Source organism: Chanos chanos, chromosome 12 (genome assembly GCF_902362185.1).
Source record: "Chanos chanos chromosome 12, fChaCha1.1, whole genome shotgun sequence".
Lineage (NCBI taxonomy): Eukaryota > Metazoa > Chordata > Actinopteri > Gonorynchiformes > Chanidae > Chanos > Chanos chanos.
The window spans coordinates 7616838-7744450 of record NC_044506.1 but is presented as its reverse complement, the minus strand read 5'-3'; the positions used below and the strand labels follow the sequence as shown (position 1 = coordinate 7744450).

The 127613-nt window shown below is 42.4% G+C and overlaps 10 protein-coding genes across 14 annotated transcripts; 7 read left to right on the top strand and 3 right to left on the bottom strand.

Moving 5' to 3' along the window:
- The first annotated feature begins 2428 nt into the window (after positions 1 to 2428).
- epb41a (erythrocyte membrane protein band 4.1a) lies at positions 2429 to 28242 on the top strand. Of its 2 annotated transcripts, XM_030788755.1 has the most exons (19): positions 2429 to 2791; positions 4678 to 5151; positions 5691 to 5795; positions 6044 to 6086; positions 6187 to 6262; positions 7069 to 7287; positions 7405 to 7492; positions 8352 to 8504; positions 8998 to 9095; positions 9242 to 9417; positions 14462 to 14712; positions 15496 to 15567; positions 15767 to 15805; positions 17066 to 17128; positions 20037 to 20216; positions 26322 to 26450; positions 26767 to 26865; positions 27783 to 27863; positions 28139 to 28242. In XM_030788755.1, exons 1-19 carry the CDS (start codon positions 2429 to 2431, stop codon positions 28235 to 28237), a joined length of 2808 nt encoding a protein of 935 aa, XP_030644615.1. In that variant the 3' UTR covers positions 28238 to 28242. The 2 variants fall into 2 exon arrangements, with proteins under 2 accessions (XP_030644615.1, XP_030644616.1); XM_030788756.1 differs by lacking the exon at positions 15767 to 15805 and having other exon boundaries at positions 4846 to 5151.
- A 42054-nt stretch (positions 28243 to 70296) lies between these two features.
- On the bottom strand, positions 70297 to 71532 carry tmem200b (transmembrane protein 200B). Its single transcript, XM_030788400.1, has one exon. It carries the CDS (start codon positions 71530 to 71532, stop codon positions 70297 to 70299), a length of 1236 nt encoding a protein of 411 aa, XP_030644260.1.
- Positions 71533 to 75993: 4461 nt separating this feature from the next.
- On the bottom strand, positions 75994 to 81020 carry srsf4 (serine and arginine rich splicing factor 4). Of its 3 annotated transcripts, none has more exons than XM_030788789.1 (6): positions 80880 to 81020; positions 80005 to 80168; positions 78368 to 78477; positions 77598 to 77824; positions 77200 to 77277; positions 75994 to 76454 (listed from the first exon to the last, which is right to left on the bottom strand). In XM_030788789.1, the coding sequence occupies exons 1-6, from the start codon at positions 80984 to 80986 to the stop codon at positions 76094 to 76096; spliced, it is 1047 nt and encodes a 348-aa protein (XP_030644649.1). In that variant the 5' UTR covers positions 80987 to 81020; the 3' UTR covers positions 75994 to 76093. The 3 variants fall into 3 exon arrangements, with proteins under 3 accessions (XP_030644649.1, XP_030644647.1, XP_030644648.1); XM_030788787.1 differs by having other exon boundaries at positions 75994 to 76670; positions 77610 to 77824; positions 80026 to 80168; XM_030788788.1 differs by lacking the exons at positions 80005 to 80168; positions 80880 to 81020 and adding an exon at positions 79106 to 79204 and having other exon boundaries at positions 75994 to 76670; positions 77610 to 77824.
- A 746-nt stretch (positions 81021 to 81766) lies between these two features.
- Positions 81767 to 84090, top strand: xkr8.3 (XK related 8, tandem duplicate 3). The gene is made up of 3 exons (XM_030788447.1): positions 81767 to 82101; positions 82753 to 82940; positions 83372 to 84090. The coding sequence occupies exons 1-3, from the start codon at positions 81767 to 81769 to the stop codon at positions 84088 to 84090; spliced, it is 1242 nt and encodes a 413-aa protein (XP_030644307.1).
- Positions 84091 to 85515: 1425 nt separating this feature from the next.
- LOC115824689 (XK-related protein 8-like) lies at positions 85516 to 87185 on the top strand. The gene is made up of 3 exons (XM_030788446.1): positions 85516 to 85820; positions 85971 to 86161; positions 86431 to 87185. Exons 1-3 carry the CDS (start codon positions 85516 to 85518, stop codon positions 87183 to 87185), a joined length of 1251 nt encoding a protein of 416 aa, XP_030644306.1.
- Positions 87186 to 89621: 2436 nt separating this feature from the next.
- Positions 89622 to 91265, top strand: LOC115824688 (XK-related protein 8-like). The gene is made up of 3 exons (XM_030788445.1): positions 89622 to 89929; positions 90163 to 90353; positions 90565 to 91265. Exons 1-3 carry the CDS (start codon positions 89622 to 89624, stop codon positions 91263 to 91265), a joined length of 1200 nt encoding a protein of 399 aa, XP_030644305.1.
- Positions 91266 to 96974: 5709 nt separating this feature from the next.
- On the top strand, positions 96975 to 98783 carry LOC115824687 (XK-related protein 8-like). The gene is made up of 4 exons (XM_030788444.1): positions 96975 to 97276; positions 97535 to 97725; positions 97950 to 98579; positions 98773 to 98783. Exons 1-4 carry the CDS (start codon positions 96975 to 96977, stop codon positions 98781 to 98783), a joined length of 1134 nt encoding a protein of 377 aa, XP_030644304.1.
- Positions 98784 to 100899: 2116 nt separating this feature from the next.
- On the top strand, positions 100900 to 102566 carry LOC115824686 (XK-related protein 8-like). Its single transcript, XM_030788443.1, has 3 exons — positions 100900 to 101207; positions 101434 to 101624; positions 101854 to 102566. Exons 1-3 carry the CDS (start codon positions 100900 to 100902, stop codon positions 102564 to 102566), a joined length of 1212 nt encoding a protein of 403 aa, XP_030644303.1.
- Positions 102567 to 105890: 3324 nt separating this feature from the next.
- LOC115824685 (XK-related protein 8-like) lies at positions 105891 to 107659 on the top strand. Its single transcript, XM_030788442.1, has 3 exons — positions 105891 to 106198; positions 106436 to 106626; positions 106959 to 107659. Exons 1-3 carry the CDS (start codon positions 105891 to 105893, stop codon positions 107657 to 107659), a joined length of 1200 nt encoding a protein of 399 aa, XP_030644302.1.
- A 5675-nt stretch (positions 107660 to 113334) lies between these two features.
- Positions 113335 to 124182, bottom strand: eya3 (EYA transcriptional coactivator and phosphatase 3). 2 transcript variants are annotated; one of them, XM_030788961.1, is made up of 19 exons: positions 124116 to 124182; positions 120056 to 120164; positions 119826 to 119875; positions 119447 to 119556; positions 119215 to 119301; positions 118997 to 119066; positions 118472 to 118581; positions 118064 to 118201; positions 117586 to 117665; positions 117282 to 117465; positions 116828 to 116979; positions 116545 to 116628; positions 116255 to 116344; positions 116006 to 116064; positions 115526 to 115686; positions 114585 to 114699; positions 114230 to 114351; positions 113892 to 113992; positions 113335 to 113622 (listed from the first exon to the last, which is right to left on the bottom strand). In XM_030788961.1, the coding sequence occupies exons 2-19, from the start codon at positions 120086 to 120088 to the stop codon at positions 113542 to 113544; spliced, it is 1827 nt and encodes a 608-aa protein (XP_030644821.1). In that variant the 5' UTR covers positions 120089 to 120164; positions 124116 to 124182; the 3' UTR covers positions 113335 to 113541. The 2 variants fall into 2 exon arrangements, with proteins under 2 accessions (XP_030644821.1, XP_030644822.1); XM_030788962.1 differs by lacking the exon at positions 118064 to 118201.
- Positions 124183 to 127613: the final 3431 nt, after the last annotated feature.

The window sequence follows — 127613 nt, the reverse complement described above, 5'->3', positions numbered from 1 at the left end:
GTCACCTCCGGGAGAGGTTAGTTTATGCAAAGTGTGTGTGTGTGTATGTGTGTGTGTGTGTGTGTGGGAGAGAGAGAGAGAGAGAGACAGAGTGTTGGAAATGAAATTCGGGGCATAATTCCAAGTCCAGGTGAATTACTGTGGGCTGAGAGGAGCCCAGCTCTTTCTCTTGTCCTCTCCCACTGTAAGTGTTTAGAGAACATGGCACTGATAAATTAGGTCTGTGCTTAATGACAAAAAGGGGGCCTATCATTCAGTGACAAACACACTCCTGTGTGTATGTGTGTTATATGTGTGTGTGTGTGTGTATGTGTGTGTGTGTGTGTTTGTGTGTTTGTATGAATATGAGGATTATATTTAGTGGACAAATGATTGGCTGCTTGCCAGTGTGCTTGTGTGTACGTGTGTGTCTGCATGTGTGTGCATGTGTGCGTTGGTGTCTGTGCGTGTGTTTGTGTGTGTGTGTGTGTGTGTGTGTGTGTGTTAGACCAGTAGAGAGTGAAAAATCAAACCATTACCAGTATTAGTGCATTTTTTGCTCTGTCCCCCAGAGCAACAGGGAGATCCTCTCTCTCTCTCATTCCCTCATTTCACTCTACTGCCTGAGATATATCATATATCAGAACAAAGGAATACATAAGATCTGAACAAGTGAACCAGTCGTGCGCACGCACGCACACACACACACACACACACACACACACACACACACACTGTCAGTCTCTGGCAGACACTGAACCTCACTGTCAGCTTTGCCCTTTGCGCTGGTGCAATTAAAGCATACACTTCCTCGCATCAGCCCTAAACACATGTATGTGTTTATGTGTGTGTGTGTGTCTGTCTGTGTGTGTGCATTGTGTATGTGAGTGTGTGGGTGTCTGTGTCTGTCTGTGTGTGTCTGTTTGCATGTGTGTATGCGTGTGTGTTTGTGTGTGTGTGTGTGTGTGCGCGCGTGTCTGTGTGTGTCTGTTTGTATGCGTTTATGTGTGAGTGAGTGTGTGTGTGTCTGTGTCTGTCTGTGTGTGTCTGTTTGCATGCGTGTATGCGTGTGTGTTTGTGTGTGTGTGTCTGTGTGTGTCTGTTTGTATGCGTGTGTGTATGTGTGTGTGTGTTTGGTGGTGGGGGGCGGTATTGTACAGTTTATATAAGCACTTTATTGTAGTGCCTGTTATTTGTATTATAATGAGCAGAAACAATAGCATGTGTCCCTATAGGTCACGTCCCCGTATTCCCTGCATCATCACACAGAGAAAACACAGGCCTTCTCTGTTCATGGTTTAGGGCGTTGGTTGATCTTCTAGCCCTGTTTTTAATCAAATTTTTACATTACATTGTGTCTGACAGAAAAAATTAGAATTACAAGCCCAGTTTAAAACTAGTTTGGAGTGTGTGTCCTTCAGTAGGAACCAGCCAGGGGAAAGTTCCAGATCAGGTCAACATGCTGAATCCCTCTGGGCTGCTCCACTAAAGCATGGTGTTAGGGAGCGTGTTGACAGGAGCTCCTAATAAACCTACGGTTACCAGGGAAACTCTGCATGTGCACAGTAGGGATTCTAACAATCACCCCTAGACCTCAGACCCTAAAAGACCCCACCACGCACGCACGCACACACACACACACACACACACACACACACACACACACACACAGAGCAGTAGGTCTGTGTAGGGAGTAGTGGTTAATATAAAACAGGCATTATGTGTAAGATAAATGTTCAGAGTCTGATTGGAGTACAACATTTAAAAACGAGTGTTCATTTCAGGACAGAAGCATGCGGAGGGTTCGACAATCAATTAGCATATTCAGGTGTCTGAAATGAAAAAGATTTGGATATGTTTTATGACTGTCATCTCAGTTGTTTTATGAAATGTGTGTGTGAGTGTGTGTGTGTGTGTGTGTCCGTGTCCACATGCATGTGTGTGGCCAGAACAGTTTTTTGCCCCCGTTGAGCTCCAGTGCTGCAGAGATGTGATTGGCTGATTGAGTCTCTGAGTGCAGAGCGGTGATGCTGGGATCAGCTCTTTTCTTATTGTTTTTCACACTGTGACGGTTCTGTATTTACTCAGCCCAGGCACAGTCAGCACACACTTTCTCATTACCCAGGTGCTCCGTAGACTAATACCTCTGTTTCCTCCCCTTCGAGTTGAATTGTCTCGTAAACCCGGGGTGAGAGAAGGTGAAAGAGAGAAAGAATCGGAGACAGAAGCGAGAGCGATAAAGCTGGTCAGTAGGGATCTCCAGAATGTTCCGGAAAAGTCGCCTCGACGATGCACTGAGTTTCAAAGCTCATTAACCTGATTGACAGGACAACAGACGAATTCCACCCACATTTCTAAGCAGTTAGGTAATCTGTTTATGACTCACGTTTGCCTAAATGAACGCTAACGCCGTCGTTTTCTTTTTCCCCCCCGTTTCCCAGTTGACGCCATGACGACAGACGAGGCGGAGAGTCAGCAGAAGAAGCCGTGCGAGCAGGAGGAGTTGACTCAGGACCCCGGGCCCTCTGAACCCCAGGACGGCCCCGCCGCCTCCTCCCCACCTCCCGAAGAGGAACAGCAGCTGAAACCCCGCACCCGCACCTCCGCCGGCCGCGGCCTCTCCCGCCTCTTCTCCTCCTTCCTGAAGCGCCGCTCTCAGTGTTCGGAGGGAGAGGGAGCAGACGGCGAAAAGGCCCAGGAGAAGGAGGGCCAGGACGAGCCCAAGGCCCCCATCGCCGACCCCGAACCCGAGCTTCGGATCGAGGGCGACGTGGCCCTGGATCAGCACTCCGTCAGCAGCACGGAGGCCCAGGTCAGAGAGAGCCGGCCATGCCCTGTGGTCGTCATAGCAACACTCAGAGGATGCGCAGAATAACATAATAACATGTGATATGTGTGATACATCAAATCATACAAAAGGTCTATTATAGGTACCTATGGGTAGGTCCAAAAGTTTAGTTTGCTCAGAATGTCACAAAACAAGTTGCCTTATGATTTTAAGTTTTCAGAACCTTAGGAGAACAGCTTGTATTTAGAGGTTGAGACAAAGAATGTGTTTGTTTGATGCATACAACCCACAGTCGTCATGTGACTTGTGACTGCCGTACTGGAAAAAGTTTGGCGGGCCTGTCTTCGGCTGAGTTGTTAGGCTGTGCTCAGATTAGACCTTAACTTCACCTGGACTGTGGAATGACTGACGTGGATTTAATCCTGAGTAATAAAGAACGGGCGTACATAGCGGAGCGCTTCAAGTCAGCGGGCTGCGTAGTGTTTCTCTTCCCAAAGTCAGTCACATGTATTATACATCAGCGTACGTCTACGGTTTAGAAAAGACACCAAAGAACTCGTATTATTTTGACGATTTTAAAAAGGTAACAACCACACAAAACCGTTATTTTTTTCCGTGATTTTTAAAAGGTAATGGCTACCAGAAAAGGCTCGTTTTACACCCATATTTTATAAGAAATAGCAGCAACCAAAAAAACAAAGTCTTCTAAATTTGCCCTGTTCCAAGGTTCACTCCAGTGTGCTTTAATTAGCTCAGGCCTCGGCCGCTCCTGAGATGTTTTCTTCCCGGCTGATTAACGGCTGAAAAGAAGAGAAATATTTGAGGTGCATTCCTTTCATAGCTCTGTAATTCTGTCTGGTTGTGCAGTTCGAAAAGGCCCTCTTCTGTCTTCACTGTTTTTGCAGAGGACCTGCCAAAAGCTTGCTTCATTTTATCAGTCGGGATGTGTGCACACACACACACACACACACACACACACACACAGACGCTACACTACCCATGCAGTGTAGCATCTCTTTACCTCTCATCTGTTCAGTGAGCAGGAGAGTAGACTATGCAGAGCAGATTTCCCCTGATGCACTTGAAAGCGTTTGTGAGAGACCCTTCTCCACGGCTTTGTATGTGTTTTAGGGCATCGCTAACTCCATCGTTTCTTTTTCTCTTTCTTTATCTTTATCTTTTTTTTTTTTTGCTTTGGCTGGTTTTTGCTGTCACTGGCTTTAATTATTCACACAGCGAGTCTTTGTTTAGCTTTCCTGTTGTGAAGAGCCTCAGAACTGTTGACCTGAATACAAACTTTTGTCTTCAATTAAAGTTAATTATTTGAGATTTTGCCCTGGGGCATTGTGTTGGTTTTTACTTCACCTCACAGAAGGCCGACCGCCTGTGAAAATAAACATGATTCTGATAGAAGAGTGGCATTGTTACAGATGGGGTCCACGCTGGATACTCCAGTGAAAAACTAAAACCCGTGTTGCCATAGTTATTGCCGTAACACAGCAGCCTAAACCAACGGGCTCCTGTGATTTTGATGATGTTTTGTTTCTATATATTGTATTGACGAATGGTTTTTGACTACATATCAGGTGAATTAATTAGGAGTCAGTGAATTGTGTGTTCGTCTTTAACATGGTGTGGTAGATGTACATTCCGCCAACTCTTAAGGTTTTTGACATTTATAACAGACCATAAGTTTTGTCTTTGCTGTTAAATGGAAAAATAATTTGCCCTCTGAAAGACTGAGGATAAATGATACTGTTTGTGAAGTTTGCTTTCAAGTCATTTATAAAGAATTAACCACACAGAAGACAGACAGAAGTGTCAACCATGTCATATTGTAAACTGTGTCATGGTGCAGAGAAACTGTGATGAGATTTGTGATGTTTCTGGATCTTTCCATGTCCCTCCAGCAAGTTCCAGTGGATCAAAAGGAGGACTCAGAGGAGGAGGGAGGAGGAGGGAAGGGGGAGAAGAAGGAGAAGGCCAAACGGACGAGTAAAGTGAAGGAGAAAGATAAGGAAAAATCAAAGGAGAAAGTGAAAGAAAAAGACAAGGAGAAACATAAAGAAAAACACAAGGAGAAACAGAAGGAAAAACACAAGGAGAAAGAAAAGGAGAAAGAGAAAGAAAAAGAGAAAGAGAAGGAAAAGGAGAAAGATAAGGAGAAGGAAAAAGAGAAAGAGAAAGAGAAAGAGGGAGAAGAGCCGAAGCCAGAGGGAGAAGGAGCAGCTGAAGGAGGAGAAGAAAAGGGAGAAGGGGAGAAAGAGAAAGAGGAGCAGACAGCAGAAGAGGAGGCCAAACCGGCAAAAGCTCCCCGTCGACCAAGAATCATGCACTGCAAAGTCACCCTGTTGGACGACACTCTGTTCGAGTGTGAGCTGGATGTAAGACACACACACACACACACACACACACAAATACGCATACATGCACGCACACACATAAGCTCATATGCACGCACGCATGCACACACATACACGTAGATATACACATACTCACGCTACATGCACAGACACACGCACACACTCACACGCATTCGCAGGACACGCACAGACACATTCACACACACACTCATACAGACACACACACACACACACCCACACACACACACACACACATACAGACACACACGCCTATACACACACAGATACAGATTGCTGTATAGTGCTAATGAAAACACTTCTACAGTCAAGCTGGACTTATTTGTCTTTTTTTTTTTTGCAATTACCGCCAGGCAATGCCGAGTCTCACGGGAAAACAGTGCGGTTCCAGTGTTCCTTGACGACTGACTCTGTTTTCTGCTGCATGGCTATTTAATTCGTAGACTGATCGGTCTCTGCAGACGTGAGGTTTAGTTTTTGCTTATGTGATATGTGGGCCTGTTTTAGTCAACAGTGCGGTCTGTCCCTGTGTGTGTTCGCAGAAACACGCCAAAGGTCAGGAACTGTTCGCCAAGGTCTGCGATCACCTCAATCTGTTGGAGAAAGACTACTACGGCCTGGCCATCTGGGAGACGCCCACCCTCAAGGTTTGGGAAGACCGTCAAATATCGACTTATTTGGGCTCAGACGTGTTTAACTCTGTTCCACTGGACACAGCTCATAGTCAGACTCAGCTGTGGCCTGTGCTTCTATAGATGTATTTTTCCTGTATAGTCTTTGATAGATATTGAAGATTTAAAACAGGTCTAACCAGCACACCCTCTCCGTCTCTCTCTCTCTCTCTCTCTCTCTCTCTCTCTCTCCTTCCTTTGCTCTTTCTTTGTCTCGGTCGCAGACGTGGCTAGACTTTACCAAGGAGATTCGGAGGCAAGTGCAAGGTGAGTGATGCCATCCTTTCGATTTATCGGCGTAATTTTGTCTGAAGAATTTTAATTAATACACATTCTCTCTTCTTCCTTTGGCTTAATCACACTCCAGGCACCACCTATGATTTCACCTTCAACGTGAAGTTCTACCCGCCTGATCCAGCTCAACTCTCTGAGGACATTACAAGGTTAGCCCCCGCTGCTTTTTACAGGGCTGATGGTCTGTTGGCTGGTCTGTCTATTTGTCTATCTATCTATCTGTCTGTCTGTCTGTCTGTCTGTCTGTCTCTCTCTCTATCTATCTATCTATCTATCTGTCTGTCTGTCTGTCTGTCTGTCTGTCTGTCTATCTATCTATCTGTCTGTCTGTCTGTCTGTCTGTCTGTCTATCTGTGTGTCTGTCTGTCTGTCTGTCTGTCTGTGAGTCTGTGTATCTATCTGTGTGTCTGTTTGTCTGTCTGTCTGTCTGTCTGTCTGTCTGTGTATCTGTCTGTGAGTCTGTGTCTATGTCTATTAATGTACCTGTTTAATCCGTCTCTCTGTCTCTGTGTCTATTAATGTATCTAATCTTTCTGTATGTCAGCTGGTCTATTCATCCATTAGTCTATTCACCCATTCACCCGTTCACTCATCCACTCCTCCCCATCTCACCTACCGCTAATTTCTAATCTCTTTTTAATCTGTGCCATTTCACACAATGCGCTCGTGTTATTCCGTCTCTAGCCAGATTAATGAGTGAACGAGTCATGACCTCGCGCTGCAGATGCCCCCTCGTGTGTGTGTGTGTCCTCACATTTGCTTTGTTAATGAATACACACCACCATTTAAAATAGCTCTCCCGTGTCTCTAAACAACAGACTGAAAACCTCATGTAGTAATCAGCCAGCACTACCCACTCAGTGGTTACTGTACGGGTTGTGTGTATCTAAGTGTCTATGCATGCGTGTTGTGTCTATGTAAAGTCATTTCTGGTGCTTTGTCTGGTGTTGTGCAGGTATTACCTTTGTCTGCAGCTGCGTAAAGACATCCTGAGTGGTCGTCTGCCCTGCTCGTTCGTCACCCTGGCCCTGCTGGGCTCTTACACCCTGCAGTCTGAACTGGGAGAGTACGACCCCGAGGTTCACGGCACAGACTACGTCAAGGACGTGAAACTGGCCCCTGGCCAAACCAAGGAGCTGGAGGACAAAGTCATGGAGCTTCATCGCACTTACAGGTCGTCACAGATGCCGAAGTGTCACTCTCTCCCATGTAGTGACAGAAAAATATTATGAGAATAGAAAGGATATTGTGGAAATGCTCACGCGTGTTGGTTCGTTTGTGTTCGTTTCAGGTCCATGAGTCCAGCCCAGGCCGATATGATGTTTCTGGAGAATGCTAAGAAATTAGCCATGTATGGGGTGGACCTACATCAGGCTAAGGTAGAAAAGCGTTAGAAAAAATATTTTGCTTTTGAATCTATTGTTTAATCAGCTGCTGACAGCGCACATCTGAATGAAGGTTAAATGGGATAATTATCTTCGAGGTGCTGTTTGGAGGAGATCATTTATCATATATAACCTTGGCAAGAGTGAGCAAAAAGCGTCTTTCCGTTTGTATTCATAATGATTTCGTCGCTGTAACTGGCATGTATTCACGAAATGTCGCAGTGGTACGGTCGTGCTTATTGGAAAGAATGCGACGTTTTGTGAAAATAGCTACTAAAATGTCTTCCTTCCCTCGGTGCACGTTAACAGTGAGAGAAGCGTTCGTGTCTGTCCTGCTAAAAAGTCAGAGATTTAATGGCAGAAATGAGGTCAATCTGTTTGCATCAAACAGTGGATTTTAATAAAATATGGAATTTGTGTATTTTGAAAGGGAAGGGAGTGATGACCCCTAGTGGAAAGATACAGTTATTGCATCGTGTGACTCACTGTAGTAATGCCCCACTTACATTGTGATTGTCACGGCTGGCTAAGGATCCAGATCAGTTAGACTTCCCGCTGCTCTTTTGTCTCAAATACTCACATCATACAGCAAATTTGTTTTTCATGCGTCTTCTAGAGAATGACAGTTTCTTTTTTGCCTTTTTTCATGATTGGAATAGTTATCAGAACATGGCAGAACATCAGAAACACTTGTCATTCACTGTGTGTGTTTACACTTCCAAAGCATTATGAAATAATACTTTTGTGAAAACATGCCTGCTCCTCTCTCGCTCTCTCTCTCTCTCTCTCTCTCTCTGTCTCTCTCTCTCTCTCTCTCTCTCTCTCTCTCTCTCTCTCTCTCTCTCTCTGTCAGGACTTGGACGGAGTGGACATAATGCTTGGGGTATGCTCCAGTGGGCTGATGGTGTATAAAGACAAACTGAGAATCAATCGCTTTCCTTGGCCCAAAGTGCTGAAAGTCTCCTACAAACGCAGCAGCTTCTTCATCAAGATTCGACCCTCTGAGGTAGACACACACACACACACACACACACACACACGCACACAAACCCACTAACATCCATACTTTGTTCTACATTGTGGAAGGTATGATGTAATTGTGTGTCACACACTCAGAGCTAACAAGAATTGGTGATGACAATACAAATAAAGTCAAACATCTGTAAAAGTTTCAGCTCCAGTTTTTCACTCATTTTGAAGCATTGGCTGGAGAAAGAATGCCTTACCACAGTTTTAGTTTATACAGGCTGTTTAACTGTATGACACATGCAGTCAGACTTAACAGTATCCCAACGCAGCACAGAGTTGAGTTAGACTAGGGCCTCACTGTGAGGCAATCCTCCCTCCCTCAAAACAAGATGTTAGCGATTCCATTATTGGTTTGAGCATTTCAACTCTCGTCCAACTTCCTGCTCCAAGGTCGGCTGTTTGAGGTCGGCTCAGGAGAAAATCCACGACATCTGTAGTCATCTAACTCAGTTTATTCTTTTCTGCCACAGCTGGAACAGTATGAAAGCGCGATCGGATTCAAGCTGCCCAACTACAAAGCCGCCAAGAAGCTTTGGAAAGTCTGTGTGGAGCATCATACTTTCTTCAGGTCTTTTTCTTTTCTTTTCTTTTCTTGTCTTTTTTTTTTTTTTTTTTTAAAAACAGGACATTTGATTAACATTTCATTTAACGTCGTCACGCTTTGCTGTGACTGTAGTCTGTGTCATAACTGTAGTCTGTGCGGGTGTGTTTCAGGCTAACCTCCACTGAAGCCGCCACCACTCCCAGGAAGTTCTTGGCTCTGGGGTCGAAGTTCCGCTACAGCGGGCGCACTCAGGCCCAGACCCGCCAGGCCAGCTCCATGATCGACCGACCCGCGCCTCACTTCCAGCGGTCGGCCAGCAAGAGGGCGTCGCGCAGCTTGGACGGAGGTGTGTGTTTCCGACGTTTGCCACGCGTGTCGCGGCCGTGTCGTTACGAATGTGTGTAACCTCTGTGTTTTTTCCCGCTCTCCGTCTCGTTCAGCCAGAGGTAAGTCTGTTCTGCCTCGACGACAGCCAGGGGAAGAAAGGAAGGATGCAGATGATTGGTTTATTTTGTTGGACTCTGACCAATCACTGCCTGTTGCGTTACCCTCAGGTAGTTCCTCCGTCGAGGGTCCTTTATTGATTTGTGTGGCCTTTATGCTCGCGCTCTCACTCTCTTTCTCTCATCCTGCCCCCCTTTCCAGTATCTCTCTCTTTCTCACTCCCCCTTTTTTATCCATCTCTCTCAGTCGCTCGCTCGCTCGCTCGCTCTTTTTCTCATTTCTGCCGCTGATTGCTTCTCTCTTGCCCTCGGGGAAATGGCTCTCTGTGTTACGTAACCTGTCCAGAAAACATCTGTTTTTATTTTGACTGTCGGCAGAAGACATCTGCCTTTGGCTGTCTTTCCTCTCGACGATGTAACCCAACTCCGACCTGCTCTGGCTCACTTGACCGGCTTCGCCGACACAGATTTACGCGCTTGTTAGCAATATCTACATAACAGTACGCTCAATACTTGACCTCACAGTTTCTCAGCCCGCCAGCTCCACATCACAGCTTTCTTGGTATACCACGATTGTGTGTGTGCGTAAGTGCGTGTGCGTGTGTCTGTGTGTGTGTGTGTCTGTGTGTGTACTTGTGGTATGGTAAGTCTCTCACTCGAGATCCCTCGTCACCGTGCACTAATTTGACCCTACCCTGACGTTGCCATCTCAGCGGGCCATAAGCCAGCTCTGTGTCACTTTAATATCTTCTCTCTGGCTCTGCTTTTCAACCCTCTCTGATTCACTGGGTCGAGATGTTTTTAAACCGATGTCTCTGTATTTTGGCAGATGTTCCCTTCTATGAATCTGTCTTTTCTCACAAAGAGCCACTGACTCATTCTTGTCTTGCCTCTTCTGCCACTGAAGTGAAAGAGAGAAAAGGTGAAGAGAAGTATTCTTTCACCACGGCTGCCCGTGTCTCCTTGGCCACCTCAGGCTCCTTCTCCACCTATCCCAGTACTGACACCTCAGGTATCCAGTCAGAACCTGGGGGATGGATTTTGACCTGTCTTTCTTGGTTTTTGGCCCCCGTCCTCACGTGCCTGTTCTAACACAGTACAAAGTCATGAGTTGCTTGACACCCATATTTCAGCGACCTGAGATGCTCTGCAGCTAGCTTTCCTTTATTAGGTTATTATGTGGAAAGCACCTTTCTCAAGTTAAGCTTTTATGTAGGGTCTTTTTTGCATGCCTTTGTTAAACTGAACTGGATTTCACATTTGATGGATTTGAATTAAAGAGAGAGATGAAAAGAGAGAGAGAGAGAGAGAGCGAGAGAAGGAGAAGGAGAAAGAGACTGGTTAAAATGAACAGCTGACAAGAGAGAGGTCCCTGTAGTTACACTTTGTCTCTTCCGGGGCTAAATTAGCATACTGGGCACACGCGCACACACACACACACACAGTCATGCTTTAGCAGTCAGTGGATCAGACCACAACGTCTGGGACACACAGTTCACTGGTGGCTTTCAAAAAGAAGATCTGCTGTAGTCATACTCTCAGACTGAGACCATACCCCTTTAAAACCTCCACAAATATTGCAGATGTCTTTCTGCAAGTTTTTGACAAAGAGCATAAAACTGCTTGACAGCAATTCAATTTGACATAGCCTAGTCGAAAGGTTGAATAAGAAGCAAGTTTCTTTAACCAGCTTAGAGGGTATGTCATGAGTAATACTCTACTGCTTGGTTTCAGTCTCTTGATTGTAAGTCTCTTAAGCTTCACACTCTCTCACACACACTTCTGAGGAAAGAGGTTGCACACACTCATTAACTGTGAGGTGAAGTGAAGTGGCATTTGAGTCTCTCTTCATAAGCCACCATGTGAGCAAACTGTTGTCTCTCCAAAGAGGAGTCAGTTCGCATAGATGACCTCACACTCCAGATAGGAAAATGCACTGCAGAATCATCTGGAAAACTGTTCATGTTTTCTGCCTGGAAAACACTATCTCTCCCCCCACCCTTTACCCATAGTTAACTCAGGTGCCTCACGGCAGCTACTGGAACATCAGCAGGTCTCCATAGCAACCACATTTATTGCCTGTAGCCACTTATCGGCTTTCATGATTTCCAAGAGAGGAAATGAAATGTTGGAGGTCAGAGGGGTCTCTGTGAGCAGACGGTCTCGCTTTTTTGAGCTAGCTGACGCCATCTACTGGTTGGTAAGCCACACTGCAACGACAGGCGATGAGCCCAAAACATCCTTCTCGTCAGCCATACAGAAAAGTTAACCTAGCCCATCTCACTTATGTACATGTAGCCTATGATAGTTCCACAGAGGGTGGTGGCAGGGAGTCACAGTTCAAAGTTGTTTGTCCTGTTAGATGGCAGATCCCAGCATGCACCTGTGAAGTCACTGCTTTCTTGCCGGAGTTTGCTTGTTGTGGAGGGCAGTGATTTGGTTGCTTTGATAACAGCCTTTGATTGACAGCTTTGCTGTACCTCTCAGTCTCCCCTCCAGTAAAGAGAGAGAAACAACGCAAAGTTGAGGCCAGAGAGAAGAGGCAACATGTCGTGATTAAGGAGAAAAGGAGGCAGTTCCGCCCTGAAGAAGAGACGGGGGAAGATGATTGGTTTGTGCTTTTTGGCCGCACTCAGTCAGAGCCGGTCCTATCTTCAGGTACCCTCATGTTGCGTATCCCGTCCGCCTTCTCTAACCTTCAGCGCTAACCTGTTATGCAACAAGCTGGAAGAACAGAACAAGCTCACTAACCAGCTTTGGGTTATCACTAACCTGCCGTAGGTTAACTTTAGGGCTAATCCTATTTCAAAACAAGATACCGCAATGACATTAAACTTACTTCATCCCTCAACATGGATCTCACCCAAGGCAACATGCTGAGCTTTGGTCTACATGCACATACTTATTCACCCTCTCTCTCTCTCTCTCAATGGTCTGTTTGTCTCATCAGTCAAGCATTGTATCGTGTCATCTCCATTCACCCTTTTGAATGGGTGGAGAAAGTTCCTTTTCTTTCGTGGAGAGTGCGCTTTGTACAGGAAGACGGAAAAATTGCCAGTGACAGCAAGGTCGTTCGACATGAGACAAAAAGCCCAGGGAGATGAGAGAGATGATTGCTTTATGTTATTCGACCGTGATTTTGGAGTGCAAGCAGGCACTGATGCCAGGGCTTTCTGTGCTGGCAGCTTGGCAGTTTTCTCCAAAGGATGGAGTGATGAAAACTCACTCCGACTCTAAACCCTGAGCCTAACTGACACGCTTGGTTGAACCTTGGTCAGAGCAATACTACCTCTCTAACTCCTGTAGTTCAAACCTATTCATTCTCAACTTCATATTAGATTCATAACCTCAACCTTGTGATGGATTCCATTATTTCTAAAATTTACTGTTCTTCAAACATCCTTTTAATCTTCAAACTCACCACTGAATCAGCATTTCTGCCCCCCCCCCCCCCCCCCACATCAGAGCAACCATCAGGAAAAACACTACAGCGCATTAAGAGTTACCCTGTTCCAGGCAGTGGTTTTTCCCAAATGCCTTCATGGTCATCCAAAACAACCACGCTCAGGAGGTCCAGACTCCTCACCAAGGAGGTAAAGGGCACTCCTCCCAGGGCTTCAAACACTGTGGAGGAGCTGCTCCTGCAGACCCAAAATGAGCTACGTCTGGTGGAGCAGAGTCTGGCTCAGCTCCAGCAGCAGTGGAAGGCTTTAGCGAAAGGTCCAAGTCCCAGGCTGAATCAGGCTTCGTGCCCCAGCTTGGAGGCCGAGCGGCTGGCCATGCTTGAGGCAGAGGCCCTGTGGCTCCAGAGGCTGGTGGAGGCGCAGGGCTCCAGGGCCAGGGAGACAGCCCAGGAACTGGCTGAGAAAATGAGACAGCTGGGGCCCGGGTCCAGGGACGATTCCTGGTCCGTGCTGCTGGACCGCGACCCTTCCAGAAGCTTCATCTCATCCTCAGGTAGCTACCGTCCTTCGTGCTTGGGGCTGGCTTGGAAACGCAACAGAGGAGAATGCATGGCCTAATTGACTAGTCATTACTCACACCGCCATGAGAAGCAACTAATCTTGAACTTAGCACTGCACAGGCTAACTGTGGGCTAATCCTTACACTGTATCACACTGTGCAACCCAAGACTCCACCACTGGCTCTCAGACAGTGGATCATTTAAGTACAGCTATATCTGCTTTTGTGCTTTACCTACCTCGCTGTGTTTGTCACTAAATATAGTACCAGTCAAAGTTCGGCAGTTTTGGACTTTACAACAACAAAGTTAAAATACCTGCTCTGCACTTTGGTCTGTCAGACATTTCAGCTTCTTTAGGTCGCTCAAGGAGATGTATCCTCAGCCATCCTTTTGTCTTCTTATAATTACATCTGCTTCACTCACATTAGATCAAATCTCTAAATGTGGAATAGTCTACTTCATATGCTGCTTGTCAGCGGTTCTTTGCTTTTGGTAATTACAGTGCCTCAGGTTGACTCGGCAGCTGGCAGTAAGTAAAATGTCAGCTGAAACTCTGCAACACTCTGGTTTTTTGGTTTTTTTTTTTTTTTTTGATGATTTTATTCACTCTTCAGTGGCCAAAAAGGATGATTGGTTTGAGTTATTGAGTCGTGATGTGCCCAAAGTTCTTGAGGCTCCTGTCTCAACCCCACCAGGTACATTTTCTTTAAATCAAATACAGCTTAATTTATCTGCATCAAGGCATTTAAATGTTTCTGTTCTAAGTGTTTCTGTTGTCATCTCTAAGTGTAAGTTATATGTATGTGTGTGTATAGTTTGAAGTTAAAAAGCAATGTTTTGGAGTATTGCAGTGCTAATTTCCAGGTCGATTTTTCTTTGCGAAGCTTTCAAGCATTTGAAATGATGAAGCTGAGATGTTTATATCTTATATTTGAAGTTATTTGATTGGCTATATGCTGTTTCTGCTCTACTTTTAACCACAGCGATGGTGTCCACCCCAGACAAGGCGGCCCGTCCTGTCAGCGCGCCTATCATGTCCCCTGTCTCCCCGGGCGACGCTGCCCCCTCCCCCTCTACCGCCGTGGTGGCCCGTAGCGAGCGCAAAGAGGCGTCCACCCCGACCGGCCGCCCGTCTCGCTCCGCCGAGAGGAAGGCGGAGGTAAAGGTGGAGAGTCGCGTGGCCGAGGCCTCCAAAACACCCAGCGCCAAAACAGAGGCTACACTCGAAATCAAGGTATAACACACACACACGTGCACGCACATACACACACACACACACACACACACACACCACGCATGCATGCCCTACACTCAAGGAAGTCTTCAACGTGTAACCCTGGGAAAGCTAAACTTTTTGGTAGAACTACTGTGACTACTGTTTTCTTTGTTTGTTTTTTTTTTGGTAGAACACAGACCTTTTCAAGGAACTATTATTAATACCAGGAGCAAGCTCTGGTGTGAAAATGAAATGATTTACTTTGGCTTTAAAACTAAGTAAATTGGTGTCAAGGATTTGTTTACACGCAAGTCTCCTGTTGGCCTTTTAGAGGATGACTGAAACCATTTGCAGACTGGGAACTGTGATGTTCGTAATTTAACTTAACAGTTTTGAACAGTATTGAAATTAATAATAGTGAAACTAATGTCACTGAAATCAGAGATACTGTGTAGACATTTACTAAAAAAAATGGTTCATCAAGAGTCAGTTACATTTTTAATATATAATACACAATTCCTTTTTTTCTCAGCAGGCACACCCAGTTGTTTCAATCTTAATATCTCGTCAAAGATAGTCAAATATAAACAAAAAGCACTTCAAAATGAGAAAATTTGGCAAAATGCGTGTCCCTTCGCAACAGTACTGCCGAATGTTTTTTTATTGTTTGTAAGTTTTGCTTTTGTCACGCAGTAGTAGAACTTGCGGGTTCGGTATACAAGTTAGTGCACGTTAGCGCCCCCTTGAGGGCACGACTGTTTATGACAGCAGTGAGTGCGCACTGTCTCTGTGCTGCTGCAGAAGGTTGCCCGGCGAGAACGGAGGCATCACGCCCCGGAGGTGACGGCAACCAACGGAGAGAGAAAGAGCCAGGTTTGTGACGAGGGTTTTTTCGCCTGCACATACCGCAAAAAGCATGCTTGAGAGATGGCTTGGGCCCCCCCATTCAAAAAAAATTCTAAAATGACTATTTAATTGAAGTGTTTGTGAAGGAGGATTAATGATCTAGCTAAGCTTGGGGTGCTAACATGTCCGTACCATCTGTCTCTTCCCGACCTTCGGGCTCCGGCAGTCGCCACGGGCCGACACGGAGATGGTGCGAATGAGGAAGGTTAGAAACTCGTCGCCCTCGCTGTCGGAGCATGAGGAAGTCACTGTCCTCCTTCTTGCATCACCGCTCGTTATTTATTCGTTATTTATTTGTTATTTATTTATTTTTTCTTTAATTGTTAATGAATCCATTTCTTTATTTACCGCCAAAGAGACGATCCACTGTTTGGTTTTGTTTGTTTCCCCTGGCTGGTTGTTATCTTTGCTCACGCTTGTATGACGGTCACTATACTCTGAGACTTTGCTTGCGAGCTGGATGATACGGAGAGTTATTTGTATGTTTCATTTGTTTGTTTGTTTGTTTGTTTGTTTTTCTTTTATGGCTGCTTTGAAGTTTGTTTTTTTTTTGTTTTTTTTTTTAGGGATTTCATTTGCTTGCTTAGCACCTATGCCATGAGGTCAGTTAACATGTAGCAATTTTGTGGTGTACTTTAGCTTTATGTAAGGAAGCCTTACACAAAAAGTACGTAATGTTTCAAAACATCTGGCCAAGTCTGTCGAAGAAACAAATGTAGCCAAGTCAAGTCATTCGTGTTAAAAACATTTTTGACAGCTGGGTCAAATAAATAGATTTATCACCGTTTTAACTCATCATTTTCACTAAGTCTTGGGATGCTTTACACTTAACATTGCTTTGGACGATTTAAGGTACACTAGAGACAAAGGCAAACCTGAATTTAAACTCTTCACGTTATATGAATGACAGATTTGAAAGGATTTATTCTTACATAACATAATGGTGCTGTTATAATAAGATAATAGATGGAACTGGTAACCAAAAGCAGCGTTTTTATTAAAGCTTTTTGAAAGGAAAGTACACAAAAGACATTCAGCAGCGATTGCTCAGTTGTGAGGTTATCACAAATTCACAAGACGTAGCTGGCAACTGACATCAAAGTTTGCTTTTTATTTTCTTTTTTCCTTTTTACAGTTAGCACGAATGAAGGGCAGTATCTCCGCAATGCTTCACAGTCAATCACCCATGTTGACCCCAGTGACCTTTGACCTTTGACACCCCCCCCCCCCCCCGCACTCTGCTTTGCTGCACTTCCTGTAGTCGATTTTTAATTTTTACATTTAAAAAATTTTTTTGGTACATTGCATTCAATTTCATTTTGTCACCACCTCCCCCCATCAGAGCCGCACTCAGAAAGTCATCGCAAGACCGACACTAAAAGTCACCTAAGTCACAACAACCTGTCTGCAGTTTCCACGCTCGGGGTCACCAACTCTTTCTTTTCTTTCATGTTGTTCTTCACAGAAAAGAGCTAAGAAAATTGAGGGTGAAACTATATATATCAGGCATAGCAATTTAATGTTGGAGGTTTGTATGAAACTCTGGAGATGTTGTTGTTTTTTTTTTTCCCGCTCTTTCACTGTCGCCGCATGTCTCTTTGCATGTCTCATTTATTTCAGTTGTCTTCTTCTGCTGCTACGGCTTCTTCTTGTTCTTCTTGTTCTTCTTCTTGTTCTTCTTCATGTATTTCTTTTCTTATGTCACTCTTGTTTTTTTTGTTTCTTTCTTGTAGCTTAACCCAAACCGCTTGGCATGCACTATTTTCCTCACAAATTCTAATGCAAGTATTGGCTTCTCTTTGATGTACTATCATTTTGTTTCATTTTTTTTTTTTAAATCTTGGATATTGTTTGGCTAAATATATGATTGGGAGTAGAGCTGCTCTCTGTCTATCATACCCGGTCTACCTTGGATCAGACTATCATTTGTTTTGAATCTTTCATTTCTTCATAGAAAATATTTTAACCCCAAATGGAATTTTGGAATAAATTCCAGATCCCTGGCTGTTTATGCATGCGTTCCTCAAGTTGTGCTTTTAGACTTCGGTATGATTTGCTGGATTATTTCGGCGCATCTTCAGAATGTTACGATTTTTTTTGTTAAGATGCTTATTGAAATTTTTTGCTTCATCAGCATATCTAAGCTTTAGGGTTTAGAGACAACCCTTCATCATTGTAATATTAGTCTTTATATATTTATTTTTTTAAAAGAATATTATTTATCTCAAGCTGGGAAACCAGAATTTCAGGAATAGCCATTTTGAGCTAAGGCGTAGAGTAGCCCTGAGAACAGCCCAGGGGTTTTCTGTGAAACCCACTACGTGGTTTATCTCCCCAGTCATATATTTCCTCTGTCAAGATTTGATTGACAGGTCTGTTTCTCTGCTGTCAACATCTCTCATTTTGTTGTCATACTCAGTCTGCTGTTTGGCTGTGAAAATATCTGCCCCTGGAGGCTGAAGGGGCTGGGGGGGGAGGGGGGGGATCCTTCACGTTATCTTAATCTGTCACTCATGGCCATGTGTCTAACCTTTGTGACTTGTTTGCTCTCATCTCTGTCTGCTGAAACTGATGGTTTACACTGTAGCGATCAGTCCAGTCATGGTTGTCATTAACCCTTTGGCTGCCGGCTTTCAGCTGAGTGTCCTTGAGTAGGACACGCTGCTAGGAGATTCCTTTAATGCCCATACAGGTGAACTTGTACACAGACCTGTGTCAAATATGCATCAGGCGGTTCTTTTTATTTGTTTATTTATTTATTTATTTATTTAATGAATTATTTATATGTGAGTAGACGAAAACTCTGGAGACTACGCGTGTGTAGTGTAGGGATTGCCAAAGTTGGGGTTTCACAGTTTCTGTGAAACTCTGCTGATTGTCAAGCCCCTGATTAGGTCTATCAGGCATGTTCATTTAGGCTCAGAGGGAAAATGTGCAATCTGGTGGGGCCGTGATGAAAAAAAAAAAATGCTAAATGGGGGAAAAAAAATGCTAAAAATTCTCCAGGCACTTTATGAACAATATTTTTTAAAAACTTGTTTAAGTGCAGAGAAATGTATAGTAGACATTAAAGTGCATATTTGATCCAGTTTCTGTTTGTCTCTGTGGCATTGTGTGTGTGAGGAGACGTTCTCTCCCAAATGTCAGTGCAGTATCAGTGAAATGGTCATGGTTAATGCCAGTGTCATATACTCCACTTTACCCTTAATGTTACCATAGCAACAGACTCTTTATTTCGGCTGTGTTGTGTAATTGTGTCTTACCCAAGCTGACCGTAGACTCCAGTTCAATTTAGATAGGAAACCTGTGTCGCTTTGCGACCTGTTTCAGAGGTCGTTCACTTCTAGTATTTGCTCAACATCCTTTTTTAGCCACTACGAAGCCAGCGCTGAAACCAGTTATATGACAGTCACAGTCCAGTTATACACCCCAGGATTTCAGTTCTCATTTGATGGACAGCTGTCACTAATTGAAATAGCTTCTGTAATTAACTGTGGCAAATGAAGCTCATGAGACCATTTCACGGATTGCAGAGCACTGCGCAGACGATCTGTGGACCAGCACTGAAGCTTCTGAGTTCTCCCTTTACTTAAAGACATCTCTCTCTCTCTCTCTCTCTCTCTCGCTCTCTCGCTCTCTTGCTCTCGGTCTTTTTCTCTCTGCTCTTATATGGATGAGGGGCCAGACTGTCCGTGAGCGGAGACGGGCTTTGAATAATCATCAGCTGTGAGACTTCGGCAGGGCCTCTCGCTCTCTCTGATCACCATCCACATACGGGCCATTTGTAGCGGGCAATTACTTCACATCAGAATTCCTCCTACCACGAATGAATATTCATAACCTCAGAGATGGGACCAGGTTGATTATTCTCTAGAGCTGAGGAATAGAGGGGGAGATGAAAAAGAGGCAGGATAAGAGAGAGATGAAGAAAGAGAGAGAGAGAGGGAATGAGAGAAGAGGAGAGAACTTAGAACTGTGGTTTGTTGGTCCACAGAGACTCTGCACTGTGTTCACAGTCTTACCTTCACCTGTATGTGGCACTTGGCAAGCACTGCTCTATTCAGTATGGGGATGGTACATATGCCAGACATAGTTTGGTGTTTAAGGCTGCTTTGGGCTGCTCTGGGAGAAAACAAATCAATAAAATCAATGAGAAGTGGCAAGATAATGAAATCCCCTCTCTTCGTTCCTCCCAATCTTCATCTTTCCTGGTCTTGCACTCTTGCTCTCCATTTCCCTCTCTGTCTCCCCCCCCCCCTCTCTCTCTCTCTCTCTCTCTCCCTCTCTCTGTCTGTCCGTCTCTGTCTCCCTCTCTCTCTCTCTCTCTCTCTTTCTCTCCCTCTCTCCCTCTCTCCCTCTCTCTCTCTCTCCCTCTCTCTCTCTCTCTCTCTCTGTCTCTCTCTCTCTCTGTCTCTCTGTCTCTATTTCTCTCTCAGGATGTGGATAAGACTCAGACGGAGATTATGCGTCATCACACCAGCATCAGTGAGCTGAAGCGGAGCTTTATGGAGTCTGTCCCAGAGCCCCGGCCCAGCGAGTGGGACAAACGCCTGTCGACCCACTCCCCCTTCCGCACGGCCAGCATTAACGGACAGCTGCAGCCCAGCTCAGAGGGGGTGAGCGAGACCGGTTGCAGTCCAGATATGCTCTCCTGTTTGATGTTAAAATGGATAATGGATAATGGTGTGTTGCACTGGTTTAGAGACTGGAGCTGGAACAAAAAAACAGTGTCATCAGAGTCGCTGTGAAGGCACTTAGAGTCCAGAGAGTTTAATGTGTCAACGTTCAGTTGTGATGTGTTACTGATTCAGCATGCTCAAGTATGTCAGTCATGTTTATCAGTTCTACAGGTGAATGTTCTATACATCGATGAAAATAATATATGACCACTTTTAACATGGTGCTGCATTATGTCAGTACTACATGCTTTTCTTCCTTCCTTCCTTTCTTCTTTCTTTGGCAAAGGATATCCACCTTTAGCCTGAAAGATGAGCTCCTTGTGTAGTTTGATTTCTTTGGGATTCCCTTCGGTAGTGACCTTTAGTCAGAGCTGAATGTTTTAGGCCACTGGGTGGTGCTCTAGTCTATTTTCATGGCATATTTATGGGCTCAGATTGACTGAGTATAGGGAGGTATATTACTGACTTGCGTTACATGATTTGGACAACTATAAATCAGCTTGTGAAAAAAAGAGCCGTGAATGGAGCTCAGTGTTGTCATTGTCCTGCTTTTCGGTAAAAAAAAAAACAAAACAAAGAAGCATTATACACACACACACACACAGACACACGCACACACAGACACACCCCCCTAAATATGTATTTACTCATGCGTATATACTTCGAACAAAGACAATTTGAGGTGTACTATTTTAGGCTTTCAACTTTGTGTGCTTAAAGTGTACTGTGTAAGGACTTTTGCACTAATGTGTGTGTGTGTGTGTGGGGAGATAAGGTGTCTTGCAGTGTGTGGGCATGCGTGGCTGCAGTACACAGACAGATGTGTGTTGGAAACTGAGTGTTTGTGTATGTGTATGTGTATGTGCATACAGGTGAAGACGCCTACCCCCACACCCGTACACAGAGTTATGGGTGGCATTTCGGAGGTAAAGGTACTCTAATTCGGTCCTTATTGTCAGGGGGGCTGCAGCAGAAAAAAAAAAAACAAAAAAAAAACAACCCGCTGTTTCTTTATGACGATAAAGAACGGAAGTAGACAATAGTGCGTATGAATGCTGTGAAAGCTATGGCCATGGCCAAAAGCAGAGAGAGACAGAGCAGGACATGTCCTGTCTCTCACTAAAATATGCTCGCCAGTGTCTATTATACTACTGCCAAACTCCACCCCCTCACCCAAACCCCACCCCTTTATCACTGTCTCTGCTCTCTGAATGGCTGCCACAGCTTGGCCTCTCTGCTTGAACTGCCAGTCGCATGGCTGGATTAAACCGCATAGTGAAGCTGCATGTCTCTGTTTGACAGTCGAATCATAAAAAAAAAAAAACAAAAAAAAAAAAACGGAAATACTGAAGAAGAAGTACAAAAAAAAGTAAAAGACTAAAAACTGACTCCTCCTCCTCCTTTTCATGTCATTGTCTTTCTTTCCCTTTCTTCCTCTCGTTTCTTCCCCTCACTGATTGTCTTACTGTTTTACCCTTTGTCCGTTCCTTACTCTCTACCTCTTTCACTTTCTTTCTTCACCTCTCCTTTTCCTCTCCTCCTAAAGTCCTGCCCAGGATCTCCGCTGTACCCACCTCCACCTTCCCCCTCATCTCCCCCTCCATCCCCCTCTCCAAGCTCAGGGGTGTGCAAAGATGCCCAAAAAGGTGCCAGTGCTCGGACCTCCAGGCCTGCCTCTGCTGGAGCCTATTTCACACAGTTTCACTCACAGACTTAAGCCTTTATACAGACAATCGGTTTTCTTGTCTCACCTTAACCCTCTCAGAAACAACCAGTACAAAGTCATCACAAATTTTGGGAGCTCAGCAATTACCGTTGAATCCCTGTATCATTTTTTGAAACCACTAGCATGCAATTTTAAAGAGAAACCTTTTCTGAAAATCTAGTTTTCTGCATCTCAGGGCAACATTAATAGCTTTCTTAGCATGGTAGTTTGCCAGGGCACATCATTTGTATATGAGCACACACTCCCATCAGTTTTTAGTCATCTGATTAGAGCAGATGTTCTGAAGACCTAATCTGTCCAGTGGCAGGATCTTCCCTAAAATTGATTTAGGACTTAATGATTCATTGAGGATTTCCACACAGTGGTTTGGCCAAACCTCTCCTAGCAATTTTTTTTCTGGCATTTCTCTCCATCAGTGTCAGAATGCAGATGTTGCACTGCCAAATGAGGTTTGCACTAGTGTTTTACTGTAGCTGCCAAAAACAACCTATTGGGTTTTACCTATGGAGCAGAACAGCCTAAAAAAAAAAAAAAACTATCCGGCTTTGGTGCCATTTTTGCTTTTGGCGTTAAGGCTTGGTTCAACCACTCGGTTTCCTCTCTGTTTTAATAACTTTATCTGACTCAAAAACAACGTATCCACATTGAACTGCCATTGGTACCATGAGCACCGACTTGACATGGACGTAGTAGAACTTTCCACACTCCTCGTACCCCACCCACCCCTTCCTCCTAACCTCCACCTCTTGTCAGTCATTCATCACCTTCCCCTTCCCCACACGTCTGTTCATTGTTCTCTGTCTTTCTTGGTCTCACGTTGCTGGGCACAGCGAGGGACACGCCCTGTCCTTGGGCGGGGCAGAGAACAGGTAAGGGTGAGGTGGGCGCCGGCACCCGGGGGTCCGCCAATGCCGAAGGAATTAGAAGATGAGGAGAGCGATGATGATGATGATGATGATGATGATGATGATGATTATGAAGATGAGATGGAGCCCAGAGGCCATACCCTCAGGGTCTCTATTGCAGTACCGGAGGAAGAAAAGAGCGGGGTCAAACCTTGCCAGCTTTACCCAGTGACACTGCATCGTCCCCGGGTCTCCTTCCTTCTCTCTGGCCTACTGGTCATGGTCCTGACCCTGTGGTGGCTTGTCTTCATATGAAGGACAGAAAAAGAAAAACTGAAAAGGACACTCCTTTCATGGCTTGAGCTGACCAAGAATGAACAAACTTCAGAAAGAGGGCCTTAGAATGGTCGACAGCTGTCCTGCTTTTGTTCTCTGTTTGACTGATTTTCTCTGGATTGGACTTGATTAGCCTCTTCATTGCACGCTAATCGTAGCTTTGAGTTGACTGGATGTACCATTCCATGTGGATGAAAATGGTATTACTGTTATTCAGTTGTTTGAAGGTCATAGAAATGCGCAGGACACAGAGACGACCGATAAAATAACATCACAACTGCTTTCTGAGAGCTAACGAAAAAAAAAAGAAACGAAAAGAAAAGAAAAGAAAGAGAAAGGAAGTTGTCGCTAACTTCTGGATCTCAATCTCTGAGGTTTGCGTCGCTGCTTTCTTTGCGCTCTTCTTCAATCACAGCCTTCTAGCAAGTTTAAATTAGACAAATCCACCACCACTGTTAGCTTTGTATCAGTTAGCTAGTTTGGCCTAGTTAGCTGCAGCAACGACTAGGGCGCTGCCGCTCTGAAACTGAGTCCCCAATGTATCTGTTTGCTCCTCAGTACCAAACATCATTCTTTAAATGGTGCACAAACCACTACACAGTGCAGTGTAAATCTCACAACTACGCCTAGCAGATGACCACAGGAGCGATGTTTTCTCCAAACGACAGGAAGGCTACTGCCAGCAGCTGCATGATCACTTTGTTTTTGGGGGTTTTTTTCAGCATGAGTAGGGAAGGCCCTCTCAGGCCTTGTTTAAAAAACGGGACTTAGGAGTTATGCTATTAATTTTTTTTTTCTCTCTCTCTTCCGGGACTTGAATGGCCTTAACTGGACTTCTGTTGCACTCCCTGTGCGTGATGTACTGTTTACTCTTAGGTTACTACTGGTTACCAAAAACGAACTCTGGTTGCTAGGCACTGCACTACTGTTGATGGTACTCCTTGTTTCTCTTGCTTTAAATCGCACTTGCGTGTTGTAACAATCAACAGAATGAAGGGGCAAAATGGATGGGGCACACGGGATGGGAAAGAGAGACTCCCCTAAGAAAAGTTTGAGTGTTCAGTGTAATTTTTGTGTTCCTTGATGAAAAACAAACATTGAGGTTAATTGTACTGAAGTCCTGCCACTCTTACCCCCCCCCCCCCCCCCCCCCCCACCCCATAAGAAGAATACTTGACTACTTGACCCAATACACTTGTTTATGCGTGCATATCAGTTAACTGTTACGTAATTGCTAGGCAATTGCTTAAGGTATTTTACACAGGAATGCAAGCTCTGACACAATCTACAAAATTAACTGATTCTCTCATCGTGTAATGGCCAATTCCTCTATCGGGCTAAATTGCCTTAAACTAGAGAGGTAATTCACCAACTTCTGCCACATAAGGTCCACTGCCAGTTTTACCGTACTCACACTGATCTGGTCTAAGAAAACAAGTGGATTACTAGGGGTTGTGACGTATTTCTGCTGTTCCTCAGGAACACTGGGTATCCTCTGGTATATCCAGAGCATTTTCATTATCTGTAAAAGTCCATTTTACCCTGACATTCAATGGGCCATATTCTACACTAACACACTGTCCGATATTAAGTGACCCTGCAGGCCACATTGAACATAACTTACCAAATATATAAATATGCAGCACAGAAATTCCGGAACATTCTCACTGTATTTTGAGTAAAATCTGTAAGGATCTTAGGTATGTGTTCACTGTGAAATTTGCCTTTTTTGAAATGCCCAAGTATTAATTCCTGTTATTATTGGCTTGCCGCTTTCATTTCCTTTCTCTTGGTTTCTTTGCCCAGTTTTGGTAAGGATTTGAGGACATGAAAAGTAGAATGTCACTGGTTGTAGTGGAAAATAAAAGTTTACTATGTCAGGCCAATTTGGAGCTGATTTCTGAATTTGTTGGGTCATTCAGTTTCATCAATGAATATCAACAAAGTGAACACAAAACGAACACCCCAGCTCTTTTTATTTTTTTTCTATACATACGGCTCCAGTGTTTATTTATTTATTTATTTATTTGGCTATTAAACTCACGTCTCCTCAATAATTAGAAACTATCTCATGTGGTAACCCTTTGTTCTGGTCGTATGCTCCTTTAATTTACCTCCTAACTCTGGTAATGTAAATTTCAAAGCAGTCTAATTAACCACAGACTCATGGTGTGCAGCAGCTTTGAAAATCTCCCATGATGACTGGGTTCCTTGATATGGATGGCTGGTCCTTTTTGGTTTCTGCCTCCACCGTGTCCTTTTGTCCCGTTCGTTAGCTGAAAGTCATGTGACTTGCATGTGAAAATTACAGTTCATTTCAGTATCCCCCTCCTTGGTGTCAACACTTGAAATAAAAGATTGTGTAGGCAAATGAAAGTCATTTGTGATGTGATGTGCTAAGCTCTGGAATGTGGGTAATTGGAAGGCCGGGTTTCCTGCACTGTGCCGTGGGCCCTGTTGTGGTCTGCTCGACCCTAGAGAGGCTTCTCTTGTTCTCGTAGGTCCCCGGATTGATCAGCATTAGTCAGTCAGAGGTGATTTCTGTCACGGCGTGATCACTGACCTGAGAGTTTTGTTTGAGCTGTGTATTTAAATGATTTTTTTTTTCTTCTCCCACATTAGAAGTACATACTCTCTGGATTTGTGTTCTTTCATGTGTAGTCTGGCAGTGATTAGGTTTTTGCTCCTTTAGATTAAAAAAATCAAAGTGTAGCATGTGCGCTCTACTTAAGATCTTTTTTTCTTTTTTTTTTTTTCGTGTAAGAAGTGTCAGTGAATGAATCTCAATTGAGAGATAAAACCGATTTGAAATGATTAAACACGGCTTACTTCTAACACAGAATTGAAATGATTCTTGAGGGTTTCTTCTCGGTTCGTTGCGTTTGTGCTGTTAGTTAATTAGCCCCAAAGAACATCATGGTAAAACAGAGTCTGTCTGGGAACATGGACTCAGTGGTTGGAAATGAGGGTTTTAGTTGCAAAGCTGGTAAACAGGTATGGAAGTGTTAGGGTTTTTTTTTAACTCATTTATGGACAGTTTGGAAAGTTTCTGAAGACCAGTCAAATTTACAAAAAGGGAAAAGCATAACTCATTGGTTTTTTTTGTTTGTTTTTTTACATTGAACCCTTTCACAGTCTCCTGTGGTGAAAACGAAGACAATTACCATCTCTGATGTCACAAACTCTCTGCGTGGGGAGGTTGCCACCAAGGAAGTCCCCATTGTGCATACTGAGACCAAGACCATTACCTATGAGTCTGCACAGGTGAGGAGCTTTCTGGGACTTGTCGTTTTTAAACAGCTGTTTGGGGTTTTCGCTTACAACCTCTCCACTTGGCGAGGGAGTCTTGACTTTTAAAAATTGGCGCTATGTCGTTAAGGTGATTTTGGTTAGACAATGCTCTAAAGTTGTTCAGCAGCAAGTTCCTTTGTGAGTCAATGAAAAGACTACAATATGTCGTTTCTGACCCAGTTGCTTGTTAATTGTTTTTTGGGGGGGTTTTTGTACCGCGGGAAATGGAAACTTTTCGCTTACCTTGTTCCGTGATGGTAAAATCTACACGTTTGGATGTCTCCTCTAGTCTGATAACCTGGCAGAGAAAGATTCCGGAATGCTCCTGACTGCCCAGACCATCACCTCGGAAACCATCAGCACCACCACCACCACTCAGATCACCAAGGTCCGTCCCTCCGTCCTACACCCGGCTCAGAATCAGCTCAGAGATTTCAGTATTCACTCAGTAGGTTAATGCTCAGAGGTATTGAGCATCAGTCCTCACATCTCACGTCTTTAAAATTTTTCTCTGAATGCTCATCTTTCTTTGCTCATTTGAATATGTAGAAAATCGAAGTGCTGGGAACTTTGAAGAGAGGGTCCCCTAACTCTTTGTTTGAGTGAGGACTATTCTGTCTGGCCCTTCTGATGCTGGAAAACACTCAGAATTTTCATGTAAAACAATAATTTTATTATGACGACACACAAACACTACATAAGGAATATTCAGCTAGAGTAAGTACATATAGCCAGATTCACAATGAGTTTTTAATGATGGGATTTATGTCCCCGTGACTTGTAAAGATTCCTCAGTAAAATATTACGTTGCAGTAAACTGTGTACAGTCACCTGTGCATACACACGTAGTGCATAACGCTAAATGCTTAGTCAACATGGCCCGTAACACTGTCATTCCTTCACATTCCAAACTATTTGTGGATACACATTTAGCATACAGAGTTCCACAGATTGGGCTGAGGGCTGACAGAAGTACTCCTGACCATCTGAAAGGGTGTGGTATCCTTTCTTCAAAGTAGTAAAAGTCGCTAGTGCAGCCGAGACCCAGCCCGTATGTCTTAACGAGGTGTCGCCGTGACAACTCAACACGGATCATTCCTCGGCGAGACTCTCGCAGAGTCGTGAGTCAGTGCTTCTCGGAGAGCTCACCAGACTCAGCGGTCATCTCAGCCGCGAGGCGACACGTTTGCTCAAGTGTGTCTTAACACGAACTGCCACTCCTCTTACACCTCCCTCCATGTCTCCCTCTCTTCCCTTCAACTCCTCTCTCTCTCTCTCTCTCTCTCTCTCTCTCTCTCTTCTCAGACGGTAAAAGGAGGGATCTCGGAGACTCGTATCGAGAAAAGGATTGTCATCACCGGAGACACAGAGATCGACCACGATAAGGTGAATGAACCCGCAGTCTGCCTGCACTGAAAATCGATTACCGTCAGTCATACTCCAGGCCATGGAGAGACTCCTTAACACTCAAAACCACCCGACCAAAACGAAACAAACAGATCTTTTCCTAGAAGTACTGCCGTGTTAAATCCTGATTGCTTTTTATTACATCGCAAATGGCAAAGCTCAAAGTAGCTGGAGATGAAAAGAGAAACTTAGCATTTAGAGTGTCAGCTTTGTTTGGCGCTGTGATTAACGACCGCGCTTTTTTTTTTTTTCAGGCTCTCGCCCAAGCCATAAAGGAAGCGAAGGAGCAGCACCCAGACATGTCTGTCACTAAAGTGGTGGTGCACCAGGAAACGGAGATCACCCCAGAGTAAGGGCCGATCGCTGGACTGCAGCCCGGTAAAAGTCACCCTCCCCCCAGACAAGTGCACCACTCACCACTCGGCACCCGTTTGTTCTAGGAGTGTGCGTGCTTGCGTGTGTGTGTGTGTGTCTGTGTGTGTGTGTGTAGCACTTTTATATAACTGGCTATTGTCCCTCTGTTTGCTCCCTCACTGAATGCTTTTGCATGCAAAGCGCCACAGAACAGATCAGACCTGTTTGTCATTGTCATCTTTTTGATGTCTCCTGAGCCGGATGTTTTTTTAAAAAAAAAAGAAGAAGTTTAGGCTTTGGACTAGACTAGACTGCCATCCACATCTCTCTCCCTCCTTCTCATTATTCCCTCCATTCTCCATCTGTCCTGTCCTTGCACTCTCCCTCTCTGCTTCTCTTTCTTTCTTTCTTTCTTTCTATCTTTTTTTCTTTCTTTCTTTCTTTCTTTCTTTCTTTCTTTCTTTCTTTCTTTCTTTCTTTCTCACTCTGTCTCTCTTTCCTCTCTCTCTCTCTCTCTCTCTGTCTGTATGTGTTTGACAGGGAGGGTAAATATGGTGATGAGATTAACTGCTCTGTTTTAAATCATTCACTATCTACCATAACCATGAAGCCCCCTGAGCAGTACGTGAGCCAATCTCCCAGGCCAGAGTGAGGCCGGCAGGCCTGTGGGCTTTACGGTATGCGGCTAAATCCATCCTCCCTGTGGGAAACGCTACATAACTCACACGGTATCTCACAGTACATAAAAGACTTCAGACACTCGGCCTGGAAAAAAAATCTGTTTCCTCTCTTGTTTTAAAAAAACTTTTTTTTTCATTTCTGAAGATCAAAAATGTGGTTAAACATTAAAAGATAAACATTACTGCCTGACTGAAGAGCCCATCAAAGCTGAAGTCTTTGGGAACGAGCTCTCGGGGATAACAAAGACATCTTAAGGGGCTCTGAAGCCAGACACATCCATATAAACAATGGGCTTGTAAATAACAATTAACAGAGAGGAAATGTAACCGCCCCTGCTTATAAAAGTTCAGCTCTGTGCAAAAAAAAGGCCTAATTCACTTACAGGACAACTATAGTTTAAGTATTTGAATCTCATCCAAATGGCTGTTTTCTTGTAACTCCATTGTTAAGCTCTGTAGGCCACTGTTATACTTAACTTAAGCATATGTCAAAATGAGTCAAGAGAAAAAAAAGGAGAGAGAGAGAGTGAGGGAGAGAGAGAGAGAGAGAGAGAGAGAGAGAGATCACCACATGAGGTCTGGGTATGCTCCTTGGTCATGTGGCTTTAATTGCAGGCCTGTTTGTGCGGGGCACTGTGTGTCAGGGCGTGTTTAGTCAGCTGTCAGGGTGGTATGCGTACACAGCGTGCCGTCTCTCCGGCAGATGGGAGAGCGGCCTTCCCACGGAGCATACCCGCCGCGTCCCACCGCGCGAACAGAAACCGGGCTCTGCTGTTCCTCAACCCTTTATCACCTCCCCTCTGTGTTTACCTCAGCCAAGCCTGAGGGGACTCTCGTGTCCTCCACCATCCGTCCCTCCGCTCCTCCTCTGTTCTCCTCTCCTTTACTCCTCCGCTCCTCCTCTGTACTCCTCTCCTTTACTCCTCCGCTCCTTCAGTGTTTGCATCTCTCTTTTTAGCAGTATGGTAGTAATGCATGCCTCATTTCCAGTCCTTTTCTTAGGATGTCGCTTTGCTGTTTTCGTTTTCCTGAATATTTTCATCTGTTGTTGATGTGGATTGACTCAGAGGTTTTTGCTGTTGTTGTTGTTGGTGTGTTTTGTTTTGAGTGTAATTGACTTAAGCTTTGATCTCGGCCTTCATGCGCAGGGGCAAGCTAACTGGGAACAAATCGGGAATACAAACATGAACGCAAAGCCCCGCCTCCCTCCTGTTTAGCGTGTTCCTGCGCCCACCCGGTAACCTCAGAGATATCTGCTTCTCTCTCGCTCCCACACACGCACACACACTCATACACACACACACACACACACACTCATACACACACACACACACACACACACACACACACACACACACACACACACACACACGCATACACACCCACACACACACACACACACACACACACATACTATACCATGCTGCACTGCCCAGGGCTGCCACATAACAGACATGAGGAAGACCCTGGCTCCTCTTCAGGCTGTGAAACAAGTCTCCTCTCCTCCTCCGGCTTTCTCCCCGAGGACGGCAGCAAGTCTCCTCTCCTCCTCGGGCTTTCCTCCCAAGGACGGCAGCAATTCTGAAGGTGGAAGATTACTGATATGTGCTCCTCAAAAAAACAAAAACAAACTGCAAACAATTTCCCAGGAATTCCCATGAACATATCTGATATCTAACTGATATTCACCAACCTCTGCTCACTGTCTAATATTCTCTCTCTCTCTCTGTCTCTCTCTCTCTCTCTCCTGTGACTGAACCCTGTCAAAATTGTTTTCTAACAGAAAGAAAAAAACAACAACAATATTTTGTTTTATCTCAAATTTCTACAAAAATTTTAAAGATAGAAGATTTTAAAAAAAGGAGTTGTTTATGTTATCACGGTTGGATTGTGACATCTTTGAGAACATTTTTTCTAAGACTTTTTAAATTGTTATAATTGAGTGTTACAGCTTCTTCAAGATCAAATGTTTTTTTCTTTTTGGATTTTTTTTTTTTTTTTGACAGCTGGACTATGGGATTCTGGGAAATTTTTCTAGGCTCTTTGATTCTCTCTTTTCACAGAACAAAACAACATGTTTCTTCAGCTCAGATTGTGATTCAACTCTGTTATTACTCATCAGTATGAATGATTTTACATATTATGCTCCTTTCCAGTGTTAAAAATCATTTTTCTGTAATTTATGTCTTTTTGTGTAAAGTTAAAGTATTGATTTGAGTTTAAAAACCAGGGGCCAATTCAGAGTTTTTCTCACCTTCAAAAATTTTCTTTGTGAATTTTATGTAGATTTCTTTCTCTTTTTTTTTTTTCATTTTGTTGGTTTAGTTGTTGTAGCTCGTTGTCATTGTTATGAAATGGGGCCAGACTGGGGTTGGGGCACAGAGAATGTAGTGAAATCACATTTTATTTCTATTTATTTTGAGTTGTCTTATTTTGTGTATGTGTGTATCCAGCATTTTAGATGGCCTGCTTTTTACATGCGGGTTTCGTAGTCTAATGTTTTTTTTTTTTTTGTATTAGATGCAACACAGCATTCCAGTCACCAGCTGCACACCATTCTTTTTTTACTGGAAGCCGCAGAGACAACTTTCTGTCTCTTGTACATTTTCAGCGTATTTATACTTTTCTACCAAAGGGGGCAGTATGTTCTCACCCAGAGAGGAAGAACAGATCTGCAAAGTCTGAAAGCATCAAATCAGATGATTGTTTTTTTACACCAATCCACAATTTCGACCGAACCAAGGTGGATTATGACGTAATAGCAGCAATATAATTGATAATTAAACAATTAAAAAAAAAAGAAAGAAAAGGTATTACGTTTTTGATACTGCTTTATAAAGAAATAACAAAGAGACGTCACTGAATCGGTTAAGGGAATTGTTTTAAAAGTGAAAGGCCAAAAAGCTCCGTTTTGTCTGACATATCGTGCCCTAACACTGCCATAGCGGCTGGAAGCTTAGAGTGAATAAATAGTGAAACAGTTAAATTGGTCTCCCTGTGGTTTGCACTACTGCCCCTTGAAAAGAACCAGTACCAGGCCGAATCCAGCACCTACAGTTCGCAAATGTCTATTTTAAAATGGTAGGCTTTTATAGTACAAATAGTATTTTGTACAGAGACTGAAGTCTTGTAGGTCATCCATTGTTATGTCTCTTCATCGTTGTGGCATTCCCCTTTCTCCCTCTTCTTCCTCTTCTTCTTCTTCTTTTTCTTCTTCTTCTTCTTCTTCTTCTTCCTTAGTCTAGATGGAGAGAGAGAGAATGGAAATGAACATATCTTTGAGACTTTCTTTTCTCCCTGTGAACCTCTCTCTTTCTCTCTCTCTCTCTCTCTCTCTCGCTCACTCTCTCACTCTGTCTCCCTCCTCTCCTTGCCATCATTGAAAAAGAATGAAATTGTAAAATAGAGCACCGTGCACTGAATAAACACAAATTTACACAATCTCTCCATAGAGTTTATGAGTACAGAATGTGCTTTGTTGTCCTCTCTCTCTCTCTCTCTCGCTCTCTCTCTCCCTCCTTTCTCTCAGATGTTTTATTTGACTAATGAATTGCATCTCTTGATCAAACCAAAAGCTCTGATCTCTTCAATGCGTCTTTAAAAGCAGAGTTAAGCTTCTATGCCAGGTGTTGTTCGTACCTCAGACGTTCCGGAATGTTTAACATGCTGTTTGCTTTGCCGTAATTAACAACAGTCCTAAAGCACTGATTTTAAGTTGTTAAGTTGACAGTCGATGACAAAGGAAGGGCTTGGACAGCTGGGTGCCACAGGTGTATTAGTGAATTGATGAGGGAGGGAACAGTCATCTGTCAAAGAACGGGAAATATTAGTTAGCACTGCTGTCTAGCTCAGTGAGTGATGAGTGTAATGATTAGTGTAGCTGGCTGATACCATAGACGTTCCTTTTTTGAGGTTCAGATTACTGATTAGCGTAGACGTTTATATTTGTGCTCTTTTCTCAATCAATGCTAATGAAATCACTCATGCTGATGGTGCTTTGGAGATCTTTTTCGCCCCGCATCTTTCGGTTTCAGTTTTAGCCCTGTCTTGACAGTTTCCTAATGAAGCTTTTCCTCTCGTGCCGACGAAAAAAAGAAAAAGAAAAAAAGAACATCTAAAGATTTTTGCTGCTCCGAATGACTCCGTCAGTCTCCGTCCCGAAGTGAGAGAGTGTTCTGGAATTACTGGCCTAATTGGTTTCTGTTGGACATGTTATTTATGTGAATGCTCCAAATGCTTAATCTCAAGCCAGCAATTAGCATAATGCTAAAGGTCAGCTCCATGCCTCTGCCCCTGGCCACTCTAGCATTATTCTGTACAGCTAGTCAATAAGATTTGAAGCAATCTCACTCATGAATGTCTGCTGGAAGGGGACGGGGGAGGGGGTGGGGGTTGGTGGCTGACTGTATAGATTAACTACTCAAGTGTGGCTATATCAGTAAATCAGGCTTGTCAGTTGTTGAAGACAGGTCGTTATTCAAAGGAATCCAACTTGGCCTATGCCCAAAGAAAAGAGAGAAAAACTGGAAGGAAAAAAAAACGAACCAAAAAAACTCTAATTACTTTCTCAGAGCGTTGTGTTTCCTAAAATGAGCTCCAACGCATCGTTTCAATATTAGCATGCTCATGTGTTTGCAGCTGTTTAAATAAAACACAAAACATTTTTCCAGTTTGTTTTCTTGGACTATTAAACAGTGGCTCGATGTCAGAATGCGGCAGTCCTTACCGAACTGTATGATGGATCACCCATAGTAATTTAAGCTGTGTGTGTCACCCGGGATACGGTCTATTGAGCCAATAATTGAAGCAGTGATATAATCTGAATTTGTAGTCATGGCATCAGGCTAACACATGGCCTTGGATTCATATTCATAACTACACCAAGCGAAAAAAAAAAAAAAAAAAAAGACAAGAAAAAAAAAAAGATTATTATTTATTAAGCGCAGCTGGTGCACCATATGTGGGTCGGGCTAGCCATTAAATCCAGACCCTGTGATTTCATTAGTGGAGTTGAGAAATTTGCAGATTCTAACCTTTGCTGTGAATGTTTTCTGTTCAACATATGTTGGAATAGCACACAACAAATGCTGTTTCCACAAAAAAAAAAAAGGTTTCTTTAAATTTTTTTCTTTATGCAAAAATGGTTTTTATACGTTGTTCTCACCATGCTGTTGTCATCAAGTTCTGTACGTTCCTCTCCTTTATTAATCTTATTAGCAGTGCTGTTTGGCTTCGGGACAAAGAGAAAATATTTCAGTTTGGAAACATTTTGGATATTGTGCAATAGGGGTAAATGACCTTCTGAATCATCGGCAGTATCTAGTCCTTGTGAACGTATTCAGTGTGATGATTGTATTCAGAGCCATCCTACACTATCAAAAATCCTTCAACTTTTTGACAAATCAGTCATGGAGAAAAAAAAGAAAAAAAAAAAAAAGTAATGTCCCTAAGGAGACTGACAGTTTTATTTCTTTAAGTTTGAACCAACAGCTGAAGCAAAAGTTGCTTTTGTAGTGAAATATTTCCCTCCCGAATGGATCCCTTCCTTTGCCTGCTCTGTCGTTCCACTTCATGGTTTGGAAAATAAATATACTGGGAGAGGAACTGGAATCTGGGGAGGAAACTCTTTTTGTTGTAGTCTTAGACATTGAAGTGAAAAAATCTCCCAGGAGAATCGTGTATTTGCAGAGCTAATTCTCAGACAACACAGAGAGATAGTCAGAGTCAATTCCAACATCACCGTGATGTGAGCGGGGTTTTTTTTTAACACTGTACCAACGTACTCTCATGTGCTTTTATCAGTTTCACAAAACAGAAAAATAAAAAGAAAAGTAAACAGAAAAGTAAAAATACATACATAAATAAATGAATGAATGAACGAATAAATGAAAATTTGAACGATACATTAAAAAGATAGAGATGTTTTTGTTTGGCTGTTTTTGAAACCTCTGTTTGGTCTGTGGAGTGCCATTAGAGAAGAGCTCCTTTTAGGGATGGGGGGGGTTGGGGTTGAGAAGGTTGGGGGTGACGGGGCTGCGTGTGCTGACAGATCGTTCTCAGCGTGCTGTTTGTGAGTGATTCACAAAACTGTCATACGCAAACATCTCAAGCACATCCTTTTAATTAGGATTTACCTGACACATGGACCTTTGCTGAGTAACACTTCTATCAGTAAAATTTGTATTCTCGACAGGTGTAGTTAGACCATTAGGATTATTAGGATAAGTAAATGTTTTTTGCAAAGTTTGACACCCCCCCCAAAAAATTCAATTTTGGATGACAGTGCAAAAATAGAAGGATATATTCCATTCATCAAATTCTATTAAGCAAAGATATCTGTTAAAACACAGCATAAGTATGAAAGTACAGCTACTTGCACATTTTGCCATACTGTATATCTTTTGCATTTCTTCTTTAAGTGTTATTGAAGAGAACTGGTAAAACTGCATTACCTTGTCATATCATTGCCCCCCCCAGATTGAAAGTGTACCCTGTGAACTGTATCCCAGGTGACAAACTCAGTGCAGAGGTTTTGTTGAGCTTGGAATACATTTTATGGATAAACTAGAAGTCTGTGAATGGTTCAGAGACAAGTGCAAGTACTGTTTCACCTTTTGAAACAAACCACTCTTCACTGTGTCATCTGTCATTTTGACTGATGGTGACAGACAGGTCACTGTAACGAGGTGTGGTATCTGACACTGGTATGGCCTCAGTGTGTCTGGCCAGGGATGCTAATGTCAGTATACAGTTATATAGTTGTACGGTAGTCTAGTCATGAAACCAAAGGTATTCATTAGTCCCTTTTCTTAGAATCATAGAGAACCCAGCCTTTAAGTTGGTACACTAAGCTAAAGAGAATAATATAACTGGAATTCCTCATCTAAGGACTCAAACAAGCAAAAGTTTATGCATGAAAGGTTGACTTCTACCAGTGTTTCTATGGGTCTTAAGTCTATGAATGAAAACAAATGACTATTTATTTAATATTATGTAATTACGTAGTAATGATAATTAAAGCTATCATTTCTATGATATAAAATGTATAATTCTTATCTACTGAGTTATGTACCAGCGGTAGGTAGTACAGAATCCTACCTGACTGTTTTCAGCATCAATCTAGTATACACTCACACTAACACCATCTGGCGCAACTGCAAGAGTTCATTCAGCACGTCAGAACTTAATATCGAAGAAATTTAAGACTGGCACAAAACCCACCCTTAAAGCTCACTTAATTTCTTTAACGGTCGTCTCACGGCGGGATCAATATGTAAATATCTCCTCAGGGGAAGTTAATGCAGTGTAAATAATCGGCTTTAATCAAAGATCTCCGTCGCTCCAGTCAAACACGTTCGGAGATGGCGGACACCTAATTCGTTTTGGTAAAGCGGGAATTAGATTGAACCATGTGGCAGGAAAGCTGCTGATTAAGATTCCTGGCACAGGCATACTTCGCGCTATACCTCCAGAGCCGTCGCTCTGCCGGCTGACCCGGGGGCTGCGACCTCTGACATATACCGGGTCAAATGTCACATCACCCTGGTTTTCATCATCGCAAAAGATCTCGACGGATGCAGAAAAAAAAAGCAGTAGTAATGGAGGTGACGCAGAACAAATCTAACAGAAAACTCTGATGTACGAAGAAGCTGGTGTTGCATTTCACTCTGTCCTAGATCTATTAGCTTCTGTCTCTGTTCTGTCTTTCTTGCTGCCTTAGTGCACTGTGATCTCATTTTGAGATTAGATTATTCATTCATTAATTTATTTTAAATTTCATTTCGTGTCACCCGCCAGATCTCATAAACTTCAAGGGGATGGGAAAATGTATTTATTATGATTTATTATGATGATTATGGCTTCTGTTTCCTTTATTTCTGACAATAATCCAAATTTAAATGTCATTGTGTGGATTGCCAATCCTCCACAACAATTCAACAGTTCCTAATGCCCGGCACTCTATTCGGCTCCTTCCTGAATATTCCAGAAGAAACATTTATCGACTATATAGGCTATGTTACTGACCTAAAGTAATTTAGTACTCTTAGCTGTTAAAAGAGTGTCTGTACCAATGGGAAACCATCTCTTCATACTGAAATACTTTTCGCTGTAGAACTAAACAGATCTGGCATAGATTGTGCACCTTCATTTTAAATGGGGGGTGGGGGTGCAGGATTAAGGGTTAGAGGCAAAGCCTCCCTGTTTACTTTGTACACCTTCCTGTTTACCCTCTCTGGTATTTTCTTGGTTAGCTGCAGCTGTGGAGCCCTGCTCCCCTGTGAGAGGAGAGTGGTACATCACAGGGCTGGATGGTTGATTCTGAACTCATAGCCTCAGGCTAGGTTAATTGTGCTGGCGCTACAGGGAGATGCAACGTGGCTGTTTTTTGTTGGTTTTTTTTCCTGTTGGACTCTCTGTCCCCTCCGGTCGCTTGAATTTGTGAACCCTCGAAGAGCTTCTCTTGCATATTTAAACATCCATCTGCAGTGGCATTCAGCCTGTGTTGTTCTCTCTCTCTCTCTCTCTCTCTCTCTCATTCTCTCATTCTCTCATCCCTCCTTTCTCGTTCTCTTTCTCTCTCTTCCCTTTTTCATCCTTCTCCTTCGTCTTTATCTGGATTTTTTTTTTTTGTTCTTTAAGTCTTTCTTCTTTCCCTAGCGTGGCCGCTTTATCACACAGAGTATTTTTGTCTGCTTATCTCTCGTTCTTGCTGTCTTATCTTGTCCCTTTCGTCTCCCGCTGGCGTTCAGATGCTGTGGTGTGATTTGGAACGACACCCATCCTGGTGGCGCGCTGTTGGAATTTTGTGATTGACACTCTGTCTCTCTCTCTCTCTCTCTCTTGAGAGTGGAGGTCTTTTGTGTGACATTTTGTCTCTTGTCCCACAAGACAAAGTTTTGTTTTTTGAAGTTTTTTGTTGTTGTTGTTGTTTTTTTTTTTTTTTTTTTATTTGTATTTGGCCAATCCACAGAATATGAATGGCTACACAAAGCAGCGTTTGGCTTCAGTCTCTTCTCTATCTAGATGAACGCTCCCACAGTTTGGCAAAGCTTCTTTTTATCGTTCCTCTGGGAACGCGTCCGCCATTCCCAAAACGTTCAGTAATACACCCTCATTAGGCCGTTACATAATTCACCATCTTTTGTTAATGCGCCGTTTTAGTAACCTGCCAGAGTTAAATGTAATTAGAGACAGCATAATCCGCAGTGGGATCGCTCGCTCATATACAAATAGTCCTGTTTCTCTCTCAGTGCTGCTCCAAGGGAGCTTTGGATGCAGGTGGGGGGTGGGGGGGGGTTCTGTCACTGAACTTCCACAGGCTTTTAAAACATTAGACACACCGTAACAGTTGTTGCCCCTTGTTTGTGTTCACTGGCCACCCCTGGAAATTGTGATGAATTGTATTGTGAACAAGTATTAACTGCTTAGATGAATATAATGAAATCAATGAATAGACTAAATAAACCTGGGTTTTTGAGTGAGGTTACACGGGTGACTTAAGCATCAGTTTGACAAATAAGCTATGGATGAGCTGTTGTATAAAACTGATTCACACTTGTGTGAGCATCAAGAATAAATTAGTTCCATTCTGTATAAAATCTCTCTCAACGTCCCTCATAAAACCCCCATCAGCCCAGCTCTAGACCTGTGAGAATGTAACAAAAACCACGAACCGGAGATGTTTTCATGCCTTGATGAGAACTGGATGAGAGGGTGAATGTCAGATTTAGTCAGTCAGTTAAACCTGACCACGCACTGGATTTTAGTATGTAATAGCACTGTGATTCTGACCGTGGAATATTAACATAGTAACAGCTACATTCCCAACTGAATAGGAAAACAACTTCTTGTACACCCACAGCATCGATAAATAGATGGATAGAGAGATACGTACATGTAGAGATACGGAGATAGATTCACAGACGGACAGAGAGACAAACACACTGGAGGTTGTACCAGGAGAGTGTTCCAGTGCCGTCAGACAAAGCAGTGTTTACAGAGGGGTGATGACGGACGGTTAAAGTTCTCTTATGCTGCGAGGACAAGCTGCCTCTGGCAACGACACGGGAAGGTGACATCACAAACAAACCAGAGCCAACTGTCCCATTAACCTTGTGCCTTACTTGTGTACTTCGCAAGTCTCCGTTGTTTTCCTAATGTAAAAACAACATTAGGGCAACCTTAGAATTACGTGAGAGTATACAAGGCGCAGCTGCAAGGAGCCTCTGGGAACACGGGCCGCTCAGGACGGGCCGCGGGACGTCTCCGAGGAGTCCTCATCGCCTTTTGTGGCTCGCGGAAGTAAAGTAGCGCGTATGTTAGATGACACGCCAGAAGCGCAGTGAGAGCTGAGAAAAACGACACGTAGCATGAAATCCAGCAGGTATGTGTGGAGCCCATGCCCGTGGTGTCTGACGTTTTTCGAACGCCTTTCCAACCAGGGTTGACCTTGCCAACAAGCGGTTCACATTCACAGAGAGTTCACTCTCTCTCTCAGCCATGTGTCTTTTCTGGCTATTACATCGCTAGTCGGGCTTCATTTAGAATCAGTCAGTGTCCGTGCTGCCTGTGTACGGGCCATCAACTTGACTTAGTCTCCGTGTGTTGTTTCATCTGGTGAATCTCAGCTCCTACCTGCTCACGTCCAGATATAAACCACGCTCGCTCACCCTCTCTCAGGATGAGGAGAACGAATGAAGAAGTGAAGGGTGTTTTTGAATGTTTGAATGTTACGATGATTAAGGGTGTGTATTGGTTGCTGGGGTTGTTCTCCATCACAGTGACTGCAGTTCTCTGCTCCTTGTGTGTGTGTGTGTATGTCTATGTGATAGGTATGTGTGTGTATGTGTGTGTGTGTGTGTGAGAGAGAGAGAGAGAGAGAGAGAGAGAGACATGTTCTGCCACAGTCTGAAAGGGTCTGACCACATCTGTTACTAAAGACATTCAGACATGCGGTCAGGCCATGCTGTTTAACAGTAGAGTACTGCAGGGTGGGGGGGGCTAAGTCATCTAATACAGGAGTGTGGACAAGTCATCAGCTCAATGCAAAACCAAACCAAAATTCATTGAACCAAATTCAGTTTATTTTCAAAAGCAAGCACTGTTATCGTTGGGATAGAATGTGTGTGTATGTGTGTGTGGGGCCTGTAGCTTGAGTGTGTGTTTTTCTTTTTCCTGTCTGGTGTGTGTGTGTGTGTGCTTGTGTCTGAGTTTATCTGGGTGTGTCTGTGTACTCGTGTGTTTAAGTTTTTTGGTGTGTGTTTTTATGTGCATGTGTTTAGTTTATCAGTTTATCTGTTTATGTCTGTGTGTGAATTTATCAACATGTGTGTGTATGTGTTTGTGTATGTGTACGTATGTGTGTGTGTGAGTATGAGTGTGTGTGTGTGTGTGTGTGTGTGTGTTTATGCCTGTGTATGTGTGCGTGTGAGTGTGTGTGTGCACGCGCATGTGTGTGTGTGTGTGTGTGTGTGTATGTGTGTATGTGTATGTGTGTGCACGCGTGCGTGCGTGTGTGTGTGTGTGTGTGTGTGTGTCTCACCCCATCCCCTGTTCAGCCTGGCGTGGTTCCTCCTGTGCCCGTTGGCAGTGTTAAACAGCAGATTGTTGGTCTTATCTTCCTGGCTTTCTCCAGCCAAATGGAGAGGCATGTATTTTTATCGCAGTCCTCTTCCTGCCTGCTGCTCTGTCTTCTCTCACCACAGATCACGTGACACGCTCCTCTAACCATCACACGGGACCAGTACATCTGGATTCCAGCAGTTGCCAGGGTAATGGGGAGTACCGTCCAGTTGAAACTAGCCATGTAGAAATAACACACCCTCTTTTTTTCCCAGACTTCTCTCTCTCTCTCTCTCTCTTTCTCTTTCTCCCTTTCTCTCTTTTTCTGTATCCCCATTTTACACATGGTCATCCTTTCAGGAGGTTGGCACTAGAGTCTCTTCCTCTCCCTGGAGACTTTTAAGTGAAGCTAATGTGGATTAGGGAGGTGATTCACAGCCTTGTACGAGAAGACTGAAAGCTTGCATGACATCCGCAAAACATCACAAATATGAAGGAATGTGACTCCCTATCTATTCCTCTGCATGTGTGTGTGTGTGTGTGTGTCTGTCTGTCTGTCTATATGTTTATGTGTTTATTCTCATCCACTTTTGCATTGGCAAGCCCATGAAGTACCTCATGAACTCGGAAACAAGAGCGTAGCATTTAGAGTTTTCATGGTAAAACATAACCACAACAAGAGTGTCAAGTCACACGCGGTCTTCCTAGCCCCAGAGAATAGGTGTTCACACTAGTAATTCCTACAAATTCGATAGGAGCAACTACTACGCTCTGAAGAGCCTGCTCTTGCCCGGACCAGCACTCATTCTCTCTCTCTCTCTCTCTTTCTCTCTCTGTCCTTCCTCTCTGGAGGAACATCTTCAGAGAATCAGAAAATTTGGTCTGTATTCCTTTGATTAGGAATGGCTGGTGGTTATTCAAGGCCAAACGCGTTTTGCCAGATTGGAGGTGGGTTCGTCCTCATTTTTCTTACATTTCTGGTAAGGATTGTCCATGAGAATTAGGAAAAGTGTCACAGAAAACCGTGGTAAATTTCAGCCTCCGCAGAGCTGTGTAAGGAAATGCCGTTGCGACGTGGTAGATTGAATGAGCGAATGTGTCGGCCGTATTGACAAACGCTTGGGACGATGGCCAGCGGAGGAGAGACTTATGTTTCTCGAGCGCGCGGAAAGAGAGAATTCATCAGGGAATTACACAGGCTCTCAGTGACCTGGTGTGCATCAGCCTGATAGAAAACCCGAGATACGCCGCTGTCAAAAGGCTAGCCTTAATCCACTTATAGGAGCTTCACATGTCATCGGTCCTGTTTAATCACGGCATTGGTGACACGTATAAAAGCAAAATCTCTCTTTAACAAATCCATTTAGCTATGCATGGGGGGGACATTTCATTTCATTTTTTTCCTCAGACATATTATTGCCTTTGTAGGTGGTTTAGGTTCAACTGTATAAAGATTATTTACCACATTAGCTTACATAATTAAATTTTAACTGTACAAAACGGAGTGAAAATGGATTCTCTCATTAATCTGTGAGTGGCATTGTTTAGGTGGTATGTGATTAATTGGCTTTGGGAAAATATTTGGAGCCACATTCATAACCCACACAGGTCGACAGCCAGCTCTGCCGGCTTCAGAGTACGCGTTTGACTGTCAGGTCGGCCGCTATGGGAGTGCATTCTCTCTGTGCCTTGTTTCTCACATTCACACGGTGGGCTCACAAACATGACGGTGTGCTCTTCATGTTTTTGGAGATTGAAAACTCAAGTGGGTGGCATCTAAATAAGCATCCGTCCAATTTTTTGTTACCCGAAAAATTCCGTTCCAACAGCGCAGTCACTGAGCACGAAGAGAGCCTGTTTGCCTTTAGAGACACGGAGCTCGCACGTGCACACACACGCGCACACACACACACACACAAACACAGTCACACACACACACACACACACACACACACACACACACAAACACAGTCACACACACACACACAAACACAGTCACACACACACACACACACACACACACACACACACAAAGAAAAAAGCAAACACAGCACGTCTTGCGTGTGCTACATGCGTGCGCTGTCCTCTGCCGCGGATGGGTTCTTTCCTCTTCGCTTAAGCACACGTGTTTTCAGTACACATTTAATAGTATGCTCTCTCCTGCCACCTCTGATTAGCAGACACTGGAGTGTGTTTAATACTGATGTATGAAGCTCTTACTGAAAGGTTAATGAGAATTGCCTCTGGACATGTGTAAAAGCACAGTGAAGATGCAGGGTGAAGATGCAAGATTTTTAAGGGTCTTTGCCTGAGCTGCAGTAAAATCTTCACCTCAGTGCCTCCATCTTCAAAGCTCAGACACTTGGCATATGGTGGGTGTGTTCGGATGCTTCCCTTCCTCTTAGAAAAGGTTGCCAGTGTAACGAAATTCGTTCTCTCTCGGTGCAAACATTTTTTTTTACCATAATGACTCTAACGAAGACCGTTAAACTTGAAACTTGTTTATTTTGTTTGTTTTTTTTTACCCTGTTGAGCTCATTCAAGGTCAAAGAGAAAACACTTACCAGTAGCAGTTAGAGATACACAGTACAGTTAGAACAGAGGAAGGTAGTGTTTCTTAGCCAGGGCTGGATTAACATGGTCAGGGGCCCCTAGGCTACAAGCTGCTGTGGGCCCCCAACACCCCCGTTCCCGGTCCCCCGTCTGCCCGTCCCTCGTCCACCCACCTTAGGCTACATCTATTTCATCTAGCTAGATAGATAGATAGATAGATAGATAGATAGATAGATAGATAGCCCTAGATAGATAGATAGATAGGCCTAGATAGATAGATAGATAGATTTTTTTGTTTTGTTTTTTGTTGTTTTTGTGTGTTTTTTTGTTGTTTTTATTTTATTTTATATTATTATTATTTTTTTTTTCAAACTATTTTAAACTATTAAACTCTGGTCTTTTGGGCCAGTGAAACAGAACAGCTAAAACTCAAGGAATTGACAACTTATCACAACTAATGCAACTGAATATTTGAATGTACATGTATGATATATGTAGGCCAGATATAATGAAAGATATTGAAGACAGGGTAAAGAAAACTAATGATCAACAGAGCTAGCCTCAGCTGCTAAAGATGAGCATGGCTCCAGTGCATCCACGCTAGCTAGCGTGGATGCACTGGAGCCATGCTCACTTGCCGACTGGCATTCACTCGGTTTAAAAAATCCGGTCAGTTTCGGCATATTGCTCAAGAGAGCTTGGCCTCGTTGGGCTTTTTGCCGCTGCGCTTTGCGCTTTTGGGCACCGCTTTCGTATTTTCTTTCGCTCATAAGTACTGTCGCTGTTCAACTACAGACTGACACAGTACGTGACGCCTAACGTTTATATATGAAAGGCGGATTCCCCATAACCAATCAGTGTCCGGTTATTTAAATATTCATTTTGCGTCAATGAATAATACGTTTTTGTTTCTTTTGACCAATTGGGGGCCCCCTGTGCGGCGGGGGCGTGATTTTGAGCTAATGAATATGATATATATTTTTTTCTTTTGACCAATCGGGGGCCCCCTCCGAGGCGCGGGGGCGTGGGGGCCCCTAGGCTTAAGCCATATGAAGCCTGTGCGGTGATCCGGGCGTGTTCTTAGCTCTAGTCTCGGGGATTAACAAAACAGCATATTCTGGCCAATACTAAGGGTCAGCTCACCTAATTCTCCTGGCAATGGGTCAGGTGATAAAGAGATAGTTGAATCAGTTGTGATAGCAATAGACTCCAGCAAAAATGTGCTGTCTTTTGGATCCCCAGGATAGGAATTGAGAACCACTGGAGAATGAGAAACACAGCAGGATGTGTTTACTTAAATGGGATATTGTCTATCACTCAGGTGTCAGCTCTGGCTTAAAAATGCCTCTGAATTATTGGCCAGGACTGGCATTCGCATGCCTGGTTTAATGTAATCGCTTCATGGCAGCTTTAGCAGTTTCACCAAGCCCTTGTTTGATCACAAGGATGTCTGCTTAGCGCGGAGGTGGCTTAGCGTGCCGTCTGAATGTTCTTCACCTTGAAGAGGAGGGCTGACTCAGGATGGGGGTCTGTGAGGCAAACTCTCAGCGGTGCTTCGGAAAAGGGAACGGTTCCTCTTCCGCCCTTCAGAGCTGCACGCTTCAGGGGCAGAGAACGTTATGCCAAAGTCCACTGAGGTGTGTGGAAATGTAGCTTTGGCTGTCCCTGTCACAGGAAACCAAAGAGAAACAGAGAGAAGGGGAGAGAGAGAGAGAGAGGGGGAGAGAGAGGTGGAGAGAGAAAGAGAGAAAGAGAGAGAGAGAGAGGGGGAGAGAGAAAGAGATAAAGACATGCACACTTTTCACTCAGGATAAAAATGTTTTTGATAAATTCAGCATAAATGGAGTTCACATATGTTAGTCTATACATTTAAAATGATGAGTCAGCGCAACTCCACTCAGTTTAGGATAATCCTCATTTTCCCTCAGCTAATACTTTTCATTCAGGTATCAGTGTTTGTGGAAATAACACGTTGATTTACACTCAAAGAAATGTCTTAGACGTCAGAAACCATTTTAGACATTTTTACTTGCAGGAGTTCAATAGGAAACAGACCTATATAATCAGAGAAAAATAGAACGACCCAATCTGCTCTTCATATAAAACGCAGATGTGACTTCTGCTCTCTGTCTGTCTAAAGATATATATTCCTATGCCTCATGGCTCATCAAAGCAGCGCGCTAAGTTTTTTTTTTTTTTTCCGTTTGTTTCATGTCGGTGAAATATTTCATATTGCTCGCCATTTGCTTTTTATTGCATCATCACTCGCTTCCCGATAAACCCTCACCGAGGCTGACCGAACGGAATGCTAATTCGACGAGACTGAGTTGAGGAGCCTCTCTCTGGCCTGTCGTACGGTAAACAGAGAAGTCAATTAGCAACGGCGTCTATGAAACAGGCCCAGGGACCGTCGTGCTTTGTCTCTCAGCAGTTTGGAGACGAGTGTCAGAACGGCCGGTTGTGGCTTAGCCAATCAGTTGGCGGTTAGGAACCCACACCCACCACCCCCCCCCCCCCCCCACCCCACCGCTCTGAGAGCAGTTTAGGGTTGGGGGTTTTTTTTTTTTGTTTGTTTGGGCATTCATAAATCATAAGCGGCAGACAGCGGACTGAAATACGCCGTTTTGTAATTTTTCTTTCTTTCGTTTTTTTTTTTTTTTTTATGCATGCTCAGTTCCCCATGGCCCTGGGACAGTATGATCTCGCTAGTTACAGCAATTTGCATCTTCAGCCTCGTTGGCTTTAGTTATATAACCCTTCAGTCTGGCAATATGCTGATTCAAAGGTCCTCCGCTCTGTCTCTGTCTCAGAGCTTAATTGCGTCTCCAAAGCTCTTTATCTCAGACCCTCGGCCCTTTTGTGTGAAACCTTTACCGATAATGGTGACATGGTAGTTGTTTTTATTATGATTATTAATATTATTCTTGTTTTGAGGCATTGCGAATGCACACAGGTGAACTGAGTTCAAACCGTAAATTTCGGATCCTTAAGCTCCAGGCGTCATCCATTTCACAGAGGGCTCCACTCCCTCCAGTCCCCCTCTGTAAACAACTTTCACGTCTTTGTGAATTTGGCCTCAGAAAGTCATTTCAGAAGAAGACAGTCGGTGGGGAAAAAAAAAAAATAGTCTCATTGTGTTCTTGGCTTATTTATGGAAGCAGAGTTCACGAATATTGCTCTGCTCGTCTTCGAGACTAATGCCCCGTTTCAATTTCCAGCGTTGAACCTCTTACTTCAAATACTGAGAGAGAATAATAATAATAATAATAATAGCAATAAAAAATAAAAACCCTACGGTGTCCTACATACACAGAGCAATCGAAACAAATCAGACATCTTTTTGATCAAGGGCTCAGTAAGATGTGATCATTGCTGAAGTTAATTTATTTGTTGCTTAGGTATCGAGACTCAACAGTTTTAAATGATCTGTGCCACTTGAAATGAAATCTCAGGAATTGGGTCTGATGCCAGGGAAGGTTTGAAGAGCGTCTTGCCTGGCTTATTTTAATTTGCTTTGGACCATCGTCTCCAGCAAATTCATTAAACCGAGAACAAGTAGTGGAAGCTCAGGTAATAACTGCAATTTCTTGCGGTAAACAAATAACATAAAATAAAATAAACAAAAAAAAATAAATAAAAAACCCGAAATGATGCATGCAATTATATCTCAATTAATTTTTTTTTTTTTTTGGAACAATGAAACTAAACTTTGAAATGACTGTTCTCATTACTGAACAAAAATTAAGCTGGAAAAGCGGGAGCAGGGATTAGCGTTTTGGCATTCGGTCTGAACTCAGAGCTCTGAGATGTGCCAATATGGGAAGCATCAGGGAGAGCTTATACCTAACATCAACAAAATCCCCCAAAAGCTTGGACCACGAGGGAGGGAGGGCGGGAGGGGTTGATGTGTATGCTTATCTGGTCTCTGACCGAGAGCTCAGACGATTTTGCAGGGCAAGGCTGGGGGAAAAGGAGAAAGAGAGAGGGAGAAAGAAAGAGAGGGAAAGAGAGAAAGTGGTTTTCAGCATTTATTTTCCTGAGTGATATTTCCAGTCAGCGAGTGAGAAAACTCTTAGCGGAAGAAAAGGGATTATAAACACTCAAAAGCCAAGTCTGTTTTCAAGGTTTCACAATGAGATGCTGCTTTTAAAGAGGCTGAACGCCTGAACTGAAGCACAGTGAAAGTTAAATACAGAAATTTGTCGTTTCTGAGATAGAAAAGCTCCTATGTGTTTTGTGGTGAAATTTCTCACATTGGTCATTCTGGACAGGCTTAGATAATCTCATGCCAGCGAGCGTCCCTTAGCAACTGGTTGTGGACAGTCACCCGGATTGCTCTGCCATGCTCTTTTGATGGACAGCCATGACTTTGCAAATGACCTCTAGCTGTGTTATTCCATTGGAAAGCTTACAGTCATTCCATTCCATTGGAAAGCTTACAGTCAGGCCCAGAGCAAAGAAAAAAAAAACAAAAAAAAACCTGATTGCACAAACCGATGAAAAAATGGAAAAGAGGAACCGATGAAAGACTGGTAAGTTTTGAAGGCGGAGGGTAAATAAAGCTTTGACACGTTTTGATAACCTTTGCAGAAAAAGAAAAACGCTTTTTTTTTTTTCTCGCCGTCCTGAGGAGTTTTTCTTTTCATGTCTTTGTCAGGCTCTATAAGTCTCCCTATCTCCAACGAGGGCCGTGCATAGGAGCCACGCTATCAGTCTCTGATACCTCGCTGCGCTTTTCCCTGTGTTGTTTTCAAAGGGCATTCATTCCTCCCAGGCTTGGCCAAGGCCTCAGCTATGTTAATGTGTTCCCCACTCACCACTGCTCTGCCCAGTGACTCTCTCTTCCCATGTGTATGTGCACGAGAGAGACGCGGACATTAGAACGACTGTTATATGCGACAATTTATCTTGGCTCCAAGAACTGAAAGCAGTTTTCTCACATGTATGCTGCCAAAGTGCTACATAATGGAGATGGAGAAGTCAGCAAACTCAGGGAGAGTGTGGCATGTTCATTATCAATATAAAACCTATGAGGCCCTGGTGCAGTTGAAGTTGAGGGCAAAGCTCTATTTAGGCATTGAATGCATAGGGTGAATCCAGCGCCTCGCAGAAAATCTTGGTTGTAATGGAATTGTAGACACTTATGGGAATCCGTTGAACTTTTGCTACTTATAGACGTATTCTGCGGAAGGTCAGATATTTCTGGAAATGTGTGTTTCATTCCCTATGCTGATGGCCTGAATCAGCTGAATTCCATTAAACAAAGGCCAAATTACAATCTAATAATACCCACGGTGCAGTAATGTCTCACGTAGCTTGGGTGGCTCTGCGAGACGTGTTTTGAGTTATCAATTGAGCTGTTGCCGGCCGACGATCCAATTTCTTTGTGTTGGACTTGAGGTTCGCCTCATTTGTCCCCGTTCAACACATCAGCGCCGTGATTCCGAAGACGTGCGTAAACCTCGGGTTTCAATAAGCTGTCCGCGGCCCGGATACGACCCGCAAAAAAAAAGCGCTTTCATCTGGCCGCTGAACGTTCCATAAATCTAAAGTGAACAGTGCATAAATACTGGGTAAATAACCCGGCCTGTATTTCCAAGAGACTTTTAAACAGTGCGAGAACAGTGGTAAATTTCCATGGCGACTGTAAGCAAAAGCGGAGGGGGGAGAAAACAATTATAAATCGTCGCTCCAGCTAAACGATGAAAAAACGCCTTTTGGTGCGGATAGGAGTAGACTCTACAGAACTCACAGTTATAGATTACATGTTGAGTCCTATTAATATAGTTTGTTTCAATGGCTAATCACCAAGTACATTAGTGGGAAAAAAAACTACAGTAGCCGATTATAAGTCTTGCTAAATGTGCTCTTTTATTGCCTCATTAATGTTTGGCTGTACATGTGCATAAATGAAACGATGCCGATAAGAATTTCCCACAGTAATATTTAGATCTCAAAAAAAAAAAAAAAAAATGGACCACAAAGAAAATGAGCTGGAAAACAACTGCGTGACCTCAGCGCATTAACATGAACATAGACAGACTGCAATTTGCTTTTGTTTACCTAAATGAAACATTTAATACCCATTTCATCTGACCTCTCTCTGTGTTAAAGTGACATTAGAAACAAAAGACTTATGTAAATCTTGCCAATATCTTGATTTTGTCAAGAAAACCTGTCCATTTTTTATGTTTAAAGAAATGTTCCAGACAGAGTTGTTTTTACTGGAGATTTGTACTTTTGGCCCCATTCTGGACTGACTTCCTTTTCTGACAGGAGTCAGATTTTTAACGGCTTTAAAAGGGACATTGCTTCTCATTCTAGTGCAGGGGCACGTATCCTGTATTTTCTGTCGTTACAACACATGTTGGTATGGCTTTACTCTGAATCTCTGGATGACAGCTGGTTCTGTTTTCTTCTTTCATCTTTCTCAGGAGAGGGATTCAGTCTCTCTCGCTCTCTCTCTCTCTCTCTCCCTCCTTCTATCTCTATCTCTCCTTATCTCTCTCTCTCTCTCTCTCTGCCATCACCTCATTCCTCTCATCTCCTTCCCTCCTTGGCATTGCTGGGTGCTGGGCCTGAAAAAAACAAAACCTGCCGTTCTTTCTCTCAGCTTCTGTTAGCCGAGTTCTCACCACGGGAACGATTTCTCAGAGAATAATGTGTCCCCACATCGACCTTTATATGACAGATACAGGCAGGTACCTCACAGAGTGGGGCCATTAAAACTCTCCAAACTGGTCCTCCTTATCCTGCCAAGCCCTCCACGTTGGTCCAGTTCCCATCTGATTCCTTTGACGGCTGAGGTACACCAGGACCCAAAAAAAAAAGGACCCCATTCCAAATGCAAGTCACACAGCAGCTTGTGAAGAGTGCAAGGGAGGGAGAGAATTTTTATTTCATTGGAGGGGGGGGGGGGGGGTTGACGCTAAGCCGGTGCTGGGTATGAGGTTTTCTCCATTACAAGTGGAGAGCTCTTGCCTCCGGATATGGCTTAATCATTGCAAGGCCGTAAATCAGCATTTCAGCCAAGAGTAGCCGCAGCGATAATGAATAGATCCCGCGCAAGTGTCATCGCTTCTGAATTACCACAAACAAGCTCCGAATCCATCTTGTCATTACGCGGCGCACGCCGATTTCTACCAGGGTAAAAATCTATCCCACAGACAACATATCTCCCGCCTCTGATCGGAAATCAAAAGGGCTGCTTTCTGGCTCGCCAAAGAGGCGATTACCTGAACACCCAGTGGATGAGGGGTGTTTGACGCTGACGTGAGTTATTTAGGCCCTTCAGTGTGAATGAGCCTATGTTTCTGTCCACGGCCAAGATTAATGACAGCAATAAGATAGAGTCTCATTATGTCGTTGGTAGGGGTTGTGTGAGAAAAAGAGCCTTATGTGAACACGAAAGATCCCACAGGAGCCGATAGTGAAGGACACAACCAATGGGCACTGGTTAGCTAGCCAGGAAAGTTTGCACAACATCTACTGTAATCCTCTTGTGCATTGTAATGTCATTGTGTTTCTCCTTGAAAATTCTACACACAACAATTACTCATCACCCCTCCCCCCCTGGCCCCTGGGGTTGCACCTTGCTCTTCTGTCACAGTGGACCAGAGAAAGGTCTCGGTTTTGCCCCAAGTTTGTTGGTAATTGAATTCAATGCTTCATTCAAAGGCTCATCTCCGAAGGAGCAATCTAAATTCTGATGTCACGGCAGTTTGGCTGGCTAGGGGATGTCTGTGATTGTTCTGATTCAATTACTAATTAAAGACCTGATAACTAATTAAAAAGCTGAAGAACTGCATTGCGGCCTCTCTCTTCATCTGAAGGTATCACCGGGTGTGTTGTGTTGTTGGCTGAGGTAGGGTCCTTTTAATGTGATTTTTATGTTTTCTAAATGACTGAGCAGTTTTTATATTTTTTTTTCCCCCCAACCAACTCCACAATGAGCAACTTATCTATCTATATAAAACAGCTTCATTTTGCAAGACGTGTCTTTGATCTCTGAATCGTACTTTATGATTTAGGAGTCGGGCCAGAGGTTGTGATCTGAATAAGTTAGGGGTCTGAGGGAATTTTCTCAGCAGAGAGCAGCTGTCAAACGCTAGATTTCTCTTTCTTATTCACCTACCATTCGACGTATTGTTCAACAGTTCTTATCTTCTCCTTTTTAGTCTTTTTTGTCGCCACCTCTTTCTTTCGTTCGAAACAGCGCTGACTTATCTAGTCTCTATGTTCCCCATGCCCATAAATTCTTCGCTTGTCTTCACTTTACTATCAGCTTCACTGTCTCCATTAAAACTCTCCTTTTTTTCTGTCCTTCCTGTCTGTCTTCCTTTGCTTTGTTATCTTTGCTTTTCTTCACCACCTGATTCTTCAGATGCTTGTCCTCTCTCTCCCTCTCTCTCTCTCTTTCTCTTTCTCTCTGTCTCTTTCTCTCTCTCTCTCTCTACTCCTCCTGTTTGCACATCAAATACCACTGCTCTCGAAATGTCCAGTCTGTGCTCTGGATACACACCACGGACTCTTTCTTTCAGCTGTGGTTTTTGTCTACCTGAGTCCTCAAGAGGAGGTGTACTGTCATTCACCTTTTACTGGATTATAAAAAAGAAAAAAAAAGTCGGCAATAAAATGACGGTGCATTTCTAAATAAAGCCGACAGTTTGTTTAAGGACCGTGTTTCTAATTTGAGTCATAAGTGCTGGGAAGACAGATTTTACCAAAAGCTTTTGAAGTGCAACAGAGATTTTCTTCCGTTTCTTTTTTTCCTCCCCTCTTCCTATCATCCTGGCTCCATCTTAAATATTCATGTAGAATACACTAGACATACCTAGCAACAGAATCCCTTTTCAGGAGACCGTGAAAGAGGCAGTTCATTGTCAGATTATGCAGATGCTGTGCCTGTCAGGCCTGAAGCATGGCATTAAAAAGACTGGAGCCCCGGAGTTACATGTTAATGTCTTCCACTGTAACAGAAAATGCATGTACAGTAGCTTTGACTGTATTGTTCTGTGTGTGTCTGTGTGTGTGTGCGTGTGTGTGTGTGTGCCATCTGACTGGAGGTAATGGTGAACACAGGAGCTGTAAGATGTGGTGTTAATATGTGTTGTGTGTGTGTGTGTGTTTCTGTGTGTGTAGGTGTCTGCTGTCTGACTGGAGGTAATGATGAACCCTGGAACTGTAAGATAAGATGTGTTGTGTGTATGTGCGTGTGTGTACAGGAAGGGGGGGGGGGGGGGGGGGGGCGGCGGTAATGATGTACACCGGAACAGTAAGCCACATGCCCAAACACTGAATCAGCTCTCTGTGTTCTGTCCATAGGCCCTGCAGAGACACCACATCAGCCGTGGGTAGAATTCACTGCTACGATACGCTGTTATGTGTTTTCTTTTTCACTTTTCCCCAGTCGGCATGTGATAAACAAGATGAAGCACTGTGGAAACAGAGAGTGCTAAGGCTCAGTATCACCGGCTCTAATGACACTCCCAGCGCCCACTGCTTTATCCATATGTGCCAAATTCTCTCTGTTAGTAAGAATGACTGCCTCTCACCGTTATTTTTCATGGCTGCGTGCGAGTGGATGCTGGTGCGTTTGAGTGGGTGTATGGAGAATAAATGGGTGAATAAGAGGGCCCAGAGAATGTGTTTAAATGAACAAACAGGTGAACAATTGAGAGGCTGCCCCTCACAGAGAGTGATAAAGCATGGGGCTGGAGGCAAATCTACTGATAACAATATGTGTGTGAGGAAGAAAGAGACCAGGGTGGAGTGTCTGTGTGTGTGTGTGTGTGTGTGTGTGTGGCTGGGTGGGTGAGTGGGTGTGTGTGTGGAAGGGATAGGGTGTATGCATGGTATTAATGATGTTTATGACTGAGAGAGAGAGAGAGAGATACTCACTCACTCAGTCATGATCTAAGCCGCTTAACCTAATTAGGGTCGCAGGGGGTGCTGGAGCCTATCCCAGCATTCATTGGGTGAAAGGCAGGGAAACAACCTGGACAGGTAGCCAGTCCATCACAGGATAGATAGATAGTTGGATATGTAGATAGACAGACAGACAGATAGATAGATAGATAGATAGATAGATAGATAGATAGATAGATAGATAGATAGATAGATAGATAGATAGATAGATAGATAGATAGAGTGTGTATGTATGCAGTTTGTTGCTGTTACAGTGTTTATGTATGAGAGTGTTTTGGTGTGTGTGTATGTGTGTGTGTGTTAGTGTGTTAGTGTGTGTGTGAGAGAGAGAGAGAGAGAGAGAGAGAGAGAGGGAGAGTGTTGGCAGTCATTAGCGCGGTGTGCTGCAGGCAGAGCTGAGAATGGGTGTTGATGTGTCCTGGGGCAGTATGAAGGCTAAGTGAGCAGTGCCACTGTCAGACTGTGTTATGACTCTGTACGGCTCTGATCTCGTTCTGACAGCCACTCCGCTCCACTCTTCTCTCACTTCCACAATAACCCTCCAGCCCTTCCCTGACTCCTTCAAAAACCCAGTCTGACATTCACACACCAGTTACAAAGCCTGCTGCTCAGCTAAAACTCTGCCCTGAGACACGTCCATGCTCCTAATACCGCTAATTCTAAATTACAGCTATTGCCATAGCAACTATGATATGAGTCATTGCTTCAGGGCTATTTAGTCAATGTCATTTTTGCCTTTGTCCTCAAAAGTAAATTGTGAAAAAAAAAAAAAAAAAAATCTGTAGTTAAATCCTTTAAAGTTTCTGCTGTTTGCTGTCTCAGCAATGGTGTAATGTATGTGGTGTCGCCTTTTTTTTCTTAGCATTGAATTGAAACATGAACAAAGACAATGTGGTAGCCACATTGTCAAAGATTTAGCAATACATCTGGTAAAGGCAGATACTGCGGACAAATCTGTCTTTAACATCTTGCCTAACCAAAGAGGCCAAAAACTTTTTTTTTTTTTTGTTTTTTGTTTTACAGATTCTGATAAGCTAACAAAGTATTAGAGTATTTTCTAAGTGGTGTGGAGTAAATGGTGCGTGAAGAACGCAGCTAACGCTGGTTAGCTGATCTCTGGGGTTGCTCTCAGTTCAACTGCTTCTGCGCTGGTTCAAAGGCTCGCGTTTCGACTATAATCGCATTATCATAATAAAACTGGTGATCATGGAATTGTCATCGAAGCCTCGGCACTGGAGTTACATTTAGCGGGGCAATAAAGCAAGGTTTAATCACTCTCGCAGTGTTGGAGAGCATTTTTATCCCTAGTGTTTAATAGCTTGTCTTCAAAGGTGAAGTGGTAGGGATAGGGCCACGACGGGGCGCGTTCGAGTCAGTTTTATGTGGAGTAATTGAGTCGTGTTTAAGTAGCTTATTGAGAACCGTTTCTCTGATCCTTCTCTGACTCTTTGAGAACACGCTGCACGGTTCTGATGCCGGTTCTCAGCTGGGAACGATGACGTGCCGTGAGTACAGATGTGGTGCTAGTCAGAGCTCTGGTTTTTCTCTCGATTGGCTCAACATCAGCTTGATAGGAATAACTTTCTAGTTCTTTCTGGTCCAGAGCCTGTGGATAGAGATACAGAGTCTTGGGTTGGGTATATGATGTACGGAATTTTTTCCGCATGTGTTTTTGCGAGTGTGTCTGTGTGTGTTTATGTGAGCCTATTGTACATGGTACTAAACTATGGACAGTCCAAGTGGTGTGTGTGTGTGTGTCTCAGATCGGGCCAGACTGCAGTGCCGTGTGAAACTGGCCTGTCCTCTTGCCGTAGGGGGGGTTTAGACAGCCAAGGTTGATCAAGGATACAGACACTCATCTCTCCAGGCTTGATGACAAATTCCTGTCCAGTTAGCAGCTGCTACATAGTTATTAGGAAACTAGTTCATTATAAAAAATGAAAGTGAGATCATTTTTGTTTTGGTTACCCTGTTTTCACCTATAGAGTGATTTAATATTACCTGTATTTGATTAGGCTCCTGTTCTAATCTTTACACGCATATTAAATCTTTGATTCCAAGGAAGCAATCAAATGAACCTGTTCATCACAACTCAGCAGAGAAGTAAAAACCCTAGCTGCAGTGAGCATCGCTTATCACTTTAAGTCTTAAAGTCAGAAATGATACTGCAGCAACAACAAAAAAAAAAAAAAAAAAAGAGAGAGAAAAGAAAAGAAATAAACCCTCACTCAACACAAACCCCCTCTAATTTCATATGTGTTTCCCCCGCATGTTGGAGGCTATTTGCCGATGTGTGACTGGGACATGGATAGGTTTGGAAGGCAGAAAAACAGACTGTCCCCAGCCCTGACTCATCTCTGTGCTGTTACTTTGAGGTTTCACCGGGGCTTCCTCTTATGAGCTGAATATTGTCTTTCAGAGATAAACGCCACGTTGACACTGAACCGCCAGGGTTCCGTGGGTGAGGATGAGGCTGGCCTGAGGGAGACGTGCGCTGTTTATTCTCTTCATATATACCACTAGGGGAAACGTTACTCTGACGTTGCGATAATGTTGCCCCAGTGTTTGTTAAGGCGATTTCACAGAGATGTTGGGGGATCATATCAGAGTTCCCTATGCTGGCAGAGACATTGAGCTTTTTGATTTAGCTCTAAATGTATTATTAATAATTCAGTAACATATACATGCTGTGTCACAATATAGCAGTGTAATATATAGACTTTCAATACATTTTTTTTAATGTGAGAAGTAGAGTGCATAAGGTCCCAGTTTCTGTGTAGTGTTTCTGGTGAAGTGGCGAGTGACTATATATTTATATACACATACACATGTATATACACACGCACACACACTAATGTATATACATATACACATATATATATAAATCAAATTTAAATAAAATTATTAATTAATACATTATTGTCACGCTGGTGGTGTGGTGCAGAACCCATGCGCAAGACACAATGATTGAAGGTACAAAACGGAGGACTTTACTTGAACTGAAGATCAAACTACACGTGCAGAACAGGAACAAAAAAACAATAACAAAAAGGCGCAGCGTAACAGTGTGCTCTAAAACACAAACAACGATAGACAATGGACAAGGCAAACACTAGGACATAAATAGAAGGAGAACTAAACAGGGCAAAACAGGATTGGTTAAAACTAACAAGGTTAATAATTAGACAAACGGGAACAGGTGAGGGGCGGAGACAGACAGAGAACAGGCGCACAAAGACACGTCAAACTAAAAGTCCAAAATGGAGGTGCAGGTTGTGACAATTATTTACATAAAACATTGTTATTAAGGCTGAATTCATCCTGAGCCTAAGCACAATCATAGACACTTCCACTCAGTCCTAGCATTAGAGCTGAGTAAGGGAAACTGTAACAAAAAAAAAAAAGACCAGAATACTGTCCCGAGACAGATCTAACTACGCAGACATGAAAGAAATAACATTTATTTGGCTTCAGACTTTGATACTCTCCAGTGGGTGGCAACCGTTTTGCTGCTACGTCTATCAAAATGATTTGGGTTACGCCTGTGATCTTCAGAGCAGAGAGAGCACTTATTCTGCACACAGCATAGTTCTTCTCCTCGAAAAGAAAAGAAAAAAAAAAAAAAAACTCACTGAAGCGAAATGAGGATAATATCATCGCAACACTGGAGGAAAGTTTGCCTGTGAGTTATAGCTGAGTGGCGATAGAGGGAAACTGAGAAGACACCATCTCTACGCCTGTGCGCGGGGGTGGTGGGGAGTTTTTGAGCAGGAGATGAATTTTCTGTGATGCGTGGCCCTCAGGGGGGTGGGGGGGGAGGGGGTTTGCTCTGCACCACTCCTGACACTCCATTACAAAGTCGTTCAATTACTTTCATCAGGTCCAACCGTTCTGCTGTGGAGCCCTGAACATTCAATTACAGATGAAACACCATTTTTGGACTGGACTGGGCCTCTTACGTCTCCACTGACTCGGCATTGAACCACGCCTGCATAAAGATACCAGCTCTGCCCGAGTCCTATGTACCTATCTACAAACCACCCCCTCCCTTTAAGCTCTGGTCTGTACTTCTCTTCAGTTGCTGTTGTTAGCGTCCCCATGCGAAAGGCTAGCGTTGTCAGTGCTGATAATGAGGCTTAATGCTCTTTGTATTGGCCTTCATCTTGACTTGCTAGGTCCTCTGTGGCTTGTTAAGTTGCTGGTTGTGATATTTTAAGGGACATTGTTGTGGTGAAAGGTTTTTGGGAAATGGACTGCGAGACCATCGGGTCAGAGATACCATAAGGGCATGCTATCGATCACCCTCTTTGTCTTTAGCCGCACAGTAGCGAGTCAGCACTGCAGAGGAGTAAAAAGATAACATTCATGGTGTAATAATCCCAGTCCTCACGCGGAGAGGCTTGTAAAAAAAAAAAAAAAGAAAAAGAGAAAGAACAAATGATTTATTAAAACGTTCCATTCATTAATATAATACAGAAAACTAAACCCTTATTCTCTGTATGAAATTTCCCTCGGAAATGTCACACAGACTCCGTAATGTAGTGATTTGGCGCATCGGGTAGCAAGTGATGAGCCCTCTTCTCTGGTTATTAAAAGATTTTTTTTTGGGGGTGTACCAACATGGACTCTGCTTGTCACTTATGTAACAGACCAATCATGATTCTTCTTGTATCTCTTTCTCTCTCTCTCTCTCTGTCTCTCTCTCTCTCCCAGCTCTTGCGCAGAATGTTGCAACGGGAAGCAGTCTAAACCCACTCCGTTTGTCACAGTATGTCTGCTTTAGCTCCTCTGTTTGATCCAGGGGGTCTTTTTGTTTTGAGGAGTTGAAAAAGAGAGGAGTCACAAGAGAACAGGAGGGCAATTGAATGTTTTTTTTTTTTTTCCTTGTTCTTCCTCCACTCTCTGGGATGTAGGTGGCTGGGATTGTGATGAAGATGCTGTCACAGCCAAGCAGGGTTCAGGAGAGAGAGATTATGTTTGACAGGCCCGTGAGGGATGGCACAGGACCCCGGGTTTCTGTTGTTACCACATAGCAGCAATCTTGCCTATTTCCAGGCTAAAAATATGCAGCAGAAAAACAGACTCCCTCTGTGTCTGGGTAATTTCACTGTCAGACATGGGCGGGCATTTGTTAATATGTGTGTGTGTGTGTGTATGGATGTGTGCTTGTGTGTGTACGTGTGCATGTTAGTGAAGCTCCTATAAACTTCTGAGAACACCTACATAATCTTATCCACATTGCATTGGAAAGAAAAAAAAACATTAGACATGTAAATTAATGGTGAGACTCTTTGAAAGCTTAATGCCATCGTGGTTGCATGGAAATGCAGCTGTAAACAGCAATTAGTCTGAATGTAAACATTCCCTCCAAAGTACGTCTCAAAGTCTACATTTAGCTTTGGCGCCAAGCTTCACCAGCGATTGCCAACAAAATTTTGTATATCTACATGGTGAGAATATGCAGTAACACCAGTAATAATACCTTCTTAAAAGGGTTTCAAGTGGGGGAAATATTTTCCCCATGCCACATCTCAACTACTGGTTCAATGACTACTGCTTTCAACTGCCTGAAAAATCCCAGTTATGTGGCTGGGAACACACACGATGCGTCAGAAGGCAGAATCCATAAGGGAAACAGGATAAGTGGGGAAATGTGCAAAACGTGCAGAATGTGGAGAAAAAAAAAAGATGAATTAGTAACTCTCAAAGACAGCAACAGACGTACAACTGGGATAAACCATGAATCAAATACACAGGCATCTCAGCAGAACTTCTCTGTGTGGGTTCAGCTATAAGCTCCACGTCTCTGCCTTGCCACGAACCAAATGGGCAAAATGGTTGGGATTTTTTTTTTTTTTTGGTCTTTTTTTTTTTTTTTTTTGGTGCATTTTGTTCTCCATCTTATTCAGCATTTTTTTGTGCGCGTCTGTGTATTTTTAGACTTATTCTTACTGTATATTCCTGCAGGCCCCTGCAGAAATCAATGCGGTGCGACATTTGAGCTGCTATGCGCATACTGTAGATTGAGAACAATGAGAAATTGTATCCTGTTCCCTCTCCATCTGTGCCTGCAAGAGATACTGAAAAAAAGCCTTGCACCTCTGAGACTGTTCTTTGAGGCAGGCAGCTCAGGGTGAGCTGGGATGACTAGCAAATATGGAATTTAGAGCATAAACTTCAAGTAAACGTTGAGAATTTGATTATTTGCCAAAGTCTAAATAAAGTTTAAACATTATTTAGACCACTATGACTTTTGGATTCTCATACCTGAGGAAGATGTTTACTGCTTTGTAAACGTACTGTACCACACTGGGCTGTCTCAGAAATTTCAACTTATTGTTTAGCAATGTTTTGAAATATTTTGCAATAGTTATTTTTAGTTTATTTGTTTGTTTGTTTGTTTGGAAGATTATTTTAGTGCTATATCTCCTCTGGGTGAATGTTTTTATGAAGGCTTTCTTTAACTCAGCAAGTACAAAGTTCTCATTTATCAATTTATTAAAACTGAGAAAAGAAAGGAAGAACAGACACCATCAAAAATAAACTAAATATGTCTCTTTTTTGACTCATAAGAAATAAAACCATGCATACTCTTGACATTTACGGAGACAATTACCCTATTAGCGATGGTCTCTGTCTTTCTCTCTCTCTCTCTCGTTTTCTCTCTCTGTCTCTCTCTCTCTCTCTCCCAAAATAGTAACAATAAGCAGGATGTGCACAGAAAAGTTTTGTTTTTCCCCTTGTGATCCCACCAGACAAGCATTTTTTCCATCTCCTCTTTTGAAAAACTGATGTAACTTCACCAAAAACTTCCAGCTACTCCCTCTGCCTCCTTCTTGGCTGTTCTGGGTAGAACCAGTCTCATCTGTGCAATTCCTCTGCTTCCACCCCCCCTCCCCACCCCAATTTTCAAACCTGTCCTTTTCCCTATCCCCTGTCTGTTGTCAAGCAGAAAAAAAGTCTTACCAAAATCTACTTTGTTTGTATCCTTCTCAGAGTGAAATGCATGCCCGATGGACTGAATTGAGCAGTCTCATAGGTCTTGCTTTTTGTAACTGTGACCACTAATTCCTGTTCGGGTTTGGCCAGGTTTGACTGACAGTAAATGGTAATTCTATAGTCTGGACTCACTTGTCTCTCTGAGAGTTGAGTCGTTGTAACTTAAAAGCAGCACGTCTTCCCTTGACTCCAGGGTCCTTTGAAATGGCTCATCACGTAAGCAATGTTATTTTAAGACCCTCTTCGAAAACACTGAGCTAGCACAGACGTTTTGCTCCTCGTATCGATTTTCAAATAATCAGATAAATGCGCCGAACATATAAATGGTTATGCCACTTATGTGCAATGAGAATAACCATGAAGGTGTAGTGGCAGTCGAAAGGCCCCCATCAGACTATCGATCAAGTCTGAGAGCCTTAGCCATTTCATAATTTGCATAAGGCCACGATGATGCAGGTCAGTGAACGTGAAGAGGAAAACTCACCAATGCAACACAATAAAAGCAATAAAGCAATCCGTCTACTTTAAGTGGTAGAAAAATAAAAATATCTTAGCTCAAACAATTTAAAAATAATGACTAAATGTACGACTACAAATAGCTCACATGCTCATAGCTAAATTACTTTTCATTAACATCAATATTATATTGATTTTCCTATTAGAGAGGGAGAGAGATAATTACAGGTAATAGTCTTTGCAATTTTGGGAGTGTGTAATGTCTTGGTCAGCTGTGCACTAAATCTGGAAAAACCTTAGCGTTAAATTGGAAGGAGTGTGCAGTGTGTTAGCGCAGAAATGAAGATCATATGTACATTCAGTCACTGCTTCAAACTTTACAGGAAATGAGACCAACAAACAGTGCCACAGGTTTATGCATGCTAGCTATCTTTAAAAAAAAAAAGACTTACAATTAAAGCAGTAATCTCTGTGAAATTTACTCCTACCCACATAATCAACTGAATATCAATAACCTTATGCAGATAAAGATTAAAACAGTTCAAAGAAACTTGCTTGTCACTTATTTCAACAACTATATGAACAAAAATGACAAGCATAAGCTAATAGGTACCAATCAGGAAACAGGTACCTGCTATCAAAAAAAAAAAAAAAAAAAGTAGCTCACTATAAAAAGAAAAAACATTACACGTAGAGTTCAGTCTGAACATGTAAACTAGGATCAGATATTTTCATAGGCTTCATTAATATTAGCATAATACTGTGGGAAGCTGGACTCCTTTGAAGAGAGGAGCATGTATAACAATGTTTGGCGGGCAGGCTCACCCATTATTGCGACCAGCATAACAAGAGAAAGAGATCTCTGTGACTGAAAGTAGCTTACTGTTGAGGCATCATTGGTAGAAGCTTCATAGGCAAAAACCTGTTGAAACAGTCGATATTTCACGAGGAACAGTGGAAAACATTCAGCTGCTCCACTTAGCTGTGGTCAAAAGCAGCTATTCCTTGACCTTGATGTCCATTCGTTTGTTTGAGATACGAAGGCAAAACAGAAAATTATTTGGCCACAAATATCAGCCTATTTACAACAGTGTACAGTGAACTTTGCCAAGAGGGATATATTGTGTTCTGTTTGCTGTGGATGAATGTTTAATAAATTGTAAGGTGATAACGTACAAAAATCTTTATGACACCTAAAAATTGCACATTTGTGGGTGAGGTGGCATGGAGAACACGGGCAGTGATCTAGGAAGCAGTGGAAAAAAAAAGTCATATGGTCAGATGAGTCATCCCTCACCCTGTTCTCCACAAGCGGATGACTGTGTGTGTGGCGCATGCCAAAAGAAACCTACAGGCTAGAAGTGCTTGTTTCCCACAGTGAAGTGTTCTGGCGGGTACTTCACATAAGAGCTACTTCACACTTTCATCTATTTTGATGACTTATTGCCCCGAGAGCCACATTTAATATACTTTTGAAAACCTGTCGTGGACGGTTTTAAATGTTCCGGCGGGCTGCAGTTGGCCCGCGCTCCACGGTTTGGACACCTCTGTTTTACTACAAGCTTTGCTTTGACACTTTCAGTGTGGCTACCTAGCAACTGTCTTATATCAACCTAATTCACATTGCAGCTTTTGGTCCTTCTACGTATTTACCCAAATCATGTCCTCTTTAATGTCCTATTAACCCTCTTTGCTGTTCCGTAACCCCATGAGTGTCGTTCGAGCTGTTTTAGACTTCACATGCTTTGAACAAGAGAAGACTAGACATCAAGGCAGGAATGGTAAGAAGCATTTCAGGCAGAAATGTGTCTTCTATTATGGTAGAAATTCAATGTATGTTAGCACTTATTTACTTATTTTCAGTTGTGGGGCACCCTTAAACTCTGTCACTTATACTGTAACGTTAAAGTGATGGTGCTTTGGTATTCAAACCAGATGTTAGGTTGTTTGGTGGCTTGACAAGAATTGGGTCAGTGTTTAACTTCCCTATTCTTTCCACACTATAATCATCAACTCAGCACTGTGTGGGCCTCTCTCCTCTGTGTTGTTTGAATTTGAAGTATTGCAGTGAGTTGCCTGTATAGATTGTAGTGTAATGGCCCTGAAACCACTGCAGAGTTAATGGTGGGAAGCAGTGGTTTTCCTTACCTCAGGCTGCATTAATATAAGTGTGCATGTCACTGTGAAGCAGGGTTAAGCAGGGTTAAGCACCAAGTATAACGATGTGGACTTTCGCATAGTGCGGAGATGGGAGAGAAGGAGAGAGAGAATGAGAGAAAGACTGAGAGAGAGAGAGAGGGTCGCTTCTTGGCAAAGCTCAATTTAAATGGACAGATCTTAAGGAAGTGGGCCGGCTCGGGAGAAGAGAGGAGGGGAGGAGGGAACTTGGACAGTGTGACCACGCTTAGAGAGCAAGAGAGGGAGGGAGGAGGGAGAGAGGGAGAGAGAGAGAAAATACAGGAAGAATGAGCAAAGAATCAGATCAGGGAAGAGGAGTAGGAGGAGGAAAGACAGTTAAGGAGGGAGTCAGTGCACGAGCGTGGGGGGGTGGGGGTGTGGAGGAGGGGAGGGGGGGGGGGGGGGTCTTACATAAGAATTCAAACTGAAAACTTGACAACTCTGCACCACAGCACAATCCATGTGGGTATGAAAGATAATGTCACCTTTTAGCTTCAATGGCAGCTGCTTCATTTTGGCCTTATTTGTCAGGAGGCATAAATGACAGAAACAGATACATAAGGACAAGCTTGTGGCTTCGTTTAGGGATTATCGCAAACAGCCATTTTTTTTTTCTGTCGACATCCTCAGAGATAATATTAATAAAATTGCCCCGGTGATTCAGAATCTGTGTCCGTTGGTGAGTGAATGTGTTGGCTCAGAGAAAAGGGGGGGGGGGGGGGGGGGGGGGCACTGTCCTTTTTTCTACCCTTAAGGCAAATCACAATATTAAGGTGAAATAGAAAACGCTCAATCTTCAATGACTTCCATGAGGAGAAATATTTGAAACACACTGTTCATAAAGGAAACAACCATGCCGACCAGCACTTAAACGTAATCAAGACGGTCTTTTCCTTCAACCTCAATAAACTGCTCTAGGCTCCTCCTGTCTAGTTTTTTAGTGCAAGTTTGAAAGTCTAATGTATGTGAAATGTATGTTCTTAATTTGACAGTGGAGCAGGAGGATAGCAAATTAAAATGAAAACGTATATTAAGTATTCCTGCAATCTCCACATTTTCATCCAAAATTGATAAACTTGTGCAAGGATACATGAGTGAGTGAGTGTATGTGTGTGTGTGTGTGTGTGAGAGAGAGAGAGAGAGAGAGAGAGAGAGAATGTGAGGGATGGGGTATGTGTGTGTATGTGTGTGTGTGTGTGTGTGTGAGAGAGAGAGAGAGATAGAGAGAATGTGAGGGATGAGGTATGTGTGTGTGTGTGTGTATGAGAGAGAGAGAGAGAGAGATAGAGAGAATGTGAGGGGTGGGGTATGTGTGTGTGTGTGTGTGTGTATGAGAGAGAGAGAGAGAGAGAGAGAATGTGAGGGGTGGGGTATGTGTGTGTGTGTGTGTGTATGAGAGAGAGAGAGAGAGATATAGAGAGAATGTGAGGGGTGGGGTATGTGTGTGTGTGTGTGTGTGTATGAGAGAGAGAGAGAGAGAGAGATAGAGAGAATGTGAGGGGTGGGGTATGATTATTCCGTTTGAATAACACAGCAGCTCTCTCTTCTCTCCTCATGGCGCCAGAGAAGATTCGTGACTAGAACCCTGAGACTGATGGTAAACAAACCAAAAGGCCTGGGGAACCCCTACAATCCTTTAACATCATACACACACACACACACACACACTCCACACACACACACACACACACATACATATATGCCTGCATGTACAGACACGCCACACATCAGTCACCCCACATACGTGCACCAATATGCACATATATTCCCATACATATGTGCATACGGACACGCTCGTCTCAGTGCCGCACACATACAAACATACATATATGAACGCACGCATAAATACACACACGTAAACACACAGGTTCACTCTGAGAGCACGCACATGCACACATGCTTGGGCCCTGATGGATGATGTCTGATCTATGTAAGAGGGGGTGCTCAGGTGAAAAGACACCTCAGGCTATGGATGTGGCCTTTCGTACCGAAACGATAGCACACACTGAATTGCTCTTTATGAAACCTCCCTCGCAGCTCAACAAGCTAACAAACACAAAACCTATTAAGATACTCTAGCTCAGCAGAACACCACTGAGGTAAAGGGACCTTTGGAGCAAAACTACAGCCTGTTCTAATTACCGAATCTCACTAATTTCAGTTTTTTGTTGTTTTTTTTTTCTCCTGTGCATATGTACCTGATGAAGCTCCAAGTGGAAACAGAGATAAAAACAGACATCAAGAGCCTCAAGAGGCGGGGGGGGGGGGGGGGGGGGTTGTGACACATCATTTTAAACAAATACCTGACTCTTTATGTTCCTGCAGTGTTCGGAAAGAGACTGTTAGTGTGGAGATCAAGGGGGCTGATGGAATTACATGTGACAGTGAAGAAAGGCGCAGTAATTCCAGGCGGTCTGCAGTTAGGAGCTTCAGAGGGCTTCTCCTGGGCTTGATGGGTGTGTTGCATCTTAATTGGGCTCAGGAACTATAGATCTGTAGGATGCCCTCTCCTCATCTCTCGCCCACACATCCACTCACACACACACACACACACACACACTCATGTGCCCACTGACCAGGCTTCTCTGGCTGAAGGGAAGAGGAATGAAAAATGAAACTCATGGTGAGAAAAGAGAATGAGAAAGAGTGTGTGTATGTGTGCGTGTGTGTGTGTTTGAGAGGAAGAGAGAGAGAGAAAGAGAGGGAGAGAGAGAGTGTGTGTATGTGTGTGTGTGTGTGTGTTTGAGAGGGAGAGAGAGAGAGAGAGGGAGAGAGAGAAAGAACAGTAGCGGCAAAATGAGAGAACACTGCCAAGCAACTCTGTCTGTATAATCAAAAAGGCTTGAGAAAACAGCATGAATAATACAATGACAATAGCTACACAATCTATTGGAGCTTCAGGGCAATCCAATCCATCGAGAGAGCAGCTATTCATATTTTGAGGCTTTAGTTAGGTTGAGGAGCAGATGTTTAGTTTTATATGGGAGTTAGGGTTCTGCCAGAGTGTATTCAGTAACACCACCAAGAGATCCAAGATAAGGAGTTTTGGGGGTGGGGGGGGGGGGTAGGGTTTTTTTTTTTTTGTGATCCTGTTTGTTAAGTAACGATAGATGGAGAGGAAGGGAAAAATATTTTTATAATCCTGTCAACACCTTCTCGGTTTTATATGCAAGGGATTGTGGTTGGGGAGTAATTGTGTAAAAACAAGCTCAATTTCCATTGCTTGGACGCGGCCAAAGCTTTGATTACCGAAAAGAGGAAAGTTGGAGGAGCCAGGCATATTTTTGCGATGCTGTCATCTCAGGGTGACACTTGTGAGGAGAGTCATTTCTTGGCAGTATTCCTTGCATCTCAGAGAGTCGGGGGTGGGGGTGGCGTGGTGGTGGGGGGGGGGGGGGGGGTGGGACTGGGTGGCACTATTAAAGAATGCCAAGGTGTTCGTCAAATATCCTATCAAGCTCTTCTCCTATTCTGGGGGAGTCGTGCCCAGCCACTGAAGCATCTACTTAACATCATGAACCCTCAAGTATGTTGGAAAAGGTTCTCTACCTCTTTCTTTCTCTCTCTTGATCTGTTTCTCTCTCTCTCTTTAATACACGTACAGACATACCCACACACGCACTATGTTAAGAGAGCCAAACAGAACAGAAAAGATCTGAGTATCTGGCCTATGGCCTACATAGTTTGTAGTACACAGATAACAAAAATAATAATAATAAATCAAACTTCGCTGAGTATGATGTCACGCAGATCTGTCAGACACACTGAAAGGTCAAACAAAGGGCATGTTAACCCTACTTTAAATTCTTTGTTGACCCTAAAGTCCAACCTATCCTTTAATGGACTCAGAAAAAAAAAACAACAGCAAATAGAACCCTGTAATACAAAAGTGTGCATGTTTTACGACTAACACAAGGTCACTCTTATTATATCACTGCCCCGCATGTCTACAACCCTTTTACAGCAAAGAAGACGGCATTTAACATTTGATCAAAGGGCCTCAAGACACACGCACCGTTGCAGTTAGTTGCATAAGCTAAAAATTGAATGCATAATTCATGAACAGGAACAAAAATCTGGTTTGTGCCACCCAAAAGATAAGGGACGTGTTCATGCAAATATTTTAGTAGAGCTTCATGACTATGGGCAAGATAATCCCTACTTAAAGAATAACAATGCAAAGCCATTACACGCGCAAGGTTTTCTGCCTCTTTGCCAGATATTATTGAAGGAAACCTCCGCCATTATTATCACCAATATTTATTAATTCCACTCACACATACAGAAGCTTATGAAACTCTGAGTCTGTGCAATGGAATCAGCAAGGAGCTTGCAACCTGAGTCATTCAGTGATGGAAAATAAAGACACACACACACACACACGCACACGCACACGCACATCTGCCGAAGCATTTTTCTTTCTCTCTCTGTCTCTCTCATCTGACACCCAAGAGCCAGATCTGATGCTCGGATTTGCACAGTTCTACTGATCTACAAAACCTGCGCTCCAAATAAGTTCTTTTTAGAAAAGAAACAACACCCCCCCCCCAAACTCCCCCCTTTGGGTATTATTAGTCAAGGACACAACATGTCAAACTTTTTCCCCCTTTGCCTTTTAACAAATTTCCTCTTCTTTCTTTTTTTTTTTTTCTCCCCTCGTTCTCTTATGTGCCATCTCATGACGCTCTTGCCTTCTGTCTGCACCTGGTTCCCATTGACTTTTGCTCACAGGCCAATGAGACTATGCCGCTGGGAGTGACGGCTGTAAAACGCAATTACAACCAGCTTTAGGCTGTTTATGTGACTCCCCCAACTTGCATATACGCATGCACATGCCCTCGCGCACACACGTGCACACACACACACATGCTCACACACACACATGCACACACGTTTTGAAGAAGTATTGAATTAGATGATGTACTGTTTAAAGTTTACCTCTGTTTTTAAGATGTGAGGTAGAGTTTGGGGTTAATTCTGTTAAGGCAAATGCATTGTATAGTTGCCTGTGTATTTTTATTTATTTATTTATTATTATGCCATCGGTTATGAAATTTTTTCATCTTACCTAAAATGTACTTCAGTAAGTGATGAATCAGCAAATAAGATATAGACTGCTTCCCATCTTAAATTATGCTGCAGATGCTGAGGGTGGCTATTCAGTGCTTGCCAGATGCTAACTACACACTAATGGCTAGAGTTTGTGCCAGCAAAGGCAAGTCTAAGCGGTATCCACAGGGTACAAGTCTTTTAACAAAGTCTGTGAAGCTCAGCACTTTTCATCAATTCATATTCTCTGACATGAACATATGGACATAGTAGGAACATTCATTCATTATTTTTTGTTGTTTTGTTTTGTTTTGTTTTTTCTTCCCTTGTTTTTGCAGTACTCACACCCCTTGCTGGTTTGCATCACCTTGCCCACCCTCTTTTCCTCTCCGTACCCACACAACACTACCTTGCAGGCAACTGGCAGAGAGAGGCTCTAGGGTTTGCCTGCTAGCTTTACGAGCTGTTAGAATCGCAGAAGCCATCTTGTAAACGACCAATTAAATGAGAGGAGATCACGAGAGACTGCATACCTGCCCGGAAGGAACCATAAAATCTAATAAAGGGGGAAAATGTTGGCCTCTTTGAGGATCACTGCTGAGGATAATTACAGTGGGGGAATTTCTTCTTCTTCTTCTTCTTCTTCCACCCCTGCCCACCCGTCTCACGGGACCGTTCCAAAATGACTCAAAGGACCAAAATCTCGAAAGTCATGTTTTTGGTCAGCATAATACATTGTGACTAACCAGACCTGTCAAGTTGGAATTTAGAACAACACACATCAGAAAATTAAGAATAAACAGAGTAGGAGCCAGTGCTGTTATAAAAAAACCCCAAAACAAAACAAACAACTGTGGTAGAGTAGAAATATTTACACTGTGGGCAAAAGAGAAGTTCTTCAAAGCAAAGAATTTCGAGCGTGCTCTGTCTCGGAACGTCACATTTCTTACTTTTCACATCCATCATATGGTTGATTCACGGAGCGGAATTGCTGTTGAGGCCATATGGCCTGGTGGTAAACCGGAATGACAAGAAAAATTTTAAATTTCATGGTAAAGATTCCAGGTCCCAAATTGGAAAGAAAAACCCAGACTGGGACCATGGCACAGAAAATAAACTAAATGTACTGATGGATGAAAATTCACCAAAACTACTGTAGACAGTACCCTTAAGCACCACTACGAAAAGGAATTTTTTTTTGTTCAGTCTACTCGTACGCGAGTTTATGAAGAGGATAAAACATTTCCTTTCCATGGGACTGCTGCACAGGGAGCATGACATAACACACAGCAAACTGGGGATTTACATCCGCACTTTTTTTTTGTTGTTTTCAATCTGCCTTTTTATTTGTAACACAGGCCTGGTGTTCAATTCAGTGAGTATAAATCGCCCGACACAGTCATTGATCCTTTTGTCAGGCTTTAGATATTGCTTAGTATACGTTTAGAACACAAAATTGTCCACACGGCATACAAAACAAGCAACACAGACAAAAATAAAAGACAGAGAGACTGTCATGTTTTTTTTTTTTCTTTTCTTGTAAACATGGTAGGTCAGCCTTCCCACTTTAAGCAAGTGGGGCAGGGTTTCTTGGCCCTCCAGGGTCATAATCACATATCTGCATTACTGCATGCAATACCACCGATCACTTCAGTTAATGAAACAGAGCGAACGATCTGTCTCCGCCGTCTATGCTGTTTCTACTCCTACGGTGGACAAGAGAGGGGAATTGCAGCCTCACAAGTGGCAGAATTTATTCTGGAGAGCCTGTGAGAGACAATCAAGGACATTATGTGAAGGAGAGATTTTATCACTGTTTGCCAGTGATTAAAACGAGGATACATCACAGACAAATCCAGAGTGGAAAACAGAGAGTAGCATGGACTGTAACTAATCATTATTGTTGGCATCATAGCCAACCTTCTGCATATATTTTTTTCTTTAGATGTGACTTAAATCTTACAGCTCCATTGTAATTGTAACTACCTCATTTATCAAAATTAAATCTATCTGCATTTTTGGCAATCTTGACTGAAGTCTGAATTGGGTTTATTTGAATAGTTAGCACAGCAAAGACTGTTCTTCATTCAGACTTTTTAAAAAAAAAAAAAATACATCTCACATGTAGATGTGCTTGCAGTGTCCTGGAAACAGCCGGAGGTTTTTGGCAACAATAGGAAACTGATTCCTCCTATTCTTGCCAAAACTGCCTCCTTGCACACAAAAGGGCAAATTTATCCATCTCTCTTTGAACAGAATAAGATCTGCATTCTGTTTTCTTTTTTTATTTAGAAAGAAAATAAAGTCTGTCAAATCCATCCAACTGAAACTCCATTCCAGACCTATGCTTATGTATCCATGCCACAGAATATTGTAGTGTTGGAAATTTTAAGTATCTCCAGACTGGCATTTCCTCAATAGTGTACATCCCAGAACATGCTGAAAAACCTCAGCCAGTGCGACAGATGGCCACGACTTTTGGAAGAGGTGATTCTTTTGGCCTCAGAAGATTCTAAGAATTGTGTGCAAAGGATCCTCCAGTGGACACATGCTCCCTGATTGCAACACATTATTCCTGATCAATATGTCAGGTCCGGCAAGGCTTTTCCACATGACCGTGGTTTTACCAATGCTTTAGAGAGCAAGCTGTGTCCTCACTGGAAAGGGCCAGAGCCATAGCTCTTGTCCCACTGTGAGCACTGCTGCTCAAGTTGGTCCAATAGCTTATCCACAGAGTCTTCTTTGTTCTCAAGCTTCAGGTACTTCCTGGCACATCCAAGGTCCAGTCGGGGCCAGCTACGGTGCTTCTGCTCCTCGACGGGTCCAAGGTTGAGAGTCACAGTGTCGAGTCCTGCCACGTTTACGCACACTTCTGAGCTGGACTCCCTCAGGAGCGGCGTAGGGTGACTAGTCGCCTGCGCAAACCTTTCGTCTAGGTGCACAATAGCCTTTGGTATCGCGCGTGGATTAGTCCTGTAGCTCATACTGTGGGATCTCCGAGGGGGCACTGCAGCCGCCTCCCAGTCCTCTCCCTCCAGGGTTGACATGGAAGATGTGGTCAGGCAGTTGCTTAGCTTAAAGAGAGTCTCGTGCTGCGGCTCTGTCGTGGAGCCTGCTCTTTGCTCTGTGGCTGCGAAGGTGTTGAAGTCCACCTTACTGGAATTGCAAGAGTTGGAGGAGTGGACAGAAGGGGTTGAAGCAGACTCCTGGTGATGGAGCACCTCGGTCCTTAGAGTATTTCTCTGCGGCCTGCTCTCAGCCTCCTCACTGCTCCTCACACGGAGCACAGGCTCTGAGCTGGCAAGTTCCTGCAGGCAAAGGATGTTGAGGTGAGCAGCAGGTAAGCTGCTCACCCACTGGTACTGCCTGCTCATCGTGTTGATCCGGGTGAGGTCCGCCGAGGGCACAGCTGCCGACACGGAGCAAATGACGCTGCGCATCTGGGCCAGTAACATCTGCGTCTCGCGGTCCCGGTTCTCATACAGCACCGTGTTAGCGCAAATGAGAATGAAGAGTCCCACACCCATAATGACGGGTCCCAAGAGCTTCATTCGCTCACTGTGGATCAGGTTGGCAGTGGAGAAGAGACCTTTGGCCCCTAGACCCCATCCAGACCCCTGAGCACCTGACAACCCCTCCTCCACAGATTTCTGTCCCAGCATTGCTGAGCGGTGAGCCCGATATGGCCAGTACCCAGCCACCGCCAGCGCTGTGCCAACGATAACCACGAAGACACCCAACACTAAAAAAGCGCCAGGCATGGAGCGGATACGTAGCTTTCCCTTGATCACCCCTTCCTTCTTTTTTCGAGAGCGTAGACTGAAGCGGGGCAGGCGCTGATTGGAGGGTGTGGCTGGTGTTCGGCCCTGGGACGACTTCTGAGTCTTCATATTAAGGGTGGTTCCAACGCTCCCTTGTCAAGTCGGACCCTACTGGGAGTCTGCAAGGAAAGGACAAAGGTCAAGGTTCAAGGTATCTGAAAGTTTATCTCAAGACCGTATTGTGTTCTCATCCCTTACACCTTCAGTGTTGTTAAGTTATTGTCGTTGCGCAAACACAGATACTCTGTGTTACAGACCACCATAACGACACAGCTAAATGTGCCTTTGTTTAGATACTTTGTGAGAAAGTTTGATCTAAACAATGCTAATGGTCCCTGGTGCCTGTTTTTATTCATTGCCAAACATAATGAAACTGCTTGTCAGAATGGTTTCTATTAATATTTTATGAACAGGGACATGCCTCGGAATAAATCATTTAAGAAAACAGCTACACCACTATCTTTTTTTGTTTGTTTGTTTTCAATAAAAGCTCTATACTTCTCTAACTTAGGTGGGCTTTCACGTTTAAAAGGTTTCTCTGCAAACCATTTACACGTGCTGCTCTATGCAAGCACACAGGCTGTAAATGCAGGGCAGTACGATGGAAAAACAGCTTCAAACACTTTTGCTGCAATTAAGAACCAGAGTACACAAGGCTGAAGTGCTTTATCCCCTCCCTGCGATGCACTAAAACGTAACAAAGCTTACAACAAAACCCATCTCGGTCTAGCAAACCTTTCATAAGAAGACCTCTCCCTCTCTTTGTGTTCTGCATCATTAACACATTTTGTGTCCTGAAGTAAAAGTAAAAGTTTAGGGTAAAATCCCTAACATAGAAACAAAGTTCAGCACTGGAAGAAGAGTGAAATTCTCCTGGCACAAAAAAGAATCACATCCCTCTTCCGCCTTGGTAAATATTCATAGACGTATGGAGCTATGCCAGTTCTTACAGCTTGAGCAAATCAGTGATGTTTAGATACTGTGCTGATATGTCTGCATGGTGCACCAAAACCAGACCAGTAACACCTCAGATAAACATAACATACCCTCAGAAACCGTTAAAGGGACTGATGCGTTGCTTGATTGATGATAAATGATTTAAAAGACTCCCAGCACAACATGTGCAATATATTTGTGTATGATTAGAGGACAAAAAGCCAACAAGCTGTCTTCGAACACTAACAACTATTTATTGTTGCATGGAGACAAAGTGATGAGGGGAAAATGATGAGATCAATGATAAGATGCTTATTTGTATTGGTCTAGTCTAAGTAATGTTTTTTAAAGGGTGTGGGAATTATTTTTGTGTTGAGCACAATAACTCTGTTATCTACAGCTCTTGAAGAACCACTCAGCGGATCTTAAATCTGAGGACAAACAGGTGTTTGTTTAGAAACGTCTTTAATCTTATTAAATAATCCGAACATGCGTAACTGCGGAGTTTGTTAAAAATAACTGAGCCAATCACCACGTCCCCATGCCATACCAGTCGTGTTCTGGTCAACCAAACAAAGCAGGAAAAATTACGGAACATTCACAAAGGGAGAAATGACTATATAGAGTATGTGGCCAATTCTGTCTGAAATAACAAACACAGTACTGGCAGGGGTTTCTTAGCAACTCCGAAAATGTAATTTACAATCCCGACTTCTTCTAGTTTGTTTAAACTCATGGGAAATTCATTGGATGTTCAGAGAGAGTAATTTATATCTGACAAAACTTGTAAGCAGTCCACAGTCGCAAAGCCTGTGTTCAAAAGTGAAGGTAAACAGTGGAGTTTTGGCAAGATTTGTACATGATAACCTTAAGTTAGGAACCAAGATGACTGCTAAATACAAACCACACAATATAGATGAGTGCATAGTGCGTTTATTACCCCTGTAAAACGGCTTGCTTTTGGATTACTTACGTAAACATGTTCCAAAAGCAATGTATATGCTGGTGTGTAGCTTTTGATGTGAAGACTAAAGTTGATGAAAAACAGACTTTCTGGAGCCTTTTTTTTCTACCTGTCTTGTAATGATAGAGAACCCATGGGGTTAAAATGGTCACAGTCAATCGAAAGTAACGGCATCAGTCTACTTGTAGTGAGGGGATTCTATTCGATATAGGATTGATTAGAATTTCTTTAGTCGTCGGGGCTTTGACGCAAGCTTTTTGTGCAAACAAACCATAAGTTTTATACTTCAGAATATAAAAATGTAGATGTGTCTTTTTTCCCCTACTTGATCACTAATGGAAAACCACCAAATACTTCAAGCTATTCTGCAGTTGTTGCACCGCATAGCTTACGCGACGCACGGCAAATTTTTCGATTGATGCCAGCTCCTTCATGATATTAGGCTACAGAAAACAGTGCTCGTAAAAGACAGCCCAAGACTAAACTAGACTTCATATCGTTAAAAAAGATTCTTATCGTTAAATAGTCTCCAATATACATATGGTTTGTCGTGGCTTGAGACTATTCTAAAGCATTTATGGTGTTGCGCACGCCACATCGAATTTTTCACTGAGTCTGTCATGTCTTCCCATATAATCAGCATTTTACTGAGCTATTTGTTGAAGGCATCGTCATATGTTTTTATGCCCTTCAGGTCTGCTTAAGGTTGAGCTGGTTCCTGATTGGTGACAGCAGAAAACTTAGCATTTTTGCATTATTGAGAATGCCTTTGTCTGCAAAGCGACTAATGCATTTAATAATTTATTTTCTGTAGTCTATTAATTAATGCATTCACTTAGGGCATATAAAATACACTCAAGATTTTTTTTTTCTGCTAATGTATCGAGGCGTCTTGAGAAATAGAGTAGCATCTGTTAATTATCGCCCAAAGTTAGACAGATGTGAGCTGAACCAGGATCAACTAATATACTGACCTTTTGTAAGGTCAAGTCCTGTTTAGGACGACTTGAATGAGATTGTCGAAATATCTAAAAGAAGCGGGCAACAAATTAGCGAAACATGACCAAAACAATCAAAGGACTATGTGGATTCGTCATTTCTAAGCAGAGCCATTTGTGAAGTTACTTGCCTTTGTTACAGTGTATCGCCTTTGCGTTCATCGCGACCAGACAGATGTTCTGTGCCACCTTCAGTCTTGCGGCCACGCATGTTTCCAACGTCCGCAAATCATTTGGAAGTTTGGTAGTTGACAATAAATCCAGAAACGTATGGGGAGTGCTGATGCATGCTCCGGAGATATCCAAGTGGCGCACCTCACATGCTGACTAGAGTCACTTACGGAGTGGAAAAAATGAGGATTAAGACTTTACAACGAGCCCACCCATATGAGAAAGCCATCAAAGCTCCACCAGAAATCATGGGTCAAACATGCAATCTCCAGATTTGATCGAAATGAAGACCCCTTCCGCTAGCTCTGCCCACTGTATAAGCAGAGTGGTTGTCGCCGCCTATGCTTTCTTTGCCTCGCTACATTTCACCCCCCTCCATCAAATGGTTACGGGACCAGTTGCCAGTTTTAACGCTTTATTAGAGTTTAGATTATGCGAAGAATGAGCAGCAGATCACTAAAAATTGCACTCGCATGTTTCCCTGTCTAGGATAATCCCTTGGGACACAGTACTTAACTGCATTCGGGATAATGCGTGACATTGCAAATAGACTTTTAATGGACTACTATACGCTTTTCCGTCACAGCTCTGCGTGCAAATGACTGGAATATCATCGAATTTGGTAAATGAATCAAGTGGGCAAGAACGTGACTAGTTTAACTGCAGTTCGACTAAAGCACTACGCTGCGGGACGGCAGAATAATCAGTCGATCTCCTGCAGAAATGTAACAATCTGTGAATTAAAAACCGCGCTATCGCACTTCTTTTCGTCAAGCAAACCCAAGCTTTCCTAATTTCATGACAGCTCAATTTCAAGACATATTTTGAAGTATGCAGAATGTTCCGATGGGGTTAAGTTGCTCACAGGTGTCTGCGCTTTGGCGACACCATGCGGTGATGAGTCGACATAACGTTTACCCAGACACAAAAATACATGATAACATGTCAGTTAAAAGTCTCTGACCAAACGGTGAAATACTCCATTAGGTTTACGGGCGCCGTTTAAAACCACAGTTAATAGAAAACTCAGCTCAATGAATTCAACGACCACTCACACCAAATATCAGGCATTTTTTTTATTTTTTTTAAGACACTGGTAAAAGGACTTTACACGAAGTCGAAAGATGAAACGGAATAAAATAAATCCTACTTCTCATAGCATCCTGCAGACATGTAATTTTAAAGTATATAACACAAAGTTTAAGACACCTATTACAGCCTCACATTTTCTTTACATTTGAACTTACACATATGATTTTTTGTCTGGGCAACAGTTTCTCATTCTAACCTCACTTAATGTTTTACAAATATCTCCATTTAATCACTGGGCACAAGCTGAAATGAAGAAAAATAATAATGTGAAGAAACAAAATGGAGGTGTGTGTGTGTGTGTGAAAGACATATCAAGCATGATAGCCCATCTACAACTACTTATTTAAAAAAAGAGCGAGAGAGAGAGAGAGAGAGAGAGAGAGAGAGAGGAGGGGGGGGGGGGCAGACAGACATAGGAATGCATAAGGCTTGGGGACAAAAGCTGGGAGACAGGGGGTGATATTCCAGTTCAGGATCGGGATCGTGAGCGGGAGCGGGAATGAGAACGGGAGCGGGAACGTGACTTTGAGCGGGATTCGGAGCGTGATGCTGAAGGAGATCGGGACCTGGCTTTGGTGGGGGACGCTGATGGAGATTTGGACTTTGACTTGGATTTTCCTCTAGGATTGGCAGTGGCGGGCGACCGGGAGCGAGAGCGTGAACAAGAGCGGGAACGGGAGCGGGAGCGAGATCGAGAGCGGGAGCGGGAACGAGACGTGGTCTCCGCGGCACCGCCTTCACTGGACTTGGCTACATCGCGGCTCTTTGACCCGGACTTCCTTGAGCGATCCTTGTTGTTCCCTGACCTGGAGCGAGACCTGGAGCGGGATCTGGAACGAGACTCCTCTTTGCGGCTCCTCTTGCCATCACGTTTGCTCCTCTTGCTCTTAGGGCTCCGGCTCCTGCTGCGGCTCCTGGCTTCGTCTCGGCCTCCCCTGGGCTCCTTGCTCTTATGGGCTCCGTTGCTCCGTTCCTCCCCGTCTCGTCGGCTTTTGTTCTTGTTCTTCTTATTGACTGAGCGACTGCGGGACCGTGAGGCGGCCGGCCTGGAAAAAAACGGTGAGAAGAGAAAAAAGTGGTGTCAGGTAAAACTCAACTGTGCACGTAAAACTACCGTTGCGGGTAGTTATCACAGGACTTCAAAAAAAGTTGTGAGCATGTCTGGCCTCTTGTGGTCACAGAAAGTATTACACTCAATTAAAAGTCCCTTCAACAGGCACAACTATCTGCACTTTTATTCAGACGGATTAATTAGGCTTCATTTAGAGGTTTTACACCATCATTAGTTGCCCTTGAGTGTAAGCCATGCTACAACTGACATTTCTAAATGTAAATAAATTGCTCTTTTTAAAACAGCTTGTCCTGGAGCTGGTGAGCTTGTTATTTGCAGTGCGTAGTTACACAGTGTGTGCCAAGGAAGAGGACTCGGGTACAGCGGACAAACAGCCCAAGGGCAAAAAAAGAGAGTCGATAAGTCAATATGAGGAGATCTGAACAGCAAACTAAACAAACAAACAAACAAACAAACAAAAAAAGTCCTCTGATCTGATAATGTGACAACACTCAGGGCTTCACCTGGAGCGGGACCGGGAGCGACTGCTGCTCTCGCTGCGGCTACGGCTCTTGTGGGACCTCCTGCTCCTGGAACGAGACCTGGAGACAGAAAAGAAACATTCAGCTTAGAGACACCATCTTTAAGCACCGAGTGCCCTCCAGTAGTTACTGAACTGTCTAAAAATTCTTGCCGTCAGTGCTGCATTAACTGTGGTGAGCTGACAACGTACTGTTTAAAAAATTTTTTTTTAATCTTTTCTGATTTCTCTTTAACCTGTAATGCTGTTTTCTAATTCAATTTATAAAACTGCTATTTACACAACAAATTAGCGCATTTAACACCGCCCCCCCCCACCCCCGACACACACACACACATAAAAAGATTGCATCCATCCCTCTGAGCGGGTGACACATCTGGCATTTTGCCGTACCTGGAGCGGCTGCGACTACGAGAATAGGAGCGCCGGCGTCGGGAACTGGGCCTGTCTTCGATCAGTCGGATCTTTCTGCCATTTACCTCGGTCCCGTCAAGCTTCTCTAGCGCTCGCTTCATGTCCGAGTACAACCTGAACTCGATCACTCCCTCATTTCTCCGTCCTTTATTAGTGTCTGCATACGTCACTTCACCGGCCTGCCGCATGTAATCCTGGGGAGAAAGATGCAAACTCAAGTCTAAAAGTAGTTCATTTTTTAGAAATAAGAGCGAGCTAGTGAGCTGCCATCACACCTGATTTCTGGAATGAACGCAAAATTCTTTACTCTGGGTCCTAAAATGATGTTCATTGTCTGTATGGTGTATCTACTTGGCAACTGTGATCAGGTTTTATGTTTTTAAGTGTCCTGCCGAATTCATATCCTGTAAAAATGCTCTTTGTGAGTGGGCCTCGTGGGAGAATACTGGTTGAGGTTTTATAATGCTGAGTCTGCAGTTGGCCTCACAAGAGACAGAGCAGGTCTAAACCTTGCAAAGTGGTTTTGGCCAACCTCAGCATAAACATCTCTCCAAATAACTATATTCCAAAATGTGGCCGGACAGATTTTATAAATGACTCTCTTTTTCACGCTAAATGTAGAAATGTTTGAGCAAAACACCTTACGTTACGAAACACTACGCAGTCTTTTTTGGGGGAAAAATAAAAATGTCTGTAGCAAAATGAAAGTGGGTGAAGGGGTGCGTATGGCTCTGTACCTTCAGGTCCTGCCAGCTGCAGCGACTCGACAGGTTCTCCACAATCAAGCGATAATCCGTACGTGTCGGAGGGCCATACCTGTCCCTTCCTCCACGTCCATACCAGCCGCCTTCAGGGTGACAAACACAGCATGCACACAGGTTAGGGAAGGTAAGAAAGGGACCCTGAGAGAGAGGACAGTCTCAGTCTTAGACTCCAGGCAACAATCTACATACAGTTTTCAAATAAATCTGAAAGGAATTAAAAAAAAAAGAAAAAGATAAAAGAAAGTAAAATAAGGGGCAAATCAATGTCTTCAAAACCTGTTCTATGGACAGAACAAACAAAAAACAAAAAAACAAAAACAAAAAACAAAAAATAAACAAACCTGGACATGACTTGAAAACTGTACATTCCTACACTGAAAACCCCCATTACAAAAACATTTTGTATATATACCTAAATAACACAGCATAACTTAGGGAATGACAGACACTTAATTAATACAGTCAGTGCATTACAATAGTCTTCAAAAAAAACAAACAAACGAACAAAAAAAAAAAAAAATCACATAATAATCCCCATTTAAGTACTTACGGTGAACTAACCTCAAAATCTAAAAGGCAAAACAATGAATAAAAAGCAAAAGAAAAGAAGCAAAAAAACCAAACAAACAAACAAAAAAAAGCAACAAAACTTCAGGCACCTAAAAGAGCTCAACCCACATCTTTTCCTAACCCCCCCGTTAGCATCCTCACCACCCGGCCTAATGGGAAAAGCGGTCTTCATTCACAATGGCTCCCATTAATGGTCTGCCCAGGGGCCAGGAATGGTCAAAGGGCCACACTCTTGGAAATGGGGGACACCATGGCCAGCAATAGGGGCAGGCAGTCAGACTCTTTCAATTAAAACATTGAGGTTCTTTGTTAAATCTCTAGCTTTATTAACAGTCATCATAATAAATAATATATATATAGAGAGAGAGGAAAAAAATGCAAAAGTCCTAAAATGAAATAGTTACGCTGCAACTGGCAATGCATAACAGTCTAGAATGCAAGACTGGATCTAAACCATTTTTCTTACATTTTTTTTTTTGAGCTACAGCTGAACTTTATGGATGTGAATTTCATTATTTTCCCAAATAACTGTTATACAGATCCTGCATTGTTTCCCCTTTAATTTTATGAGAATTAGAGAAAGACTGATGCTTCTCAGACTGTGCCATTGGTGACTCTTGAGTGTAGCCATTATTTTCTCATCTTTGTGGTTGAGTGTTGTTTGCCACACCCAACTGAAAGTCATTATTAGCATCACAAATGACAAATGATGGACCTCTCATATGCTAAATACACTGCAATCATTCTGCTATGCAAAACCATCCATGAGCAAGCACTCTCACGTTTGTGTGAAACTGAACTGAAATGCATTCGTAATGACTGCTGCTTAAGCAGAGTGATATGACTTAGTTTGAGTGGTCACTGCCACCATGTCATGTATTCAAAAACCAATCATAAGAGGACAAAAACCTATTAAAGTGGGACAGATTTGATATTCAGGTCCAGAGTTACCAAAGACACAATCTAGGATGCAGTCTTCTATGATTAATCACAGTAATCCAAAGTATTTAACTAAGAACATAATTCCCAGAAGACTAAACCATCTCCATTACAACACTTACTTCTGCCAGAGCCGTAGCTTCCATCACGGCGTGGTCCCTTAGTGTGTTCCACAATCACTCTCTCTCCACATAGGTCTTTCCCATTGAGATCGTACACGGCATCATCCGCATCGCGAGGATCGTCAAACTCAACAAACCCATACCTTTAAACAAAGGCCGACAAAAACAAAACAACAATTGGAGAAACACGTCAGGACTCTGTAAATATGTACGTTTAGAAATTATTTAAGCACACAAAAGCTGAACAAAAGGAGGATAAGCATTACTATACTGAATGGTTGTGCACTAGCTTATTTCAAAGTTGGGCCTAAGCTAGTGACCACGGGCGGGCGGCAGGAGATCTGGAAAGTTACCGATAACTTGTTTGATCATGTTTTTAAAAGCGTTTTGGGTTGACCTACCAATCATGGGGTCAATCAAAAGCGAAAAACAGTTAAAACACAAATTGTTTATACTGAGACGCCCTAATAATGTTATTTTCAAATAAGACATGTCAACATCTACACACAAAATCCGAGCGAGCGAACTGCTTTGTTCGGTTACTAAGCTTACGTTACGTGAACTAGTGGATGAAAATAATACGATATCAACGAGACTGCCTAATTGTGCTCTTGCCAGGTTAACTAAATTAGTGGCCCGTTCAAACATATTGTTGCCAAAAAATACAGTTACTAATCTGATATCGATTCGCATTTACAGCGTTTATCACAAACTGCTCAGATTTAGTTCACAAATAACGGTCAACGAGGCAATCTGCGGCCTTGTCAAAGGCTTAAGATGTTGCTATGCTAACTAGGCCACAAAGCACCGCTTTGTTTTTAATCGCACATATCGGTTCATTTTCGCGAAATTACCCGTTTTTCAAGTCGACCTCCAGAATCTTCCCATAGCCTTTGAAGAACTTTTCAACATCTTTCTCTCTTGCTCGGTAGCTCAGTCTTCCAATGTAAACTCTAGACATTGCTCCAGTTTTCGGTCCGTGTGATCAGACACACTCCTGCAACTAGCTGCTAGCTAATGTTCCCTCCTTCGTGACCCACGTCAGTGGCCGTACCTCTATATGGGCGTGTTTACAATGTTCAGGCAAAGGTGTCCCTGTTTGTTTTTAACTGGCACGAATAGAGGTTTTATTTGTGTCAAACGACTCTGGGTGTGGTGTCGCCTCACTATTATTACGATTATGCGTAAACCGTCCATGCGAAAACCAAAATTCAATTAAAATGGTGATAGATTTAAAAATAACTTGTTGCAAAACTTTTAAAAGTTCCAAGTACTCATATTTCATTGGTAATGCTAGAATATTGGTGGAGCCACCGATGCAGGCCATGTTGTGCTTTAAAACGTATTGCATGTACTTTCCGAATGGGAGTGGTCTATTTCCATCTGCGGTCCGGTTGCGTGTTTCAGACCATACAGCAAGAAGAGGAACTGCAGTGTGCGTGAAGAGACGACGAAAAGTACAGAGATTACAAAATTTGCGTCTATTTGATAAATTGTGGAGTCATCACTGTTATTGGAATCATGGTTTTCTCTTTAGATGATGCACTTTTAGAGCAACGTCTTAAGTTACTCGACTTTGATCACACGTTGTCGAAATGTGTGCTAACGGTATTTTGCGACCATACAGTTGCAGGACCAGTTTAGTGAAGTAGCAAAAAAACCCTCAAAAAACCAGGAGTCTTATGGTAAAAAAAATTACAGGTGACGGTCACGAAGCACTGTTTAAACTTGTAAATTTACTATGGAGTGTCCAACTTTTTCAAAGTATTCACTGCTAGATTTTCTCTTTTCTGTAATCGGTGCTTTGACATTTTTGTTCGACGTGGGCTCCGATTTATGGGTTGCCAAGGAATTCTATGTCCATGGAGACTTTTTTTGGTTCGGAGTGTTCATCGGTTTCATGTTGACTTCATCTGTCGTTGTTCAGATGTTCAGTTGGTTCTGGCTCAAATATGATCTTGAGTTGGAGAACTTTGAATCTCAAACCTCAGTCAAGAACATCATGCTCTTTGGCTGTCAAAAAAGTTTCAAACTGACGTGTTTTCTTCATGTATTTCAGCTTGGCTTCTTTCTCAGGTAATTCACCACACTACATGAGAAGATCCATACTTAATCAATTTTAATGTGCCGTTTCTGGAGATGGTCAAAGTAATTTAAAGCTAAAGCTATTGCTGACCTTGGCGGTTTAATCTTGTCCGCTGCGGGGATGGGCGCGAACAGGACGCTGTTTGTAGTTAGTTGTTGAACTGATAAAACACGAAATGTTTATCATTGGGTACAAGTACTGTACTGTCTTAAACTGCGACAGGAGTTCATTCCTAGAGGCTCCAGCATTTTAAAGTTTAACAATGACATGTCATGCCGCTAGTTTAGAGATGTAAACGTTGTCAGCGGTATTGTAGTATTAATTTCCTAATTTTGTTGAGTAGACATGTCATTCATCGTGGGATTGAGGAACTGTGCAGTTTTGTGGTTGTACAAAAACGATATGTAGCCTACAAATGGGGTACAGAGTTCCTACAGAACTAGTGATGTTTTCTGACTTATTCTAGAGTGTGACAGTTAGTATAACAATAACCTCTCATGGGGAAGCATACCTTAAATTTCTACCCAGTTTGACTTCTCCAACATTAAAATGACAGTACTTTGTTTATTTATCACCACAATCTCATTCAATTGATGAATGACATATATTCAACTGATTTTTTTTTTTTTTTTGATCAACAGATACATTTCTGCCATATGGCAGGGTTTTCGTGTGTGGTGGCATGGGGAACTGGGCTCTGAGTTTGCAGTTTACCTGACCCATGACCTCAGCCTGCTGCGTCTCATTGAGACCTTCTGTGAGAGCACCCCTCAACTCACCCTCATGACCTACATCATGCTGCGCACTAACCAGGCACGGACAGTCCAATGTGGGTAACCACTTCTCCATCATGTGCTGTCTCTATAACTAAATTTGCATGCTTGAACTGAAGAAAACCTTGTGAGATTCTAGAAATCTTGTGAGAAGCTAGATGAACAAAAAAGGTCTGTGCTTATGAATATACTGTGTGTGTGTGTGTGTACATATATATATGTGTGTGTGTGTATATATATATATATATATTTGTGTGTGTGTGTATGTATATATATATGTGAAGTGTTTCAATGGAGTTTAAAAAGAATTCTGTATTTTGGGGCAGGCAGAGTATAATGTTAAGCAGCACATACTAAGTAATTTTACATAAACCAAACTATCTATTTTAAATGTGTAAGTGCATAAGTAGGCCTAACACCATTCTCTGGATGTGAACATGTGAATATAAACATTAAGCTAATGCTTATTGGACTCTCTGTTGCGCAGATGTGAGTGTGATTGCCTCAGCTACCTCTGTTGCTTGGATGGTCGTGGACTACCACCGCTCTCTGCGGTCCTTTCTGCCAGAGAAAGCCAAACAGAGCTGGTATTCTTCTGTGGTGTACTTCGTATGGAACCTGTTACTGATCGCTCCGCGCGTGGCGACCGTCGCCCTGTTTGCATCCGTCCTGACCCACTGGGTCGGCCTTCACGTCCTGCTACTGTGGCCCGCGTTAGTTTTGTGGGCCTGGCTTCAAAAGACTGACTTGATGGACAGCGCTGCTGGGGAGTGGCTTTACCGGGCCACCGTGGGAGTTATCTGGTACTACAGCTGGTTCAATGTGGCCGAGGGTCGAACCAGGGGCAGGTCCATCATCTATCACCTCTTCTTGGCGACTGATAGCGGGATCCTGCTGGTCACGTGGTGGATTTACAGGGATTCGGAGCTGACGCAGTCCTACGCCTTTACTGTGATCATCCTAATACCTCTTTCGTATGCGCTCGGCCTCCTAATCAAAGTTTTCTACTACAGTTGTTTTCATCCCAAGTTGTGGCAGCCTGCTGCAGCGCGCAGGGAGGGAGAGGATATCCCCGATGGGCAGAGGGCCGTAAGGGTTACTTTCATTCAGACTGGCGATTCTCCTCAAGGCCTGAACAAGAGGATGGCCAGACAAGCCATAAACTTTTACACCCAAGGGGTGCGTCGTGTTGCTAATGAAAGCTGACGTTAGTCTAGTAATGTTTCCTGAACTGTTCGTTTTCAAATGCTTGACGCTAGGGCAAAGAATGTACTTGCGGTATTTGTTCATATGTGTTCTTAAAAAAACAACTTTTGAGGATGTAGATTAGGCAAGGCAAAGTGCACTATTGTATGACGAGCACAGATTTTGGTAAATGGACTCTGTTTGGTCTGTTTGAAGAAACTTTATTTCAATCCATGAATAGCAACATAAGATAATGTAAATGGTGAAAGTGTTGACCTGCACTATGTGTGTCTTAGAGACACAAATTTTAGTTACTGTGTCAGTTAACAAACCTAAAAACATATACTTCAATACTTCATATTACCCTCAAAAATTCCTTTCTTTGGTGTAATATTATGGTAAAGTGCTGCTTTTGGCTGAAAATGGAACAATCAGTGACACTCAGTGAGAAAACCTATGTCTGTCTACACTTGTTCATATATATATATATATATATATAAAGTAAATTATATTTGTCATTATTGTGAGTTTGTAGTTTTGGGGTGATTTTGAATGTCTGAGTCAGTTATATTTAAATCTGTTAGAAGCTTTATGTTACTTCCTTTACTTCACACTTGAATTAGGTGCAATTATTCAACATGTTTTTATTGTCATGTATTGTAAATGGGTTTTTTTTTTCTAAAACTGGTTTCTATTTTTTTTTATTCAGAGACAAATCTGTCCCTACCATCACCTCTTAAATTATAAACAGTCTTTATTTACATTTGCATTTTTTTAAATTTATGGTGATAATGTGTTTTTCTTTTTTTGAGCCTTTTTCTGATACTTATCTATGTTTTATAACACTAAGAGAAAGAAGGTCATTTCCTGTGATTCTTACCATTTAAAGCTAAAGGAAAAAAAGCTATTCAGCTGCCATGCTTGTATATTTTTATATTATTACTCTTCGTTACCCAGTATCATTAAAATTTCTGTGACCTCTGTTTTACAAATTTGAAATGAGGTTATTTATTATAATTCACAAGGAACTGAATAACTTGATATCATTGTCACATGTGACGGGCCTGCTTTTAACCTCTTCTGCCGGGTGGACAGTTTCAAATGACAAGAGAGGAGAGAATGGACTTCCCCACACTGTCTTCTGTGTAGTTTTTATAGCTTGACGGGTTCTTGATCGAATAGGTCTTTCGAAGAAAGGGGAAACACCTCTTTGAGTTACATCTTTTTTTCTTTTTTTTTTTTTTGTGGTTATATGACATGTGTCACTCATATGAATCCCATGGTTTTAATCCCCAGACTTGGTCCCATGGTCTACTCGTTTAAAAATCAGGAAGTGTTGCGCTATTTCACAGAAAGGGAGGAGCAGACAGAGCGTGAATGTGGATAAATAGTCTAGGTTTGAAAGCCTGTTCATTTTTCAGTAATTCAGTTCATTCTCGTGAAGTCATGAGGAATACCTGCTCGCACTGTGCTTGTTTCGACATCCTGCTGACACTAGCTGGCTTCATTTTGTACCTTTCGGACATTGTGTTGGACATATGGAAGATCTGGTTGTTTTATCAGGAGGGCTCTTATATTTTGATGGGTGTACTTATCTTCCTGTTTCTGGGATCCCCAGTTCTGCTACAGATATTCAGTTGGCTTTTGTACGCAGATTACAAAGACAAGCCGAAGACCAGCGTGGATATATTTCTAAATAAACACTCACTACTTGTGATTTTCCATGTTTTCCAGCTGGGCATCTTTGTCAGGTTTGTGAGAATTTAGTTTCCTTTTTTTTTTTTTTATCTGATTGTGCTGAAATAAGTGAGTTCAAACTATCCTGTTCAGATAGGCAGAAATTTAGCTGAATTCGATTTTTAATCCATTTGTAAATGTTTCACTGATTCCTTCTCTAAAAGGTTTGCCAGCGTTGTGGAAATATCCGTCCGTCGTTTGTTGGGGCGAGACCCCATACCCGAAGACACTGCCAGACACCTGAAGCATGACCTCTTTTTCGTGCGTCTGGTTGAGACCTTCTCTGAGAGTGCTCCTCAGCTCATGCTTATGCTCTCAACCACGTTCATGAGGGAAGAAATAGGACTCCTTACAGGTTAGTCTTCAGCAAACGCCACTGACTCATGTGTATTGGTTCATTTGTTATTTCATTTGTATTTGTATGTCTTTCATTGTGCGCTTCATTTTTATTTGATGAAGTCAGCATATCTAGTCTTATCCTTGGTCTGAACGTTCTTAGAAAAAAAAAAAAAAGGAAGGGTAATGCACCGCAAGTTAGCATATTCCTTTATATATTTAATTATTCAGTTTTTTTGCTTTTGTTCATGAATTTACTTTATTCTGCATTTCTCACAATCACTGCAGGTCTGAAGACGGCCGAGTCCATTATTACCATTACCTTAAACGTCCTCCTGTACCACCAAGCCATGCGCAAATTTATTCACGATAAAAGCAAGATGGGCTGGGACTCGGCTGTGGTCTTCTTCCTGTGGAACCTTTTTCTTATCACTGCGCGTGTTGCTTCGTTAGCTCTGTTTGCATCCGTGCTCCCCTTCTTTGTGGTCGTCCACTTCCTGACGCTGTGGATCCTGTTGGTTCTTTGGGCCTGGCAACAGCAGACGGACTTCATGGACGGCCCAGGAGGAGAATGGCTCTACCGGGCCACCATAGGGCTCATCTTGTACTTCAGCTGGTTCGATGTAAATGATGAGAAAACCAAGCTCAAAAGCAATATCTACCATGTTCTTACGATGCTGGACAGTGGGCTGCTGATTGGCTTATGGTGGTGGATGAGGGTGTACAATACATCCAGTCATAGCCCGTGCCCCTTGGATCTTCTTGTGCCGATCTCTATAATTGTCCTCCTCTACAGTTCAGGACTGGCATTGAAATTTGTTCACGACACATGGTTGCGTCCAAAGAAGCCGGAATTGGTCATAGACCACCCTAGAGCACACAGAGGTGACGTGGAAGAAGCGAGCTCTGGAGAGAGGCAAGTGGAGGCTGAAGTTGATAGCGTCCAGCCAACACCCCGTTCCATGTCACTAACACCAACGACCGAACCTCTTACCGGAGTCAAAAAGAGAATGAGTGTAATGGCTGCTAATTTTTATTCATAGTCCTTCTAGTGGCTCAATGTAACCGTTTACCTCCACTGACTGGATAGGGAAGTGTCCTACTCTACTACCTCATTCATTTTTCCCCTGTTACTACACTGTGAAGAAGACCGTGTAAATGGAATATGTGGTGGGATAACTGATGTAAGATTTTTTTACTTTAAACTAATTTATTTCATTGTATACATTTTTTGGAGTTTAATCAGAGGTATCACTTTAACTCTTGCTTATGATAGAGAAAAGTCAGTTGTTTTGCTACAAGATGTTCATTACACACTGATTTTTTTTTTGTAACGTTTATTTTTGCTCTCAAATATATTTTTGTTAAATAAATGGTCTTCTGTATATGATCATTCCTTCCTGTTCTGTCCTTCCTTACCACTCCCATTGTTGCCAAGTTTAATATGAGCAGTAAACGCACAAGTGTTTCATTTCAAACAATAACAAACCACTGTGTTTTAAAAAGGAAACTCCTGGTATGTAATTTATAGAATTTCTGATGTGATGCTGTAATGTCCTTTGGCTTTTCTTTGCTTTAATTCCTAGTGACATGTATTGAAGTAGTTTGTCCTGTAGAGGGCCCAATAGCACACACACACACACAGACATGAACACAGATCATGAGTGAACTGTACAGTACTTCACAAACAAAATGAAACAAAAAACATTTACTCAATCATTTCACTTTTCACTTGCTGATTAGTTTTAATAACTCCATAAGGTTCCACTCTATCAGTGCTGTGCCTATGACCACTGGATCAAATGCTGCTATCATTAATGCTGTGATGTATGAGTTTCCTTTGTGATAAACAAAAGTTACGCTGGGGCTCCTCTGTGTTTTTACTTCCTTTCGAATCCATTGCTGATTGGCCCTCGTTTGATTGATGTATCTCTGCCTCTGCCCTGCCTTTTGTCACCTGGCGCTCCCCACCCCCCACAGTGCAATAGTATCTGTCTGCGGAGCCACAGAGCCACAGTTTCACACCAGCAGTTTCAGGCCAGTGGCATTCTGCGCATGCGCTCACACAGTTCTGGCTTAGTTTAGCGCCTGTATGGTTATGGTTAGGGGTTAGGGTTAGAGGATCGGCCCACAGTGCGACGTCGCGGTATCCTCTCAGTCATGACTGAGAGATCTGCACAAGAATTCAAATTTCAAGTTTCAAGTTTATTTAGAGCCCAGTATCACTGTTTGCAGTCTCAAAGGGCTTTACATACCACAGCAATCAAAATCAAAACAGGACGCCACCCCCATGACTTAATCCTCATGGCGGGCAAGAACAAATTCCAGTGCCCTTGTACACTTGTACCTCAGCAAACGGATAATAAAGGCTTCTTCTTCTGCTTCTTAAATACTGTTGTATCACGGTTGGGGATGGTGGCACAACCATTGTGGATTATCCTCCTGTACTAAAAATAAGCACTCTCTTTAACGTGGCATCACGTTAAAAAGAAAAAAGTAAATAAAAAATTAAGAAGCTGAGGTGAAAAAAAATAGAAATAGGTGTGTTTAAATGAGACCCTGCTGCACAATACTCTCCGCCTGTTGCCCGGAGACACTGGCTGTGTTCCGCTGGACGGGCTTGACGACAAGGGTAACTCTGTTTCAACTTGTTGTAACTTGTTGAACGGTGAGGACTGAGAATTAAGTGCCTGTGAACTGGATTCTAAATCTTATCTCTTAGTTTCAAATTAATAACGCGTACAAATGCACAGTGCATATATGTATTCTGAAATATATGAAATACACTTAGGTATCACCATGTATATTCTGAAAAAGAAGCGCTAAATATCTGAAACTTTTTTGACATTTCATGACGCTTAAGCAATGATGACATGACTCGGACAATTGATTCAGACTTTGAAGTAGCGTAGCAACATGTCAGTACCTCGATTGAGGCATTTGGACTTATATAGTCCAGAGAGTGAGAAAAAAAGTTAGGAAGCGCGCAGACCGCGAGAAACAACAGACTTCCGCCATGTAACAACAGGTTTCTTGAGATGTGTTTAAACAATGACATGCAACTGTAATACTCGCGCAAATGTGTTGCCGGCGAAACTGGTTTACAGTGAGCCACGCAGTCAAAACAACTTTCATTTTAATTTGTATTTTGTAACGAAATCAATCTAATTTTGTAATCTGTGAGCCGCTCTGTGGTTTGTCTGTTGTAGTGTGCAGCATTTAAACACACAAGGTCAATCTGACATTGCAATATTATGATCTCAGTGTCGTACGGACACTTGTCTCACAGTTCCGCGGTTCATTTGGCAGGGTAGACCGTCCATGTTACGTAGAAAGAAAACGAGGAGGGTGTGTGCTTTGTTTTAGAGGTGTCATAGTCTTCTGTGGTGTGACCTTCTAGTTTCGGTTTTTGCTCAGGGAAAGACGAAGCAGGAGTGTTGACTTGGCATAAAGAAAGCGGGTGTTACACAGTGAAGACCATGGAGGAAGATTTCCCGTTTAAATACTCTGTTGTCGACGTCCTGCTGCAGATCGTTGGTTTGATTCTTTTCGTGTCGGACCTTGTGCTGGATGTGTGGGCAATATGTTCGCTCTATATTGACGGTGCCTACATTAGTATGGGCCTGTTCATATTTCTATTATTGGGATCCTCTGTTTTAGTACATGTATTCAGTTGGATTTGGTACTCGGATGGCGAGGAATACCAACAGACTACAGTGGACAAATTCGTCAAGAAACACTCTTTGCTCAAGCCAGTGCACGTACTGCAGCTGGGTGTCTTTCTCAGGTTGGTGACATATTTCGTTCTTTGCGTTGAAAAGAATCTGTTGAGTTTTGTGTTCACCTCTGCCTAACTGTTTGCTCAGCTAAAGTAAAAACCGACAGTGGTGTTCCAACCCATTTTTCAAGATCAGGAAGTGAGGAACGCATTCTTATCATTCAATATGTTACAATAAAGCCGTGCCGCGACTGACGATACAAATTTCATTTCTTATTTGATTGCCTTGAATTGAAAACAAGATACACAAGCATATTGGAGATCTCAATCTTCTATCTCCGGAGAAGAACCCCATTATTCAAGAAAGTTGCTGTGCACTTGACTCACGACCTGCTGATGTTACGTCTGTTTGAAACGTTCTCCAAGAACGCTCCTCAGCTCACCTTCATGATCACCATTATCTTCGTGAGAGAAGAGCTGCAGCTCTTCACAGGTTAGTTAGCTATCTGTGTATATGTCAGATATTGCTTGTAATACATATTTTTAATAAATATTGAGCATTAGCAAGCGGTGTGAAGTTGTGAAAAGTGATGCATAAAATGAATTTGTGAACAGTACACGGTGCAGTATTTTTTAATCAATAATGAGTTTTTCTTTTATCAGTGATGTGGCTCCATTATAAGTGTCTGCTCTGTTTTTGGTAGCTGTGAAAGCCATTGCCTCAGCTGTAGCTGTTGCCTTCAGTGTCCTCATGTACCATCGTGCCATGCGTGAATCTCTTTCCGACAAAATCAAGAAGAGTTGCTGCTCTTCTGTGTTCTTCTTCTTTTGGAATCTGTTGCTGATTGGCCCTCGTATTACTGCTGTGGCTCTGTTTGCCTCTGTTCTGCCAGTCTTTGTTGTTGCCCACTTCTTGACACTTTGGATGCCATTTGTACTTTGGGCCTGGCGACAAAGGACCGACTTCATGGACAGCCCAGGAGGAGAATGGCTCTACCGGGCCACCGTAGGACTCATCTGGTACTTTGACTGGTTTAATGTGTCTAAAGGGAACACAAAACGCAGAAGCATAATTTATCATGGAATCATGCTGCTTGACAGTGGGCTGCTGATTGGCTTGTGGTGGTGGATCAGGGTGAGTGACACATCCTGTCGTGGTCCATTTCCCATAAATCCATATGTACTGGTCTCTGGAAATATTTTCTTATACATTGCTGGACTCGCGTTGAAAGCCGTTTACTATAAGTGTTGTCACCCTAAGCTGAATAAACCTGCACAAGTTGAAGCTGAGAATGCTTGCATGCAAATGTCTATGGATGAACCTAACTCTTCTTCACCACAGCCTCAACCTGTTAGTGGGGCTAAAAAGAGAAGGAGAAATTTGGTTACAACTTTTTATTCTTAGTCTGTTTATAGCCCCATGGATTGGCCATTCAAATTCAAGTATCATGCTTATCTACCTCTACTGTTTTTTAAATACTACTGTGAAAAGACATATCAAGATTTGAAACACTGTTGTACATATAATACTTTTTTTCATTCATTTATTTTGTATTCCGCTTATCCTAATTAGGGTTGTGGGGCTGAAATATGATTATATATAACAAAATATATTGTCATTTACCATCAAAGTCTGCCAGGAACCGAGGGGAAATGGTACATGACCAGCTGGTCTTCTCTGACTACACTGCAGTAACCTCCAGATCATGCAGATTCACTCTATACAACATCAGGAAAGACAGACCACAATCTTTCAGAGTATGCAGCCCAACTCCCTGCCCAGACCCTTGTACTCTCAAAATTGGATTACTGCAACTCTCTACTGGTGGGATTACCAGTATGTGCTATTATCAGATCACTGCAGACGATTAAAAATGCTGTGGCATGTCTGGTTTTCAATCGGTCAAGCCAAACACACAGCACACCCCTCTTCATCTCCCTCTGCTGGCTTCCTGTGTCTGCCTGTATCAAGTTTACAGCCAGTAGAACAGTTACAAGCTGGTCTCTGCTCATGTGTGGTTCCTCGATGGTGGAATGAGTTGCCCAATTCTATCTGAACTGCAGAGTCCCTCACGACTTTCAACAAGCGCCTAAAGACTAGTCTCTTATACGAATAACTTACCAACAGATCTGTGGATTAACCCCATTCCCTTACCCCCGAACCCCTTACCTGTCGACTGATCAAATGACTTGTGTTCAAATAACTTTTATTCCAGTGTGTAGTATGTATTACTTGTCTATCTGTGATGTATACTGCTTGGCTCTCCCTTGTAGATAGTCTTTGCTGATGCTTAGGCTGATCTGTGTCCATTTCTATCATGTACATTATCTTGACACTCTGTGATGAATATTAACACTAAATTTCGAGATGCTCTATTTCAAATTGTGCATTACAACCATAGAATATAGCTGCAAGCAGGAATGAAGGGACCAAGCACCACAGGGACGCCAAGTGGACAATCAGTCAGAACAACCCCCGAACAAGACACCAGTCCATCACAGGATGAATAGACACATATTCACCCTCTCATTCACTCACTTCTATGGGCAATATAGCATGTCCAGTGGACATTACCTGAATGTGTTTGGGCTGTGGTAGAAAACCAGAATATTCAGAGGAAACCCGCATAAACACGGGGACAAGGTACAAACTGAACGCAGACGCACCCCCCTTCGAACTTTAAACCTCCATATTGTTAGGCAGTAATGCTACCCATTTGCACCACTGTACTGCCCCCCGCTACATATATGTCCAGCTTAAACATTGGCATTGCCATAAAATGCAATGTGCCTTCTTGGGACATTAGCAATAAGAAGTGTAATTTCTGTTGGAGGAGTGCAATTTTTGGGTATTTGAAAAAAAATCCAAAATCGTGGGAGAAATGGCAGAGAACATACCATATTAGCTGAATATAATAACATGTCCCTGATTAGAAAAGGACCCCCCCATTTTTCAACATCTTTTTTTGGAAAAAGACTTTTTGAAGATCAAATTTTAATTTTAAAAGAAAATAATTTCATCTGACGTGAATTTAAGAAAACACACTGATTTAAACAAGGTATGCTGATTTGTTTTTTACATCTTTTAAATGAAATTGTCACATTTGAATAAAATTTGAAATGTAATCACATTTTCAAATGAATAAGTTTTGTAAGTTAAATAATAAAATAAAAATAAACTTGTCTACTGGGATTTCTAATACCATTGAACTACCTCCTTGTGAAACGCAACCATGTTACTCATAAATGCCACCATCTGCTGTTGTTAATGTATAATGACATTTAAAATTCTAGTCCTCCAAAGTAAGACAACCGCACTTTTCAGATGTAATTTCTGAAGTTGAATAAAAAAATCCTGTCTTACATTCAGGCCAATATGGAATGTCCAAGTGTTTCCTTAGCACTATTTAGTGTATTACTTGTGGCAGTAGGTCAAAAGGTGCAGTAGATTTGCCTATTTTAAGTGCTACAAACTGATTGTATCTTAGCTGCCATGCCATTTGGACATTGAACTATGTGTTCGTTTCCCAGTTAGGACCTGACATTTAATGATGTAATGATCTACAAAAAATTGTTCGCGATATCTGCTTTTCTTAGTGTGGTCTGTGGCTCGTGGTGTCCAGTGGAATAGAATGTCAATCTAAGTACATGGACACATTGGTGTTTAAACCTGTTTTACAGTACAGCGTCCCAAAGCGGCCAAATTTCAGTAAACTTGGTGTGTGCCACCCTGGCCTTATGGTAAGTATGTGTACTGAATTTTATGCCAGTGAACAAAAACATTGCAGAAATATGACTCTTCCTTTATGGCGCCTTCATGGCCGAATTTGTGGGTACACTGCGGCCATATTGTTCAACCTGGCAACTATCCTTTAACAACTCTTAAAGACAATACACATAACCTCATTGTGCTGTAGCTCTAGTGGGAGATGGTGAAATTTGTTTTTTGACGAAATCAAAGCTGGATGAAACACAAAACGGCTGATGCAGAGGTTTCATAAGTTCCTAGTTAGGATCTTTAACTCTGATGAAGCACAAGAAAATTTAGTTGAAATATCTGCTTTCGTGCCAGAGTAATGGGAATTTAATTTTTTTTTTAATGGTGTAGCGCCCCCAAGTGACCAAATGTTATGCCCCCGTCAAGGGTTGGGACATAGCGATTAAAGAAAAGGTAAAGTGGAAGTCCCGTCTCCCAACCCCAGCACTGACAGAAACGACAGTCTCTAATAACCAAGAACAGTTTATTTGAAAACTCAGCTTCACCTCTGTATATAACATAATTAATATATATACATGTACATATCTGTATATATTGCTCGCCACTGTCTATACTGCTGTATATACTGTAAGATATAGCATCACTACTGCAGTACTCACTATACTTGCACTTATCTGTAAATAATACTATGCTTTGCACTTCTGGTTAGATGCTACTGCATTTCATTGACTTGGTACTTGTACTCTGCACAATGACAATAAAGTTGAATCTAATCTAATCTAATCTAATACAAAAGAGTAGGGAGTTAAGATGTAGCTTTAAGAGGGGGCAAGGCCAAAATAATAAACAGAACAGCAGTTAACTCACTCACTCATTATCTAAGCCTGATTAGGGTTGGCTTTCATAGGGCGAAAGGCGGGGAAACAGCCTGGACAGGTCGCCAGTCCATCGCAGACACACAGACAAACACATTCATACCTACGGTAGACATAGAACTAACCCCCTCTTTAGCGAAAAACAGAGTTAAACAAGGGGAAGAAAACAACTGGCGCCCAACATCCTTACGTCCTCCAAAAAGCAAGACCAAACAAACAAAGAACGGAAATAAAGCCTCGAAACAGCCTGGACAGGACGCCAGTCCATCGCAGACTCACAGAAAAACACATTCATACCTAGGGGCAATTTAGTGTCCCCAGGTCACCTACCCTGCATGCCTTTGGACTGTGGGAGGAAACCCACGCTGACAGCATGCAAACTTGCAATCACGTAGACTTGACACAACCTGCCGCCCGGCTGGGAATCAAACCCAAGACCTTCTTGCTGTGAGGCAACAGCATTACCCACTGCGCCACCATGAAAACAACTGACTCCCACCATCTTTACGTCCTCCAAAAAGCAAGACCAAACAAACAAACAAGGAACCGAAATAAAGCCTAGATCTTTATAACTCTGGAAGCTTACTCCATTTACAGGTCTACAGCCGATTAGAAGGCAAACAACGGAGCAAAGAGATAGCGACAACAACAAAACCCCCCACTACGTTTATTACGGCGAAGAGTACAACAGTGCAGCATGCGTCTGTAGTCGGGAGAAGGAATCTTTCACTTGACAGCTTGGTCGCGTTTAAAGGAGGACGTATTCATGGGACAGGTATCCTTGGGAGGACCAAAGAGACGCGCAATATGACATCGCACCATTCGCACACTCATACGTACGCACTCTCTCACATACGCACTCGGGACAGGACAGCAGAACAAATTAAACAACAACACACAGGACAACATAGCAAATGCAAACGCACAGGTATACGCTCTTGGACTTAACACCACATTTCATGAAACTTGCATTACCCCCGCCCTACACACACACACACACACACACACTCTTATCCAGAAATAAACCAGCCTGATAGTGGGGTCAAGCAGAGAATAATGAATATGAGTGAGGATTTTTACTTTCAGACCCTTGACAGTACTATTGATCAGACTATCGCGGGGCCTGGACGGTAAAGTAGTGAACAAAAAAAGCAAACTTTTCCGTCAGATCCGTTTTTCACTGTTATTGTGCAAAGATGTATAAATATTTGAAATACTGTTGTATTAGTGTTGGGGAGGGTGGTGCAGCATGAATTATTATGCTGTACTAAGAATAAATACTCTCTGGAATGTGGCATCACGTTAAAAAGGTAAATAATAAAACACGAAACAAAACAAAACAGCACTTTGCAGTACTAGTACCTGACCTTTGTGACCTTTCTACGTTAGCTTTTTTGTTGTCTGATAGCGTAGAAAGGTCACGCGTGGCAGGTCTGTTAGCAGTCGTTGATTCTTCAATTGGTTTTTCATTGTTTTCTCAAGCCTGTGTAAATTGTTCCATTCCATAGTCAACATTTTAAACATGGTAACATACTTTTACAGTAAGTTAAAAACTGACCCAGTCAGACACTGTTTACACTCCATCCTGACTATTGACTCGCGTGCAAATTTGACTCATGTGATGATTTGACTCGTGATAATATAACGAAGACGTCTTTTCCTTGCCGTCATTCTTAATGTCATGCAGTACAGTGGTTAGTCCTCTGACACACACATCCACAGAGAGAAAGAAAAAGAGAAAGAGAAGGAGAAAGAGGAAGAGAGAGAAATACTGTTTGTTCTTTTACTGGAAATCTGTTATCAGTCAGGTCTCACGGTTAGGGAATGGTCTTCTGTGGTGGTTCGGTCTCTTAAAGGGATAGCGCTCTGATATGTTAACGTAAACTAAACATTCATTCATTTCACACCACTGAACATGACAATATAGCAGGGTAAATGATGGGCAAATTTATGCATGTAAATGTGGGTCTGTATTTTGTTTTGTTTTGTTTTGTTTTGGTTTTTTTTTAAACTGAATGAATTTAATGCTCTCATCCATGTCTTTTTAAAATTTGAAAGTTTATACACGAGAACTGATACTTTAAGTGACTGTCACGTGCGGAAGGCCTAATCTTAACCTATTTTGTGTACTGAATAGTTTCAAAATAACAGCAACACTTGTTTTTTTTATTGTTTGGTATTCCCCACAGTAAAATCTATAGTATCCAAAGTAATTGTTACTCTGTAGTTTCAAAAAATTATAACTTTGATCCAAACTACTCTGACCAAAAAAGCAAGAATTTCTCACTGAATTCCACCTTTTACCTGTTCGTGTCATGTGTATTTGTCATGTGTATCTCACACATGCAAAAGTGAAAGTGGAATCATGTGCTTGGTTTTTAGAAAACAAAACAAAACAAAACGATTGGTGGCATTAAGTGGCACTTTAAAGGATGAAAGAGGACGTTAAGCTGTCCTTAAAAGAAGGGAAAGTATTACTTTCAGTTTATTTTCAGCTGTTCAAATGATTCAGCCTGAGGCCATGAAACAAGACACTCAGTTCTCTTTTAAGAACCTGCTACTGGCAATAGTCAGTTTCTTTTTTTTCCTGCTAGACGTTGCGTTGGATATGTATGCTATCTATTCTTTTTATCAGGAGGAGGCCTATGTCAGTCTGGGTGTGTTGATATTTGTGTTAGTGGGATCCTCAGTTGTGCTGCAGCTATTCAGCTGGATGTGGTACACGAAGGATTCACAGATGTTCGAGGGACGCGTGTATAACTTTGCGAAGAACCACTCCTTGATTGGGATATTGCATGTGCTTCAGCTGGGCATCTTTCTCAGGTTTGTGCTATGTTTTCTTACATCTCGCTGTCAGCGGCCTGGAATGAATCATTTCAGACTTACAGTAGACTTGATCTGCTGTTTGTCATGTGTTTTCAGAGGAACTGCTAATCCACCACTCTTCTCTAAACGTTTCATGTTAAATGTTGACTGTACATTTTGAGATGACAAATTTCCTCTTCATGGCTTTGGTGGTCGCACAGTGAAACAACGCTCAGCAAAACACGAATAATTCAATATTTCCTTTTTCTGATCAAGGTACGCAAGTCTAGTGGAAATCTCAATCGTCCGTTTCTGGGAAAGAATCAGTTTCCCTCAGGCTGCTGCTAAAAAACAGAACCATGATTTATTGACCCTGCGTTTGTTTGAAACGTTCACCGAGAATATTCCACAGCTCTGCCTCATGGTCTCCACTGTCTTCATAAAAAAAGAACTAGAGCTCTTCACAGGTTTCTCTTTTTAACTTTTAATTTCATTATCGTTCACATGTTATGCGTGCGTAAAACAACCTTACACTGCATGCTAATTTACAAAAACACAAAACAAGAAAAAAAAAGGCCTACACATTCAGTTGCTGTATGTCATTATATTTTTGTGTTGATTCACTCATGTATAAAAATAGTAATAATAATGATAATAATAGTAATAATAATGTTGTACTCCATCTGTGCAGCCCTGAAGATTGCTGGGTCATTTATCGCTGTCACCATAAGCACTTTGATGTTCCACCGTGGGATGTGTGCCTTACATTGCAATGAACACAATATGGGCTGGGGCAGCTCTGTGATCTACTCGCTTTGGAGTCTACTCTTGATCTTAGCCCGAGTGACTGCTTTAGCTCTGTTTGCCTCTGTCCTGCCCATCTTCGTTGTTGCCCACTTCCTGACGCTCTGGATGTCATTTATATTCTGGGTCTGGAGAGAAAAGACTAAGTTCATGGACGGCCCAGGAGGAGAGTGGCTCTATCGAGCCACCGTTGGACTAATCTGGTACTTTAGCTGGTTGAACGTGACCAGAGAGAGCGCCAAACCCAACAGTGTCATCTATCACGTGGTCATAATAATGGACACTGGGCTGCTGGTTGGAATGTGGTGGTGGAAGATGGTGTGTGAAGGTCTGATGTTCATAAAACCACTCATCGTGGTCTCTGCGGTGGTTTCATTTTATCTTGTTGGACTGGCCTTTGAAATGGTTTACTATAAGTGGCTCCACTGCACATTTGAAGTAGATCTTCCTGAGCCAACAGAGGGCAGACACAGAACAGAAATCATACAAGCAGCATGTTTAGAAGAGCGCCAACCGGGTACTGACCACGAACGTAATCAGTCCACACCCTGTGCTCACACAAGTAGCAGTGGAGTTGAAAAGAGGATGAGAATTATGGCTGCGAATTTTTATTCATAGTTATTTTTTTTTTTTATGGACCTTTTGCAGTAAGCGCTTGGTTGGGGTGGTGTTACCTCCTCTTATCCTCTCCTGTACTGTCTCTGTTCCAGAGATATATTGAGATGGGATGAGAATACAAGCTGAATTTTCAGTGGCATTCAGATAGAATTAATCTTCCATTTTCATTTACGTTCTGGTGAAGCATGCTTTACATGTTTATTTCAAAGAACATCATATTGCTATGAAAAATTCTTTTTAAACTAAGAGTGTTTTTTTTTTTTTTTTTGTTCATTGTCACTAAAAAATGTTTTTGAACAAATAGTTGGTACTTCCTTTGAGAGGGTTAAATATGGTAACAAATGCTTTATTTTAATACATTCAGATAAATTAACAAGTTTCAATAACTTTTTAAATATAATGTATTTTCCATTAATAAAATGAACTGCCTTTGGTTGAATATGTTAATAAGTTAAAGGGGTTTATTTTTCAGTGTATTTAGATAAAAGCACTTAAAAGACAACAGGGCGCGATATTGGTTCTGCCCACTAATGTCTAATAGTGTATATTTCACGAAATATATTCAAAACACGATGCTTGAGGGAATGACTGACATCACCATGAAGGACAACCAAAAGCCAAATGAGAGCAGAGAAACAGTCCAACTCTTCCTTATAAGATCATTAGCTTATTAAGCAGGTCTAAACTACTGGCTAAATGAGGAAATCTAAACAAAGTCATTTCGTTTTGTGTGTGTTAATATTCGACACTCCATAACTGAACACCTATATGCACATCAGTGAATATAGCTAATAATTGAATACACCGCTGTGAAGCCTGTATTTATGCATTGCTGATATGTAGCTCAATAGATAAAACGAAAAACAAATCAAACCGTTTATTAAGATGCCCACATTGCTGCGTTTCTGGGCAGAGCTGGCTTCACTGTACAATCTAAACTGATGTTTTGAGACCAGCGCAAAGACAAACTGAGTTTATGCCCGAAAACTTCAGCAAACTTAGTGGAGAGCGTTCGTTTAGCTAGTTCGTTATTTTGGTATGCTCACGAAAGGGACTTAAATGTTCAGGACTCAAATGTGCATATTTATATAATCCTGCACATTTCACATGCTGCCGACTCAGCCTCTGACAACCTCATGTGTCGCTTGAGTTAATGTGGACGTGTGTGTTGCCCTTGTGCCACTGTGCGCTTTGAGCTCCCAATTTCCCTCAGTACTTCCCAATATTCCTTTGCCATTCTCGTGTGTCGTCGTGCAATGCTCTTACATGCATGCTGTTTTTGGAGAGAAAAGTGATTCTGCCTCTGCGTCTGATCTTGAACGTCCATCAAAGACGTATTAGCCTACATGATATGCGTCGTAAATCTGTCGTATTTCAGCAATGCTTCTTCAGTGTATCGCCATCTGTGATCTATGATTGTGAATCTTATCTCTTAGTGTCGAATTAATAACGCACAGAATGCACAATGCGCAAAAATATTCTGAAATATGTCAAGTACACTTAGGTATTACCATGTCTATTTTGAAAAAGAAGCGTCGCACACCTGAAATTTATTTGACGTTTCATGACGATTGCAATGACCACGTGACTCAGGGCAATTCAAGTCAGGTTTCGAAGTTGTGTAGTGATACGTCAGAACTCCGATTAAGGCATTTGTACTTATACAGACCAAAGCGTGAGAAAAAAGTTAGGAAGCGGGCAGACCGAGAGAAGTAACAAAGATTTCTGTCACGTAACTTTCTTTCTGATTTCTGTCTCGAACCAGATGTGTTGAAACAATGACGTGCAACTCTCCCGCAAATGTGTATGTTGCCGGCGAAACAGCTTTACAGTGAGCAAGACAGTCAAAACAGCTTTCATTTTAATTTGTATTTTGTAACGAAATCAGTCTGATTTTGTAATCTGTGACCGGTGGTTTGTCTGTTGTAGTGCGAAGCATTTAAACCACAAGGTCAATCTCACATTTCAGTATTATGATTACAGTGTAATAGGCTATGTATAACTTAATCACTTGTCTCACAGTTCCGCGGTTCATTTGGCAGGGTGGAACGTTGATCCATGTTACGTAGAAATAAAATGAGGGTGTTGCCTGCGTTTGAGAGTTATCTGTTGAACTATGACAACTATGACAACTTCTAGTTTCGGTTTTTTGCTCAGGGAAAGGCGAAGCAGGAGTATTGACTTGGCGTAAAGAAAGCGGGTGTTACACAGTGAAGACCATGGAGGAAGATTTCCCGTTTAAATACTCTGTTGTCGACGTCCTGCTGCAGATCGTTGGTTTGATTCTTTTCGTGTCGGACCTTGTGCTGGATGTGTGGGCAATATGTTCGCTCTATATTGACGGTGCCTACATTAGTATGGGCCTGTTGATATTTCTATTATTGGGATCTTCCGTTTTACTACATGTATTCAGTTGGATTTGGTACTCGGATGGCAAGGAATACCAACAGACTAAAGTGGACATTTTCGTCAAGAAACACTTCTTGCTCAAGCCAGTGCACGTACTGCAGCTGGGTGTCTTTCTCAGGTTGGTGACATATTTTGTTCTTAGTGTTGAAAAGAATCTGTTGAGTTTTGTGTTCACCTCTGCCTAACTGTTTGCTCATCTAAAGAAAAACTGACAGTGGCGTTCCAACCCGTTTTTCAAGATCAGGAAGTGAGGAACACATTCCTCCTTTTATCGTTCAATATGTTACAATAAACTGACGATACGACTTTCATTTCTTATTTGATTGCCTTGAATTGAAAACAAGATACACAAGCATACTGGAGATCTCAATCTTCCATCTCCGGAAAAGAACCCTAATATTCAAGGAAGCTGTTGTGCACTTGACTCACGACCTGCTGATGCTGCGTCTGTTTGAAACGTTCTCCGAGAGCGCTCCTCAACTCACCTTCATGATCACCATTATCTTCATGAGAGAAGAACTGGATCCCTTCACAGGTTAGTTAGCTATCTGTGTATATGTCAGATATTGCTTGTAATAAATATTTATAATAAATATTGAGCATTAGCAAGCGGTGTGAAGTTGTGTTTGCATACTGATATGAAAAGTGATGCATAAAAATGTATTTGTGCACAGCACATGGTGCAGTATTTTTTTAATAAATAATGAGTTTTTCTTTTATCAATGATGTGGCTCCATTATAAGTGTCTGCTCTATTTTTGGTAGTTGTGAAAGCCATTGCCTCAGCTGTAGCTGTTGCCTTCAGTGTTCTCATGTACCACCGTGCCATGCGTGAATCTCTTCCCGACAAAAACAAGATGGGTTGGCGCTCCTCTGCGTTCTACTTCCTTTGGAATCTGTTGCTGATTGGCCCTCGTATTACTGCTGTGGCTCTGTTTGCCTCTGTTCTGCCAGTCTTTGTTGTTGCCCACTTCTTGACACTTTGGATGCCATTTGTACTTTGGGCCTGGCGACAAAGGACCGACTTCATGGACAGCCCAGGAGGAGAATGGCTCTACCGGGCCACCGTAGGACTCATCTGGTACTTTGACTGGTTTAATGTGTCTAAAGGGAACACAAAACGCAGAAGCATAATTTATCATGGAATCATGCTGCTTGACAGTGGGCTGCTGATTGGCTTGTGGTGGTGGATCAGGGTGAGTGACACATCCTGTCGTGGTCCATTTCCCATAAATCCATATGTACTGGTCTCTGGAAATATTTTCTTATACATTGTTGGACTCGCGTTGAAAGCCGTTTACTATAAGTGGTTTCACCCTAAGCTGTATACACATGTACAAGTTGAAGCTGAGCCTGCTTGCATGCTAATGTCCATGGATGAACCTGACTCTGTCAGAATCACAGAGAGACCACAGCCTCAACCTGTTAGTGGGGCCAAAAAGAGAATGAGAAATTTGGCTACAACTTTTTATTCTTAGTCTGTTTATAGCCCCATGGATTGGCCATTCAAATTCACAGCATGGACAGTAATGTATCATGCTTATCTACCTCTACTGTTTTTTAAATACTATTGTGAAAAGACATATCAAGATTTGAAACACTCTTGTGCACATAATACTACTGTATATATAATAGAATATATTGTCACAGACCATCAAAGTCTGCCAGAAACCTAGGGGTAATGGTACATGCCTGGCAAACCCTCTCTGACTACATTGCAGTAACCTCCAGATCATGCAGATTCACTCTATACAGCATCGGCAAAGTTAGACCACAGTCTCTGAGTGTGATGCCCAACTCCTTCTTCAGACACTTAGAATCTCAAAATTGGATTACTGCAACTCTCTACTGGTGGGATTACCAGTATGTGCTATTACCAGATCACTGCAGACGATTAAAAATGCTGTGGCATGTCTGGTTTTCAATCGGTCAAACCAAACACACAGCACACCCCTCTTCATCTCCCTCTGCTGGCTTCCTGTGTCTGCCTGTATCAAGTTTACAGCCAGTAGAACAGAGTCTACTGACATGGGGTCATCCCCTCAAGACCTACGTTCCATTTCACCCACTGTGGTCTGTGAGGGAATGGTGTTTGGTGATTTCACCACCGTACAGCAAAAAAAATACAAGCTGGTGTCTTTTCATGTGTGGTTCCTCGATGGTGGAATGAGTTGCCCAATTCTACCTGAACTGCAGAGTCCCTCACGACTTTCAACAAGCGCCTAAAGACTTTTTGGCATGTACATTTCTTGACACTCTGTGCTGAACATTAAGAGTAAATTTTGAGATGCTCCGTTTCAAATTGTGCATTACAACCATATATTATTGTGTAGCACCTCCTTTGTTGTTATTGCCATAACATTGCTGTTTTGTTGATTATTGTTTATAGCATCCTAGCTGTTAGCACTTCGTCATCCCACAAAACTAGGTGATAGCCTTTTTCTCTTTCATTTTTATAGCTCCCTGATCATTCGCGTTGTTTCTGCCTTTGTTTGACTGTAGTTTTCTCTTTTACTTCTCTCAAGTATTCGTGCTCTTGTATCTGGTCAGTTATTTCATTCAGCTAAAGCACTTATACTACCGCCAGCTCCTTTAACAGCTACATGATTGGGTTATATTCTGCCTCACTCGTAAATGGCTTTGGATAATAGGATCTGCTCAGTTAATACGTGTAAATGCAAATGTTTATTTTAGAGAGAAATCTTTGTACATGCAATAATTTTCCTACCTTTTGTTTACTGACTTTATTTTTTTCTGTAAAGTTTGTTTATTATGGATATAAGCAAATATTTATTTGTTTGGTCAGTTATCCCTAAATAATTTCAGTTTTTTGTGATGAACCATCAAATAAATCCAGAAGAACTGGTATGAATTAGTCCACACTATCATATCAATTAGAGTTGTTCATTGGCCCTTGTCTCCAGTTTACTGAAACCTTGCTCCGCCCTAGATGAATATATCAAGGGTTTCTCACATTCAGAAACACTGCATTACTTATGAAGTCATTAATCTAAAGATTTCATTCATAGCTGTCAGAGTCTCTGGGTGTTAATGCAACGACATTGTTAGATAATCACTACATTTACAACTGTATCCTGTTGTAAAGGAAATCCTGATTTGGATGTTTTAATCCTGTAATGTGGGTGGCACTTGCCTGTACTTGAGGTTAAGTATTGTTGGAATAGGTAACTGTCTGTATTCACCCGATACAGTACAATGTAGTCTGATTTATCAGAATTTCATTATCAGTGGCTCACTGAGGAATAAATCTGACGTGGAGGTTTTTATTCTTGTCTAACATTTATTGCGGAGAGTATTCTTATCACCGAAAGAGGAACGTCGTGGTGACACAGAAGCAAGGAGCTAGTGTAGGGAAAAGTCCATTCACACTTATAGCCCAGGACAGGCGTGTTGTAAACATAGCTGCATAGATGATTAAACCAGTAACAATACTTATCGCATAATGGCATTAAGTATCTAGGCGGACCGGAGTTATCCAACCTATCAGGATGTATCCAGGTCGGTCACTTCCAGAGGTGCGTTCAGCCTGCTAGTGCGTGCAGTGCCGTGTTCGCGCGACAAAAACGTGATAAACATTCATCAGTCTCGACCACTCTCTGTCCTTAGGCGTTCTCTATGAGAGGGGCTTCTCATGCCAGTTTGAACCAGTTCTGATAATCACATACTCATCTTCAACAGGGCAAGTGTCTTATCACCTTGGCCTTGGACACTAAGGGGCATGTTATGGTCAGTGGTATTTTTCAAGAGAGCACACAGCAGCATGAATAACAGAGAGAGAGAGAGAGAGAGAGTGAGGGCGAGAGAAACACAGAACAAAAATCCACACCATGTAGAAAGATTTCATAAGAGTATACACATATCAACGTATATATGATAAACAATACGCAAATAACAATTTACACTCCATCATCAGCATTAAGGATGTACGAACACCAGAAAACCACAGCTATTTTTTCTCTTTTTTTTTTATTGACATTGCCATGAGTGTTTTGTTAAGTACACAGGAAAACCTTGCTGGGCCTTAAACAGTGTTCCGGTCCCATTAAAAAAAGAAAAGAAAAAGAAAAACACATTTAAAATTGAGTAACTTATTCTATTTCCTACTTAGGATAACCTAGGAGTTATTACACAGTCAAGTTGAGTCAGATATGTCTTGAAAAAGCTATGTACTCATAGCTTTTTTTGCATTCAACGGATGAGCAAATCATTTTACAAGAACTCTCTTTGTCTCTCTCTCTCTCACACACACAAACATATACACACAACACACCGGTAAACAGCTAACACGGGATGATGATCTGGGGTAATTAAGATGACATGGATGATGAATCTTGGCTTTTAGTGAGAATACAGTCATGAAAAGACTGATTATATTTGGATTATATATCATTATTATATGCAGGCGAAACAGGTTTACAGTGAGCAACACAGTCAAAACAGCTTTCATTTTAATTTGTATTTTTCAACGAGATCAGTCTGATTTTGTAATCTGTGACCTGTCTTGTGGTTTGTCTGTTGTAGTGCGCAGCATTTAAACCACAAGGTCAATCTCGCATTTCAATATTATGATTACAGTGTAATAGGCTATGTATGACTCATTTGGCAGGGTAGAACGTTGATCCATGTTACATTGAAAGAAAATGAGGGTGTTGCCTGCGTTTGAGAGTTATCTGTTGAACTATGACAACTGTGAACTTCTAGTTTCGTTTTTTTGCTCAGGGAAAGACGAAGCAGGAGTATTGACTTGGCGTAAAGAAAGCGGGTGTTACACAGTGAAGACCATGGAGGAAGATTTCCCGTTCAACTACTCTGTTGTCGACGTCCTACTGCAGATTGTTGGTTTGATTCTTTTCGTGTCGGACCTTGTGCTGGATGTGTGGGCAATGTATTCACTCTATATTGACGGTGCCTACATTAGTATGGGCCTGTTCATATTTCTATTATTAGGATCCTCTGTTTTAGTACATGTATTCAGTTGGATTTGGTACTCGGATGGCGAGGAATACCAACAGACTGAAGTGGACAAATTCGTCAAGAAACACTCCTTGCTCAAGCCAGTGCACGTACTGCAGCTGGGTGTCTTTCTCAGGTTGGTGACATATTTTGTTCTTAGTGTTGAAAAGAATCTGTTGAGTTTTGTGTTCACCTCTGCCTAACTGTTTGCTCATCTAAAGAAAAACTGACAGTGGCGTTCCAACCCGTTTTTCAAGATCAGGAAGCTAGGAAGGCATTCCTCCTTTTATCATACAATGTGTTACAATGAGTCGCGCCGCAACTGACGATACGACTTTCATTTCTTATTTGATTGCCTTGAATTGAAAACAAGATACACAAGCATATTGGAGATCTCAATCAACCACCTCCTGAACAGAGACGATTTCCTCAAGGCAGTTGCTGTGCATTTGACTCATGACCTGCTGATGTTACGTCTGTTTGAAACGTTCTCCGAGAGCGCTCCTCAGCTCACCTTCATGATCACCGTTATCTTCGAGAGAGAAGAGCTGGATCCCTTCACAGGTTAGTTAGCTATCTGTGTATGTGTCATATATTGCTTGTAATAAAAATTTGTAGAGGACTGAACCAGTGACCCTCCGGTGACAAAATCGCTTCTTTAACTATTACCCCACGATTGAGCCTATCAATCAATCAATTAATTAATTAAATATTTATAAATATAAAGCAGAGCATTGGCAAGTGGTATGAAGTTGTGCTTGCATATTGATAAGTATGCAAAGAAGTAATACATAAAAATGATTTTGTGTACAGTGCATGGTGCAGTATTTTTTAATCAATAATGAGTTTTTAAATCAATGATGGGGCTCCATGAGTGTCTGCTCTATTTTTGGTAGCTGTGAAAGCCATTGCCTCAGCTTTAACAGTTGCCTTCAGTGTTCTCATGTACCACCGTGCCATGCGTGAATCTCTTCCCGACAAAAACAAGATGGGTTGGCGCTCCTCTGCGTTCTACTTCCTTTGGAATCTGTTGCTGATTGGCCCTCGTATTACTGCTGTGGCTCTGTTTGCCTCTGTTCTGCCAGTCTTTGTTGTTGCCCACTTCTTGACACTTTGGATGCCATTTGTACTTTGGGCTTGGCGACAAAGGACCGACTTCATGGACAGCCCAGGAGGAGAATGGCTCTACCGGGCCACCGTAGGACTCATCTGGTACTTTAACTGGTTTAATGTGTCTAAAGGGAACACAAAACGCAGAAGCATAATTTATCATGGAATCATGCTGCTTGACAGTGGGCTGCTGATTGGCTTGTGGTGGTGGATCAGGGTGAGTGACACATCCTGTCGTGGTCCATTTCCCATAAATCCATATGTACTGGTCTCTGGAAATATTTTCTTATACATTGTTGGACTCGCGTTGAAAGCCATTTACTATAAGTGGTTTCACCCTAAGCTGAATGAACATGCACGAGTTGAAGCTGAGCCTGCTTGCATGCAAATGTCCATGGATGAACCTGACTCTTCTTCACCACAGACTCAACCTGTTAGTGGGGCTGAAAAGAGAAGGAGAAATTTGGCTACAACTTTTTTTTCTTAATCCGTTTATAGCCCATGGATTGGCCATTCAAATTCAAGGCATGGACAGTAAAGTATCATGCTTATCTACCTCTACTGTTTTTTAAATACTATTGTGAAAAGACATATCAAGATTTGAAACACTCTTGTGCACATAATACTACTGTATATATAATAGAATATCAATCAAAGTCTGCCAGAAACCTAGTGGTAATGGTACATGACTGGCAAACCCTCTCTGACTACATTGCAGTAACCTCCAGATCATGCAGATTCACTCTATACAACATCGGCAAAGTCAGACCACAATCTCTGAGTGTGATGCCCAACTCCTTGTTCAGACACTTAGAGTCTCAAAATTGGATTACTGCAACTCTCTACTGGTGGGATTACCAGTATGTGCTATTACCAGATCACTGCAGACGATTAAAAATGCTGTGGCATGTCTGGCTTTCAATCGGTCAAACCAAACACACAGCACACCCCTCTTCATCTCCCTCTGCTGGCTTCCTGTGTCTGCCTGTATCAAGTTTACAGCCAGTAGAACAGAGTCTACTGACATGGGGTCATCCCCTCAAGACCTACGTTCCATTTCACCCACTGTGGTCTGTGAGGGAATGGTGTTTGGTGATTTCACCACCGTACAGCAAAAATTTACAAGCTGGTGTCTTTTCATGTGTGGTTCCTCGATGGTGGAATGAGTTGCCCGATTCTACCTGAACTGCAGAGTCCCTCACGACTTTCAACAAGCGCCTAAAGACTTTTTGGCATGTACATTTCTTGACACTCTGTGCTGAACATTAAGAGTATATTTTGAGATGCTCCGTTTCAAATTGTGCATTACAACCATATATTATTGTGTAGCACCTCCTTTGTTGTTATTGCCATAACATTGCTGTTTTGTTGATTATTGTTTATAGCATCCTAGCTGTTAGCACTTCGTCATCCCACAAAACTAGGTGATAGCCTTTTTCTCTTTCATTTTTATAGCTCCCTGATCATTCGCGTTGTTTCTGCCTTTGTTTGACTGTAGTTTTCTCTTTTACTTCTCTCAAGTATTTGTGCTCTTGTATCTGGTCAGTTATTTCATTCAGCTAAAGCACTTATACTACCGCCAGCTCCTTTAACAGCTACATGATTGGGTTATATTCTGCCTCACTCGTAAATGGCTTTGGATAATAGGATCTGCTCAGTTAATACGTGTAAATGCAAATGTTTATTTTAGAGAGAAATCTTTGTACATGCAATAATTTTCCTACCTTTTGTTTACTGACTTTATTTTTTTCTGTAAAGTTTGTTTATTATGGATATAAGCAAATATTTATTTGTTTGGTCAGTTATCCCTAAATAATTTCAGTTTTTTGTGATGAACCATCAAATAAATCCAGAAGAACTGGTATGAATTAGTCCACACTATCATATCAATTAGAGTTGTTCATTGGCCCTTGTCTCCAGTTTACTGAAACCTTGCTCCGCCCTAGATGAATATATCAAGGGTTTCTCACATTCAGAAACACTGCATTACTTATGAAGTCATTAATCTAAAGATTTCTTTCATAGCTGTCAGAGTCTCTGGGTGTTAATGCAACGACATTGTTAGATAATCACTACATTTACAACTGTATCCTGTTGTAAAGGAAACCCTGATTTGGATGTTTTAATCCTGTAATGTGGGTGGCACTATGTGAATGGTACATACTATTTGCCTGTACTTGAGGTTAAATATTGTTGGAATAGGTAACTGCCTGTATTCACCTGATACAGTACAATGTAGTCTGATTTATCAGAATTTCATTATCAGTGGCTCACTGAGGAATAAATCTGACGTGGAGGTTTTTATTCTTGTCTAACATTTATTGCGGAGAGTATTCTTATCACCGAAAGAGAAACGTCGTGGTGACACAGAAGCAAAGAGCTAGTGTAGGGAAAAGTCCATTCACACTTATAGCCCAGGACAGGCGTGTTGTAAACATAGCTGCATAGATGATTAAACCAGTAAAAACGTGATAAACATTCATCAGTCTCGACCACTCTCTGTCCTTAGGCGTTCTCTATGAGAGGGGCTTCTCATGCCAGTTTGAACCAGTTCTGATAAGACACTTGCCCTGTTGAAGATGAGTATGTGATTATCACCTTGGCCTTGGACACTAAGGGGCATGTTATGGTCAGTGGTATTTTTCATGAGAGCATACAGCAGCATGAATAACAGAGAGAGAGAGAGAGAGAGAGAGAGAGAGAGAGAGAGCGAGAGCAACACAGAACAAAAATCCACACCATGCAGAAAGATTTCATAAGAGTATACACATATCAACGTATATGATAAACAATACGCAAATAACAATTTCCACTCCATCAGCAGCATTAAGGATGTACGAACACCAGAAAACCACAGCTATTTTCTCTCTTTTTTTTTTTATTGACATTGCCATGAGTGTTTTGTTAAGTACACAGGAAAACCTTGCTGGGCCTTAAACAGTGTTCCGGTCCCATTAAAAGAAAAACCAAAAGAAAAACACATTTAAAATTGAGTAACTTATTCTATTTCCTACTTAGGATAACCTAGGAGTATTTCTGTTATTACATAGTCAAGTTGAGTCAGATATGTCTCGACAAAGCTATGTACTCATAGCTTTTTTTGCATTCAACGGATGGGCAAATCATTTTACAAGAACTCTCTTTGTCTCTCTCTCTCTCACACACAAACATATACACACACAACACACCAGTAAACAGCTAACATGGGATGATCTGGGGTAATTAAGATGACATGGATGATGAATCTTGGCTTTTAGTGAGAATACGGTCATGAAAAGACTGATTATATTTGGATTATATATCAGTCATGAGACACTATGACAGCTCACATTGAGACATCATCAGAACTGTGATGTCAGACTACTGGGGATTCCAAACAGTATGACATCATAGTCACTTTATCCTGTCATGACAATGGGACTACCTGTGATCTGACAGTACAGAGATTATCTATGTGACAATATGCACAGTTTAACAGACGCACTGCGACCAAAGCCACAGAGATACACTGCGAAAAGTGGATACAAACCACAGCAAAAGAAAACCAGCTACAGAAACCTTACACAGAAGCGTCAAAGCCACAGCGACCTCACGAACAACCTGAGCGAGGTTGCCTGGGAAATGACTCGACGTAGGCTGACGTGACGGTGGCTCAGGTCAAAAACACCCCGTCCTCCGTCAGACAAACACGAACGTACACTTGTGAGAGAGATGCTAAGGTTTCTAATATCCTCCCTTGTTGGGTGGGTGGATCTAGCTCTATAGCCTGCATCCTGATTTTCTGTGCGAAAGACACGCGTGCAAACATCACACTCCAGCCACACTTACACTACAGACTAAAGAGGGAAATAACACGCCAAAAAAAAAACAACAACAAAAAAAAACACTACACAATATGAGTTTCATGACGGCAAGTAGGATCGAAAAAGGACACGCAGCTGCATCAGATGTGATTTAATAACTGAAGCGCCAAAGTTGGAAGAAACAAAATGCATTTAATCAGCAGGACTGTGGAGAAACAGAGGAAAGGAACAAACCATAAGAACACACACAGGAGATATTCGTGTAGGGTCGACATTTACTTAACTTACTGTCTTAGCCAAAGAGTTCAGATTTCAGCACCAGATGATAGACAGATGAACATAATAATGATTAAAAAAAAAAAAAGTCATACTAAGTCAGATAAAGAAATAACACTTCAATAGAGTTGTGGAACAAACACATCTGTATACGTTTCACACACGTTTTCAGTTACATCCTTTTAAGGTTATGTATATTGATATAGAGAGGCTACAGGATAAAAGGCACAATATAAATATGTACACAAAAACACCCAAAATGCAAACATATGGAGAGTACACATTCTTAATTGTCAAGCTGCTTGTGTTTAAAAACAAAACAAAACAAAAAAAACAAACTTCCATCTTCAGGCTCAGAAATGTTCAGTCACTAATCTCCCAAGACATGACAATCCTCTGACTGTCTTTACCACCTAAACCTACTAAAATTCACTGGGGGAAAAAAAAAAACCAAAACAAAAAAAAAAAACCAACCAAACAAAAAACACTGAACATAAACATTATCACTGACCAGAAATGTATTGCACTATCAGAAAGATTTCTCCCAAAAATGCATGTCATGTCACAAAGACCAAAAAAAAACCAAAAACAAAAAACCAAACAAACCCAACAACATAAAAGTGGCGTAATATTTTGGATCTGGATTACTCCACTCCACACTATCCCATTATTATGTTCAACTCTCTTTTGGTCAACAAGTGTGAAAATACGTGACACAAAAAATTCTTCCTAAATCACTCAGATTGTCTTTCGATTTTCCTTTTTTTTTTTTTCTTTCTTTTCCTTTTTAAAAAGTAGCTTTTCGCAGTTGGTTCATATGGCTCACACTGCTAGGACAGAATATGTGCATCGGTCCTGAGGGCTAATCGGACCCGCTCACAGCCTCCAGCTGGGTAAGCTGTTTTTCTATTTATGAACAAAACAATTCGGTAATAAAAGAAAGAAAGAGAGAGAGAGAGAGAGAGAGAGAGAGAGAGAGAGGTGAGAAAAGAACTGCATCTGAAGTCATCAAAAGACAACCAGCTTTAATTTCATCGACATGAAACAGTCTGGAGATGCTTGAATAGTCTCGGGACCGGTTGAAGGACACTTTGGGCTATACGCGTGCCTAGCAAAGGCATTGTTCGATGTAGAGTTTTAAACACATATAAAAATGCACTTAGAAAATCTACATGTTAAGAGGAGACTAGTCAAGGAATCAGTCCCTGCTTCTATTATGCCTTAGTCATCAACAAAACCCCATGAACAGACACACAGCCAACGCTGTGAACCGTTTCCTAAACCATTAGAGTTATAACACATTGACTATTCAATAACAGGACACAACAGAGAGCTGTCTTGGTAAAGAGCTTTTCAGACTGGAAAAATATTAACCGCTGCAGTGCCAAGAGAGCAAACTTGCTTAGTACCATTTCTGAACTGGCATTAAGTGTCTCCGAACATATCATCCACTTTTACACAGTCTAGTTACCAAGAGATGATTGGATGATGGAGGGAAAAACCCCCCCCGCAAAAACTTCAGGTAGTATGATTCTTGTCTACGTAAATAAGCTATCCGTCTTTTTGTCTGCGTAAAGCTTTGGAATGAGTGCAAAACAAAACAAACAAACAAAGAAACAACCAAACAAACAAAAAAAAGCCTACAGAACAGGTGTCCACTTAGGGTGGCGGTACTATTTCACAATGAGTGGTGTAGAAAAACAACAAACTCAGACTGAACGAGATAACTGTTCTTTTCTTTTTTTTTTTTTTTTTGTCTGAAGGAGACTAAACTAAACGCGCAGAACTGCATGCCAGTGCAGGACCTTTGGTCATTCCTTTGGTGAATCCAGTAAATGCTGAGACGGAGAAGCTAGCAGCCCACGTAGAATGGCATAAGAAAAAAGTGAGATGTTTGTTTTTTTTTTTCTGTCAATTTTTTTTTTTTCCCAATTTGTCACACGTAACTACGTTTTGATACATACGGAGCACGGCCAGTCTCTCAAAACCGTAGGGAAAGGGTAGCTGCCCGGAGTGGGACGGGAGGTTTACGGGAGTTGAGGGCGGGGCGTCCGCGTTTCGTCCAGTTCAGTTCTCCATCCTCCAAACATTCCGAGTCCCACCCATGTCCACCGACGCAGCCGCGAAGGGTTCGGATGGTTGAGTGTGTGAGTGTGTGTGTGTGTGTTTATTCGGAGGGGGGAGGGGGGGAGGAATGATGGTATCACCAAACACCTCTCTAAGGGGAGCGTTTAGAACTGCCCAGTGACAGGCCCTCAAAAGGTTTACCTTCATGTTCCCATCTCTTCCTCTATAAGAAGTCCAGCTCCAAAGCCTGATGAAGCGACACCAGGTCTCCGTGGGTGGAAATGCGCCAGAACGGCATGTTGTGCTGCAAAAGACAAAGCACAGGCCGCTAACTGGAACGCTTCACAGAGATTCCCATGTCTAAAGTGAATCCGGAGAGAGGGAAATTTGCCAGAGGTATTTGGCAAAAGTCAAGTAACTTGACTAATCAAGCTCTATTTCTGTTCATACTTAAGAGAGAATGTCAGGAGGTCAAGTATTCAGATTTACATGATGAAAGCGGTGAGTAAGAAATGTGTTTATAAAAACATGTTTGGACTGATTTATTCAGGCGTGAAGAGCGCTGGAACATACCTGCTTTGCGGCAAATTCCTCATCTCGGCCGTCCCCTATAACCACGTACGTCACCTTCTTTCCAAAGCGGGAGACAATGCGCTCAAAACAGCTCTCTTTTCCTACGGGGCAAAAAAGAAACAGTCGATTAGCACTGGACTGAAAGTTACTATATTTAGATCAGTGTTCAGCTCAGAATTTTAATTCCCTCTCATTCTTTCCCCACGAATCTCCCTAAATAATGTGTCCGTTTTCTCACAACTCAGCTGAGAGGTATTGTCAAAAATAAATAAATAAAATAAAATAAAACAAAATAAAATACAATACAGAAGTGCTCTCAGTTCAGCTCCAACTCATACCGATTTTGGTGGCGCTATAGATGTTCTCAATGGGGAAGACATCTGCCAGGCCGTAGAGAAGCACTTTGGCTAGCGCGGGGACCAGCTGTGTGGTGGTGACCAGAACATTCATGCATCTGCCCCTGCGAGGGTAACACAGACTGTGAGAACTCCAATGGAGCACGCTCAGGAACAGACATGCACAAGCTCTCACTCACACAAAAAAAACAAACAAACAAACAAACAAAAAACCAAACCAAACCAAACAAAAACATCAATTCAACCCAGTCTAATTCCAAACCAAACCCGACCCAACTCTAATGTTTTCTGTTTGGATGCGACATAAGACTTTCCGCGGTGTTGCTACTGCACACACCTGGACTGGATGAGCAGTAGAGATTTGAGGGCAGTGCTGAGCCAGGAGTCCGTCACAGTCTCGATGTCGGAGCGTAGCCGAAGTAGCATTTCCCTTTTCACTGGGCTCAGGAGGCCTGCAGGGAGACAGGGGTCATGTTTTTGGAGCTGTACTTCTTTCTGACTAATGCCAATAAGAATCTATAAAAGTGTTACTACTCATCAAAATTTAACACAGTTGGCCACACAATTCATGTGCTTTAATTACTAAAAAAACCCAAAAAACTACCTCTTTTACACAACCACTGGTATAACAAATCACTGTAGTTAGTATTACACATTCGTCTCACACAGAGTACTGAGTACTACAAGGAGGAAGAGCCCCCCGCTTTACAAACTAATTTACTTTTTCACTTTGACCATAGGGACTTTACAAATACAACCCTGGGCATTAGTTACTATTGGATAGCATTTGTGATTACAACTGATGTATTCAGACTGGAAGAGGATGTCATGTGTAAATGAGTGATTATAAGTGATGAATTGACACTCGCAGAGGATGTCACGTGTAAATGAGTGATTATAAGTGATGTATTCAGACTGGAAGAGGTTGTCATGTGTAAATGAGTGATTATAAGTGATGAATTGACACCAGCAGAGGATGTCACGTGTAAATGAGTGATTATAAGTGATGAATTGATACCGGCAGAGGATGTCACGTGTAAATGAGTGATTATAAGTGATGAATTGACACCGGCAGAGGATGTCACGTGTAAATGAGTGATTATAAGTGATGAATTGACACCGGCAGAGGATGTCACGTGTAAATGAGTGATTATAAGTGATGAATTGACACCAGCAGAGGATGTCACGTGTAAATGAGTGATTGTAAGTGATGAATTGACACCGGCAGAGGATGTCACGTGTAAATGAACACTGTCGTGGCTGCCGGCGCCGTCTTACCTCCTACGTTTCCTTTGTAATTATTGTAGATCTCCTTGAGGCGACGATACCGAAAAGCCAGTTTGCGCATCCACTCCACTCCTCCCTGCACCCCCGCGGTGGAGCCAGGGCCTCCTCCTCCAATGGAGCCGCTAAAGCCGTCGGTGGCAAAATTATAATTGCTAAAGAGGGAAATATACTTATATGAGATGAAGCATCCTGAGACAGGAAACAAATTTTACCTTTGAGCCAAAATGTCTGGGCAAGAGAGCAACAACACGGATCACACTGGACACGTGATGAACATGTGATACAAAACGCTAAAACTCTGGGGACGTTTCTTTGAGGATCACGTATTTTTTTTATATTTTCCAACACATTAATCTCCCCAAATATGCACAAGACTCAGTTTATCTGAGAACCATGTTAGTACTCAATATGTCATCTAATCCTGATACAGAAATGGGACCCGTAATCCCATGGCTAATTTAGGTGGTTTACCTAAGATCCTGGCCGTTGTCATCAGAGGCGACATCCTCCACATGAACCTGATCACACTCCTGAGTGCAGAGGGTCACTGAATTATTTGGTTGACAACTTGACCGAAATAAAAGGGTGATAGTCACACACACATGCACACTCATTCACCTGCACATGCGCATATGCACGCACGCGCACACACACGCGCGCACGCACACACACACACACACACACACACACACACACACACACACACACAGGGCTTCTTACTTCCAGATCATTGAAGAAGAGATGAGTGTCTGCCAGCTCAAAGATCAGCTCCTCCATCTGAAGGCCGAGATTCAGCACAGTGGCTGGGTCCTGGATTTCCCCACAATTTCCCCAAAAACAGACAAAAAGAAAAAAAAAAAGCTCCAGGACACATGTAGAATGATTCTGTGTGCTTCTCAAAGCGACTCAGTATGTCTGAATCACTATAATATTCCAACACCTGCACCGCTGAACCCTCGATACATTTTCTTTTGATCATACTTGCCTGTTTCCTGAGGTTGCTGTCTTACCTTATTAAATTTCTGTGCAAAGGAACCGGTGAGAAGAGAGTGAAAGATGATGATGGTCTCATCCAAGTCCCAAAGAAAGATTCGCTGAAAGAGAGGGAGCATACTGAAACATTTAAATGGTTTTCTTTTTTAGATTTGCTTTTTTAACATTCCCTTCTTGACAATGTACCCTAACCCTAAACAGAGTGTTGCAGCACAAGAGTTTCACTGCATTCAAAGGCTCCCCATATCTTGAATAAGTACGACAGCAAACATAACTGAACTGATCGTGTTGCTAGGTTACCTCCAGGTCGTTGTCAGTGGACGGAGAGCTGTCGGATTTCTTGGCCTTCCCTTTGGCTTTTCCCGTCGAGTTTCTGCGACCCGGATCATCCTGATCCCTGGACCCTGTCAGAGGAGCCACTGTCGTGGGTAGGGTTACGTGTGGAGACACATCTAGTAAGACAAACAAACGAGCAAATAAAGTTCAGTACAAAGTCATTCAACACTAGAGACCGAGGGAGATCCCCCACCCCCTTCACAATAAGTACAATAACGCAACTCCATTTTAAATCAATATTGCATTAAAAAAAATACTACTGACCCTTTAGCAAAATTCTAGTGAGGCCAGATTAAGCATGTCTGAGCACTGAGCATTATTGTTTATCGCAAGAAAACAATATCAAAAGTGGCAGGTAAACTTTACAGCTAAGCTTGTATTTATGGGTAAGGTGAGAGAGAGCAGGAATGGACCTTACCTGTGGTACTGGGGAGGCCAGCCGACGCGCTGTCCTCAGTCTTCACGGCCGGATACCCAGACACCACCGCGCCGCCAGCTCCATCTCCCTCGCTGTTAGGCAGCCCCGAGGGCAGATAACTGGGTGGAGGCGTGTAGTACTGGGAAAACTGGGTTTGTGCTAGAGAGTTGTAGCCGGTGAAGTCCTGAGGTGGACGTGAGAGGTAGAAAAAAAAAAACGCGGCGTGAGACCTCGACGGTGAATCTCCGGGCTGTCGCCCCTGAGATTTGCTTAGGTTTAATCGGAGAGTTCGGCGCGTCCTCACCTGATGAGTCACCGTGGTTGTGGTGGCGGCAGCTGCTGAGGAGACGTTACTATACGCACTAGACGTGGTGAAACAGGAGCCTGAATGGTGACACAGATCTGCCATGAGGTCCCTGACATTTCCATTCAGTTTTTCACGCTTCTATTTATTGACTTATTTAGTTTCATTCCGTTTTTTAATTTTATGAGCAAAATATCTGGGAACAGGAGGTAACGTAGAAACACGTACTAACACAGCGAAACAGAAATACTACTTTGAAGCTTTTACGAGGAGTTAATGTGATGACTATTTGAATGTGGGGTTAATGTCTAAAGACAGAGGCTGAGAGAGAGAGAGAGAGTTGGTTGGAGCGAGGCTGGTGGATGAGTGGTCACAGAGATGACCTGTCTCAGTATGAGCTGTAGTGAGCAGGCAGCGTGCGTGGAGGGGGTGGTGGGGGTCAGAGAGAGAGAGAGAGAGGAGAGCAGGGGGGGCTTGCCTTGGCTGGGGTAGGAGTAGTGCGCCTGGCCCGGCTGCGTTGAGGTATATGCCGTGCTGAAGCAGAGGAAGCCGGGCTGGCCGAGAGAGGGCACCTCAGGCAGCCCTGACTCCGCTTTAATACCCGGCCACAGTGCTCCTGCGTCCAGACAGGGATCGAAACCAGCACAGGAGCACAGGAGAAGCACGGGAGCACAGGAGAAAGGGAGTTGAGAGAGAGAGAGAGCGAGAGACGGAGAGAGACAGAGAGAAAAAGATGATAATGCAGTTGAATGATGAAGAAAGGTGGCACTGTGAGAGGATGAATTGTGTTTAATGCCTTGGGGGGGGGGGGGGGGGTGGCTTTGTGAAGGCATAAAGCAAACAAAACAAAAACAAAACAACTACACAGAGACACAGTGAGACAGACCGAATGGAGGGAGGCCGTAGGTTTGGCTGGCCTGGGGAAAGGTGCTGTACAAGGATGACTGACCCAGGGAAGGGAAGCCAACCTGGCTGCCATACGCAGTCACCACAGGGCTGAAAGACAAGAGGACAAGGAGAGAATGTTTCCATTACACCTGTTCTTAAGACCAAACCTCTCCACACACACGCCTCAGCACGTATCACCCCTTTTCAGTTTCTGTCTTTTGACCGTTTCTTTCAGCTGGATGCGTATATGTACAACCAGTTCACTTTACTGGAATTTATGAAATCGTCTTCCAATATTCCAAACAAAACAGAGAACGGATCAGATCCATGGTCATAGATCCTGTTATTCACAAGCTGAATACGCAGGTAAACACTGTGCTTATGAAAAGAGGAGTACGAAACGGTTACTTTAATAAACACACTAAAAAAAAATAAATAAATAACAGTCAATGCATGTTGACACCTCCTTTTGACAACGTTGAACAGGTTAGTGAGTAAAAAACACACAGTGGTCAGGACTTACTTGCTGTCTGGGTAGACCTGTGAGGTATATTCAGTGGCTGTAGTGGTCGTAAGGTCTTTGCAGGTCACGGCTGTAAGATAAGACAGTAAAGGGAAACTAAATCAGGATGCTACACTCTTCAGCGTTCGGAGTAGTAAACGGAGAATGGAAACACAGTACGGGCGTAAACTGTAGCGTTGCGCTGAAGCGTTTGAAGGATCACACTGCGTTGACCATACCGTTGTGTGTGTAAGGGTTGCCTGGCTCACATGCTTGCGTTCTTGATGTCGTCTCTTGGCTTGACTGCTCTTGGCTACTGGAAACTACTGGAACGAATGACATAAAAACGCAAGTAACTTTAACAGGTTTCAAAAACCAACGCCTGAGCGCCAGGTCACCGCATCGGAATCGGCAAGTAAATGAAAACGGTGCCCCGTGAGGAGGGGTTCCCTTTGGAGAAATTCGGCTCACCTCCATCAAGGTGAGAGACAGATGAGGGAGGATAAGAGTCAACCTCTGACCCCAGAACTGCTGTGTCGCTCCTGTCAGGAGAGGACCTCTTGTCATTCAACACTCCGCTCCTAAAAAAAAAAAAAAAAAGACAGTAAGAGTTTATAAAAGAAGGAGTCTTCCCCATTAAAATTTCTAAAATATATGTATCTCTCTCTCTCTCTATATATATATGTATGTATAAACAAAGAAACTGCTTAACAGTGAGCACTTCTTCTCCACTAGTGACTTCTTAGCAAGAAAATTTTGTAAAGCATACTAATTTTTAATTATTATAGCTTTTTTTCATCCCGACAGAAAGAAAAAATCAAAGAACAAAGGCAATGAAAAGGACACAAACCTCAGGTCCTTCTCCTGACTGGCCTCTGGTTCATGCCGAGCTTTCTTTGTCTGATAAATAAAAACCATGGAATAAACTCTCCATTTTGAAAATTATATTTACATTAAGCACTTCAAGAATCAAATTCTCAATCAATATCCGTATGACCAAATAACCCACGGTAATAAACAAACAATCTTTTTGGGATTATCACCCCCCCACACACACCCTCCCCCAGTTTCAGTTCTAACCTGTGGCTCGGGCACTTCCTGTGAGTCATCCATAGCGGTGAGGGGGGGGAACTTGTCCGCTGCCCACCCTGAATAATACCACCTCTCACTCTCTTCTGCTGTAGTGGTCCTGCGTCGAAGAAGAAGAAGAAGAAGAAGAAGAAGAATGACGACAAACGACCATTTAAACACACCGTGTGGGTGAAGCCTCTTTATATGCTCTACGCCCGTTCACCTGTCCCTCTCCCTCTTATCATGTAGGTGATCGCTGACTCGGCGTGAGGCGGCACATGTAAAGAGGAAGCGGGTCTCGTGGTCTTAATCTCTTCCACTGTTACACGGCAGGTGAGAGAGAGAGAGAGAGAGAGAGAGAGAGGGCCAAGCCACGCAGGTGAGTCACATGCGACCGCCGCCAGCATCGTCCGACGCGTCCCATCACTGCATCGGGGGGGGATTACAGAAACGCGTCTCCTTACATGTGACCTAACCTACATTTAGAGAAAACTAGCCACCGAGTATTCTGTATGGATTATATCAGAGGCATTAGGTGAATCGGCACAAGCTGTCATGCTGTGGTGGTCGGGGGGATAAGATCTAACCTGATTTCATTCACCTCTTTTCCCCCGTTACTGGACGAGGGACATTTATATAATTGGCATATAAAGGGCGGCGAAGAAGATGGAAAATGGGTCAAACCAACAGGTGCTCACAAACACCTGAACCTGTTAGACATGTGTTTACAAAAATAAACAAACAAATAACATCTATCCCCCATACATAAGACAAAGATCTCTTTTCTGTGACGGAACCAACTTCCTGAAAAACGAAGAGAAATTAGTTTTTTTGTTTGTTTACACAAACTACTTAAATTGTATTAGTCCTCACGACATATTGCATGGGCTTTGAAATTGTGCTTCGTAATGAAATTGAAGCAATCGTTTCACGGGGTGCATGTTCTCTGTTTGCTGTTATACCCAGTGTTTTCCTCTGTCCTCTTAATCTCCTGATGCTACTCTCATGTTTACATTTAAAAGCTGCCATCGCTCTATGCCAGGTGGAACCAAAAAACTTCTCCACAAGATTTTGGGAAGTTAACATTTTCCTATATCTCCTCCTGATTGTTGGAAAAGACCAGAAATGTCCATGTACGAGTGTCTCTCTATTATACGTGTTTTTGTTTTGCAGTTCCAGGCCATCGTAACTTTAGATACCAAGTAAACAGAACGTGACTGAACCTTAAATACACTCTGTGTATAATGTTTCATATAAGTCACGCTGTTTTTACGAGAACCCGAAAGACGTAAAGTGTGAACACCCAGTCAATATATCCTGTCAATGTTATCCTTTGAGCTCGTTATACCAATGTTACTATCTATTGTTGATTATTTCATCTTGCATTTTTTAAAAAACATGATGGTTAATCAGGTGTTACACCTGGTGTAACCAGTGTGATGCACAAGGCAACAGCATACCAGGCACCAGGGAAAATTCAACTTGCTGGTAATAAAAAAGTGTGGAGTCTAGTCTCTAGCCTGTGGAAAGGAATCATAAAGGCAAATAACGTGAAGAAAGAACTCATAATCGTGGCGTACCCATGATCTCATGTCCTTTCCCTTCAGATGTCTATAACCCATTGCCATCTTACTCTAGTTCCCCGATGCAGAAAAACACAAACTCCGCCCCCCTTATGATGACAGCTGTTGTTGATTGTCCCCTTTCAGCCATCGTGTTAGTCTAAGTGCCGGCACGAGATGGTCTTAAGAGAGCCACTGCTGAGGTCGAATCAGTCAAGAGAGCTCAACAGCATCTCTCCACATGTGTGTTAAGGTAGGTACAAAATCTAGACATTAATATTTTTTAAACCTCCAAGCAATGTCCCACGCTGATCATTTCCTTAACAGCATCCAAGGCTGGGTGAGAGTGAAAATTTTAAAACGGGGACATTCAGTTTAGGTGAAGGCACGAACCCCACTCACTGACAGAATTTAATATCATGCATGTTACTTTAGACACTCGCTCATATTATGAACAGCACTGTGGTACGTCCAGGTTTTTTTTTTTTAATTGAAAGGTAGATCAAAGTCACTTAGGTCACCGATGTAATGTTTTATTTTTTCCGCTAAGTTAATCATGTTGTTTGCATAGGTGCTCTTCACAGTTGGTTACTACTTTGTTCTGATCTAGTAACTGCATTTTGGAGTCTCCTGTGATGCACCGATAAATAAAGAAGCTTCCATTGCCTGCTTCACAATTTCAAACGGTTTCAAACACCAGTATAATGTCAGAATAAAAGTCCTTAGCCTACTTGTTAAAATTCCTTGGCGGACTAGATTAAAAAATCTTCTAACACAGACCACATATAATATCAAAGAGTGAATCTGGTGCAAACATTCACATTCTATCCTGGCTATGGATGGACAAAATATAGTTTTTATGCTCCTAATTACTTAACCAATTTATTTTAAAGAGATTTTACCACAGTGTAATATATTTTTTCTCACTGGCTAGAATCATAACATTTTTCTTTTATGGTGCTCTTTAAGAACACAGATCATTTGACTGAAACAGATGTTAAACAACTTAGGCCCCCCCCAACCCCCCAACCTACACAACAGACACGTATGATACTGATAAACAAAACGAAAAGGTAGACAATAAAACAATGAATTAATGATCTGTAATTGGGTTAAAAATACTAAGATTAGACTACATTTTGTAAATGGATTAAGCTATTTGGCATCACAGAAACAGCTGTTAACATACTTGGGACATCTCTGAGGAATCATTCTCATGCTTTCATATAACCTATTTGATTAATCTGACGGCAAGTAACGGGGATTCTGGGTAGCAGAAAATATGCCACTGTGCTAAACACTGCTGCGTTTAATAAATACATTTACAGTCACATAACAACCAATGAAAACTTTATAGGTTGTCTGTTTAACGTTTTTATCTGTAACGGTTTTATAAACAAACTGGACCGCTGAATTACAATTTTGGATGACAGATGTAGCTCCCAGTGTTGAAATTTCACTTTGGCATCACAAGTGATATACAGGTGGTAAAACAACGACTGTAGACTGTATTAATCCCGCAACAGAAAACAGTTACTGCTTTTCCCAAACCAGATGTCTTGGACGAGGCCACCAAAACCCACCATTCACAATCTTACCTACAGCGAACTGGGTCAAAAGGACGTCAAGAACTAGCTAACGTCAGCGCATGGCCAAGGGTTTGTGTTTGGTACAACAATAAACACGTGTACTGTATTAAGGCTGATTAAGTCCTTTCAACAAAAGAACTGGCGATAATTATTAATATTGTAATCACATGTACGGTAACCTTCTTAATGGCCGATGTCCACTTATTGGCAAAGACACTGAGCTTTAGTGGAGTCAAGGACGGGTAGTGAAGGTGAAGTCCGTATGCTACAGGATTTCCACTGTACAGACACTACTATATTAGCCATCCTAGCTAGACTACTAGCTAACGTTGACTGCACAGACACTGGTGACTCTAAAAACGAGCCAGTAAACTTTAAAAAAGACAGTGTTTTTTAAAACATATTGCTAATGCGAAAGGGCAATAGCAGAGTCAAGTAAAGTCATAACACGATCTTGAAACAATGAAAGAAGATAATGAATCGCTGTATCTAATTAGTTATTACTATGCCAACCAAGCTCTCAAGAACAACATTGTTTTGTGTGAAACATTTACTGGAGCGAGCTAGCTTTAGCATGCTAGCAGTCGTGGCGATTTATCCGATACAGAAGTTACAGCTTTGTGTATGGAGGTATGTGAATAAATATTTTCTGACTATTACAGCCATTTTGCAAAATCATGTTGCGATTAAGTAAACCTGTTAGTGGCTACCTAACTTGGATAGATGGATTATCTGCTAAATGCTACTCATACAGTACTGCGCTAACTAGCAGAAAGCCAACATCTTTAAGCTAAGAGTTAGATTGAAGCTAGAATTTTGCCTGTTAGCATAACAACTAACCTCTCATTTAACGGGCTAATCGGGGTTCATAAATATTATACATAAAAATGAGCCATAAAGGAATTTAAAAAGCCATACCATGGTTTTAATGCATTTCACTCGCGTAAACGTGTATAGTTTCCTTGTAGTCTCCAGTTAATTCTCTCAGCACAGCTCCCTCTGTTGTTAGGGACTACAATTTTGCAGGAAGTTCTCTCAGTTTGCAATGCGCATGTGCAGATCTGAAACAGCGCATCAAGCAAATCAAGAAGTAGCAGACTAAAGAACGTTACTGTTTGACTTCATCTCACTACTGCTGTCATTAAAAGTTATGATGTGACCATACTGTATAAGTTTACAACCGAAAACTGGCGGGAAAATTTTAGAATAATTTAGTATCATAATGTCAGAGGAGGTATCGCTGTCCTTGAGATTACAACACCTCACTTTATGTATGCTGATTCCAGGTAGGCCTGCAAGAACAGGTTATAACAGAGGACGTTCTATAAATGAACTGCAAAATAGTTCAGGACTTCGTATTATATGATATGTGAATGTTGTTGGTTCATGAATAGCTGCTGAACTTACTGTACTGGTCACAACATAAATGCCATGAAAGTATACACTGATCATAAAACATTATGACAGGTGAACACAGGTGAACCAAATAATGTTGATCTCCAAACAAGGGCGCATGTCAAGGTCTGGGTAGATAAGGTGATAAGTGAACAGTCAGTTCTTGTAGTCAACGTGTTGGATTCAGGAGAAATGGGCAGGAGAAAAGACCTGAGCAACTTTGAGAAGGGCCACATTGTTATGGCCAGACGACTGGGTCAGAGCATCTCTGAAACGGCAAGGCTTGTGGGGTGCTCTCGGACAGTGGTGGTGAGTACCTACCGACAGTGGTCCAAGGAGGGACCAACCACAAACTGACGAGAGGGTGTTGGGCACCCAAGGCTCACTGATGTGTGTGTGGGCAACGAAGGCTATTCCGTCTGGTCCGATGAGTCCCATTTTCTTTTAGATCACGCGGATGGCCGTGTTTACGCGTGCGCCGTTTACCTGATGCACTGTGGGAAGACAACAACCCGGTGGAGGGAGCGTGACGCTGTGGGCAGTGTTCCACTGGGAAACCCTGGCTCCGGCCACTCATGTGGATGTCAATTTGACATGTGCCACCTACCTAAACATTGTTGCAGACCAGGCACAACCCTTCATGGCAATGGTATTCCCTGATGGCAGTGGCCTCTTTCAGCAGGATAAAATCCCCTGCTGCACTGCAGACATTGTTTGGGATTGAGGAACATGAAATGTTCAAGGTGTTACCCTGGCCTCCAAATTCTCCAGATCTCAATCCAATTGAGCATCTGTTGGATGTGCTGGACCGACAAGTCTGATCCACGGTGGCTCCACCTCGCAACTTACAGGACCTGAACGATCTGCTGCTAATGTTCTGGTGCCAGATACCACAGGATACCTTCAGGGGTCTTGTAGAGTCCATGCTTCGGCGGGTCGGCGCTGTTTTGGTGGCGAATGGAGGACCAACAGCATATTAGGCAGGTGGTCATAATGTTTTGGCTCAACAGTGTACACTGCTTCAACAGGTTATGCCACACTGAGAGTTTATGGGCTTTCTGCTAATGCTTTATATGGAGATCAAACAAGTCAAACAGATGGCTCTGTACAGGTGTCATATGGTTATACGGTTAAGCGCACTAAGGAGATTTCGGATAATGACTATCCCCATTGGCCAGAGACGTTTGAGTTTGGGACCATTGACCTGTCCTCGGGTACAAAACTCAAATTTGAAGTCTATGATGCAGACAGTTATTGGAACAGTGATCTTCTTGGGGAATGTTCCGCTAATCTTAGAAGTGGGACAGTCAGTGATAGGTGTTCTTTTGACTATGGTACTTTCTACTTTTCCTATACTGTGGAATGTGCACCTGGTCTATGGGGTCCAAAATGTAATGAATACACTGTTGAGCCAAAACATTATGACCACCTGCCTAATATGCTGTTGGTCCTCTGTGTGTGCTGCCAAAACAGCACTGGAGATACCACAGGACACCTTCAGGGGTCTTGTAGAGTCCTTGCCTTGGTGGGCCGGCACTGTTTTGGCAGCACATGGAGGACTGACAGCACATTAGGCAGGCGGTCATGTTTTGGCTCATCAGTGTACTTTTTTTTTTTTTTTATTGTATTTGTGTTGTTCTGTATGTATACTGCATGTACACCATTACACACAACGTGATCTGACTCCATTCATCTCATGGATCTGTTTGTAAAAAGCAAATCAAACATTTCTCTCAATTTTGTTCAATAAATTTATTTAACATTTTGCGTAGATCACAATTATTCATCATTTTGTCCTAACATTCTGATAATTAAAATTATAATATGTGACATGTAAATAAATATACATGGAAAAAAAATATAAAACAAAGCAAGATAATCTTCCAAATATGGAAGAAAATAAACTCAAACTGTATTGCCATATTTCATTTTCTTGTTTCACGACGGAGACCGTTCTGCTGGTCCAAAAAAAAAAAGTAAAAACTAACGTAAGAACAAGCTCCCCCTTTTGGGGCCTGTCTTTATGATGGAAGTTCTTCTGTATAAATTATACATGTCATTTACTCATGTTTCCAGTGCCTGAAATGTTATTGCCAAAGTCTGACAAACTGCTTATGTGTTTTTTTTTTTTTTTTTCCAGCTCATGTTCAGTGTAATCACTAATGTAATTTCACATCATCTTCTGCCCTGTGTTTAAACAATGAGTGTTACAGTTACAGGAAAGACAGAGACACACACATAAGTGGATCAGAACTTATAAAGCTTGACAGGCACACTTTGAAAGGAAATGAAAAAAAAAACAACAACAACAACAAGGAGACACACACAGTTCTCTCTGGACTAACAAATGCAAGGTACATGATGCATAAGGTTTTAGAACAATCTAGGAGAGATTACAGTGTTTGCCACTCAAAGCAATCGCAACTGATGTAACAAATAATGCTAAAAGTTTTAACAATATGTTTGGTTTCTATTATTGCTGGTACAAAATGCAAACCACCATTCATTTGAATATATTTATACACAAGCAAGTCGCATATGCAGGCCATACAGTATATGGCAATTTTTATTTATTTATTCTTTTTTTTTTTTTGTGAAAGTGCTGGTGTCAGAGAAAAATAGGAACAAGAAAATACTCTTTAGACATGTTTTCTGTGCCTTATGTAAATAAAATTGTGTTTCAGAAATACAGACTAATCGAGCCTCTCCCTCCACCCAAATCATTTGACTATTACAGTTAAACAGGTTATTGGATTATCACGGATGCATTCTACTCGTTGCTATACAAAATGACTAGGTTTTGACGAGGTGCGGAATCTAAGATTACCAGGGCAGGAATATGGAAAGACTTCCGCTTTGACTAATCTAACGACTACAGTGTGTGAAGTATGTTTTTACAAAGCTGGAAAAAGGTTGGCTTGAATTAGCAGGCCTTTTGAAGAACTCATAAGAATTCATGAATGAATCAGGCCCAAAACCATTCTTTTGTATTTTATTTTTAAATGATAAAATCATATTTTG

Excerpts from the sequence above, each read along its gene's own strand:
- epb41a (XM_030788755.1), top strand. The coding sequence starts at position 2,429 with ATGACGACAGACGAGGCGGAGAGTCAGCAGAAGAAGCCGTGCGAGCAG. Across the intron at positions 20,217-26,321 it reads TGCAGCCCAGCTCAGAGGGG|TCTCCTGTGGTGAAAACGAA; the intron begins GTGAGCGAGACC and ends ACCCTTTCACAG. Across the intron at positions 27,864-28,138 it reads CAGAGATCGACCACGATAAG|GCTCTCGCCCAAGCCATAAA; the intron begins GTGAATGAACCC and ends TTTTTTTTTCAG.
- tmem200b (XM_030788400.1), bottom strand. The coding sequence starts at position 71,532 with ATGAAGACTCAGAAGTCGTCCCAGGGCCGAACACCAGCCACACCCTCC.
- srsf4 (XM_030788787.1), bottom strand. The coding sequence starts at position 80,986 with ATGTCTAGAGTTTACATTGGAAGACTGAGCTACCGAGCAAGAGAGAAA. Across the intron at positions 80,169-80,879 it reads GAGGTCGACTTGAAAAACGG|GTATGGGTTTGTTGAGTTTG; the intron begins GTAATTTCGCGA and ends CTTTGTTTAAAG. Across the intron at positions 77,278-77,609 it reads CGTAGTCGCAGCCGCTCCAG|GTCTCGTTCCAGGAGCAGGA; the intron begins GTACGGCAAAAT and ends TTCTGTCTCCAG.
- xkr8.3 (XM_030788447.1), top strand. The coding sequence starts at position 81,767 with ATGGAGTGTCCAACTTTTTCAAAGTATTCACTGCTAGATTTTCTCTTT. Across the intron at positions 82,102-82,752 it reads CAGCTTGGCTTCTTTCTCAG|ATACATTTCTGCCATATGGC; the intron begins GTAATTCACCAC and ends TTTGATCAACAG. Across the intron at positions 82,941-83,371 it reads CCAGGCACGGACAGTCCAAT|ATGTGAGTGTGATTGCCTCA; the intron begins GTGGGTAACCAC and ends TCTGTTGCGCAG.
- LOC115824689 (XM_030788446.1), top strand. The coding sequence starts at position 85,516 with ATGAGGAATACCTGCTCGCACTGTGCTTGTTTCGACATCCTGCTGACA. Across the intron at positions 85,821-85,970 it reads CAGCTGGGCATCTTTGTCAG|GTTTGCCAGCGTTGTGGAAA; the intron begins GTTTGTGAGAAT and ends CTTCTCTAAAAG. Across the intron at positions 86,162-86,430 it reads AGAAATAGGACTCCTTACAG|GTCTGAAGACGGCCGAGTCC; the intron begins GTTAGTCTTCAG and ends CAATCACTGCAG.
- LOC115824688 (XM_030788445.1), top strand. The coding sequence starts at position 89,622 with ATGGAGGAAGATTTCCCGTTTAAATACTCTGTTGTCGACGTCCTGCTG. Across the intron at positions 89,930-90,162 it reads CAGCTGGGTGTCTTTCTCAG|ATACACAAGCATATTGGAGA; the intron begins GTTGGTGACATA and ends ATTGAAAACAAG. Across the intron at positions 90,354-90,564 it reads AGAGCTGCAGCTCTTCACAG|CTGTGAAAGCCATTGCCTCA; the intron begins GTTAGTTAGCTA and ends TGTTTTTGGTAG.
- LOC115824687 (XM_030788444.1), top strand. The coding sequence starts at position 96,975 with ATGAAACAAGACACTCAGTTCTCTTTTAAGAACCTGCTACTGGCAATA. Across the intron at positions 97,277-97,534 it reads CAGCTGGGCATCTTTCTCAG|GTACGCAAGTCTAGTGGAAA; the intron begins GTTTGTGCTATG and ends TTTCTGATCAAG. Across the intron at positions 97,726-97,949 it reads AGAACTAGAGCTCTTCACAG|CCCTGAAGATTGCTGGGTCA; the intron begins GTTTCTCTTTTT and ends CCATCTGTGCAG.
- LOC115824686 (XM_030788443.1), top strand. The coding sequence starts at position 100,900 with ATGGAGGAAGATTTCCCGTTTAAATACTCTGTTGTCGACGTCCTGCTG. Across the intron at positions 101,208-101,433 it reads CAGCTGGGTGTCTTTCTCAG|ATACACAAGCATACTGGAGA; the intron begins GTTGGTGACATA and ends ATTGAAAACAAG. Across the intron at positions 101,625-101,853 it reads AGAACTGGATCCCTTCACAG|TTGTGAAAGCCATTGCCTCA; the intron begins GTTAGTTAGCTA and ends TATTTTTGGTAG.
- LOC115824685 (XM_030788442.1), top strand. The coding sequence starts at position 105,891 with ATGGAGGAAGATTTCCCGTTCAACTACTCTGTTGTCGACGTCCTACTG. Across the intron at positions 106,199-106,435 it reads CAGCTGGGTGTCTTTCTCAG|ATACACAAGCATATTGGAGA; the intron begins GTTGGTGACATA and ends ATTGAAAACAAG. Across the intron at positions 106,627-106,958 it reads AGAGCTGGATCCCTTCACAG|CTGTGAAAGCCATTGCCTCA; the intron begins GTTAGTTAGCTA and ends TATTTTTGGTAG.
- eya3 (XM_030788961.1), bottom strand. The coding sequence starts at position 120,088 with ATGGATGACTCACAGGAAGTGCCCGAGCCACAG. Across the intron at positions 119,557-119,825 it reads AGTCAGGAGAAGGACCTGAG|GAGCGGAGTGTTGAATGACA; the intron begins GTTTGTGTCCTT and ends TTTTTTTTTTAG. Across the intron at positions 115,687-116,005 it reads GACAACGGCCAGGATCTTAG|CAATTATAATTTTGCCACCG; the intron begins GTAAACCACCTA and ends TTCCCTCTTTAG.